Source organism: Schistocerca americana, chromosome 1, assembly GCF_021461395.2.
Source record: "Schistocerca americana isolate TAMUIC-IGC-003095 chromosome 1, iqSchAmer2.1, whole genome shotgun sequence".
Classification (NCBI taxonomy): Eukaryota; Metazoa; Arthropoda; class Insecta; order Orthoptera; family Acrididae; genus Schistocerca; species Schistocerca americana.
In genome coordinates, this window is record NC_060119.1 from 23,232,940 (window position 1) to 23,377,118 (window position 144,179).

Here is a 144,179-nt window from a genome sequence, read left to right on the forward strand (position 1 = left end):
AAACTAGTTATAGATTCCGATGCTTCACTTCAGGTTCACTGTATCCCTCAGACCTTCTTATTGACGATGAAACACAGAAATTGCATCGGAATTAAATACAAAAGGCACAATGCCAACATAAGTACAAGAAGACTGACCCTTCTTACTGACTATGTTATGAACCATTCCTGTGACACTAGTTATAGATTCCGATGCTTCACTTCAGGTTTACTGTATCCCTTGGATCTACTTACTGACGATGAAACACAGATAGTGCATCGGAATTAAATACAAAAGGCACAATGCCGACTTAAGTACAAGAAGACTGACTCTTCCTGCTGTCAGTGTTTTGAACCATTCCTGTGAGACTAGTTATAGATTCCGATGCTTCACTTCAGGTTTACTGTTTCCCTCAGAACTTCTTTTTGACGATGAAACACAGAAATTTCATCGGAATTAAATACAAAAGGCACAATGCCGTCTTAACTACAAGAAGACTGACACTTCTTACTATCTATGCTTTGAACCATTCCTGTGACACTAGTTATAGATTCCGATGCTTCACTTCAGGTTTACTGTATCCCTTGGACCTTCTTATTGACAATGAAACACAGAAATGGCATCGGAATTAAATACAAAATGCGCAATGCTGACTTAAGTACAAGAAGGCTGACTCTTCTTACTGACTGTTTTAAACTAGTCCTCTGACTCTAGTTATAGATTCCGATGCTTCACTTCAGGTTCACTGTATCCCTCTGACCTTCTTATTGACGATGAAACACAGAAATTGCATCGGAATTGAATACAAAAGGCACAATGCCGACTTAAGTACAATAAGACTGACTCTTCTTTTTGTCTATGTTTTGAACCATTCCTGTGACACTAGTTATAGATTCCGATGCTTCACTTCACGTTTACTGTATCCCTTGGACCTTCTTATTGTCGACGAAACACAGAAATTGCATCGGAATTAAATACAAAAGGCACAATGCCGACTTAAGGACAAGAAGACTGACTCTTCCTACTGTCCATGCTTTGAACGATTCCTGTGACATTAGTTATAGATTCCGATGCTTCACTTCAGGTTTACTGTATCCCTTGGACCTTCTTATTGACGACGAAACAGAGAAATTGCATCGGAATTAAAAACAAGAGGCACAATGCCGACATAAGTACAAAAAGACTGACTCTTCTTACTGACTGTTTTGAACCATTCCTGCGACACTAGTTATAGATTCCGATGCTTCACTTCAGGTTAACTGTATCCCTCTGACCTTCTTATTGACGATGAAACTCAGAAATTTCATCGGAAATAAATACAAAAGGCACAATGCCGACTTAAATACAATAAGACTGACTCTTCTTACTGTCTATGTTTGAACAATTCCTGTGACACTAGTTATAGTTTAGGATGCTTCACTCCAGGTTTACTGTATCCCATGGACCTTCTTATTGACGATGAAACAGAGAAATAGCATCGGAATTAAAAAGAAAAGGCACAATGCCGACTTAAGTACAAGAAGACTGACTCTTCTTACTGACTGTTTTGAACCATTCCCGTGACACTAGTTATAGATTCCGATGCTTCACTTCAGGTTTACTGTATCCCTCTGACCTTCTTATTGACGATCAAACACAGAAATTGCATGGGTATTAAATACAAAAGGCACAATGCCGACATAAGAACAAGAAGACTGACCCTCCTTACTGTCTATGTTTTGAACCATTCCTGTGACACTAGTTATAGATTCCGATGCGTCACTTCAGGTTTACTGTATCCCTCTGACCTTCTTATTGACGATGAAACACAGAAATTGCATCGGAATTAAATACAAAAGGCACAATACCGACTTAAGTACAAGAAGACTGACTCTTCTTACTGACTATGTTTTGAACCATTGCTCTGTCGCTAGTTATAGATTCCGATGCGTCACTTCAGGTTTACTGTACCCCTCTGAACTTCTTATTGACGATGAAACGCAGAAATTGCATCGGAACTAAATAGAAACGGCAAAATGCCGACTTAAGTACAAGAAGACTGACTCTTCTTACTGTCTATGTTTTGAACCATTCCTGTGACACTAGTTATAGATTCCGATGCTTCACTCGAGGTTTACGGTATCCCTTGTACCTTCTTATTGACGATGAAACACAGAAATTGCATCGGAATTAAATAGAAAAGGCACAATGCCGACTTAAGTACAAGAAGACTGACTCTTCTTACTGACTATGTTTTGAACCATTGCTCTGTCGCTAGTTATAGATTCCGATGCTTCACTTCAGGTTTACTGTACCCCTCTGACCTTCTTATTGACGATGAAACACAGAAATTGCATCGGAATGAAATAGAAAAGGCACAATGCCGACTTAAGCACAAGAAGACTGACTCTTCCTACTGTCTATGTTTTGAACCATTCCTGTGACACTAGTTATAGATTCCGATGCTTCTCTTCAGGTTTACTGTATCCCTTGGACCTTGTTATTGACGATGAAACACAGAAATTGCATCGGAATTAAATTGAAAATGCACAATGCCGACTGAAGTACAATAAGACTGACTCTTCTTACTGTCTATGTTTGAACAATTCCTGTGACACTAGTTATAGATTCGGATGCTTCACTCCAGGTTTACTGTATCCCTCCGACTATCTTATTGACGATGAAACACAGATATTGCATCGGAATTAAATAGAATAGGCACAATGCCGACTTAAGTACAAGAAGAGTGACCCATCTTACTGACTATGTTTGAACCATTCCTGTGACACTAGTTATAGATTCCGGTGCTTCACTTCAGGTTCACTGTATCCCTCTGACCTTGTTATTAACGATGAAACACAGAAATTGCACCGGAATTAAATAGAAAAGGCACAAAGCCGACTTATGTACAAGAAGACTGACTCTTCCTACTGTCTATGTTTTGAACCATTCCTGTGACACTAGTTATAGATTCCGATGCTTCACTTCAGGTTTACTGTATCCCTCTGACCTTCTTTTTGACGATGAAACAAGGAAATTGCATCGGAATTAAATGCAAAAATCATAATGCCGACTTAAGTACAAGAAGACTGACTCTTCTTACTGTCTATGCTATGAACCATTCCTGTGACACTAGTTATAGATTCCGATGCTTCACTTCAGGTTTACTGTGTCCCTTGGACCTTCTTATTGACAATGAAACACAGAAATGGCATCGGAATTAAATGCAAAATGCACAATGCTGACTTAAGTACAAGAAAGCTGACTCTTCTTACTGACTGTTTTGAACCAGTCCTCTGACACCAGTTATAGATTCCGATGCTTCACTTCAGGTTCACTGTATCCCTCTGACCTTCTTATTCAGGATGAAACACAGAAATTGCATCGGAATTAAATACAAAAGGCACAATGCCAACATAAGTACAAGAAGACTGACTCTTCTTACTGCCTATGTTTTGAACCATTCCTGCGACACTAGTTATAGATTCCGATGCTTCACTTCAGGTTTACTGTATCCCTTGGATCTTCTTACTGACGATGAAACACAGATAGTGCATCGGAGTTAAATACAAAAGGCACAATGCCGACTTAAGTACAAGAAGACTGACTCTTCCTGCTGTCAATGTTTTGAACCATTCCTGTGAGACTAGTTATAGATTCCGATGCTTCATTCAGGTTTACTGTATCCCTCTGACCTTCTTTTTGACGATGAAACACAGAAAGTGCATCGGAATTAAATACAAAAGGCACAATGACGACTTAAGTACAAGAAGACTGACACTTCTTACTATCTATGTTTTGAACCATTCCTGTGACACTAGTTATAGATTCCGATGCTTCACTTCAGGTTTACTGTATCCTTTGGACCTTCTTATTGACAATGAGACACAGAAATGGCATCGGAATTAAATACAAAATGCACAATGCTGACTTAAGTACAAGAAGGCTGACTCTTCTCACTGACTGTTTGGAACCAGTCCTCTGACTCTAGTTATAGATTCCGATGCTTCACTTCAGGTTCACTGTATCCCTCTGACCTTCTTATTGACGATGAAACACAGAAATTACATCGGAATTGAATACAAAAGGCACAATGCCGACTTAAGTACAAGAAGACTGACTCTTCTTTTTGTCTATGTTTTGAACCATTCCTGTGACACTAGTTATAGATTCCGATGCTTCACTTCACGTTTACTGTATCCCTTGGACCTTCTTATTGTCGACGAAACACAGAAATTGCATCGGAATTAAATACAAAAGGCACAATGCCGACTTAAGGACAAGAAGACTGACTCTTCCTACTGTCCATGCTTTGAACGATTCCTGTGACATTAGTTATAGATTCCGATGCTTCACTTCAGGTTTACTGTATCCCTTGGACCTTCTTATTGACGACGAAACAGAGAAATTGCATCGGAATTAAAAACAAGAGGCACAATGCCGACATAAGTACAAAAAGACTGACTCTTCTTACTGACTGTTTTGAACCATTCCTGCGACACTAGTTATAGATTCCGATGCTTCACTTCAGGTTAACTGTATCCCTCTGACCTTCTTATTGACGATGAAACTCAGAAATTTCATCGGAAATAAATACAAAAGGCACAATGCCGACTTAAATACAATAAGACTGACTCTTCTTACTGTCTATGTTTGAACAATTCCTGTGACACTAGTTATAGTTTAGGATGCTTCACTCCAGGTTTACTGTATCCCATGGACCTTCTTATTGACGATGAAACAGAGAAATAGCATCGGAATTAAAAAGAAAAGGCACAATGCCGACTTAAGTACAAGAAGACTGACTCTTCTTACTGACTGTTTTGAACCATTCCCGTGACACTAGTTATAGATTCCGATGCTTCACTTCAGGTTTACTGTATCCCTCTGACCTTCTTATTGACGATCAAACACAGAAATTGCATGGGTATTAAATACAAAAGGCACAATGCCGACATAAGAACAAGAAGACTGACCCTCCTTACTGTCTATGTTTTGAACCATTCCTGTGACACTAGTTATAGATTCCGATGCGTCACTTCAGGTTTACTGTATCCCTCTGACCTTCTTATTGACGATGAAACACAGAAATTGCATCGGAATTAAATACAAAAGGCACAATACCGACTTAAGTACAAGAAGACTGACTCTTCTTACTGACTATGTTTTGAACCATTGCTCTGTCGCTAGTTATAGATTCCGATGCGTCACATCAGGTTTACTGTACCCCTCTGAACTTCTTATTGACGATGAAACGCAGAAATTGCATCGGAACTAAATAGAAACGGCAAAATGCCGACTTAAGTACAAGAAGACTGACTCTTCTTACTGTCTATGTTTTGAACCATTCCTGTGACACTAGTTATAGATTCCGATGCTTCACTCGAGGTTTACGGTATCCCTTGTACCTTCTTATTGACGATGAAACACAGAAATTGCATCGGAATTAAATAGAAAAGGCACAATGCCGACTTAAGTACAAGAAGACTGACTCTTCTTACTGACTATGTTTTGAACCATTGCTCTGTCGCTAGTTATAGATTCCGATGCTTCACTTCAGGTTTACTGTACCCCTCTGACCTTCTTATTGACGATGAAACACAGAAATTGCATCGGAATGAAATAGAAGAGGCACAATGCCGACATAAGCACAAGAAGACTGACTCTTCCTACTGTCTATGTTTTGAACCATTCCTGTGACACTAGTTATAGATTCCGATGCTTCTCTTCAGGTTTACTGTATCCCTTGGACCTTGTTATTGACGATGAAACACAGAAATTGCATCGGAATTAAATTGAAAATGCACAATGCCGACATAAGTACAATAAGACTGACTCTTCTTACTGTCTATGTTTGAACAATTCCTGTGACACTAGTTATAGATTCGGATGCTTCACTCCAGGTTTACTGTATCCCTCCGACTATCTTATTGACGATGAAACACAGATATTGCATCGGAATTAAATAGAATAGGCACAATGCCGACTTAAGTACAAGAAGAGTGACCCATCTTACTGACTATGTTTGAACCATTCCTGTGACACTAGTTATAGATTCCGGTGCTTCACTTCAGGTTCACTGTATCCCTCTGACCTTGTTATTAACGATGAAACACAGAAATTGCACCGGAATTAAATAGAAAAGGCACAAAGCCGACTTATGTACAAGAAGACTGACTCTTCCTACTGTCTATGTTTTGAACCATTCCTGTGACACTAGTTATAGATTCCGATGCTTCACTTCAGGTTTACTGTATCCCTCTGACCTTCTTTTTGTCGATGAAACAAGGAAATTGCATCGGAATTAAATGCAAAAATCATAATGCCGACTTAAGTACAAGAAGACTGACTCTTCTTACTGTCTATGCTATGAACCATTCCTGTGACACTAGTTATAGATTCCGATGCTTCACTTCAGGTTTACTGTGTCCCTTGGACCTTCTTATTGACAATGAAACACAGAAATGGCATCGGAATTAAATGCAAAATGCACAATGCTGACTTAAGTACAAGAAAGCTGACTCTTCTTACTGACTGTTTTGAACCAGTCCTCTGACACCAGTTATAGATTCCGATGCTTCACTTCAGGTTCACTGTATCCCTCTGACCTTCTTATTCAGGATGAAACACAGAAATTGCATCGGAATTAAATACAAAAGGCACAATGCCAACATAAGTACAAGAAGACTGACTCTTCTTACTGCCTATGTTTTGAACCATTCCTGCGACACTAGTTATAGATTCCGATGCTTCACTTCAGGTTTACTGTATCCCTTGGATCTTCTTACTGACGATGAAACACAGATAGTGCATCGGAGTTAAATACAAAAGGCACAATGCCGACTTAAGTACAAGAAGACTGACTCTTCCTGCTGTCAATGTTTTGAACCATTCCTGTGAGACTAGTTATAGATTCCGATGCTTCATTCAGGTTTACTGTATCCCTCTGACCTTCTTTTTGACGATGAAACACAGAAAGTGCATCGGAATTAAATACAAAAGGCACAATGACGACTTAAGTACAAGAAGACTGACACTTCTTACTATCTATGTTTTGAACCATTCCTGTGACACTAGTTATAGATTCCGATGCTTCACTTCAGGTCTACTGTATCCTTTGGACCTTCTTATTGACAATGAGACACAGAAATGGCATCGGAATTAAATACAAAATGCACAATGCTGACTTAAGTACAAGAAGGCTGACTCTTCTCACTGACTGTTTGGAACCAGTCCTCTGACTCTAGTTATAGATTCCGATGCTTCACTTCAGGTTCACTGTATCCCTCTGACCTTCTTATTGACGATGAAACACAGAAATTACATCGGAATTGAATACAAAAGGCACAATGCCGACTTAAGTACAAGAAGACTGACTCTTCTTTTTGTCTATGTTTTGAACCATTCCTGTGACACTAGTTATAGATTCCGATGCTTCACTTCACGTTTACTGTATCCCTTGGACCTTCTTATTGTCGACAAAACACAGAAATTGCATCGGAATTAAATACAAAAGGCACAATGCCGACTTAAGTACAAGAACACTGACTCTTCCTACTGTCCATGCTTTGAACGATTCCTGTGACATTAGTTATAGATTCCGATTCTTCACTTCAGGTTTACTGTATCCCTTGGACCATCTTATTGACGATGAAACACAGAAATTGCATCGGAATTAAATACAAAAGGTACAATGCCGACTTAAGTACAAGATGACTGACTCTTCCTACTGTCAATGTTTTGAACCATTCCTGTGAGACTAGTTATAGATTCCGATATTTCACTTCAGGTTTACTGTATCCCTCTGACCTTCTTTTTGACGATGAAACACAGAAATTGCATCGGAATTAAATACAAAAGGTACAATGCCGACTTAAGTACAAGAAGACTGACTCTTCTTACTATCTATGTTTTGAACCATTCCTGTGACACTAGTTATAGATTCCGATTCTTCACTTCAGGTTTACTGTATCCCTTGGACCTTCTTATTGACAATGAAACACAGAAATGGCATCGGAAATAAATACAAAATGCACAATGCTGACTTAAGTACAAGAAGGCTGACTCTTCTTACTGACTGTTTTGAACCAGTCCTCTGACACTAGTTATAGATTCCGATGTTTCACTCAGCTTCACTGTATCCCTCTGACCTTCGTATTGACGATGAAACGCAGAAATTGCATCGGAATTAAATACAAGAGGCACAATGCCGACTTAAGTACAAGAAGACTGACTCTTCCTACTGTCTATGTTTTGAACCATTCCTGTGAAACTAGTTATAGATTCCGATGCTTCACTTGACGTTTACTGTATCCCTTGGACCTTCTTATTGACAACGAAACACAGAAATTGCATCGGAATTAAATACAAAAGGCACAATGATGACTTAAGTACAAGAAGACTGACTCTTCCTACTGTCTATGTTTTGAACGATTCCTGTGACATTAGTTATAGATTCCGATGCTTCTCTTCAAGTTTACTGTATCCCATGGACCTTCTTATTGACGATGAAACAGAGAAATAGCATCGGAATTAAAAAGAAAAGGCACAATGCCGACTTAAGTACAAGAAGACTGACTCTTCTTACTGACTGTTTTGAACCATTCCTGTGACACTAGTTATAGATTCCGATGCTTCACTTCAGGTTTACTGTATCCCTCTGACCTTCTTATTGACGATCAAACACAGAAATTGCATGGGTATTAAATACAAAAGGCACAATGCCGACTTAAGAACAAGAAGACTGACCCTCCTTACAGTCTATGTTTTGAACCATTCCTGCGACACTAGTTATATATTCCAATGCTTCACTCGAGGTTTACTGTATCCCTCTGACTATCTTATTGACGATGAAACACAGATATTGCATCGGAATTAAATAGAATAGGCACGATGCCGACTTAAGTACATGTAGAATGAATCTTCCTGCTGTCTATGTCTTGAAGCATTCCTGTTACACTTGTTATAAAATCCGATGCTTCATTTCAGGTTTTCTGTATCCCTTGGATCTTCTAATTGACGATAAAACACAGATAGCGCATCGGAGTTAAATACAAAAGGCACAATGCCGACTTACATACAAGAAAACTGACTCTTCCTACTGTCTGTGTTTTGAACCATTCCTTTGAGACTAGTTATAGATTCCGGTGTTTCACTTCAGGTATACTGTATCCCTCTGACCTTCTTTTTGACGATGAAACACAGAAATTGCATCGGAATTAAATAGAAAAGGCACAATGCCGACTTAAGTACAAAAAGACTGACTCTTCTTACCGTCAATGTTTTGAACCATTTCTGTGACACTAGTTATAGATTCCGATGCTTCACTTCGGGTTTACTGTATCCCTCTGACCTTGTTATTGACGATGAAACACAGAAATTGCATCGGAATTTAATTGAAAAGGCACAATGCCGACTTATGTACAAGAAGACTGACTCTTCCTACTGTCTATGTTTTGAACCATTCCTGTGACACTAGTTATAGATTGCGATGCTTCACGTCAGGTTTACTGTATCCCTTGGACCTTCTTATTGACGACGAAACACAGAAATTGCATCGGAATTAAATACAAAAGGTGAAATGCCGACTAAAGTACAAGATGACTGACCCTTCTTACTATCTATGTTTTGAACCATTCCTGTGACACTAGTTATAGATTCCGATTCTTCACTTCATGTTTACTGTATCCCTCTAACCTTCTTATTGACGATGAAACACAGATATTGCATCGGAATTAGATACAAAAGGCATAATGCCGACTTAAGTACAAGAAGACTGACTCTTCGTACTGACTATGTTTTGAACCATTCCTGTGACACTAGTTATAGATTCCGATGCTTCACTTCAGGTTTACTGTATCCCTTGGATCTTCTTACTGACGTTGAAACACAGATAGTGCATCGTAGTTAAATACAAAGGGCACAATGCCGACTTAAGTACAAGAAGACTGACTCTTCTTTTTGTCTATGTTTTGAACCATTCCTGTGACACTAGTTATAGATTCCGATGCTTCACTTCACGTTTACTGTATCCCTTGGACCTTCTTATTGTCGACGAAACACAGAAATTGCATCGGAATTAAATACAAAAGGCACAATGCCGACTTAAGTACAAGAAGACTGACTCTTCCTACTGTCCATGCTTTGAACGATTCCTGTGACATTAGTTATAGATTCCGATGCTTCACTTCAGGTTTACTGTATCCCTTGGACCTTCTTATAGACGACGAAACAGAGAAATTGCATCGAAATTAAAAACAAGAGGCACAATGCCGACTTAAGTACAAGAAGACTGACTCTTCTTACTGACTCTTTTGAACCATTCCTGTGACACTAGTTATAGATTCCGATGCTTCAATTCAGGTTTACTGTATCCCTCTGACCTTCTTATTGACGATGAAACTCAGAAATTTCATCGGAATTAAATACAAAAGGCACAATGCCGACTTAAGTACAAGAAGACTGACTCTTCCTACTGTCTATGTTTTGAACGATTCCTGTGACATTAGTTATAGATTACGATGCTTCACTTCAGGTTTACTGTATCCCTTGGACCATCTTATTGACGATGGATCACAGAAATTGCATCGGAATTAAATACAAAAGGCACAATGCCAACTTAACTACAAGAAGACTGACTCCCCTTTCTGATTATGATTTGAACAATTCCTCTGACACTAGTTATAGATTCCGATGCTTCACTTCAGGTTAACTGTATCCCTCTGACCTTCTTATTGACGATGAAACACAGAAATTGCATCGGAAATAAATACAATAGGCACGATGCCGACTTAAGTACATGTAGAATGAATCTTCCTACTGTCTATGTTTTGAAGCATTCCTGTTACACTTGTTATAGATTCCGATGCTTCATTTCAGGTTTTCTGTATCCCTTGGATGTTCTAATTGACGATGAAACACAGATAGCGCATCGGAGTTAAATACAAAAGGCACAATACCGACTTACATACAAGAAAACTGACTCTTCCTACTGTCTATGTTTTGAACCAATCCTTTGAGACTAGTTACAGATTCCGATGTTTCACTTCAGTTTTACTGTATCCCTCTGACCTTCTTTTTGACGATGAAACACAGAAATTGCATCGGAATTAAATAGAAAAGGCACAATGCCGACTTAAGTACAAAAAGACTGACTCTTCTTACTGTCAATGTTTTGAACCATTTCTGTGACACTAGTTATAGATTCCGGTGCTTCACCTCAGAGTTACTGTATCCCTTGGACCTTCTTATTGACGATGAAACACAGAAATTGCATCGGAATGAAATAGAAAAGGCACAAAGCCGACTTAAGTACAAGAAGACTGACTCTTCCTACTGTCTATGTTTTGAACCATTCCTGTGACACTAGTTATAGATTCCGATGCTTCACTTCAGGTTCACTGTATCCCTCTGACCTTGTTATTAACGATGAAACACAGAAATTTCATCGGAATTAAACAGAAAAGGCACAAAGCCGACTTTTGTACAAGAAGACTGACTTTTCCTACTGTCTATGTTTTGAACCCTTTCTGTGACACTAGTAATAGATTCCGATGCTTCACTTCAGGTTTACTGTATCCCTCTGACCTTCTTTTTTTGAAGATGAAACAAAGAAATTGCATCTGAATTAAATGCAAAAATCACAATGCCGACTTAAGTACAAGAAAGCTGACTCTTCTTACTGTCTATGCTATGAACCATTCCTGTGACACTAGTTATAGATTCCGATGCTTCACTTCAGGTTTACTGTATTCCTTGGACCTTCTTATTGACAATGAAACACAGAAATGGCATCGGAATTAAATGCAAAATGCACAATGCTGACTTAAGTACAAGAAGGCTGACTCTTCTTACTCACTGTTTTGAACCAGTCCTCTGACACTAGTTACAGATTCCGATGCTTCACTTCAGGTTCACTGTATCCCTCTGACCTTCTTAGTGACGATGAAACACAGAAATTGCATCGGAATTAAATACAAAAGGCACAATGCCAACATATGTACAAGAAGACTGACTCTTCTTACTGACTATGTTTTGAACCATCCCTGTGACACTAGTTATAGATTCCGATGCTTCACTTCAGGTTTACTGTATCCTTTGGATCTTCTTACTGACGATGAAACACAGATAGTGCATCGGAGTTAAATACAAAAGGCACAATGCCGACTTAAGTACAAGAAGACTGACTCTTCCTACTGTCAATGTTTTGAACCATTCCTGTGAGACTAGTTATAGATTCCGATGGTTCACTTCAGGTTTACTGTATCCCTCTGACCTCCTTTTTGACGATGAAACACAGAAATTGCATCGGAATTAAATACAAAAGGCACAATGCCGACTTAAGTACAAGAAGACTTACACTTCTTACTATCTATGTTTGAACCATTCCTGTGACACTAGTTATAGATTCCGATGCTTCATTTCAGGTTTACTGTATCCCTTGGACCTTCTTATTGACAATGAAACACAGAAATGGCATCGGAATTAAATACAAAATGCGCAATGCTGACTTAAGTACAAGAAGGCTGACTCTTCTTTCTGACTGTTTTGAACCAGTCCTCTGACTCTAGTTATAGATTCCGATGCTTCACTTCAGGATCACTGTATCCCTCTGACCGTCTTATTGACGATGTAACACAGAAATTGCATCGGACTTGAATACAAAAGGCACAATGCCGACGTAAGTACAAGAAGTCTGACTCTTCTTACTGACCATGTTTTGAACCATTCCTGTGACACTAGTTATAGATTCCGATGCTTCACTTCAGGTTTACTGTATCCCTCTGACCTTCTTATTGTCGATGAAACACAGAAAATGCATCGGAAATAAATACAATAGGCACGATGCCGACTTAAGTACATGTAGAATGAATCTTCCTACTGGCTATGTTTTGAACCATTCCTGTGACACTTGTTATAGATTCCGATGCTTCATTTCAGGTTTACTGTATCCCTTGAAACTTCTTATTGACGATGAAAAACAGATAGTGCATCGGAGTTATATACAAAAAGCCCAATTCCGACTTAAGTACAAGAAGACTGACTCTTCCTACTGTCAATGTTTTGAACCATTCCTGTGAGACTGGTTATAGATTCCGATGCTTCACTTCAGGTTTACTGTATCCCTCTGACCATCCTTTTGACGATGAAACACAGAAATTGCATCGGAATTAAATTGAAAAGGCACAATGCCGACTTAAGTACAACAAGACTGACTCATCGTACTGTCAATGCTTTGAACCATTCCTGTGACACTACTTATAGATTCCGATGCTTCACCTCAGATTTACTGTATCCCTTGGACCTTCTTATTGACGATGAAACACAGAAATTGCATCTGAATTTAATACAAAAGGCACAATGCCAACTTAAGTACAGGGTGACTGACTCTTCTTACTGACTGTTTTGAACCATTGCTGTGACACTAGTTATACATTCCGATGCATCACTTCAGGTTTACTGTATCCCTCTGACCTTCTTATTGACGATGACACTCAGAAATTGCATCGGAATTAAATACAAAAGGCACAATGAAGACTTAAGTATAAGAAGACTGACTCTTCTTTTTGCCTATGTTTTGAACCATTCCTGTGACACTAGTTATAGATTCCGATGCTTCACTTCAGGTTTACTGTATCCCTTGGATCTTCTTACTGACGATGAAACACAGATAGTGCATCAGAGTTAAATACAAAAGGCACAATGCCGACTTAAGTACAAGAAGACTGACTCTTCCTACTGTCAATGTTTTGTACCACTCCTGTGAGACTAGTTATAGATTCCGATGCTTCACTTCAGGTTTACTGTATCCCTCTGACCTTCTTTTTGACGATGAAACACAGAAATTGCATCGGAATTAAATACAAAAGGACAATGCCGACTTAAGTACAAGAAAACTGACTCTTCCTACTGTCTATGTTTTGAACGATTCCTGTGACATTAGTTATAGATTCCGATGCTTCACTTCAGGTTTACTGTATCCCTTGGACCTTCTTATTGACGATGAAACAGAGAAATTGCATCGGAATTACAAACAAGAGGCACAATGCCGACTTAAGTACAAGAAGACTGACTATTCTTACTGACTGTTTTGAACCATTCCTGTGACACTAGTTATAGATTCCGATGCTTCACTTCACGTTTACTGTATCCCTTGGACCTTCTTATTGACGACGAAACACAGAAATTGCATCGGAATTAAATACAAAAGGCACAATGCCGACTTAAGTACAAGAAAACTGACTCTTCCTACTGTCTATGTTTTGAACGATTCCTGTGACAGTAGTTATAGATTCCGATGCTTCACTTCAGGTTTACTGTATCCCTTGGACCTTCTTATTGACGATGAAACAGAGAAATTGCATCGGAATTACAAACAAGAGGCACAATGCCGACTTAAGTACAAGAAGACTGACTCTTCCTACTGTCTATGTTTTGAATGATTCCTGTGACATTAGTTATAGATTCCGATGCTTCACTTCAGGTTTACTGTATCCCTTGGACCATCTTATTGACGATGAAACACAGAAATTGCATCGGAATTAAATACAAAAAGCACAATGCCGCCTTAACTACAAGAAGACTGACTCCTCTTACTGATTATGATTTGAACAATTCCTGTGACACTAGTTATAGATTCCGATGCTTCACTTCAGGTTTACTGTATCCATCTGACCTTCTTATTGACGATGAAGCTCAGAAATTTCATCGGAATTAAATACAAGAGGCACAATGCCGACTTAAGTACAAGAAGACTGACTCTTCCTACTGTCTATGTTTTGAATGATTCCTGTGACATTAGTTATAGATTCCGATGCTTCACTTCAGGTTAACTGTATCCCTCTGACCTTCTTATTGACGATGAAACACAGAAATTGCATCGGAAATAAATACAATAGGCACGATGCCGACTTAAGTACATGTAGAATGAATCTTCCTACTGTCTATGTTTTGAAGCATTCCTGTTACACTTGTTATAGATTCCGATGCTTCATTTCAGGTTTTCTGTATCCCTTGGACCTTCTTATTGACAATGAAACACAGAAATGGCATCGGAATTAAATGCAAAATGCACAATGCTGACTTAAGTACAAGAAGGCTGACTCTTTTTACTGACTGTTTTGAAGCAGTCCTCTGACACTAGTTACAGATTCCGATGCTTCACTTCAGGTTCACTGTACCCCTCTGACCTTCTTATTGACGATGAAACACAGAAATTGCATCGGAATTAAATACAAAAGGCACAATGCCAACATATGTACAAGAAGACTGACTCTTCTTACTGACTATGTTTTGAACCATTCCTGTGACACTAGTTATAGATTCCGATGCTTCACTTCAGGTTTACTGTATCCTTTGGATCTCCTTACTGACGATGAAACACAGAAATTGCATCGGAATTAAATACAAAAGGCACAATGCCGACTTAAGTACAAGAAGACTTACACTTCTTACTGTCTATGTTTGAACCATTCCTGTGACACTAGTTATAGATTCCGATGCTTCATTTCAGGTTTACTGTATCCCTTGGACCTTCTTATTGACAATGAAACACAGAAATGGCATCGGAATTAAATACAAAATGCACAATGCTGACTTAAGTACAAGAAGGCTGACTCTTCTTACTGACTGTTTTGAACCAGTCCTCTGACTCTAGTTATAGATTCCGATGCTTCACTTCAGGATCACTGTATCCCTCTGACCTTCTTATTGACTATGAAACACAGAAATTGCATCGGACTTGAATACAAAAGGCACAATGCCGACGTAAGTACAAGAAGTCTGACTCTTCTTACTGACCATGTTTTGAACCATTCCTGTGACACTAGTTATAGTTTCCGATGCTTCACTTCAGGTTTACTGTATCCCTCTGACCTTCTTATTGTCGATGAAACACAGAAAATGCATCGGAAATAAATACAATAGGCACGATGCCGACTTAAGTACATGTAGAATGAATCTTCCTACTGGCTATGTTTTGAACCATTCCTGTGACACTTGTTATAGATTCCGATGCTTCATTTCAGTTTTTCTGTATCCCTTGGACCTTCTTATTGACAATGAAACACAGAAATGGCATCGGAATTAAATGCAAAATGCACAATGCTGACTTAAGTACAAGAAGGCTGACTCTTTTTACTGACTGTTTTGAACCATTCCTCTGACACTAGTTACAGATTCCGATGCTTCACTTCAGGTTCACTGTACCCCTCTGACCTTCTTATTGACGATGAAACACAGAAATTGCATCGGAATTAAATACAAAAGGCACAATGCCAACATATGTACAAGAAGACTGACTCTTCTTGCTGACTATGTTTTGAACCATTCCTGTGACACTAGTTATAGATTCCGATGCTTCACTTCAGGTTTACTGTATCCTTTGGATCTTCTTACTGACGATGAAACACAGAAATTGCATCGGAATTAAATACAAAAGGCACAATGCCGACTTAAGTACAAGAATACTTACACTTCTTACTATCTATGTTTGAACCATTCCTGTGACACTAGTTATAGATTCCGATGCTTCATTTCAGGTTTACTGTATCCCTTGGACCTTCTTATTGACAATGAAACACAGAAATGGCATCGGAATTAAATACAAAATGCACAATGCTGACTTAAGTACAAGAAGGCTGACTCTTCTTACTGACTGTTTTGAACCAGTCCTCTGACTCTAGTTATAGATTCCGATGCTTCACTTCAGGTTTACTGTATCCCTCTGACCTTCCTTTTGACGATGAAACACAGAAATTGCATCGGAATTAAATTGAAAAGGCACAATGCCGACTTAAGTACAAGAAGACTGACTCATCTTACTGTCAATGCTTTGAACCATTCCTGTGACACTACTTATAGATTCCGATGCTTCACCTCAGATTTACTGTATCCCTTGGACCTTCTTATTGACGATGAAACACAGAAATTGCATCTGAATTTAATACAAAAGGCACAATGCCAACTTAAGTACAGGGTGACTGACTCTTCTTACTGACTGTTTTGAACCATTGCTATGACACTAGTTATAGATTCCGATGCATCACTTCAGGTTTACTGTATCCCTCTGACCTTCTTATTGACGATGAAACTCAGAAATTGCATCGGAATTAAATACAAAAGGCACAATGCCGATTTAAGTATAAGAAGACTGACTCTTCTTTTTGTCTATGTTTTGAACCATTCCTGTGACACTAGTTATAGGTTCCGATGCTTCACTTCAGGTTTACTGTATCCCTTGGATCATCTTACTGACGATGAAACACAGATAGTGCATCGGAGTTAAATACAAAAGGCACAATGCCGACTTAAGTACAAGAAGACTGACTCTTCCTACTGTCAATGTTTTGTACCATTCCTGTGAGACTAGTTATAGATTCCGATGCTTCACTTCAGGTTTACTGTATCCCTCTGACCTTCTTTTTGACGATGAAACACAGAAATTGCATCGGAATTAAATACAAAAGGCACAATGCCGACTTAAGTACAAGAAGACTGACACTTCTTACTATCTATGTTTGAACCATTCCTGTGACACTAGTTATAGATTCCGATGCTTCACTTCACGTTTACTGTATCCCTTGGACCCTCTTATTGACGACGAAACACAGAAATTGCATCGGAATTAAATACAAAAGGCACAATGCCGACTTAAGTACAAGAAAACTGACTCTTCCTACTGTCTATGTTTTGAACGATTCCTGTGACATTAGTTATAGATTCCGATGCTTCACTTCAGGTTTACTGTATCCCTTGGACCTTCTTATTGACGATGAAACAGAGAAATTGCATCGGAATTACAAACAAGAGGCACAATGCCGACTTAAGTACAAGAAGACTGACTCTTCTTACTGACTGTTTTGAACCATTCCTGTGACACTAGTTATAGATTCCGATGCTTCACTTTAGGTTTACTGTATCCCTCTGACCTTCTTATTGACGATGAAACTCAGAAATTTCATCGGAATTAAATACAAAAGGCACAATGCCGACTTAAGTACAAGAAGACTGACTCTTCCTACTGTCTATGTTTTGAACGATTCCTGTGACATTAGTTATAGATTCCGATGCTTCACTTCAGGTTTACTGTATCCCTTGGACCATTTTATTGACGATGAAACACAGAAATTGCATCGGAATTAAATACAAAAGGCACAATGCCGCCTTAACTACAAGAAGACTGACTCCTCTTACTGATTATGATTTGAACAATACCTGTGACACTAGTTATAGATTCCGATGCTTCACTTCAGGTTAACTGTATCCCTCTGACCTTCTTATTGACGATGAAACACAGAAATTGCATCGGAAATAAATACAATAGGCACGATGCCGACTTAAGTACATGTAGAATGAATCTTCCTACTGTCTATGTTTTGAAGCATTCCTGTTACACTTGTTATAGATTCCGATGCTTCATTTCAGGTTTTCTGTATCCCTTGGATCTTCTAATTGACGATGAAACACAGATAGCGCATCGGAGTTAAATACAAAGGGCACAATGCCGACTTACATACAAGAAAACTGACTCTTCCTACTGTCTATGTTTGAACCATTCCTTTCAGACTACTTATAGATTCCGATGTTTCACTTCAGGTTTACTGTATCCCTCTGACCTTCTTTTTGACGATGAAACACAGAAATTGCATCGGAATTAAATAGAAAAGGCACAATGCCAACTTAAGTACAAGATGACTGACTCTTCTTACTGTCAATGTTTTGAACCTTTTCTGTGACACTAGTTATAGATTCCGATGCTTCACCTCAGAGTTACGGTATCCCTTGGACCTTCTTATTGACGATGAAACACAGAAATTGCATCGGAATTAAATACAAAGGGCACAATGCCGATTTAAGTACAAGAAGACTGACTCTTCTTACTGACTGTTTTGACCCATTCCTGTGACACTAGTTATAGATTCCGATGCTTCACTTCAGGTTTACTGTATCCGTCTCACCTTCTTATTGACGATGAAACTCAGAAATTGCATCGGAATTAAATTCCAAAGGCACAATACCGACTAAAGTACAAGAAGACTGACTCTTCTTACTATCTATGTTTTGAACCATTCCTGTGACACTAGTTATAGATTCCGATGCTTCACTTCAGGTTTACTGTATCCGATGGACCTTCGTATTGACGATGAAACACAGATAGTGCATCGGAGTTAAATACAAAAGGCACAATGCCGACTTAAGTACAAGAAGACTGACTCTTCCTACTGTCTATGTTTTGAACGATTCCTGTGACATTAGTTATAGATTCCGATGCTTCACTTCAAGTTTACTGTATCCCGTGGACCTTCTGATTGACGATGAAACAGAGAAATTGCATCGGAATTGAAAAAAAAGGCACAATGCCGACTTAAGTACATGAAGACTGACTCTTCTTACTGACTGTTTTGGACCAATCCTGTGACACTAGTTATAGATTCCGATGCTTCACTTCAGGTTTACTGTATCCCTCTGACCTTCCTATTGACGGTGAAACTCAGAAATTGCATCTGAATTAACTACAAAAGGCACAATGCCGACCTAAGTACAAGAAGACTGACTCTTCTTTTTGTCTATGTTTTGAACCATTCCTGTGATACTAGTTATATATTCAGATGCTTCACTTCAGGTTAACTGTATCCCTTGGACCTTCTTATTGACGACGAAACACAGAAATTGCATCGGAATTAAATACAAAAGGCACAATGCCGACTTAAGTACAAGAAGACTGACTCTTCCTACTGTCTATGTTTTGAACGATTCCTGTGCCATTAGTTATAGATTCCGATGCTTCACTTCAGGTTTACTGTATCCCTTGGGCCTTCTTATTGACGATGAAACACAGAAATTGCATCGGATTTAAATACAAAAGGCACAATGAAGACTTAAGTAGAAGAAGACCTACTCTTATTACTGACTATGATTTGAACAATACCTGTGACACTAGTTATAGATTCCAATGCTTCACTTCAGGTTAACCGTATCCCACTGACCTTCCTTTTGACGATGAAACACAGAAATTGCATTGGAATTAAATAGAAGAGGCACATGCCGACTTAAGTACAAGAAGACTGACTCTTCTTACTGTCAATGCTTTGAACCATTCCTGAGACACTAGTTATAGATTCCGATGCTTCACCTCAGGTTTACTGTATCTCTTGGACCTTCTTATTGACGACGAAACACAGAAATTACATCGGAATTAAATACAAAAAGCACAATGCCGACGTAAGTACAAGAAGACTGACACTTCTTAATGTCTATGTTTTGAACCATTCCTGTGACACTAGTTATAGATTTCGATGCTTCACTTCAGGTTTACTGTATCCCTCTGTCCTTCTTATTGACGATGAAACAAAGTTATTGCATCGGAATTAAATGGAAAAGGCACAATGCCGAATTAAGTACAAGAAAACTGACTCTTCTTACTGACTATGTTTTGAACCATTCCTGTGACACTAGTTATAGATCCCGATGCTTCACTTCTGGTTTACTGTATCCCTCTGACCTTCTTATTGACGATGAAACTCAGAAATTGCATCGGAATTAAATACAAAAGGCACAATGCCGACTTAAGTCAAGAAGACTGACTCTTCTTTTTGTCTATGTTTTGAACCATTCCTGTGACATTAGTTATAGATTCCGATGCTTCACTACAGGTTTACTGTATCGCTTGGATCTTCTTATTGACGATGAAACGCAGATAGTGCATCGGAGTTAAATACAAAATGCACAATGCCGACTTAAGTGCAAGAAGACTCACTCTTCCTACTGTCTATGTTTTGAACCATTCCTGTGACACTAGTTATAGATTTCGATGCTTCACCTCAGATTTACTGTATCCCTTGGACCTTCTAATTGATGATGAAACACAGAAATTGCATCGGAATTAAATACAAGAGGCACAATGCCGACTTAATTACAAGAAGACTGACACTTCCTACTGACTGTTTTGAACCATTCCTGTGACACTAGTTATAGATTCCGATGATTCACTTCAGGTTTACTGTATCCCTCTGACCTTCTTATTGACGACGAAACACAGAAATTGCATCGGAATTAAATACAAAAGGCACAATGCCGACTTAAGTACAAGACGACTGACTCTTCTTACTATGTTTTGAACCATTCCTGTGACACTAGTTATAGATTCCGATGCTTCACTTCAGGTTTACTGTATCCGTTGGACCTTCGTATTGACGATGAAACACAAAAATTGCATCAGAATTAAATACAAAAGGCACAATGCCGACTTAAGTATAAGAAGACTGACTCTTCTTTCTGACTATGTTTTGAACCATTCCTGTGACACTAGTTATAGATTCCGATGCTTTACTTCAGGTTTACTGTATCCCTTGGACCTTCTTATTGACGATGAAACACAGAAATTGCATCGGAATTAAATACAAAAGGCACAATGAAGACTTAAGTAGAAGAAGACCTACTCTTATTACAGACTATGATTTGAAAAATTCCTGTGACACTAGTTATTGATTCCGATGCTTCACTTCAGGTTAACCGTATCCCACTGACCTTCTTTTTGACGATGAAACACAGAAATTGCATCGGAATTAAATAGAAGAGGCACAATGTCGACTTAAGGACAAGAAGACTGACACTTCTTACTGTCAATGTTTTGAACCATTCCTGTGACACTAGTTAAGGATTCCGATGCTTCACCTTAGATTTACTGTATCCCATGGACCTTCTTATTGACGATGAAACACAGAAATTGCATCGGAATTGAATACAAATGGCACAGTGCCGACTTAAGTATAAGAAGACTGACTCTTCTTACTGACCGTTTTGAACCATTCCTGTGACACTAGTTATAGATTCCGATGCTTCACTTCTGGTTTACTGTATCCCTCTGGCCTTCTTATTGACGATGAAACTCAGAAATTGCATCGGAATTAAATACAAAAGGCACAATGCCGACTTAAGTCAAGAAGACTGACTCTTCTTTTTGTCTATGCTTTGAATCATACCTGTGACACTAGTTATAGATTCCGATGCTTCACATCAGGTTTACTGTATCCCTCTGTCCTTCTTATTGACGATGAAACAAAGATATTGCATCGGAATTAAATGGAAGAGGCACAATGCCGACTTAAGTACAAGAAGACTGACTCTTCTTACTGACTATGTTTTGAACCATTCCTGTGACACTAGTTATAGATTCCGATGCTTCACTTCATGTTTAATGTATCCCTCTGACTTTCGTATTGACGATGAGACTCAGAAATTTCATCGGAAATAAATACAAAAGGCACAATGCCGACTTAAGTACAAGAAGACTGACTCTTCTTTTTGTCTATATTTTGAACCATTCCTGTGACATTAGTTATAGATTCCGATGCTTCACTTCAGGTTTACTGTATCCCTTGGATCTTCTTATTGACGATGAAACGCAGATAGTGCATCGGAGTTAAATACAAAAGCCACAATGCCGACTTAAGTACAAGAAGACTGACACTTCTTACTGAATGTTTTGAACCATCCTGTGACACTAGTTATAGATTCCGATGATTCACCTCAGGTTTACTGTATCCCTCTGACCTTCTTATTGACGACGAAACACAGAAATTGCATCGGAATTAAATACAAAAGGCAAGATGCCGACTTAAGTACATGTAGAATGAATCATACTACTGTCTATGTTTGGAACCATTCCTGTGCCACTTGTTACAGATTCCGATGCTTCATTTCAAGTTTACTGTGTCCCTTGGATCTTCTTTTTGACGATGAAACACAGAGATTGCATCGGAATTAAATACAAAAGGCACAAGGTCGACTTAAGTACAAGAAGACTGACTCTTCTTACTGACTATGTTTGGAACCATTCCTGTGACACTAGTTATAGATTTCGATGCTTCACCTCTGATTTACTGTATCCCTTGGGCCTTCTTATTGACGATGAAACACAGAAATTGCATCGGAATTGAATACAAAAGGCACAATGCCGACTTAAGTACAAGAAGACTGACACTTCTTACTGAATGTTTTGAACCATCCCTGTGACACTAGTTATAGATTCCGATGCTTCACTTCAGGTTTACTGTATCCCTCTAACCTTCTTATTGACGACGAAACACAGAAATTGCATCGGAATTAAATACAAAATGCACAATGCCGACTTAAGTACAAGAAGACTGACTCTTCTTACTGACTATGATTTAAACCATTCCTGTGACACTAGTTATAGATTCCGATGCTACACTTCAGGTTTGCTGTATCCCTCTGGCCTTCTTATTGACGATGAAACTCAGAAATTCAATCGGAATTAAATACAAAAGGCACAATGCCGACATAAGTACAAGAAGACTGACTCTTCCTACTGACTATGTTTTGAACCATTCCTGTGACACTAGTTATAGATTCCGATGATTCACTTCAGGTGTGCTGTATCCCTTGGACTTTCTTATTGACGGTGAAACACAGATATTGCATCGGAATTAAATAGAAAAGGCACAAGGCCGACCTAAGTACAAGAAGACTGACTCTTCTTACTGACTATGTTTGGAACCATTCCTGTGACACTAGTTATAGATTCCGATGCTTCACTTCAGGTTTGCTGTATCCCTCTGACCTTCTTATTGACGATGAAACACAGATAGTGCATCGGAGTCAAATACAAACGGCACAATGCCGACTTAAGCACAAGAAGACTGACTCTTCTTTTTGTCTATGTTTTGAACCATTCCTGCGACACTAGTTATAGATTCCGATGCTTCACTTCAGGTTTACTGTATCCCTTGGACCTTCTTACGACGACGAAACACAGAAATTGCATCGGAAATAAATACAAAAGGCACAATGCCGAATTAAGTACAAGAAGACTGACTCTTCCTACTGTCTATGTTTAGAACGATTCCTGTGACATTAGTTATAGATTCCGATGCTTCACTTCAGGTTTACTGTATTCCTTGGGCCTTCTTATTGACGATGAAACACAGATAGTGCATCGGAGTTAAATACAAAAGGCACAATGCCGACTTAAGTACAAGAAGACTGACTCTTCCTACTGTCTGTGTTTTGAACCATTCCTGTGACACTAGTTATAGATTTTGATGATTCACCTCAGATTTAATGTATCCCTTGGACCTTCTTATTGACGATGAAACAAAGAAATTGCATCGCAATTAAATACAAAAGGCACAATGCCGACTTAAGTACAAGAAGACTGACACTTCTTACTGACTGTTTTGAACCATTCCTGTGACTCTAGTTATAGTTTCCGATGCTTCACTTCAGGTTTACTGTATCCCTCTGACCTTCTTATTGACGACGAAACACAGAAATTGCATCGGAATTAAATACAAAAGGCACGGTGCCGACTTAAGTACATGTAGAATGAATCTTCCTACTGTCTATGTTTTGAAGCATTCCTGTGACACTTGTTACAGATTCCGATGCTTCATTTCAGGTTTACTGTATCCCTTGGATCTTCTTATTGACGATGAAACACAGATAGTGCATCGGAGTTAAATACAAAAGGCACAATGCCGACTTAAGTACAAGAAGACTGACTCTTCCTACTGTCTATGTTTTGAACCAATCCTGTGAGACTAGTTATAGATTCCGATGCTTCACTTCAGGTTTACTGTATCCCTCTGTCCTACTTTTTGACAAAGAAACACAGAAATTTGCTTCAGAATTAAATAGAAAATGCAAAATGCCGACTTAAGTACAAGAAGACTGACTCTTCTTACTGTCAATGTTTTGAACCATTCCTGTGACACTAGTTATAGATTTTGATGCTTACCCTCAGATTAACTGTATCCCTTGGACCTTCTTATTGACGATGAAACACAGAAATTGCATCGGAAATAAATACAAAAAGCACAATGCCGACTTAAGTACAAGAAGAGTGACACTTCTAGCTGACTGTTTTGAATCATTCGTGTGACACTAGTTATAGTTTCCGATGCTTCACTTCAGGTTTACTGTATCCCTCTGACCTTCTTATTGACGACGAAACACAGAAATTGCATCGGAATTAAATACAAAAAGCACAATGCCGACTTAAGTACAAGAAGACTGACCCTTGTTACTGTCAATGTTTTGAACTATTCCTGTGACACTAGTTATAGATTCCGATGCTTCACTTCAGGTTTACTGTATCCCTCTGACCTTCTTATTGACGATGAAACACAGATATTGCATCGGAATTAAATAGAAAACGCACAATGCCGACTTAAGTACAAGAAGATTGACTCTTTTACTGACTATGCTTTGAACCATTCCTGTGACACTAGTTATAGATTCCGATGCTTCACTTCAGGTTTACTGTATCCCTTGGACCTTCTTATTGACGATGAAACACTGAAATTGCATCGGAATTAAATAGAAAAGGGACAATGCCGACTTAAGTACAAGAAAACTGACTCTTCTTACTATCTCTGCTTTGAACCATTAATGTGACGCTAGTTACAGATTCCGATGCTTCACTTCAGGTTTACTGTATACCTCTGACCTTCTTATTGACGATGAAACACAGAAATTGCATCGGAATTAAATAGAAAAGGCACAATGCCGATTTAAGTACAAGAAGACTGCCTCTTCATACCATCTATATTTTGAACCATTCCTGTGACACTAGTTATAGATTCCGATGCTTCACTTCAGGTTTACTGTATCCCTTGGACGTTGGTATTGACGATGAAACACAGAAATTGCATCGGAATTAACACCAAAAGGTACAATGCCTACTAAAGTACAAGAAGACTGAGTCTTCTTACTGACTATGATTTGAACCATTCCTGTGGCACTAGATATTGATTCCGATGCTTCACTTCAGGTTTACTGTATCCCTCTGACCTTCTTATTGACGATGAAACACAGATATTGCATCGAAATTAAATAGAAATCGCACAATGCCGACTTAAGTACAAGAAGATTGACTCTTCTGACTGTCTATGTTTTGAACCATTCCTGTGACGCTAGTTACAGATTCCGATGCTTCACCTCAGGTTTACTGTATCCCTCGGACCTTCTTATTGACGATGAAACACAGAAATTGCATCGGAATTAAATACAAAAGGCACAATGCCGACTTAAGTACAAGAAGACTGACTCTTCTTACTGACTATGCTTTGAACCATTCCTGTGACACTAGTTATAGATTCCGATGCTTCACTTGAGGTTTACTGTATCCCTCTGACCATCTTATTGACGATGAAACACAGAAATTGCATCGGAAATAAATACAAAAGGCACAATGCCGACTTAAGTACAAGAAGACTGACTCTTCCTACTGTCTATGTTTTGAACGATTCCTGTGACATTAGTTATGGATTCCGATTCTTCACTTCAGGTTTACTGTATCCCTTGGACCTTCTTATTGACGATGAAACACAGAAATTGCATCGGAATTAAATACAAACGGCACAATGCCGACTTAAGTACAAGAAGACTGACTCTTCCTACTGTCTATGTTTTGAACCATTCCTGTGACACTAGTTATAGATTTTGATGCTTCTCCTCAGATTTACTGTATCCCTTGGACCTTCTTATTGACGATGAAACAAAGAAATTGCATCGCAATTAAATACAAAAGGCACTATGCCGACTTAAGCACAAGAAGACTGACACTTCTTACTGACTGTTCTGAACCATTTCTGTGACACTAGTTATAGTTTCCGATGCTTCACTTCAAGTTTACTGTATCCCTCTGACCTTCTTATTGACGACGAAACACAGAAATTGCATCGGAATTAAATACAAAAGGCACGATGCCGACTTAAGTACATGTAGAATGAATCTTCCTACTGCCTATGTTTTGAACCATTCCCGTGACACTTGTTACAGATTCCGATGCTTCATTTCAGGTTTACTGTATCCCTTGGATCTTCTTATTGACGATGAAACACAGATAGTGCATCGGAGTTAAATACAAAAGGCACAATGCCGACTTAAGTACAAGAAGACTGACTCTTCCTACTGTCTATATTTTGAACCATTCCAGTGAGACTAGTTATAGATTCCGATGCTTCACTTCAGGTTTACTGTATCCCTCTGTCCTTCTTTTTGACGATGAAACACAGAAATTTGCTTCGGAATTAAATAGAAAATGCACAATGCCGACTTAGTTACAAGAAGACTGACTCTTCTTACTGTCAATGTTTTGAACCATTCCTGTGACACTAGTTATAGATTTTGATGCTTCACCTCAGATTTACTGTATCCCTTGGACCTTCTTATTGACGATGAAACACAGAAATTGCATCGGAAATAAATACAAAAGGCACAATGCCGACTTAAGTACAAGAAGAGTGACACTTCTTACTGACTGTTTTGAATCATTCCTGTGACACTAGTATTAGTTTCCGATGCTTCACTTCAGGTTTACTGTATCCCTCCGACCTTCTTATTGACGACGAAACACAGAAATTGCATCGGAATTAAATACAAAAAGCACAATGCCGACTTAAGTACAAGAAGACTGACCCTTCTTACTGTCAATGTTTTGAACTATTCCTGTGACACTAGTTATAGATTTCGATGCTTCACTTCAGGTTTACTGTATCCCTCTGACGTTCTTATTGACGATGAAACACAGAAATTGCATCGGAATTAAATAGTTTAGGCACAATGCTGACTTAAGTACAAGAAGACTGACTCTTCTTACTTACTATGTTTGGAACCATTACTGTGACACTAGTTATAGATTCCGATGCTTCACTTCAGGTTTACTGTATTCCTCTGACTTTCTTATTGACGATGAAGCACAGATATTGCATCGGAATTAAATAGAAAAGGCACAATGCCAACTTAAGTACAAGAAGATGGACTCTTTTACTGACTATGTTTTGAACCATTCCTGTGACACTAGTTATAGATTCCGATGCTTCACTTCCGGTTTACTGTATCCCTTGGACCTTCTTACTGACGATGAAACACTGAAATTGCATCGGAATTAAATAGAAAAGGCACAATGCCGACTTAAGTACAAGAAAACTGACTCTTCTTACTATCTCTGTTTTGAACCATTAATGTGACGCTAGTTACAGATTCCGATGCTTCACTTCAGGTTTACTGTATACCTCTGACCTTCTTATTGACGATGAAACACAGAAATTGCATCGGAATTAAATAGAAAAGGCACAATGCCGACTTAAGTACAAGAAGACTGACTCTTCATACTGTCTATGTTTTGAACCATTCCTGTGACACTAGTTATAGATTCCGATGCTTCACTTCAGGTTTACTGTATCCCTTGGACGTTCGTATTAACGATGAAACACAGAAATTGCATCGGAATTAACACCAAAAGGTACAATGCCTACTAAAGTACAAGAAGACTGAGTCTTCTTACTGACTATAATTTGAACCATTCCTGTGGCACTAGATATTGATTCCGATGCTTCACTTCAGGTTTACTGTATCCCTCTGACCTTCTTATTGACGATGAAACACAGATATTGCATCGGAATTAAATAGAAAACGCACAATGCCGACTTAAGTACAAGAAGACTGACTCTTCTTACTGTCTAAGTTTTGAACCATTCCTGTGACGCTAGTTACAGATTCCGATGCTTCACTTCAGGTTTTTTGTATCCCTTGGACCTTCTTATTGACGATGAAACACAGAAATTGCATGGGAATTAAATACAAAAGGCACAATGCCGACTTAAGTACAAGAAGACTGACTCTTCTTACTGACTATGCTTTGAACCATTCCTGTGTCACTAGTTATAGATTCCGATGCTTCACTTCAGGTTTACTGTATCCCTCTGACCATCTTATTGACGATGAAACACAGAAATTGCATCGGAACTAAATACAAAAGGCACAATGCCGACTTAAGTACAAGAAGACTGACACTTCTTACTGACTGTTTTGAACCATTCCTGTGACACTAGTTATAGATTTTGATGCTTCACCTCAGATTTACTGTATCCCTTTGACCTTCTTATTGACGATGAAACAAAGAAATTGCATCGCAATTAAATACAAAAGGCACAATCCCGACTTAAGTACAAGAAGACTGACACTTCTTACTGACTGTTTTGAACCATTCCTGTGACACTAGTTATAGTTTCCGATGCTTCACTTCAGGTTTACTGTATCCCTCTGACCTTCTTATTGACGACGAAACACAGAAATTGCATCGGAATTAAATACAAAAGGCACGATGCCGACTGAAGTACATGTAGAATGAATCTTCCTACTGTCTATGTTTTGAACCATTCCTGTGACACTTGTTACATATTCCGATGCTTCATTTCAGGTTTACTGTATCCCTTGGACCTTCTTATTGACGATGAAACACAGATAGTGCATCGGAGTTAAATACAAAAGGCACAATGCCGACTTAAGTACAAGAAGACTGACTCTTCCTACTGTCTCTGTTTTCAACCATTCCTGTGACACTAGTTATAGATTCCGATGCTTCACTTCAGGTTTACTGTATCCCTCTGTCCTTCTTTTTGACGATGAAACACAGAAATTTGCTTCAGAATTAAATAGAAAATGCAAAATGCCGACTTAAGTACAAGAAGACTGACTCTTCTTACTGACTATGTTTTGAACCATTCCTGTGACACTAGTTATAGATTCCGATGATTTACTTCAGGTTTACTGTATCCATCTGACCTTCTTATTGACGATGAAAGACCGAAAGTGCATCGGAAATAAAAACAAAAGGCACGATGCCGACTTAAGCACATGTAGAATGAATCTTCCTACTGTCTATGTTTTGAACCATTTCTGTGACACTTGTTACAGATTCCGATGCTTCACTTCAGGTTTACTGTATCCCTCTGACGTTGTTATTGACGATGAAACACAGAAATTGCATCGGAATTAAATAGAATAGGCACAATGCTGACTTAAGTACAAGAAGACTGTATCTTCTTACTGACTATGTTTGGAACCATTCTTGTGACACTAGTTATAGACTCCGATGCTTCACTTCAGGTTTACTGTATTCCTCTGACTTTCTTATTGACGATGAAGCACAGATATTGCATCGGAATTAAATACAAAAGGCACAATGAAGACTTAAGTAGAAGAAGACCTACTCTTATTACTGACTATGATTTGAACAATTCCTGTGACACTAGTTATAGATTCCGATGCTTCACTTCAGGTTAACCGTATCCCACTGACCTTCTTTTTGACGATGAAACACAGAAATTGCATCGGAATTAAATAGAAGAGGCACAATGCCGACTTAAGTACAAGAAGACTGACTCTTCTTACTGTCAATGTTTTGAACCATTCCTGTGACACTAGTTAAGGATTCCGATGCTTCACCTTAGATTTACTGTATCCCATGGACCTTCTTATTGACGATGAAACACAGAAATTGCATCGGAATTGAATACAAATGGCACAGTGCCGACTTAAGTATAAGAAGACTGACTAATCTTACTGACTGTTTTGAACCATTCCTGTGACACTAGTTATAGATTCCGATGCTTCACTTCTGGTTTACTGAATCCCTCTGACCTTCTTATTGACGATGAAACTCAGAAATTGCATCGGAATTAAATACAAAAGGCACAATGCCGACTTAAGTCAAGAAGACTGACTCTTCTTTTTGTCTATGTTTTGAATCATACCTGTGACACTAGTTATAGATTCCGATGCTTCCCATCAGGTTTACTGTATTACTTGGACCTTCTTATTGACGACGAAACACAGAAATTGCATCGGAATTAAATACAAAAAGCACAATGCCGACTTAAGTACAAGAAGACTGACACTTCTTACTGTCTATGTTTTGAACCATTCCTGTGACACTAGTTATAGATTCCGATGCTTCACTTCAGGTTTACTGTATCCCTCTGTCCTTCTTATTGACGATGAAACAAAGATATTGCATCGGAATTAAATGGAAGAGGCACAATGCCGACTTAAGTACAAGAAGACTGACTCTTCTTGCTGACTATGTTTTGAACCATTCCTGTGACACTAGTTATAGATTCCGATGCTTCACTTCATGTTTAATGTATCCCTCTGACTTTCGTATTGACGATGAGACCCAGAAATTTCATCGGAAATAAATACAAAAGGCAGAATGCCGACTTAAGTACAAGAAGACTGACTCTTCTTTTTGTCTATGTTTTGAACCATTCCTGTGACATTAGTTATAGATTCCGATGCTTCACTTCAGGTTTACTGTATCCCTTGGATCTTCTTATTGACGATGAAACGCAGATAGTGCATCGGAGTTAAATACAAAAGCCACAATGCCGACTTAAGTACAAGAAGACTGACTCTTCCTACTGTCTATGTCTTGAACCATTCCTGTGACACTAGTTATAGATTTCGATGCTTCACCTCAGATTTACTGTATCCCTTGGACCTTCTTATTGACGATGAAATACAGAAATTGCATCGGAATTTAATACTAGAGGCACAATGCCGACTTAAGTACAAGAAGACTGACACTTCTTACTGACTGTTTTGAACCATTTTTGTGACACTAGTTATAGATTCCGATGATTCACTTCAGGTTTACTGTATCCCTCTGACCTTCTTATTGACGACGAAACACAGAAATTGCATCGGAATTAAATACAAAAGGCACGATGCCGACTTAAGTACATGTAGAATGAATCTTCCTACTGTCTATGTTTTGAACCATTTGTGTGACACTTGTTACAGATTCCGATGCTTCATTTCAAGTTTACTGTGTCCCTTAGATCTTCTTTTTGACGATGAAACACAGAAATTGCATCGGAATTAAATACAAAAGGCACAAGGTCGACTTAAGTACAAGAAGACTGACTCTTCTTACTGACTATGTTTGGAACCATTCCTGTGACACTAGTTAAAGATTTCGATGCTTCACCTCAGAGTTACTGTATCCCTTGGGCCTTCTTATTGACGATGAAACACAGAAATTGCATCGGAATTAAATACAAAAGGCACAATGCCGACTTAAGTACAAGAAGACTGACACTTCTTACTGAATGTTTTGAACCATCCCTGTGACACTAGTTATAGATTCCGATGCTTCACTTCAGGTTTACTGTATCCCTCTAACCTTCTTATTGACGACGAAACACAGAAATTGCATCGGAATTAGATACAAAATGCACAATGCCGACTTAAGTACAAGAAGACTGACTCTTCTTACTGAGTATGATTTAAACCATTCCTGTGACACTAGTTATAGATTCCGATGCTTCACTTCAGGTTTGCTGTATCCCTCTGACCTTCTTATTGACGATGAAACTCAGAAATTCAATCGGAATTAAATACAAAAGGCACAATGCCGACATAAGTACAAGAAGACTGACTCTTCCTACTGACTATGTTTTGAACCATTCCTGTGACACTAGTTATAGATTCCGATGATTCACTTCAGGTGTGCTGTATCCCTTGGACTTTCTTATTGACGGTGAAACACAGATATTGCATCGGAATTAAATAGAAAAGGCACAAGGCCGACTTAAGTACAAGTAGACTGACTCTTCTTACTGACTATGATTGGAACCATTCCTGTGACACGAGTTATAAATTCCGATGCTTCACTTTAGGTTTTTCTGTATCCCTCTGACCTTCTTATTGACGATGAAACTCAGAAATTGTGTCGGAATTAAATACAAAAGGCACAATGCCGACTTAAGTACAAGAAGACTGACTCTTCGTACTGACTATGTTTTGAACCATTCCTGTGACTCTACTTATAGATTCCGATGATTCACTTCAGGTGAGCTGTATCCCTTGGACTTTATTATTGACGATGAAAGACAGATATTGCATCGGAAATAAATACAAAAAGCACAATGCCGTCTTAAGTACAAGAAGACTGACTCTTCCTACTGTCTATGTTTAGAACGATTCCTGTGACATTATTTATAGATTCCGATGCTTCACTTCAGGTTTACTGTATCCCTCTGTCCTTCTTTTTGACGATGAAACACAGAAATTTGCTTCGGAATTGAATAGAAAATGCACAATGCCGACTTAAGTACAAGAAGACTGACTCTTCTTACTGTCAATGTTTGAACCATTCCTGTGACACTAGTTATAGATTTCGATGCTTCACCTCAGATTTACTGTATCCCCTGGGCCTTCTTATTGACGATGAAACACAGAAATTGCATCGGAATTAAATAGAAAAGGCACAAGGCCGACTTAAGTCCAAGAAGACTGACCCTTCTTACTGACTATGTTTGGAACCATTCCTGTGACACTAGTTATAGATTCCGATGCTTCACTTCAGGTTTACTGTATCCCTATGACCTTCTTATTGACGATGAAACACAGATATTGCATCGGAATTAAATAGAAAAGGCACAATGCCGACTTAAGTACAAGAAGACTGACTCTTCTTACTGACTATGTTTGGAGTCATTCCTGAGACACTAGCTATAGATTCCGATGCTTCATTTCAGGTTTACTGTGTCCCTCTGACATTCTTATTGACGATGAAACACAGAAGTAGCATCAGAATTAAATACAAAAGGCACAATGCCGTCTTAAGTACAAGCAGACTGACTCTCCTCTGTGTCTATGTTTTGAACCATTCCTGTGACGCTAGTTACAGATTCCGATGCTTCACTTCAGGTTTACTGTATCCCTAGGACCTTCTTATTGACGATGAAACACAGAAATTTGCTTCGGAATTGAATAGAAAATGCACAATGCCGACTTAAGTACAAGAAGACTGACTCTTCTTACTGTCAATGTTTGAACCATTCCTGTGACACTAGTTATAGATTTCGATGCTTCACCTCAGATTTACTGTATCCCTTGGGCCTTCTTATTGACGATGAAACACAGAAATTGCATCGGAATTAAATAGAAAAGGCACAAGGCCGACTTAAGTACAAGAAGACTGACCCTTCTTACTGACTATGTTTTGAGCCATCCCTGTGACACTAGTATAGATTCCGCTGCTTCACTTCAGGTTTACTGTATCCCTCTAACTTTCTTATTGACGACGAAACACAGAAATTGCATCGGAATTAGATACAAAAGGCACAATGCTGACTTAAGTACAATAAGACTGACTCTTCGTACTGACTATGTTTTGAACCATTCCTGTGACACTAGTTATAGATTCCGATGATTCACTTCTGGTGTACTGTATCCCTTTGACTTTCTCATTGACGATGAAACACAGAAATTGCATCGGAATTAAATAGAAAAGGCACAAGGCCGACTTAAGTACAAGAAGACTGACTCTTCTTACTGACTATGTTTGGAACCATTCCTGTGACACTAGTTATAGATTCCGATGCTTCACTTCAGGTTTACTGTATCCCTATGACCTTCTTATTGACGATGAAACACAGATATTGCATCGGAATTAAATAGAAAAGGCACAATGCCGACTTAAGTACAAGAAGACTGACTCTTCTTACTGACTATGTTTTGAACCATCCCTGTGACACTAGTATAGATTCCGATGCTTCACTCCAGGTTTACTGTATCCCTCTGACCTTCTTGTTGACGACGTAACACAGAAATTGCATCGGAATTAAATACAAAAGGCACAATGCCGACTTAAGTACAAGAAGACTGACCCTTCTTACTGTCAATGTTTTGAACCATTCCTGTGACACTAGTTATAGATTCCGATGCTTCACTTCAGGTTTACTGTATCCCTTGGACCTTCTTACGGCGACGAAACACAGATATTGCATCGGAAATAAATACAAAAGGCACAATGCCGAATTAAGTACGAGAAGACTGACTCTTCCTACTGACTATGTTTGGAACCATTCCTGTGACACTAGTTATAAATTCCGATGCTTCACTTCAGGTTTTTCTGTATCTCTTGGACCTTCTTATTGACGACGAAACAAAGAAATTGCATCGGAAATAAATACAAAAAGCACAATGCCGTCTTAAGTACAAAGATACTGACTCTTCCTACTGTCTATGTTTAGAACGATTCCTGTGACATTATTTATAGATTCCGATGCTTCACTTCAGGTTTACTGTATCCCTCTAACTTTCTTATTGACGACGAAACACAGAAATTGCATCGGAATTAGATACAAAAGGCACAATGCTGACTTAAGTACAATAAGACTGACTCTTCGTACTGACTATGTTTTGAACCATTCCTGTGACACTAGTTATAGATTCCGATGATTCACTTCTGGTGTACTGTATCCCTTTGACTTTCTCATTGACGATGAAACACAGAAATTGCATCGGAATTAAATAGAAAAGGCACAAGGCCGACTTAAGTACAAGAAGACTGACTCTTCTTACTGACTATGTTTGGAACCATTCCTGTGACACTAGTTATAGATTCCGATGCTTCACTTCAGGTTTACTGTATCCCTATGACCTTCTTATTGACGATGAAACACAGATATTGCTTCGGAATTAAATAGAAAAGGCACAATGCCGACTTAAGTACAAGAAGACTGACTCTTCTTACTGACTATGTTTTGAACCATCCCTGTGACACTAGTATAGATTCCGATGCTTCACTCCAGGTTTACTGTATCCCTCTGACCTTCTTGTTGACGACGTAACACAGAAATTGCATCGGAATTAAATACAAAAGGCACAATGCCGACTTAAGTACAAGAAGACTGACCCTTCTTACTGTCAATGTTTTGAACCATTCCTGTGACACTAGTTATAGATTCCGATGCTTCACTTCAGGTTTACTGTATCCCTTGGACCTTCTTACGACGACGAAACACAGATATTGCATCGGAAATAAATACAAAAGGCACAATGCCGAATTAAGTACGAGAAGACTGACTCTTCCTACTGACTATGTTTGGAACCATTCCTGTGACACTAGTTATAAATTCCGATGCTTCACTTCAGGTTTTTCTGTATCTCTTGGACCTTCTTATTGACGACGAAACAAAGAAATTGCATCGGAAATAAATACAAAAAGCACAATGCCGTCTTAAGTACAAGAATACTGACTCTTCCTACTGTCTATGTTTAGAACGATTCCTGTGACATTATTTATAGATTCCGATGCTTCACTTCAGGTTTACTGTATCCCTCTGTCCTTCTTTTTGACGATGAAACACAGATATTTGCTTCGGAATTAAATAGAAAATGCACAATGCCGACTTAAGTACAAGAAGACTGACTCTTCTTACTGTCAATGTTTGAACCATTCCTGTGACACTAGTTATAGATTTCGATGCTTCACCTCAGATTTACTGTATCCCTTGGGCCTTCTTATTGACGATGAAACACAGAAATTGCATCGGAATTAAATACAAAAGGCACAATGCCGACTTAAGTACAAGAAGACTGACACATCTTACTGAATACTTTGAACCATTCCTGTAGCACTAGTTATAGATTCCGATGCTTCACTTCAGGTTTACTGTATCCCTCTAACTTTCTTATTGACGACGAAACACAGAAATTGCATCGGAATTATATACAAAAGGCACAATGCCGACTTAAGTACAAGAAGCCTGATCCTTCTTACTGTCAATGTTTTGAACCATTCCTGTGACACTAGTTATATATTCCGATGCTTCACTTCAGGTTTACTGTATCCCTCTGACCTTCTTATTGACGATGAAACACAGAAATTGCATCGGAATTAGATACAAAAGGCACAATGCCGACTTAAGTACAATAAGACTGACTCTTCGTACTGACTATGTTTTGAACCATTCCTGTGACACTAGTTATAGATTCCGATGATTCACTTCTGGTGTACTGTATCCCTTTGACTTTCTTATTGACGATGAAACACAGAAATTGCATCGGAATTAAATAGAAAAGGCACAAGGCCGACTTAAGTACAAGAAGACTGACTCTTCTTACTGACTATGTTTGGAACCATTCCTGTGACACTAGTTATAGATTCCGATGCTTCACTTCAGGTTTACTGTATCCTTATGACCTTCTTATTGACGATGAAACACAGATATTGCATCGGAATTAAATAGAAAAGGCACAAAGCCGACTTAAGTACAAGAGGACTGACTCTTCTTACTGACTATGTTTTGAACCATCCCTGTGACACTAGTATAGATTCCGATGCTTCACTTCAGGTTTACTGTATCCCTCTGACCTTCTTGTTGACGACGAAACACAGAAATTGCATCGGAATTAAATACAAAAGGCACAATGCCGACTTAAGTACAAGAAGACTGACCCTTCTTACTGTCAATGTTTTGAACCATTCCTGTGACACTAGTTATAGATTCCGATGCTTCACTTCAGGTTTACTGTATCCCTCTGACCTTCTAATTGACGATGAAACACAGAAATTGCATCGGAATTAAATACAAAAGGCCCAATGCCGACTTAAGTACAAGAAGACTGACTCTTCGTACTGACTATAATTTGAACCAATCCTGTGACACTAGTTATAGATTCCGATGATTCACTTCAGGTGTACTGTATCCCTTGGACTTTCTTATTGACGATGAAACCCAAAAATTGCATCGGAAATAAATAGAAAAGGCACAAGGCCGACTTAAGTACAAGAAGACTGACTCTTCTTACTGACTATGTTTGGAACCATTCCTGTGACACTAGTTATAGATTCCGATGCTTCACTTCAGAATTGCTGTATCCCTCTGACCTTCTTATTGACGATGAAACACAGATAGTGCATCGGAGTCAAATACAAACGGCACAATGCCGACTTAAGCACAAGAAGACTGACTCTTCTTTTTGTCTATGCTTTGAACCATTCCTGTGACACTAGTTATAGATTCCGATGCTTCACTTCAGGTTTACTGTATCCCTTGGACCTTCTTACGACGACGAAACACAGATATTGCATCGGAAATAAATACAAAAGGCACAATGCCGACTTAAGTACAAGAAGACTGACTCCTCCTACTGTCTGTGTTTTGAACCATTCCTGTGACACTAGTTATAGATTTTGATGATTCACCTCAGATTTACTGTATCCCTTGGACCTTCTTATTGACGATGAAACAAAGAAATTGCATCACAATTAAATACAAAAGGCACAATGCCGACTTAAGTACAAGAAGACTGACACTTCTTACTGACTGTTTTGAACCATTCCTGTGACACTAGTTATAGTTTCCGATGCTTCACTTCAGGTTTACTGTATCCCTCTGACCTTCTTATTGACGACGAATTACAGAAATTGCATCGGAATTAAATACAAAAGGCATGATGCCGACTTTAGTACATGTAGAATGAATCTTCCTACTGTCTATGTTTTGAACCATTCCTGTGACACTTGTTACAGATTCCGATGCTTCATTTCAGGTTTACTGTATCCCTTGGATCTTCTTATTGACGATGAAACACAGATAGTGCATCGGAGTTAAATACAAAAGGCACAATGCCGACTTAAGTACAAGAAGACTGACTCTTCCTACTGTCTATGTTTTGAACCATTCCTGTGAGACTAGTTATAGATTCCGATTTTTCTCTTCAGGTTTACTGTATCCCTCTGTCCTACTTTTTGACAATGAAACACAGAAATTTGCTTCAGAATTAAACAGAAAATGCAAAATGCCGACTTAAGTACAAGACAACTGACTCTTCTTACTGACTATGTTTGGAACCATTCCTGTGACACTAGTTATAGATTCCGATGATTTACTTCAGGTTTACTGTATCCCTCTGACCTTCTTATTGACGATGAAACACAGAAATTTGCTTCGGAATTAAATAGAAAATGCACAATGCCGACTTAAGTACAAGAAGACTGACTCTTCTTACTGTCAATGTTTTGAACCATTCCTGTGACACTAGTTATAGATTTTGATGCTTACCCTCAGATTAACTGTATCCCTTGGACCTTCTTATTGACGATGAAACACAGAAATTGCATCGGAAATAAATACAAAAGGCACAATGCCGACTTAAGTACATGTAGAATGAATCTTCCTACTGTCTATGTTTTGAACCATTCCTGTGACACTTGTTACAGATTCCGATGCTTCACTTCAGGTTTACTGTATCCCTCTGACCTTCTTATTGACGACGAAACACAGAAATTGCATCGGAATTAAATACAAAAAGCACAATGCCGACTTAAGTACAAGAAGACTGACCCTTCTTACTGTCAATGTTTTGAACTATTCCTGTGACACTAGTTATAGATTCCGATGCTTCACTTCAGGTTCACTATATCCCTCTGACGTTCGTATTGACGATGAAACACAGAAATTGCATCGGAATTAAATAGAATAGGCACAATGCTGACTTAAGTACAAGAAGACTGACTCTTCTTACTGACTATGTTTGGAACCATTCCTGAGAAACTAGTTATAGATTCCGATGCTTCACTTCAGGTTTACTGTATTTTTCTGACTTTCTTATTGACGATGAAGCACAGATATTGCATCGGAATTAAATAGAAAAGGCACAATGCCGACTTAAGTACAAGAAAACTGACTCTTCTTACTATCTCTGCTTTGAACCATTAATGTGACGCTAGTTACCGATTCCGATGCTTCACTTCAGGTTTACTGTATACCTCTGACCTTCTTATTGACGATGAAACACAGAAATTGCATCGGAATTAAATAGAAAAGGCACAATGCCGACTTAAGTACAAGAAGACTGACTCTTCTTACTGAGTATGATTTAAACCATTCCTGTGACACTAGTTATAGATTCCGATGCTTCACTTCAGGTTTACTGTATCCCTTGGACGTTGGTATTGACGATGAAACACAGAAATTGCATCGGAATTAACACCAAAAGGTACAATGCCTACTAAAGTACAAGAAGACTGAGTCTTCTTACTGACTATGATTTGAACCATTCCTGTGGCACTAGATATTGATTCCGATGCTTCACTTCAGGTTTACTGTATCCCTCTGACCTTCTTATCGACGATGAAACACAGATATTGCATCGGAATTAAATAGAAAACGCACAATGCCGACTTAAGTACAAGAAGACTGACTCCTCTTACTGTCTATGTTTTGAACCATTCCTGTGACGCTAGTTACAGATTCCGATGCTTCGCTTCAGGTTTACTGTATCCCTTGGACCTTGTTATTGACGATGAAACACAGAAATTGCATCGGATTTAAATACAAAAGGCACAATGCCGACTTAAGTACAAGAAGACTGACTCTTCTTACTGACTATGCTTTGAACCATTCCTGTGACACTAGTTATAGATTCCGATGCTTCACTTGAAGTTTACTGTATCCCTCTGACCATCTTATTGACGATGAAACACAGAAATTTCATCGGAAATAAATACAAAAGGCACAATGCCGACTTAAGTACAAGAAGACTGACTCTTCCTACTGTCTATGTTTTGAACGATTCCTGTGACATTAGTTATAGATTCCGATTCTTCACTTCAGGTTTACTGTATCCCTTGGACCTTCTTATTGACGATGAAACACAGAAATTGCATCGGAATTAAATACAAACGGCACAATGCCGACTTAAGTACAAGAAGACTGACTCTTCTTACTGACTATGTTTGGAACCATTCCTGTGACACTAGTTATAGATTCCGATGCTTCACTTCAGGTTTGCTGTATCCCTCTGACCTTCTTATTGACGATGAAACACAGATAGTGCATCGGAGTCAAATACAAACGGCACAATGCCGACTTAAGCACAAGAAGACTGACTCTTCTCTTTGTCTATGTTTTGAACCATTCCTGTGACACTAGTTATAGATTCCGATGCTTCACTTCAGGTTTACTGTATCCCTTGGAACTTCTTACGACGACGAAACACAGATATTGCATCGGAAATAAATACAAAAGGCACAATGCCGACTTAAGTACAAGAAGACTGACTCTTCCTACTGTCTATATTTTGAACCATTCCAGTGAGACTAGTTATAGATTCCGATGCTTCACTTCAGGTTTACTGTATCCCTCCGACCTTCTTATTGACGATGAAAAACAGAAATTGCATGGGAAATAAAAACAAAAGGCACGATGCCGACTTAAGTACATGTAGAATGAATCTTCCTACTCTCTATGTTTTGAACTATTCCTGAGACACTTGTTACAGATTCCGATACTTCATTTCAGGTTTACTGTATCCCTATGACCTTCTTATTGACGATGAAACACAGATATTGCATCGGAATTAAATAGAAAAGGCACAATGCCGATTTAAGTACAAGAGGACTGACTCTTCTTACTGACTATGTATTGAACCATCCCTGTGACACTAGTATAGATTCCGATGCTTCACTTCAGGTTTACTGTATCCCTCTGACCTTCTTGTTGACGACGAAACACAGGAATTGCATCGGAATTAAATACAAAAGGCACAATGCCGACTTAAGTACAAGAAGACTGACCCTTCTTACTGTCAATGTTTTGAACCATTCCTGTGACACTAGTTATAGATTCCGATGCTTCACTTCAGGTTTACTGTATCCCTCTGACCTTCTTATTGACGATGAAACACAGAAATTGCATCGGAATTAAATACAAAAGGCACAATGCCGACTTAAGTACAAGAAGACTGACTCTTCGTACTGACTACGTTTTGAACCTTTCCTGTGACACTAGTTATAGATTCCGATGATTCACTTCAGGTGTACTGTATCCCTTGGACTTTCTTATTGACGATGAAACCCAAAAATTGCATCGGAAATAAATAGAAAAGGCACAAGGCCGACTTAAGTACAAGAAGACTGACTCTTCTTACTGACTATGTTTGGAACCATTCCTGTGACACTAGTTATAGATTCCGATGCTTCACTTCAGGTTTGCTGTATCCCTCTGACCTTCTTATTGACGATGAAACACAGATAGTGCATCGGAGTCAAATACAAACGGCACAATGCCGACTTAAGCACAAGAAGACTGACTCTTCTTTTTGTCTATGTTTTGAACCATTCCTGTGACACTAGTTATAGATTCCGATGCTTCACTTCAGGTTTACTGTATCCCTTGGACCTTCTTACGACGACGAAACACAGATATTGCATCGGAAATAAATACAAAAGGCACAATGCCGACTTAAGTACAAGAAGACTGACTCTTCCTACTGTCTGTGTTTTGAACCATTCCTGTGACACTAGTTATAGATTTTGATGATTCACCTCAGATTTACTGTATCCCTTGGACCTTCTTATTGACGATGAAACAAAGAAATTGCATCACAATTAAATACAAAAGGCACAAAGCCGACTTAAGTACAAGAAGACTGACACTTCTTACTGACTGTTTTGAACCATTCCTGTGACACTAGTTATAGTTTCCGATGCTTCACTTCAGGTTTACTGTAACCCTCTGTCCTTCTTTTTGACGATGAAACACAGAAATTTGCTTCGGAATTAAATAGAAAATGCACAATGCCGACTTAAGTACAAGAAGACTGACTCTTCTTACTGTCAATGTTTTGAACCATTCCTGTGACACTAGTTATTGATTTTGATACTTACCCTCAGATTAACTGTATCCCTTGGACCTTCTTATTGACGATGAAACACAGAAATTGCATCGGAAATAAATACAATAGGCACAATGCCGACTTAAGTACAAGAAGAGTGACACTTCTTACTGACTGTTTTGAATCATTCCTGTGACACTAGTTATAGTTTTCGATGCTTCACTTCAGGTTTACTGTATCCCTCTGACCTTCTTATTGACGACGAAACACAGAAATTGCATCGGAATTAAATACAAAAAGCACAATGCCGACTTAAGTACAAGAAGACTGACCCTTCTTACTGTCAATGTTTTGAACTATTCCTGTGACACTAGTTATAGATTCCGATGCTTCACTTCAGGTTTACTATATCCCTCTGACGTTCTTATTGACGATGAAACACAGAAATTGCATCGGAATTAAATAGAATAGGCACAATGCTGACTTAAGTACAAGAAGACTGACTCTTCTTACTGACTATGTTTGGAACCATTCCTGAGACACTAGTTATAGATTCCGATGCTTCACTTCAGGTTTACTGTATTCCTCTGCCTTTCTTATTGACGATGAAGCACAGATATTGCATCGGAATTAAATAGAAAAGGCACAATGCCGACTTAAGTACAAGAAGATTGATTCTTTTACTGACTATGCTTTGAACCATTCCTGTGACACTAGTTATAGATTCCGATGCTTCACTTCAGGTTTACTGTATCCCTTGGACCTTCTTATTGACGATGAAACACTGAAATTGCATCGGAATTAAATAGAAAAGGCACAATGCCGACTTAAGTACAAGAAAACTGACTCTTCTTACTATCTCTGCTTTGAACCATTAATGTGACGCTAGTTACAGATTCCGATGCTTCACTTCAGGTTTACTGTATCCCACTGACCTTCTTATTGACTATGAAACACAGATATTGCATCGGAATTAAATAGAAAACGCACAATGCCGACTTAAGTACAAGAAGACTGACTCTTCTTACTGTCTATGTTTTGAACCATTCCTGTGACGCTAGTTACAGATTCCGATGCTTCACTTCAGGTTTACTGTATCCCTTGGACCTTGTTATTGACGATGAAACACAGAAATTGCATCGGAATTAAATACAAAAGGCACAATGCCGACTTAAGTACAAGAAGACTGACTCTTCTTACTGACTATGCTTTGAACCATTCCTGTGACACTAGTTATAGATTCCGATGCTTCACTTGAGGTTTACTGTATCCCTCTGACCATCTTATTGACGATGAAACACAGAAATTGCATCGGAAATAAATACAAAAGGCACAATGCCGACTTAAGTACAAGAAGACTGACTCTTCCTACTGTCTATGTTTTGAACGATTTCTGTGACATTAGTTATAGATTCCGATTCTTCACTTCAGGTTTACTGTATCCCTTGGACCTTCGTATTGACGATGAAACACAGAAATTGCATCGGAATTAAATACAAACGGCACAATGCCGACTTAAGTACAAGAAGACTGACTCTTCCTACTGTCTATGTTTTGAAACATTCCTGTGACACTAGTTATAGATTTTGATGCTTCACCTCAGATTTACTGTATCCCTTGGACCTTCTTATTGACGATGAAACAAAGAAATTGCATCGCAATTAAATACAAAAGGCACAATGCCGACTTAAGCACAAGAAGACTGACACTTCTTACTGACTGTTTTGAACCATTTCTGTGACACTAGTTATAGTTTCCGATGCTTCACTTCAGGTTTACTGTATCCCTCTGACCTTCTTATTGACGACGAAACACAGAAATTGCATCGGAATTAAACACAAAAGGCACGATGCCGACTTAAGTACATGTAGAATGAATCTTCCTACTGCCTATGTTTTGAACCATTCCTGTGACACTTGTTACAGATTCCGATGCTTCATTTCAGGTTTACTGTATCCCTTGGATCTTCTTGTTGACGATGAAACACAGATAGTGCATCGGAGTTAAATACAAAAGGCACAATGCCGACTTAAGTACAAGAAGACTGACTCTTCCTACTGTCTATATTTTGAACCATTCCAGTGAGACTAGTTATAGATTCCGATGCTTCACTTCAGGTTTACTGTATCCCTCTGAACTTCTTATTGACGATGAAAGACAGAAATTGCATGGGAAATAAAAACAAAAGGCACGATGCCGACTTAAGTACATGTAGAATGAATCTTCCTACTCTCTATGTTTTGAACCATTCCTGAGACACTTGTTACAGATTCCGATGCTTCATTTCAGGTTTACTGTATCCCTTGGATCTTCTTATTGACGATGAAACACAGATAGTGCATCGGAGTTAAATACAAAAGGCACAATGCCGACTTAAGTACAAGAAGACTGACTCTTCCTACTGTCTATACTTTGAACCATTCCAGTGAGACTAGTTATAGATTCCGATGCTTCACTTCAGGTTTACTGTATCCCTCTGTCCTTCTTTTTGACGATGAAACACAGAAATTTGCTTCGGAATTAAATAGAAAATGCACAATGCCGACTTAGTTACAAGAAGACCGACTCTTCTTACTGTCAATGTTTTGAACCATTCCTGTGACACTAGTTATAGATTTTGATGCTTCACCTCAGATTTACTGTATCCCTTGGACCTTCTTATTGACGATGAAACACAGAAATTGCATCGGAAATAAATACAAAAGGCACAATGCCGACTTAAGTACAAGAAGAGTGACACTTCTTACTGACTGTTTTGAATCATTCCTGTGACACTAGTAATAGTTTCCGATGCTTCACTTCAGGTTTACTGTATCCCTCTGACGTTCTTATTGACGATGAAACACAGAAATTGCATCGGAATTAAATAGTTTAGGCACAATGCTGACTTAAGTACAAGAAGACTGACTCTTCTTACTTACTATGTTTGGAAGCATTACTGTGACACTAGTTATAGATTCCGATGCTTCACTTCAGGTTTACTGTATTCCTCTGACTTTCTTATTGACGATGAAGCACAGATATTGCATCGGAATTAAATAGAAAAGGCACAATGCCGACTTAAGTACAAGAAGGTTGACTCTTTTACTGACTATGTTTTGAACCATTTCTGTGACACTAGTTATAGATTCCGATGCTTCACTTCCGGTTTACTGTATCCCTTGGACCTTCTTATTGACGATGAAACACAGAAATTGCATCGGAATTAAATACAAAAGGCACAATGCCGACTTAAGTACAAGAAAACTGACTCTTCTTACTATCTCTGTTTTGAACCATTAATGTGACGCTAGTTACAGATTCCGATGCTTCACTTCAGGTTTACTGTATACCTCTGACCTTCTTATTGACGATGAAACACAGAAATTGCATCGGAATTAAATAGAAAAGGCACAATGCCGACTTAAGTACAAGAAGACTGACTCTTCATACTGTCTATGTTTTGAACCATTCCTGTGAGACTAGTTATAGATTCCGATGCTTCACTTCAGGTTTACTGTATCCCTTGGACGTTCGTAGTAACGATGAAACACAGAAATTGCATCGGAATTAACACCAAAAGGTACAACGCCTACTTAAGTACAAGAAGACTGAGTCTTCTTACTGACTATGATTTGAACCATTCCTGTGGCACTACATATTGATTCCGATGCTTCACTTCAGGTTTACTGTATCCCTCTGACCTTATTGACGATGAAACACAGATATTGCATCGGTATTAAATAGAAAACGCACAATGCCGACTTAAGTACAAGAAGACTGACTCGTCTTACTGTCTAAGTTTTGAACCATTCCTGTGACGCTAGGTACAGATTCCGATGCTTCACTTCAGGTTTACTGTATCCCTTGGATCTTCTTCTTGACGATGAAACACAGATAGTGCATCGGAGTTAAATACAAAAGGCACAATGCCGACTTAAGTACAAGAAGACTGACTCTTCCTACTGTCTCTGTTTTGAACCATTCCTGTGACACTAGTTATAGATTTTGATGCTTCACCTCAGATTTACAGTATCCCTTGGACCTTCTTGTTGACGATGAAACAAAGAAATTGCATCGCAATTAAATACAAAAGGCACAATGCCGACTTAAGTACAAGAAGACTGACACTTCTTACTGACTGTTTTGAACCATTCCTGTGACACTAGTTATAGTTTCCGATGCTTCACTTCAGGTTTACTGTATCCCTCTGACCTTCTTATTGACGACGAAACACAGAAATTGCATCGGAATTAAATACAAAAGGCACGATGCCGACTGAAGTACATGTAGAATGAATCTTCCTACTGTCTATGTTTTGAACCATTCCTGTGACACTTGTTACATATTCCGATGCTTCATTTCAGGTTTACTGTATCCCTTGGACCTTCTTATTGACGATGAAACACAGATAGTGCGTCGGAGTTAAATACAAAAGGCACAATGCCGACTAAAGTACAAGAAGATTGACTCTTCCTACTGTCTCTGTTTTGAACCATTCCTGTGACACTAGTTATAGATTCCGATGCTTCACTTCAGGTTTACTGTATCCCTCTGTCCTTCTTTTTGACGATGAAACACAGAAATTTGCTTCAGAAGTAAATAGAAAATGCAAAAAGCCGACTTAAGTACAAGAAGACTGACTCTTCTTACTGACTATGTTTTGAACCATTCCTGTGACACTAGTTATAGATTCCGATGATTTACTTCAGGTTTACTGTATCCCTCTGACCTTCTTATTGACGATGAAAGACAGAAAGTGCATCGGAAATAAAAACAAAAGGCACGATGCCGACTTAAGTAAATGTAGAATGAATCTTCCTACTGTCTATGTTTAGAACCATTTCTGTGACACTTGTTACAGATTCCGATGCTTCATTTCAGGTTTACTGTATCCCTTGGATCTTCTTATTGACGATGAAACACAGATAGTGCATCGGGGTTAAATACAAAAGGCACAATGCCGACTTAAGTACAAGAAGACTGACTCTTCCTACTGTCTATATTTTGAAACATTCCAGTGAGACTAGTTATAGATTCCGATGCTTCACTTCAGGTTTACTGTATCCCTCTGACCTTCTTATTGACGACGAAACACAGAAATTGCATCGGAATTAAATACAAAAAACACAATGCCGACTCAAGTACAAGAAGACTGACCCTTCTTACTGTCAATGTTTTGAACTATTCCTGTGACACTAGTTATAGATTCCGATGCTTCACTTCAGGTTTACTGTATCCCTCTGACGTTCTTATTGACGACGAAACACAGAAATTGCATCGGAATTAAATAGAAAAGGCACAATGCCGACATAAGTACAAGAAAACTGACTCTTCTTACTATCTCTGTTTTGAACCATTAATGTGACACTAGTTACAGATTCCGATGCTTCACTTCAGCTTTACTGTATACCTCTGACCTTCTTATTGACGATGAAACACAGAAATTGCATCGGAATTAAATAGAAAAGGCACAATGCCTAATTAAGTACAAGAAGACTGACTCTTCATACTGTCTATGATTTGAACCATTCCTGTGACACTAGTTATAGATTCCGATGTTTCACTTCAGGTTAACTGTATCCCTTGGACGTTCGTATTGACGATGAAACACAGAAATTGCATCGGAATTAACACCAAAAGGTACAATGCCTACTAAAGTACAAGAAGACTGAGTCTTCTTACTGACTATGATTTGAACCATTCCTGTGGCACTAGATATTGATTCCGACGCTTCACTTCAGGTTTACTGTATCTCTCTGACCTTCTTATTGACGATGAAACACAGATATTGCATCGGATTTAAATAGAAAACGCACAATGCCGACTTAAGTACAAGAAGACTGACTCTTCTTACTGTCTAAGATTTGAACCATTCCTGTGACGCTAGTTACAGATTCCGATGCTTCACTTCAGGTTTACTGTATCCCTTGAACCTTCTTATTGACGATGAAATACAGAAATTGCATCGGAATTAAATACAAACGGCACAATGCCGACTTAAGTACAATAAGACTGACTCTTCTTACTGACTACGCTTTGAACCATTCCTGTGACACTACTTATAGATTACGATGCTTCACTTCAGGTTTACTCTATCACTAGGACCTTCTTATTGACGATGAAACACAGAAATTGCATCGGAACTAAATACAAAAGGCACAATGCCGACTTAAGTACAAGAAGACTGACTCTTCCTACTGTCTATGTTTTGAACGCTTCCTGTGGCATTAGTTATAGATTACGATGCTTCACTTCAGGTTTACTGTATCCCTTGGGCCTGGTTATTGACGATGAAACACAGAAATTGCATCGGAATTAAATACAAAAGGCACAATGCCGACTTAAATACAAGAAGACTGACTCTTCTTACTGACTATGTTTTGAACCATTCCTGTGACACTAGTTATAGATTCCGATGCTGCACTTCAGGTTTACTGTATTCCTTGAACGTTATTATTGACGATGAAACACAGAAATTGCATCGGAATTAAATACAAAAGGTACAATGCCTACTTAAGTACAAGAAGACTGAGTCTTCTTACTGACTATGATTTGAACCATTCCTGTGGCACTAGATATTGATTCCGATGCTTCACTTCAGGTTTACTGTATCCCTCTGACCTTCTTATTGACGATGAAACACAGATATTGCATCGGAATTAAATAGAAAACGCACAATGCCGACTTAAGTACAAGAAGACTGACTCTTCTTACTGTCTAACTTTTGAACCATTCCTGTGACGCTAGTTACAGATTCCAATGCTTCACTTCAGGTTTACTGTATCCCTTGGACCTTCTTATTGACGATGAAACACAGAAATTGCATCGGAATTAAATACAAAAGGCACAATGCCGACTTAAGTACAAGAAGACTGACTCTTCTTACTGACTATGCTTTGAACCATTCCTGTGACACTAGTTATAGATTCCGATGCTTCACTTCAGGTTTACTCTAACACTAGGACCTCCTTATTGACGACGAAACACAGAAATTGCATTGGAACTAAATACAAAAGGCACAACGCCGACGTAAGTACAGGAATACTGACTCTTCCTACTGTCTATGTTTTGAACGATTCCTGTGGCATTAGTTATGGATTACGATGCTTCACTTCAGGTTTACTGTATCCCTTGGGCCTCGTTACTGACAATGAAACACAGAAATTGCATCGGAATTAAATACAAAAGGCACAATGCCGACTTAAATACAAGAAGACTGACTCTTCTTACTGACTATGTTTTGAACCATTCCTGTGACACTAGTTATAGATTCCGATGCTTCACTTCAGGTTTACTGTATCCCTTGGACGTTCTTATTGACGATGAAACACAGAAATTGCATCGGAATTAAATACAAAAGGTACAATGCCTACTTAAGTACAAGAAGACTGAGTCTTCTTACTGACTATGATTTGAACCATTCCTGTGGCACTAGATATTGATTCCGACGCTTCACTTCAGGTTTACTGTATCTTTCTGACCTTCTTATTGACGATGAAACACAGATATTGCATCGGATTTAAATAGAAAACGCACAATGCCGACTTAAGTACAAGAAGACTGACTCTTCTTACTGTCTAAGATTTGAACCATTCCTGTGACGCTAGTTACAGATTCCGATGCTTCACTTCAGGTTTACTGTATCCCTTGAACCTTCTTATTGACGATGAAATACAGAAATTGCATCGGAATTAAATACAAACGGCACAATGCCGACTTAAGTACAATAAGACTGACTCTTCTTACTGACTACGCTTTGAACCATTCCTGTGACACTACTTATAGATTACGATGCTTCACTTCAGGTTTACTCTATCACTAGGACCTTCTTATTGACGATGAAACACAGAAATTGCATCGGAACTAAATACAAAAGGCACAATGCCGACTTAAGTACAAGAAGACTGACTCTTCCTACTGTCTATGTTTTGAACGCTTCCTGTGGCATTAGTTATAGATTACGATGCTTCACTTCAGGTTTACTGTATCCCTTGGGCCTGGTTATTGACGATGAAACACAGAAATTGCATCGGAATTAAATACAAAAGGCACAATGCCGACTTAAATACAAGAAGACTGACTCTTCTTACTGGCTATGTTTTGAACCATTCCTGTGACACTAGTTATAGATTCCGATGCTGCACTTCAGGTTTACTGTATTCCTTGAACGTTATTATTGACGATGAAACACAGAAATTGCATCGGAATTAAATACAAAAGGTACAATGCCTACTTAAGTACAAGAAGACTGAGTCTTCTTACTGACTATGATTTGAACCATTCCTGTGGCACTAGATATTGATTCCGATGCTTCACTTCAGGTTTACTGTATCCCTCTGACCTTCTTATTGACGATGAAACACAGATATTGCATCGGAATTAAATAGAAAACGCACAATGCCGACTTAAGTACAAGAAGACTGACTCTTCTTACTGTCTAACTTTTGAACCATTCCTGTGACGCTAGTTACAGATTCCAATGCTTCACTTCAGGTTTACTGTATCCCTTGGACCTTCTTATTGACGATGAAACACAGAAATTGCATCGGAATTAAATACAAAAGGCACAATGCCGACTTAAGTACAAGAAGACTGACTCTTCTTACTGACTATGCTTTGAACCATTCCTGTGACACTAGTTATAGATTCCGATGCTTCACTTCAGGTTTACTCTAACACTAGGACCTCCTTATTGACGACGAAACACAGAAATTGCATTGGAACTAAATACAAAAGGCACAACGCCGACGTAAGTACAGGAATACTGACTCCTCCTACTGTCTATGTTTTGAACGATTCCTGTGGCATTAGTTATGGATTACGATGCTTCACTTCAGGTTTACTGTATCCCTTGGGCCTGGTTACTGACAATGAAACACAGAAATTGCATCGGAATTAAATACAAAAGGCACAATGCCGACTTAAATACAAGAAGACTGACTCTTCTTACTGACTATGTTTTGAACCATTCCTGTGACACTAGTTATAGATTCCGATGCTTCACTTCAGGTTTACTGTATCCCTTGGACGTTCTTATTGACGATGAAACACAGAAATTGCATCGGAATTAAATACAAAAGGTACAATGCCTACTTAAGTACAAGAAGACTGAGTCTTCTTACTGACTATGATTTGAACCATTCCTGTGGCACTAGATATTGATTCCGATGCTTCACTTCAGGTTTACTGTATCCCTCTGACCTTCTTATTGACGATGAAACACAGATAATGCATCGGAATTGAATAGAAAAGGCACAATGCCGACTTAAGTACAAGAAGACTGACTCTTCCTACCGTCTATATTTTGAACCATTCCTGTGAGACTAGTTATAGATTCCGATGCTTCACTTCAGGTTTACCGTATCCCTTGGACCTTCTTATTGAGGATGAAACACAGAAATTGCATCGGAATTAAATACAAAAGGGACAATGCAGACTTAACTACAAGAAGACTGACTCTTGTTACTGACTATGCTTTGAACCATTCCTGTGACACTAGTTATAGATTCCGATGCTTCACTTGAGGTTTACAGTATCCCTCTGACCTTCTTATTGACGATGAAACACAGAAATTGCATCGGAAATAAATACAAAAGGCACTATGATGACTTAAGTATATGTAAAATGAATCTTCCTACTGTCTATGTTTTGAACCATTACTGTGACACTTGTTATAGATTCCGATGCTTCATTTCAGGTTTACTGTATCCCATGGATCTTCTTATTGACGATGAAACACAGATAGTGCATCGGAGTTAAATACAAAAGGCACAATGCCGACTTAAGTACAAGAAGACTGACTCTTCCTACTGTCTACGTTTTGAAACATTCCTGTGAGACTAGTTATAGATTCCGAAGCATCACTTCAGTTTTACTGTATCCCTCTGACCTTCTTTTTGACGATGAAACACAGAAATTGCATCAGAATTAAATAGAAAAGGCACAATGCCGACTTAAGTACATGAAGACTGACTCTTCATACTGTCTATGTTTTGAATCATTCCTGTGACACTAGTTATAGATTCCGATGCTTGACTTCAGGTTTACTGTATCCCTTGGATGTTCTTATTGACGATGAAACACAGAAATTGCATCGGAAATAAATACAAAAGGCACAATGCCGACCTAAGTACAAGAAGACTGACTCTTCCTAATGTCTATGTTTTGAACGATTCCTGTGACATTAGTTATAGATTCCGATGCTTCACTTCAGGTTTACTGTATCCGTTGGACCTTCTTATTGACGATGAAACACAGAAATTGCATCGGAACTAAATACAAAAGGCACAATGCCGACTTAAGTACAAGAAGACTGACTCTTCTTACTATCTCTGATTTGAACCATTAATGTGACGCTAGTTACAGATTCCGGCGCTTCACTTCAGGTTTACTGTATCCCTCTGACCTTCTTATTGACGATGAAACACAGATATTGCATCGAAATCAAATAGAAAACGCAAAATGCCGACTTAAGTAGAAGAAGACTGACTCTTCCTAATGTCTATGTTTTGAACGATTCCTGTGACATTAGTTATAGATTCCGATGCTTCACTTCAGGTTTACTGTATCCCTTGGACCTTCTTACTGACGATGAATCACAGAAATTGCATCGGAATTAAATACAAAAGGCACAATGCCGACTTAAGTACAAGAAGACTGACTCTTCTTACTGACTATGCTTTGAACCATTCCTGTGACACTAGTTATAGATTCCGATGCTTCAGTTCAGGTTTACTGTATCCCTTTGACCTTCTTATTGACGATGAAACACAGAAATTGCATCGGAAATAAATACAAAAGGCACAATGCCGACCTAAGTACAAGAAGACTGACTCTTCCTAATGTCTATGTTTTGAACGATTCCTGTGACATTAGTTATAGATTCCGATGCTTCACTTCAGGTTTACTGTATCCGTTGGACCTTCTTATTGACGATGAAACACAGAAATTGCATCGGAACTAAATACAAAAGGCACAATGCCGACTTAAGTACAAGAAGACTGACTCTCCCAACTGTTTATGTTTTGAACGATTCCTGTGGCATTAGTTATAGATTACGATGCTTCACTTCAGGTTTACTGTATCCCTTGGGCCTTGTTATTGACGATGAAACACAGAAATTGCATCGGAATTAAATACAAAAGGCACAATGCCGACTTAAGTACAAGAAGACTGACTCTTCTTACTGACTATGTTTTGAACCATTCCTGTGACACTAGTTATAGTTTCCCATGCTTCACTTCAGGTTTACTGTATCCCTCTGACCTTCTTATTGACGATGAAACACAGAAATTGCATCGGAAATAAATACAAAATTCACGATGCCGACTTAAGTACATGTAGCATGAATCTTCCCACTGTCTATGTTTTGAATCATTCCTGTGACACTTGTTATAGATTCCGATGCTTCATTTCAGGTTTACTGTATCCCTTGGATCTTCTTATTGACGATGAAACACAGAAAGTGCATCGGAGTGAAATACAAAAGGCACAATGCCGACTTAAGTACAAGACGACTGACTCTTCCTACTGTCTATGTTTTGAACCATTCCTGTGAGACTAGTTATAGACACCGATGCTTCACTTCAGGTTTACTGTATCCCTCTAACCTTCTTTTTGACGATGAAACACAGAAATTGCATCGGAATTAAATAGAAAAGGCACAATGCCGACTTAAGTACAAGAAAACTGACTCTTCTTACTGTCAATGTTTTGAACCATTCCTGTGACACTAGTTATATATTCCGATGCTTCACCTCAGATTTACTGTATCCCTTGGACCTTCTTATTGACGATGAAACACAGAAATTGCATTCGAATTAAATACAAAAGGCACAATGCCGACTTAAGTACAAGAAAACTGACTCTTCTTACTGACTGTTTTGAACCATTCCTGTGAGATTAGTTATAGATTCCGATGCTTTACTTGAGGTTTATTGTATCCCTCTGACCTTCTTATTGACGATGAAACTCAGATATTGCATCGGAATTAAATACAAAAGGCACAATGCCTACTTAAGTACAAGAAGACTGACTCTTCTTTTTGTCTATGTTTTGAACCATTCCTGTGACACTAGTTATAGATTCTGATGCTTCACTTCAGGTTTACTGTATCCCTTGGACCTTCTTATTGACGATGAAACACAGAAATTGCATCGTAATTAAATACAAAAGGCACAATGCCGACTTAGGTACAAGAAGACTGACTCTTCTTACTGACTATGCTTTGAACCATTCCTGTGACACTTGTTATAGATTCCGATGCTTCATTTCAGGTTTACTGTATCCCATGGATCTTCTTATTGACGATGAAACACAGATAGTGCATCGGAGTTAAATACAAGAGGCACAATGCTGACTTAAGTACAAGAATACTGACTCTTCCTACTGTCTATATTTTGAAACATTCCTGTGAGACTAGTTATGGATTCCGATGCATCACTTCAGGTTTACTGTATCCCTCTGACCTCCTTTTTGACGATGAAACACAGAAATTGCATCGGAATTAAATAGAAAAGGCACAATGCCGACTTAAGTACAAGAAGACTGACTCTTCTTACTGTCAATGTTTTGAACCATTCCTGTGACCCACGTTATAGATTCCGATGCTTCACCTCAGATTTACTGTATCCCTTTGACCTTCTTATTGACGATGTAACACAGAAATTGCATCAGAATTAAATACAAAAGGTACAATGCCGACTTAAGTACATGAAGACTGACTTTTCTTACTGACTGTTTTGAACCATTCCTGTGACACTAGTTATACATTCCGATGCTTCACTTCAGGTTTACCGTATCCCTCTGACCTTCTTATTGACGATGAAACTCAGAAATTGCATCGGAATTAAATAGAAAAGGCACAAAGCCGACTTAAGTACAAGAAGACTGATTCTTCTCACTGACTATGTTTTGAACCATTCCTGTGACACTAGATATAGATTCCGATGCTTCACCTCTGGTTCACTGTATAACTCTGACCTTATTGACGATGAAACAAAGAAATCGCATCGGAATTAAATAGAGAAGGCACAATGACGACTTAAGTACAAGAAGACTAACCCTTCTTACTGTCCACGTTTTAACCATTCCTGTGACACTAGTTATAGATTCCGATGCTTCACTTCAGTTTTTCTGTATCCCTTGGACGTTCTTATTGACGACGAAACACAGAAATTGCATCGGAATTAAATATAAATGGCACAATGCCGACTGAAGTACAGGAAGACTCACTCTTCTTACTGTCTAAGTTTTGAACCATTCCTGTGACGCTAGTTATAGATTCCGATGCTTCACTTCAGGGTTACTGTATCCCTTGGAAATTCTTATTGACGATGAAACACAGATATTGCATCGGAAATAAATACAAAAGGCACAATGCCGACTTAAGTACATGTAGAATGAACATTCCCACTGTCTATGTTTTGAACCATTCCTGTGACACTTGTTATAGATTCCCATGCTTCATTTCAGGTTTACTGTATCCCTTGGATCTTCTTATTGACGATGAAACACAGATAGAGCATCGGAGTTAAATACAAAAGGCACGATGCCGACTTAAGTACAAGAAGACTGACTCTTCCTACTGTCTATGTTATGAACCATACCTGTGAGACTAGTTATAGATTCCGATCCTTCACTTCAGGTTTACTGTATCCCTCTGACCTTCTTTTTGATGATGAAACACAGAAATTGCATCGGAATTAAATAGAAAAGGCACAATGCCGACTTAAGTACAAGAAGACTGACTCTTCTTACAGTCAATGTTTTGAACCATTCCTGTGACGCTAGTTATATATTCCGATGCTTCACCTCAGATTTACTGTATCCCTTGGACCTTCTTATTGACGATGAAACACAGAAATTGCATCGGAAATAAATACAAAAGGAACAATGCCGACCTAAGTACAAGAAGACTGACTCTTCCTAATGTCTATGTTTTGAACGATTCCTGTGACATTAGTTATAGATTCCGATGCTTCACTTCAGGTTTACTGTATCCCTTGGAGCTTCTTATTGACGATGAAACACAGAAATTGCATCGGAATTAAATACAAACGGCACAATGCCGACTTAAGTACAAGGAGACTGACTCTTCTTACTGACTATGCTTTGAACCATTCCTGTGACACTAAGTATAGATTCCGATGCTTCACGTGAGGTTTACTCTAACACTAGGACCTTCTTACTGACGATGAAACACAGAAATTGCATCGGAACTAAATGCAAAAGGCACAATGCCGACTTAAGTACAAGAAGACTGACTCTCCCAACTGTTTATGTTTTGAACGATTCCTGTGGCATTAGTTATAGATTACGATGCTTCACTTCAGGTTTACTGTATCCCTTGGGCCTTGTTAGTGACGATGAAACACAGAAATTGCATCGGAATTAAATACAAAAGGCACAATGCCGATTTAAGTACAAGAAGACTGACTCTTCTTACTGACTATGTTTTGAACCATTCCTGTGACACTACTTATAGTTTCCGATGCTTCACTTCAGGTTTACTGTATCCCTCTGACCTTCTTATTGACGATGAAACACAGAAATTGCATCGGAAATAAATACAAAAGGCACGATGCCGACTTCAGTACATGTAGAATGAATCTTCCCACTGTCTATGTTTTGAATCATTCCTGTGACACTTGTTATAGATTCCGATGCTTCATTTCAGGTTTACTGTATCCCTTTGACCTTCTTTTTGACGATGAAACACAGAAAATACATCGGAATTAAATAGAAAAGGCACAATGCCGACTTAAGTACCAGAAGACTGACTCTTCATACTATCTATGTTTTGAACCATTCCTGTGACGTTAGTTACAGATTCCGATGCTTCACGTCAGGTTTACTGTATACCTCTGACCTTCGTATTGACGATGAAACACAGAAATTGCATCGGAATTAAATAGAAATGGCACAATGCCGACTTTAGTACAAGAAGACTGACTCTTCTTACTGACTATGATTTGAACCATTCCTGTGGCACTAGATATTGATTCCGATGCTTCACTTCAGGTTTACTGTATCCATCTGACCTTCTTATTGACGATGAAACACAGAAATTGCATCGGAATTAAATATAAATGGCACAATGCCGACTGAAGTACAGGAAGACTGACTCTTCTTACTGTCAATGTTTTGAACGATTCCTGTGACATTAGTTATAGATTCCGATGCTTCACTTCAGGTTTACTGTATCCCTTGGACCTACTTATTGACGATGAAACACAGAAATTGCATCGGAATTAAATACAAACGGCACAATGCCGACTTAAGTACAAGAAGACTGACTCTTCTTACTGACTATGCTTTGAACCATTCCTGTGACACTAGTTATAGATTCCGATGCTTCACGTGAGGTTTACTCTAACACTAGGACCTTCTTATTGACGATGAAACACAGAAATTGCATCGGAACTAAATACAAAAGGCACAATGCCGACTTAAGTACAAGAAGACTGACTCTCCCAACTGTTTATGTTTTGAACGATTCCTGTGGCATTAGTTATAGATTACGATGCTTCACTTCAGGTTTACTGTATCCCTTGGGCCTTGTTATTGAGGATGAAACACAGAAATTGCATCGGAATTACATACAAAAGGCACAATGCCGACTTAAGTACAAGAAGACTGACTCTTCTTACTGTCAATGTTTTGAACCATTCCTGTGACACTAGTTATATATTCCGATGCTTCACCTCAGATTTACTGTATCCCTTGGACCTTCTTATTGACGATGAAACACAGAAATTGCATCGGAATTAAATACAAAAGGCACAATGCCCTCTTAAGTACAAGAAAACTGACTCTTCTTACTGACTGCTTTGAACCATTCCTGTGACACTAGTTATAGTTTCCGATGCTTTACTTCAGGTTTATTGTATCCCTCTGACCTTCTTATTGACGATGAAACTCAGGTATTGCATCGGAATTAAATACAAAAGGCACAATGCCTACTTAAGTACAAGAAGACTGACTCTTCTTTTTGTCGATGTTTTGAAATATTCCTGTGACACTAGTTATAGATTCCGATGCTTCACTTCAGGTTTACTGTATCCCTTGGACCTTCTTATTGACGATGAAACACAGAAATTGCATCGTAATTAAATACAAAAGGCACAATGCCGACTTAGGTACAAGAAGACTGACTCTTCTTACTGACTATGCTTTGAACCATTCCTGTCACACTAGTTATAGATTCCGATGCTTCACTTCAGGTTTACTGTATCCCTCTGACCTTCTTATTGACGATGAAACACAGAAATTGCATCGGAAATAAATACAAAAGGCACGATGATGACTTAAGTATATGTAGAATGAATCTTCCCACTGTCTATGTTTTGAACCATTCCTGTGACACTTGTTATAGATTCCGATGCTTCATTTCAGGTTTACTGTATCCCATGGATCTTCTTATTGACGATGAAACACAGATAGTGCATCGGAGTTAAATACAAGAGGCACAATGCCGACTTAAGTACAAGAACACTGACTCTTCCTACTGTCTATGTTTTGAAACATTCCTGTGAGACTAGTTATGGATTCCGATGCATCACTTCAGGTTTACTGTATCCCTCTGACCTCCTTTTTGACGATGAAACACAGAAATTGCATCGGAATTAAATAGAAAAGGCACAATGCCGACTTAAGTACAAGAAGACTGACTCTTCTTACTGTCAATGTTTTGAACCATTCCTGTGACCCACGTTATAGATTCCGATGCTTCACCTCAGATTTACTGTATCCCTTGGACCTTCTTATTGACGATGTAACACAGAAATTGCATCGGAATTAAATACAAAAGGTACAATGCCGACTTAAGTACATGAAGACTGACTTTTCGTACTGACTGTTTTGAACCATTCCTGGGACACTAGTTATACATTCCGATGCTTCACTTCAGGTTTACTGTATCCCTCTGACCTTCTTATTGACGATGAAACTCAGAAATTGCATCGGAATTAAATAGAAATAGGCACAATGCCGACTTAAGTACAAGAAGACTGACTCTTCTTACTGTCTACGTTTTAACTATTCCTGTGACACTGGTTATAGATTCCGATGCTTCACTACAGGTTTACTGTATCCCTTTGACCTTATTTTTGACGATGAAACACAGAAAATACGTCGGAATTAAATAGAAAAGGCACAATGCCGACTTAAGTACCAGAAGACTGACTCTTCTTACTATCTATGTTTTGAACCATTCCTGTGACGTTAGTTACAGATTCCGATGCTTCACGTCAGGTTTACTGTATACCTCTGACCTTCGTATTGACGATGAAACACAGAAATTGCATCGGAATTAAATAGAAAAGGCACAATGCCGACTTTAGTACAAGAAGACTGACTCTTCTTACTGACTATGATTTGAACCATTCCTGTGGCACTAGATATTGATTCCGATGCTTCACTTCAGGTTTACTGTATCCATCTGACCTTCTTATTGACGATGAAACACAGAAATTGCATCGGAATTAAATATAAATGGCACAATGCCGACTTAAGTACATGTAGAATGAATCTTCCCACTGTCTATATTTTGAACCATTCCTGTGCCACTTGTTATAGATTCCGATGCTTCTTTTCAGGTTTACTGTATCCCATGGATCTTCGTATTGACGATGAAACACAGATAGTGCATCGGAGTTAAATACAAAAGGCACAATGCCGACTTAAGTACAAGAAGACTGACTCTTCCTACTGTCTATGTTTTTAACCATTCCTGTGAGACTAGTTATAGATTCCGATGCATCACTTCAGGTTTACTGTATCCCTCTGCCCTTCTTTTTGACGATGAAACACAGAAATTGCATCGGAATTAAATAGAAAAGGCACAATGCCGACTTAAGTACAAGAAGACTGACTCTTCTTACTGTTAATGTTTTGAACCACTCCTGTGACACACGTTATAGATTCCGATGCTTCACCTCAGATTTTTTGTATCCCTTGTCCTTCTTATTGACGATGTAAGACAGAAATTGCATCGAAGTTAAATACAAAGGGCACAATGCCGACTTAAGTACAAGAAGACTGACTCTTCTTACTGACTGTTTTGAACCATTCCTGTGACACTAGTTATACATTCCGATGCTTCACTTCAGGTTTACTGTATCCCTCTGACCTTCTTATTGACGATGAAACTCAGAAATTGCATCGGAATTAAATACAAAAGGCACAATGCCGACTTAAGTACAAGAAGACTGACTCTTCGTACTGACTATGTTTTGAACCATTCCTGTGACACTAGTTATGGATTCCGATGATTCACTTCAGGTTTACTGTATCCATCTGACCTTCTTATTGACGATGAAACACAGAAATTGCATCGGAATTAAATAGTAATGGCACAATGCCGACTGAAGTACAGGAAGAATCACTCTTCTTACTGTCTAAGTTTTGAACCATTCCTGTGACGCTAGTTATAGATTCCGATGCTTCACTTCAGGGTAACTGTATCCCTTGGACCTTCTTATTGACGATGAAACACAGATATTGCATCGGAATTAAATACAAAAGGCACAATGCCGACTTAAAATCAAGAAGACTGACTCTTCTTACTGACTATGTTTTGAACCACTCCTGTGACACTAGTTAGAGATTCCGATGCTTCACTTCAGGTTTACTGTATCCCTCTGACCTTCTTATTGACGATGAAACACAGTAATTGCATCGGAAATAAATTGAAAAGGGTATAATGCCGACTTAAGTACAAGAAGACTGACTCCTCTTACTGTCTATGTTTTGAACCATTCTTGTGACACTAGTTATAGATTCCGATGCTTCACTTCAGGTTTACTGTATCCCTTGGACCTTCTTATTGAAGATGAAACACAGAAATTGCATCGGAATTAAATACAAAAGGCACAATACCGACTTAAGTACAAGAAGACTGACTCTTCATATTGACAAAGTTTTGAACCATTCCTGTGACATGAGTTATAGATTCCGATGCTTCACTTCAGCTTTACTGTATCCCTCTGACCTTCTTATTGACGATGAAACACAGAAATTGCATCGGAATTGAATACAAAAGGCACAATGCAGACTTAAGTACAAGTAGACTTACTCTTCCTACTGTCTATGTTCTGAAACATTCCTGTGACACTAGTTATAGATTCCGATTCTTCATTTCAGGTTTACTGTATCCCTTGATCCTTCTTATTGACGATGAAACACAGGAAGTGCATCGGAATTAAATAGAAAAGGCTCAATGCTGACTTAAGTACAAGAAGACTGACTCTTCCTACTTTCTATGTTTTGAACCATTCTTGTGACCCTAGTTATAGAATCCGACGCTTCACTTCTGGTTTACTGTATCCCTCTGACCTTCTTATTGACGATGAAACACAGAAATTGCATCGGAATTAAATACAAAAGGCACAATGCCGACTTAAGTACAAGAAGACTGACCTTTCTTACTGTCTATGCCTTGAACCATTCCTGTGACACTAGTTATGGATTCCGATGCTTCACTTCAGGTTTACTGTATCCCTTGGACCTTCTTATTGACGATGAAACACAGAAATTGCATCGGAAGTAAATAGAAAATGCACGATGCCGGCTTAAGTTCAAGAAGACTGACTCTTCTTACTATCTATGTTTTGAACCATTCCTGTGGCGCTATATACAGATTTCGATGCTTCACTACAGGTTTACTGTATACCTCTGACCTTGTTATTGACTATGAAACACAGAAATTGCATCGGAATTAAATAGAAAAGGCACAATGCCGACTTAAGTACAAGAAGACCATCTCTTCTTACTGACTATGATTTGAATCATTCCTGTGACACTAGTTATAGATTGCGATGTTTCATTTCATGTTTACTGTATCCCTCTGACCTTCTTATTGACGATGAAAAACAGAAATTGCATCGGAAGTAAATAGAAAATGCACGATGCCGACTTAAGTACAAGAAGACTGACTCTTCTTACTATCTATGTTTTGAACCAATCCTGTGACGCTAGTTACAGATTCCGATGCTTCACTACAGGTTTACTGTATACCTCAGACCTTGTTATTGACGATGAAACACAGAAATTGCTTCGGAAATAAATACATAAGGCACAATGCAGATTTAAGTACAAGAAGACTGACCTTTCTTACTGTCTATGCTTTGAACGATTCCTGTGACACTAGTTATAGATTCCAATGCTTCGCTTCAGGTTTACTGTATCCCTTGGACCTTTTTATTGACGATGAAACACAGAAATTGCATCGGAAGTAAATAGAAAATGCACGATGCCGACTTAAGTTCAAGAAGACTGACTCTTCTTACTATCTATGATTTGAACCAATCCTGTGACGCTAGTTACAGATTCCGATGCTTCACTACAGGTTTCCTGTATACCTCTGACCTTGTTATTGACGATGAAACACAGAAATTGCATCGGAATTAAATACAAAAGGCACAATGCCGACTTGAATACAAGATGACTGACTCTTCCTACTGTCTATGTTTTGAACCATTAATGTGAAACTAGATATAGATTGAGATGCTACACTTCAGTTTTACTGTATCCCTCTGACCTTCTTATTGACGATGAAACACAGAAATTGCATCGGAATTAAATACAAAAGGCACAATGCCGACTTAAGTACAAGAAGACTGACTCTTCTTACTGACTATGCTTTGAACCATTCCTGTGACACTAGTTATAGATTCCGATGCGTCACTTCATGTTTACTGTATCCCTTGGACGTTCTTATTGACGACGAAACACAGAAATCGCATCGGAATTAAATAGAAAAGGCACAATGCCGACCTAAGGTCTTGAAGACTGACTCTTCTTACTGACTATGATTTGAACCATTCCTGTGGCACTAGATATTGGTTCCGATGCTTCACTTCTGGTTTACTGTATCCATCTGACCTTCTTATTGACGATGAAACACAGAAATTGCATCGGAATTAAATAGAAAAAGCACAATGCCGACTGAAGTACAAGAAGACTGTCTCTTCTTACTGTCTAAGTTTTGAACCATTCCTGTGACGCTAGTTATAGATTCCGATGCTTCACTTCAGGGTTACTGTATCCCTTGGACCTACTTATTGACGATGAAACACAGATATTGCATCGGAAATAAATACAAAAGGCACAATGCCGACTTAAATACAGGAAGACTGACTCTTCTTACTGACTATGTTTTGAACCATTCCTGTGACACTAGTTAGAGATTCCGATGCTTCACTTCAGGTTTACTGTATCCCTCAGACCTTCTTATTGACGATGAAACACAGTAAAATCATAAGAAATAAATTGAAAAGGGCATAATGCCGACTTAAGTACAAGAAGTCTGACTCTTCTTACTGTCTATGTTTTGAACCATTCCTGTGACACTAGTTATAGATTCGGATGGTTCACTTCAGGTTTACTGTATCCCTTGGACCTTCTTATTGACGATGAAGCACAGAAATTGCATCGGAATTAAACACAAAAGGCACAATGCCGACTTAAGTACAATAACACTGACTCTTCTTATTGACAATGTTTTGAACCATTCGTGTGACACTAGTTATGGATTCCGATGCTTCACTTCAGGTTTACTGTATCCCTTGGACCTTCTTATTGACGATGAAACACAGAATTTGCATCGGAATTAAATACAGAAGGCACAATGCCGACTTAAGTACAAGAAGACTGACCTTTCTTACTGTCTATGCTTTGAACCATTTCTGTGACACTAGTTATAGATTCCGATGCTTCACATCAGGTTTACTGTATCCCTCCGACGTCTTATAGACGATGAAACACAGAAATTGCATCGGAATTAAATAGAAAAGTCACAATGCCGACTTAAGTACAAGAAGACTGACTCCTCTTACTGTCTATGTTTTGAACCGTTCCTGTGACACTAGTTATAGATTCCGATGCTTCACTTCAGGTTTACTGTATCCCTTGGACCTTCTTATTGAAGATGAAACACAGAAATTGCATCGGAATTAAATACAAAAGGCACAATGCCGACTTAAGTACAAGAAGACTGACTCTTCATATTGACAAAGCTTTGAACCATTCCTGTGACATGAGTTATAGATTCCGATGCTTCACTTCAGCTTTACTGTATCCCTCTGACCTTCTTATTGACGATGAAACACAGAATTTGCATCGGAATTAAATACAGAAGGCACAATGCCGACTTAAGTACAAGAAGACTGACCTTTCTTACTGTCTATGCTTTGAACCATTCCTGTGACACTAGTTATAGATTCCGATGCTTCACATCAGGTTTACTGTATCCCTCTGACGTCTTATAGACGATGAAACACAGAAATTGCATCGGAATTAAATAGAAAAGCCACAGTGCCGACTTAAGTACAAGAAGACTGACTCTTCTTACTGTCTATGTTTTGAACCATTCCTGTGACGCTAGTTACAGATTCCGATGCTTCACTTCAGATTTACTGTATCCCTTGGACCTTCTTATTGACGAGGAAACACAGAAATTGCATCGGAAATAGATACAGAAGGAACGATGCCGACTTAAGTACATGTAGAATGAATCTTCCTACTGTCTATGTTTTGAACCATTCCTGTGACACTTGGTATAGTTTCCGATGCTGCACTTCAGGTTTACTGTATCCCTCTGACCTTCTTATTGACGATGAAACTCAGATATTGCATCGGAATTAAATACAAAAGGCACAATGCCGACTTAAGTACAAGAAGACTGACTCTTCTTACTATCTATGTTTTGAACCATTCCTATGACACTTGTTGTAGTTTCCGATTCTTCATTTCAGGTTTACTGTATCCCTTGGTTCTTCTTATTGCCGATGAAACACAGATAGTGCATCGGAGTTAAATACAAAAGGCACAAAGCCGACTTAAGTACAAGAAGACTGACTCCTCCTACTGTCTATGTTTGGAACCATTCCCATGAGACTAGTTATAGATTCCGATGCCTCACTTTAGGTTTACTGAATCCATCTGACCTTCTTTTTGACGATGAAACACAGAAATTGCATCGGAATTAAATACAAGAGGCACAATGCCCACTTAAGTACAAGAAGACTGACTCTTCTTACTGTCAATGTTTTGAACCATTCCTGTGAAAATATATTTATAGATTCCGATGCTTCACCTCAGATTTACTGTATCCCTTGGACCTTCTTATTGACGATGAAGCACATAAATTGCATCGGAATTAAATAGAAAAGGCACAATGCCAATTAAGTACAACAAGTCAGACTCTTCTTACTGACTGTTATGAACCATTCCTGTGACACTAGTTATGGATTCCGATGCTTCACTTCAGGTTTACTGTATCCCTCTGACCTTCTCATTGACGATGAAACACAGAAATTGCATCCGAATTTAAAACAAAAGGCACAATGCCGGCTAAAGTACAAGGAATCTGACTCTTCTTTTTGTCTATGATTTGAACCATTCCTGTGACACTAGTTATAGATTCCGATGCTTCACTTCTGGTTTACTGTATCCCTTGGACCTTCTTATTGACGACGAAACACAGAAATTGCATCGGAATTAAATACAAAAGGCACAATGCCGACTTAAGTACAAGAAGACTGACCCTTTTTAACTGTCTATGTTTTGAACCATTCCTGTGACACTAGTTATAGATTCCGATGCTTCACTCCAGGTTTACTGTATCCCTTTGACCTTCTTATTGACGATGAAACGCAGAAATTGCATCGGAATTAAATGGAAAAGGCACAATGCCGACTTAAGTACAAGAAGACTGACCCTTCTTACTGTCTATGTTTTGAACCATTCCTGTGACACTAGTTATAGATTCCGATGCTTCACTTCAGGTTTACTGTATCCCTCTGACCTTCTTATTGGCGATGAAACACAGATATTGCATCGGAATTAGATACAAAAGGCACAATGCCGACTTAAGTACAAGAAGACTAGCTCTTCTTACTGTCTATGTTTTGAACCATTCCTGTGCCACTAGTTATAGATACCGATGCCTCACTCCAGGTTTACTGTATCCCTTTGACCTTCTTATTGACGATGAAACACAGAAATTGAATCGGAATTAAATAGAAAAGGCACAATGCCGACTTAAGTACAAGAAGACTGACTCTTCTTACTATCTATGTTTTGAACCATTCCTGTGGCGCTATATACAGATTTCGATGCTTCACTACAGGTTTACTGTATACCTCTGACCTTGTTATTGACTATGAAACACAGAAATTGCATCGGAATTAAATAGAAAAGGCACAATGCCGACTTAAGTACAAGAAGACCATCTCTTCTTACTGACTATGATTTGAATCATTCCTGTGACACTAGTTATAGATTGCGATGTTTCATTTCATGTTTACTGTATCCCTCTGACCTTCTTATTGACGATGAAAAACAGAAATTGCATCGGAAGTAAATAGAAAATGCACGATGCCGACTTAAGTACAAGAAGACTGACTCTTCTTACTATCTATGTTTTGAACCAATCCTGTGACGCTAGTTACAGATTCCGATGCTTCACTACAGGTTTACTGTATACCTCAGACCTTGTTATTGACGATGAAACACAGAAATTGCTTCGGAAATAAATACATAAGGCACAATGCAGATTTAAGTACAAGAAGACTGACCTTTCTTACTGTCTATGCTTTGAACGATTCCTGTGACACTAGTTATAGATTCCAATGCTTCGCTTCAGGTTTACTGTATCCCTTGGACCTTTTTATTGACGATGAAACACAGAAATTGCATCGGAAGTAAATAGAAAATGCACGATGCCGACTTAAGTTCAAGAAGACTGACTCTTCTTACTATCTATGATTTGAACCAATCCTGTGACGCTAGTTACAGATTCCGATGCTTCACTACAGGTTTCCTGTATACCTCTGACCTTGTTATTGACGATGAAACACAGAAATTGCATCGGAATTAAATACAAAAGGCACAATGCCGACTTGAATACAAGATGACTGACTCTTCCTACTGTCTATGTTTTGAACCATTAATGTGAAACTAGATATAGATTGAGATGCTACACTTCAGTTTTACTGTATCCCTCTGACCTTCTTATTGACGATGAAACACAGAAATTGCATCGGAATTAAATACAAAAGGCACAATGCCGACTTAAGTACAAGAAGACTGACTCTTCTTACTGACTATGCTTTGAACCATTCCTGTGACACTAGTTATAGATTCCGATGCGTCACTTCATGTTTACTGTATCCCTTGGACGTTCTTATTGACGACGAAACACAGAAATCGCATCGGAATTAAATAGAAAAGGCACAATGCCGACCTAAGGTCTTGAAGACTGACTCTTCTTACTGACTATGATTTGAACCATTCCTGTGGCACTAGATATTGGTTCCGATGCTTCACTTCTGGTTTACTGTATCCATCTGACCTTCTTATTGACGATGAAACACAGAAATTGCATCGGAATTAAATAGAAAAAGCACAATGCCGACTGAAGTACAAGAAGACTGTCTCTTCTTACTGTCTAAGTTTTGAACCATTCCTGTGACGCTAGTTATAGATTCCGATGCTTCACTTCAGGGTTACTGTATCCCTTGGACCTACTTATTGACGATGAAACACAGATATTGCATCGGAAATAAATACAAAAGGCACAATGCCGACTTAAATACAGGAAGACTGACTCTTCTTACTGACTATGTTTTGAACCATTCCTGTGACACTAGTTAGAGATTCCGATGCTTCACTTCAGGTTTACTGTATCCCTCAGACCTTCTTATTGACGATGAAACACAGTAAAATCATCAGAAATAAATTGAAAAGGGCATAATGCCGACTTAAGTACAAGAAGTCTGACTCTTCTTACTGTCTATGTTTTGAACCATTCCTGTGACACTAGTTATAGATTCGGATGGTTCACTTCAGGTTTACTGTATCCCTTGGACCTTCTTATTGACGATGAAGCACAGAAATTGCATCGGAATTAAACACAAAAGGCACAATGCCGACTTAAGTACAATAACACTGACTCTTCTTATTGACAATGTTTTGAACCATTCCTGTGACACGAGTTATAGATTCCGATGCTTCACTTCAGCATTACTGTATCCCTCTGACCTCCTTATTGGCGATGAAACACAGAAATTGCATCGGAATTGAATACAAAAGGCACAATACCGACTTAAGTACATGTAGACTGACTCTTCCTACTGTCTATGTTTTGAAACATTCCTGTGACACTAGTTATAGATTCCGACGCTTCATTTCAGGTTTACTGTATCCCTTGGACCTTCTTATTGACGATGAAACACAGAAAGTGCAACGGAATTAAATAGAAAAGGCACAATGCTGACTTAAGTACAAGAAGACTGACTCTTCTTACTGTCTAAGTTTGGAACCATTCCTGTGAAACTAGTTATAGATTCCGATGCTTCACTTCAGGTTTACTGTATCCCTCTGACCTTCTTATTGACGATGAAACTCAGAAATTGCATCGGAATTAAATACAAAAGGCACAATGCCGACTTAAGTACAAGAAGACTGACTCTTCGTACTATCTATGTTTTGAACCATTCCTGTGGCGCTATATACAGATTTCGATGCTTCACTACAGGTTTACTGTATACCTCTGACCTTGTTATTGACTATGAAACACAGAAATTGCATCGGAATTAAATAGAAAAGGCACAATGCCGACTTAAGTACAAGAAGACCATCTCTTCTTACTGACTATGATTTGAATCATTCCTGTGACACTAGTTATTGATTCCGATGTTTCATTTCATGTTTACTGTATCCCTCTGACCTTCTTATTGACGATGAAAAACAAAAATTGCATCGGAAGTAAATAGAAAATGCACGATGCCGACTTAAGTACAAGAAGACTGACTCTTCTTACTATCTATGTTTTGAACCAATCCTGTGACGCTAGTTACAGATTCCGATGCTTCACTACAGGTTTACTGTATACCTCAGACCTTGTTATTGACGATGAAACACAGAAATTGCATCGGAAATAAATACATAAGGCACAATGCAGACTTAAGTACAAGAAGACTAACCTTTCTTACTGTCTATGCTTTGAACGATTCCTGTGACACTAGTTATAGATTCCAATGCTTCGCTTCAGGTTTACTGTATCCCTTGGACCTTCTTATTGACGATGAAACACAGAAATTGCATCGGAAGTAAATAGAAAATGCACGATGCCGACTTAAGTACAAGAAGACTGACTCTTCTTACTATCTATGATTTGAACCAATCCTGTGACGCTAGTTACAGATTCCGATGCTTCACTACAGGTTTACTGTATACTTCTGACCTTGTTATTGACGATGAAACACAGAAATTGCATCGGAATTAAATACAAAAGGCACAATGCCGACTTAAATACAAGATGACTGACTCTTCCTACTGTCTATGTTTTGAACCATTAATGTGAAACTAGATATAGATTGAGATGCTACACTTCAGTTTTACTGTATCCCTCTGACCTTCTTATTGACGATGAAACACAGAAATTGCATCGGAATTAAATACAAAAGGCACAATGCCGACTTAAGTACAAGAAGACTGACTCTTCTTACTGACTATGCTTTGAACCATTCCTGTGACACTAGTTATAGATTCCGATGCGTCACTTCATGTTTACTGTATCCCTTGGACGTTCTTATTGACGACGAAACACAGAAATCGCATCGGAATTAAATAGAAAAGGCACAATGCCGACCTAAGGTCTTGAAGACTGACTCTTCTTACTGACTATGATTTGAACCATTCCTGTGGCACTAGATATTGGTTCCGATGCTTCACTTCAGGTTTACTGTATCCATCTGACCTTCTTATTGACGATGAAACACAGAAATTGCATCGGAATTAAATAGAAAAAGCACAATGCCGACTGAAGTACAAGAAGACTGTCTCTTCTTACTGTCTAAGTTTTGAACCATTCCTGTGACGCTAGTTATAGATTCCGATGCTTCACTTCAGGGTTACTGTATCCCTTGGACCTACTTATTGACGATGAAACACAGATATTGCATCGGAAATAAATACAAAAGGCACAATGCCGACTTAAATACAGGAAGACTGACTCTTCTTACTGACTATGTTTTGAACCATTCCTGTGACACTAGTTAGAGATTCCGATGCTTCACTTCAGGTTTACTGTATCCCTCAGACCTTCTTATTGACGATGAAACACAGTAAAATCATCAGAAATAAATTGAAAAGGGCATAATGCCGACTTAAGTACAAGAAGACTGACTCTTCTTACTGTCTATGTTTTGAACCATTCCTGTGACACTAGTTATAGATTCGGATGGTTCACTTCAGGTTTACTGTATCCCTTGGACCTTCTTATTGACGATGAAGCACAGAAATTGCATCGGAATTAAACACAAAAGGCACAATGCCGACTTAAGTACAATAACACTGACTCTTCTTATTGACAATGTTTTGAACCATTCCTGTGACACGAGTTATAGATTCCGATGCTTCACTTCAGCATTACTGTATCCCTCTGACCTCCTTATTGACGATGAAACACAGAAATTGCATCGGAATTGAATACAAAAGGCACAATACCGACTTAAGTACATGTAGACTGACTCTTCCTACTGTCTATGTTTTGAAACATTCCTGTGACACTAGTTATAGATTCCGACGCTTCATTTCAGGTTTACTGTATCCCTTGGACCTTCTTATTGACGATGAAACACAGAAAGTGCAACGGAATTAAATAGAAAAGGCACAATGCTGACTTAAGTACAAGAAGACTGACTCTTCTTACTGTCTAAGTTTGGAACCATTCCTGTGAAACTAGTTATAGATTCCGATGCTTCACTTCAGGTTTACTGTATCCCTCTGACCTTCTTATTGACGATGAAACTAAGAAATTGCATCGGAATTAAATACAAAAGGCACAATGCCGACTTAAGTATAAGAAGACTGACTCTTCTTTTTGTCTGTGTTTTGAACCAATCCTGTGACACTAGTTATAGATTGCGATGCTTCACGTCAGGTTTACTGTATCCCTTGGACCTTCTTATTGACGAGGAAACACAGAAATTGCATCGGAATTAAATACAAAAGGCACAATGCCGACTAAAGTACAAGATGACTGACCCTTCTTACTATCTATGTTTTGAACAATTCCTGTGACACTAGTTATAGATTCCGATTCTTCACTTCATGTTTACTGTATCCCTCTAACCTTCTTATTGACGATGAAACACAGATATTGCATCGGAATTAGATACAAGAGGCATAATGCCGACTTAAGTACAAGAAGACTGACTCTTCGTACTGACTATGTTTTGAACCATTCCTGTGACACTAGTTATGGATTCCGATGAATCACTTCAGGTGTACTGTATCCCTTGGACTTTCTTATTGACGATGAAACACAGAAATTGCATCGGAATTAAATAGAAAAGGCACAATGCCGACTTGAGTACAAGAAGACTGACTCTTCTTACTGTCTAAGTTTGGAACCATTCCTGTGAAACTAGTTATAGTTTCCGATGCTTCACATCAGCTTTACTGTATCCCTCCGACCTTCTTATTGACGATGAAACACAGAAATTGCATTGGAATTAAATACAAAAGGCACAATGCCGACTTAAGTACATGTAGACTGATTCTTCCTACTGTCTATGTTTTGAAACATTCCTGTGACACTAGTTATAGATTCCGACGCTTCATTTCAGGTTTACTGTATCCCTCTGACCTTCTTATTGACGATGAAACACAGAAATTGCATCGGAAATAGATACAAAAGGCACAATGCCGACTAAAGTACAAGATGACTGACCCTTCTTACTATCTATGTTTTGAACCATTCCTGTGACACTAGTTATAGATTCCGATTTTTCACTTCATGTTTACTGTATCCCTGTAACCTTCTTATTGACGATGAAACACAGATATTGCATCGGAATTAGATACAAAAGGCATAATGCCGACTTAAGTACAAGAAGACTGACTCTTCTTTTTGTCTATGTTTTGAACCATTCCTGTGACACTAGTTATGGATTCCGATGAATCGCTTCAGGTGTACTGTATCACCTGGACTTTCTTATTGACGATGAAACACAGAAATTGCATCGGAATTAAATAGAGAAGGCACAATGCCGACTTAAGTACAAGAAGACTGACTCTTCTTACTGTCTAAGTTTGGAACCATTCCTGTGAAACTAGTTATAGTTTCCGATGCTTCACATCAGCTTTACTGTATCCCTCCGACCTTCTTATTGACGATGAAACACAGAAATTGCATTGGAATTAAATACAAAATTCACAATGCCGACTTAAGTACATGTAGACTGACTCTTCCTACTGTCTATGTTTTGAAACATTCCTGTGACACTAGTTATAGATTCCGACGCTTCATTTCAGGTTTACTGTATCCCTCTGACCTTCTTATTGACGATGAAACACAGAAATTGCATCGGAAATAGATACAAAAGGCACGATGCCGACTTAAGTACATATAGAATGAATCTTCCTACTGTCTATGTTTTGAACCACTCCTGTGTCACTTCTTATAGATTCCGATGCTTCATTTCAGGTTTACTGTATCCCTTGGTTTTCTTATTGCCGATGAATCACAGATAGTGCATCGGAGTTAAATACAAAAGGCACAAAGCCGACTTAAGTACAAGAAGACTGACTCTTCCTACTGTCTATGTTTTGAACCATTCCTGTGAGACTAGTTATAGATTCCGATGCCTCACTTCAGGCTTACTGAATCCATCTGACCTTCGTTTTGACGATGAAACACAGAAATTGCATCGGAATTAAATACAAAAGGCACAATGCCAACTTAAGTAGAAGAAGACTGACTCTTCTTACTGACTGTTTTGAACCATTCCTGTGACACTTCTTATAGATTCCGATGCTTCATTTCAGGTTTACAGTATCCCTTGGTTTCCTTATTGCCGATGAATCACAGATAGTGCATCGGAGTTAAATACAAAAGGCACAATGCCGACTTAAGTACAAGAAGACTGACTCTTCCCTCTGTCAATGTTTTGAACCATTCCTGTGACAATAGTTATAGATTCCGATGCTTCACCTCAGATTTACTGTTTCCCTTGGACCTTCTTATTGACGATGAAACACAGAAATTGCATCGGAATTAAATACAAAAGTCACAATGCCAACTTAAGTACAAGAAGACTGACTCTTCTTGCTGACTGTTTTGAACCATTCCTGTGACACTAGTTATGGGTTCCGATGTTTCACTTCACGTTTACTGTATCCCTCTGACCTTCTTATTGACGATGAAACACAGAAATTGCATCCGAATTAAATACAAAAGGCACAATGCCGACTTAAGTACAAGAAGACTGACTCTTCTTTTTTTCTGCGCTTTTAACCATTCCTGTGACACTAGTTATAGATTCCAATGCTTCACTTCAGGTTAACCGTATCCCTCTGACCTTCTTACTGACGATGAAACACAGAAATTGCATCGGAATTAGATACAAAAGGCACAATGACGACATAAGTACGAGAAGACTGACTCTTCGTACTGACTATGTTTTGAACCATTCCTGTGACACTAGTTATAGATTCCGATGATTCACTTCATGTGTACTGTATCCCTTGGACTTTCTTATTGACGATGAAACACAGAAAATGCATCGGAATTAAATAGAAAAGGCACAATGCCGACTTAAGTACAAGAAGTTTGACTCTTCTTACTGACTATGTTTGGACCCATTCCTGTGACACTAGTTATAGAGTCCGATGCTTCACTTCAGGTTTACTGAATCCCTCTGACCTTCTTATTCACGATGAAACACAGATATTGCATCGGAATAAAATAGAAAAGGCACTATGCCGACTTAAGTACAAGAAGACTCACTCTCCTTACTGACTATGATTTGAACCATTCCTGTGACACTAGTTATAGATTCCGATGCTTCACTTCAGGTATACTGTATCCCTCTGACCTTCTTATTGACGATGAAACTCAGAAATTGCATCGGAAGTAAATACAAAAGGCACAATGCCGACTTAAGTACAAGAAGACTGACTCTTCTTACTGTCTATGTTTTGAACCATTCCTCTGACGCTAGTTATTGATTCCGATGCATCACTCCAGGTTTACTGTATCCCTTTGAGCTTCTTATTGTCGATGAAACACAGAAATTGCATCGGAACTAAATAGAAAAGGCACAATTCCGACTTAAGTACAAGAAGAATGACTCTTCTTACTATCTATGATTCGAACCATTCCTGTGACGCTAGTTACAGATTCCGATGCTTCACTACAGGTTTACTGTATACCTCTGACCTTGTTATTGACGATGAAACACAGAAATTGCATCGGAATTATATAGAAAAGGCACAATGCCGACTTAAGTACAGGAAGACTGACTCCTCTTACTGACTATGTTTTGAACCATTCCTGTGACACTAGTTATAGATTCCGATGCTTCACTTCAGTTTTACAGTATCCCTCTGACTTTCTCATTGACGATGAAACACAGAAATCGCATCGGAATTAAATACAAAAGGCACAATGCCGACTTACGTACATGTAGACTGACTCTTCCTACTGTCTATGATTTGAAACATTCCTGTGACACTAGTTATAGATTCCGATGCTCCATTTCAGGTTTACTGTATCCCTTAAAACCTTCTTATTGACGATTAAACAAAGAAAGTGCATCGGAATTAAATAGAAAAGCACAATGCTGACTTAAGTACAAGAAGACTGACTCTTCTACTTTCTATGTTTTGAACCATTCCTGTGACACTAGTTATAGATTCCGATGCTTCACTTTAGTATTACTGTATCCTTTGGACCTTCTTATTGACGACGAAACACAGAAATTGCATCGGAATTAAATAGAAAAGGCACAATGCCGACTTAAGTTTAAGAAGACTGACTCTTCTTACTGACTATGTTTTAAATCATTCCTGTGACACTACTTAGAGATTCCGATGCTTCACTTCAGGTTTACTGTATCTCTCTGACCTTCTTATTTACGATGAAACACAGTAATTGCATCGGAATTAAATTGAAATGTGCACAATGCCGACGTAAGTACAAGAAGACTGACTCTTCTTACTGACTATGTTTTAAACCATTCCTGTGACGCTAGTTACAAATTCCGATGCTTCACTACAGGTTTACTGTATACCTCTGACCTTGTTATTGACGATGAAACAAAGAAATTGCATCGGAATTAAATACAAAAGGCACAATGCCGACTTAAGTACAAGAAGACTGACTCTTCCTCCTGTCTATGTTTTTAACCATTCCTGTGACACTAGTTATAGATTCCAATGCTACACTTCAGTTTTACTGTATCCCTCTGACCTTCTTATTGACGATGAAACACAGAAATTGCATGGGAATTAAATACAAAAGGCACATTGCCGACTTGAGTACAAGAGGACTGATTCTTCTTACTGACTGTTTCGAACCATTCCTGTGACACTAGTTATATTTTCCGATGCTTCACTTCAGGTTTACTGTAACCCTCTGACCTTCTTATTGACGATGATACACAGAAATTGCATCGGAATTAAATACAAGTGGCACAATGCCGACTTAAGTACAAGATGACTGACTCTCCTTACTGTCTATGTTTGAACCATTCCTGTGAAACTAGATATAGTTTCCGATGCTTTACTTCAGGTTTACTGTATCCCTTCGACCTTCTTATTGACGATGAAACACAGAAGTTGCATCGGAATTAAATACAGAAGGCACAATGCCGACATAAGTACAAGAAGACTGACCTCCCTTACTGTCTATGCTTTGAACCATTCCTGTGACGCTAGTTACAGATTCCGACGCTTCACTTTAGGTTTACTGTATCCCTTGGACCTTCTTATTGACGATGAAACACAGATATTGCTTCGGAATTAAATACGAAAGGCACAATGCCGACGTAATCACAAGTAGACTGACTCTTCTTACTGACTATGTTTTAAACCTTTCCTGTGACACTAGTTAGAGATTTGATGCTTCACTTCAGGTTTACTGTCTCCCTCTGACCTTCTTATTGCCGATGAAACACAGTAATTGCATCGGAATTAAATTGAAAAGGGCACAATGCCAACTTAAGTACAAGAGGACTGACTCTTCTTATTGTCTGTGATTTGAACCATTCCTGTGACACTAGGTATAGATTCCGATGCTTTACTCTAGGTTTACTGTATCCCTTGGACCTTCTTATTGACTATGAAACACAGAAATTGTATCGGAATCAAATACAAAAGGCACAATGTCGACTTAAGTACATGTAGACTAACTCTACTTACTGTCTATGTTTTGAAACATTCCTGTGACCTTAGTTATAGATTCTGATGCTATATTTCAGGTTTACTGTATCCCTTGGACCTTCCTATTGACGATGAAACACAGAAACTGCATCGGAATGAAATGGAAAAGGCACAATGCCGACTTAAGTACAAGAAGACTGACTCCTCCTACTGTCTATGTTTTGAACCATTCCTGTGACACTAGTTATAGATTCCGATGCTTCACTTCAGGATTACTGTATCCCTCTGACCTTCTTATATACGATGAATCACAGAAATTGCATCGGAATTAAATACAAGTGGCACAATGCCGACTTAAGTACAAGAAGACTGACCTTTCTTACTGTCTATGCTTTCAACCATTCCTGTGACACTAGTTATAGATTCCGATGCTTCACTTCAGGTTTACTGTATACCTCGGACTTTCTTATTGACGATGAAACACAGAAATTGCGTCGGAAGTAAATAGAAAAGGCACAATCCCGACATAAGTACAAGAATATTGACTCTTCTTACTGTTTATGTCCTGAACCATTCCTGTGACGCTAGTTAGAGATTCCGATGCTTCACTTCAGGTTTACTGTATCCCTTGGACCTTCTTATTGACGATGAAACACAGATATTGCTTCGGAATTAAATACAAAACGCACAATGCCGACGTAATTACAAGAAGACTGACTCTTCTTACTGAATATGTTTTAAACCATTCCTGTGACACTGATTAGAGATTCCGATGCTTCACTCAGGTTTACTGTATCCCTCTGACCTTCTTACTGACGATGAACCACAGTAATTGCATCGGAAATAAATTGAAAAGGGTACAATGCCGACTTAAGTACAAGAAGACTGACTCTTCTTACTCTCTATGATTTGTACAATTCCTGTGACACTAGTTATAGATTCCGATGCTTCACATCAGGTTTACTGTATCCCTCGGACCTTCTTATTGACGATGAAACACAGAAATTGCTTCGGAATTAAATAGAAAAGGCACAATACCGACATAAGTACAAGAAGATTGACTGTTCTTACTGTCTATGTTTTGAACCATTCCTGTGACACTAGTTAGAGATTCCGATGCTTCACTTCAGGTTTACTGTATCCCTCTGACATTATTGACGATGAAACCCAGTATTTGCATCGGAATTAAATTGAAAAGGGCACAATGCCGACATAAGTACAAGAAGACTGACTTATCTTACTGTCTATGATTTGAACCATTCCTGTGACACTAGTTATAGATTCCGATGCTTCACTTCAGGTTAACTGTATCCCTCTGACCTTCTTATATACGATGAATCACAGAAATTACATCGGAATTAAATAGAAAAGGCACAATGGCGACTTAAGTAAAAGACGACTGACTCTTCTTACTGACTGTTTTGAAACACTCCTGTGACACTAGTTATAGATTCCGATGCTTCACTTCAGGTTTACTGTATCCCTTGGACCTCCTTAATGACGATGAAACACAGAAATTGCATCAGTATTAAATACAAAAGGCACAATGCCGACTTAATTAAAGAAGACTGACCCGTCTTACTGTTTGTGTTTTGAACCATTCCTGTGACACTAGTTATAGATTCCGAAGCTTCACTTCAGGTTAACTGTATCCCTCTGACCTTCTTATTGACTACTAAACACAGATATTGCATCGGAATTAAATAGAAAAGGCACGATGCAGACATAAGTACAAGAAAACTGACTCTTCTTACTGAATATGCTTTGAACCATTCCTGTGACACTAGTTATAGATTCCGATGCTTCACTTCAGGTTTACTGTCTACCTCTGACCTTCTTACTGACGATGAAACACAGAAATTGCATCGGAATTAAATAGAAATGGCACAATGCCGACTTAAGTACAAGAATACTGACTCTACTTACTGCCTATGGTTTGAACCGTTCGTGTGACACTAGTTATAGATTCCGATGCTTCACTTCCGGTTTACTGTATCCCTTGGACCTTCTGATTGACGATGAAACACAGAAATTGCATCGAAATGAAATAGAAAAGGCACAATGCTGACCTAAGTACAAGAAGACTGACTCTTCTTACTGTCTATGATTTGAATCATTCCTGTGACGCTAGTTACAGATTCCAATGCTTCACTTCAGGTTTACTGTATCCCTCTGACCATCTTAATGACGATGAAACACAGAAATTGCATCGGAATTAATAGCAAAGGCACAATGCCGACTTAAGTACAAGAAGACTGACTCTTCTTACTGTCTATGCTTTGAACCATTCCTGTGACGCTAGTTATAGATTCCGATGCTTCACTTATGGTTTACTGTATCCCTCTGATCTTCTTATTGACGATGAAACACAGAAATTGCTTCGAAATTAAATAGAAAATGCACGACGCCGACTTAAGTGCAAGAAGACTGACTCTTCCTACTGTCTATGTTTTGAACCATTCCTGTGACACTAGTTATAGATTCCGAAGCTTCACTTCAGGTTTACTGTATCGCTCTGCCCATCTTATTGACGATGAAACACAGAAATTGCATCGGAATGAAATAGAAAAGGCACAATGCCGACATAAGTACAAGAAGATTGACTCTTCTTACTAACTATGTTTTGAACCATTCCTGTGACGCTAGTTACAGATTCCGATGCTTCACTTCAGGTTTACTGTATCCCTTGGACCTTCTTAGTGACGATAAAACACAGATATTGCTTCGGAATTAAATACAAAAGGCACAATGCCAACGTAATTACAAGAAGACTGACTCTTCTTACTGACTATGTTTTAAACCATTCCTGTGACACTAGTTAGAGATTCCGATGCTTCACTTCAGGTTACCTGTATCCCTCTGACCTTCTTATTGACGATGAAACACAGTAATTGCATCGGAATTAAATTGAAAAGGGCACAATGCCGACATAAGTACAAGAAGACTGACTCTTCTTACTGTCTATGATTTGAACCATTCCTGTGACACTAGGTATAGATTCCAATGCTTTACTCTAGGTTTACTGTATCCCTTGGACCTTCTTATTGACTATGAAACACAGAAATTGTATCGGAATTAAATACAAAAGGCACAATGCCGACTTAAGTACAAGAAGACTGACTCTTCTTACTGACTATGTTTGAACCATTATTGTGACACTAGTTAGAGATTCCGATGCTTCACTTCAGGTTTACTGTATCCCTCTGACCTTCTTATTGACGATGAAACACAGTAATTGCATCGGAATTAAATTGAAAAGGCACAATGCCGACTTAAGTACTTGTAGACTAACTCCTCCTACTGTCTATGTTTTGAAACATTCCTGTGACCTTAGTTATAGATTCCGATGCTTCATTTCAGGTTTACTGTATCCCTTGGACCTTCTTATTGACGATGAAACACAGAAACTGCATCGGAATTAAATAGAAAAGGCACAATGCCGACTTAAGTATAAGAAGACTGACTCTTCCTACTGTCTATGTTTGAACCACTCCTGTGACACTAGTTATAGATTACGATGCTTCACTTCAGGATTGCTGTTCCCTCTGACCTTCTTATAAACGATGAATCACAGAAATTGCATCGGAATTAAACAGCAAAGGCACAATGCCGACTTAAATACAAGAAGACTGACTCTTCTTACTGACTGTTCTGATCCATTCCTGTGACACTAGTTATAGATTCCGATGCTTTACTTCAGGTTTACTGTATCACTCTGACCTTCTTATTGACGATGAAACACAGAAATTGCATCGGAATTAAATACAAATGGCACAACGCCGACTTAAGTACAAGAAGACTGACCCGTCTTACTGTCTATGTTTTGAACCATTCCTGTGACACTAGTTAGAGATTCCGATTCTTCACTTCAGGTTTACTGTATCCTTCTGACCTTCTTATTGACGATAAAACACAGAAATTGCATCGGAATTAAATACAAAAGGCACAATGCCGACATCAGTACAAGAAGATTGACTCTCCTTACTGTCTATGTTTTGAACCATTCCTGTGACGCTAGTTACAGATTGCGATGCTTCACTTCAGGTTTACTGTATCCCTTGGACCTTCTTATTGACGATGAAACACAGATATTGCTTCGGAATTAAATACAAAAGGCACAATGCCGACGTAATTACAAGAAGACTGACTCTTCTTACTGACTATGTTTTAAACCATTCTTGTGACACTAGTTAGAGATTCCGATGCTTCACTTCAGGTTTACTGTATCCCTCTGACCTTCTTATTGACGATGAAACACAGAAATTGCATCGGAATTAAATTGAAAAGGGCACAATGCCGACTTGAGTACAAGAAGACTGACTCTTCTTACTGTCTATAATTTGAACCATTCCTGCGACACTAGTTATAGATTTCGATGCTTCACTTCTGGTTTACTGTATCCCTTGGACCTTCCCATTGACGATGAAACACAGAAATTGCATCGGTATTAAATACAAAAGGCACAATGCCGACTTAAGTACAAGAAGACTGACCCGTCTTACTGTCTATGTTTTGAACCATTCCTGTGACACTAGTTATGGATTCCGATGCTTCACTTCAGGTTTACTGTATCCCTCTGACCTTTTTATTGACGATAAAACACAGAAATTGCATCGGAATTTAATACAAAAGGCACAATGCCGACTTAAGTACAAGAAGACTGACTCTTCTTACTGTCTATGATTTGAACCATTCCTGCGACACTACTTATAGATTTCGATGATTCACTTCAGGTTTAATGTATTCCTTCGACCTTCGTATTGACGATGAAACTCAGAAATTGCATCGGAATTAAATAGAAAAGGCACAATGCCGATTTAAGTACAAGAAGACTGACTCCACTTACTGACATTGTTAGGAACCATTCCTGTGACACTAGTTAAAGATTCCCATGCTTCACTTCAGGTTTATTGTATCACTCTGTCCTTCTTATTGACGATTAAACACAGATATTGCATCGGAATTAAATAGAAAAGGCACAATGCCGACTTAAGTACAAGAATACTGACTCTTCTTACTGTCTATGGTTTGAACCATTCCTGTGACACTAGTTATAGATTCCGATGCTTCACTTCAGGTTTACTGTATCCCTCGGACCTTCTTATTGACGATGAAACACAGAAATTGCATCGGAATTAAATAGAAAAGGCACAATACCGACATAAGTACAAGAAGATTGACTGTTCTTACTGTCTACGTTTTGAACCATTCCTGTGACACTAGTTAGAGATTCCGATGCTTCACTTCAGGTTTACTGTATCCCTCTGACCTTCTTATTGACGATGAAACACAGTAATTGCATCGGAATTAAATTGAAATGGGCACAATGCCGACTTAAGTACAAGAAGACTGCCTTATCTTACTGTCTATGATTTGAACCATTCCTGTGACACTAGTTATGGATTCCGATGCTTCACTTCAGGATTACTGTATCCCTTTGACCTTCTTATATACGATGAATCACAGAAATTACATCGGAATTAAATAGAAAAGGCACAATGGCGACTTAAGTACAAGAAGACTGACTCTTCTTACTGACTGTTTTGAACCACTCCTGTGACACTAGTTATAGATTCCGATGTTTCACTTCAGGTTTACTGTATCACTTGGACCTCCTTATTGACGATGAAACACAGAAATTGCATCGGTATTAAATACAAAAGGCACAATGCCGACTTAATTACAAGAAGAATGACCCGTCTTACTGTTTGTGTTTTGAACCATTCCTGTGACACTAGTTATAGATTCCGAATCTTCACTTCAGGTTAACTGTATCCCTCTACCCCCTTATTATTGACGACTAAACACAGATATTGCATCGGAATTAAATAGAAAAGGCACGATGCAGACTTAAGTACAAGAAAACTGTCTCTTCTTACTGAATATGTTTTGAACCATTCCTGTGACACTAGTTATAGATTCCGATGCTTCACTTCAGGTTTACTGTCTACCTCTGACCTTCTTACTGACGATGAAACACAGAAATTGCATCGGAATTAAATAGAAATGGCACAATGCCGACTTAAGTACAAGAATACTGACTCTACTTACTGCCTATGGTTTGAACCGTTCGTGTTACACTAGTTATAGATTCCGATGCTTCACTTCAGGTTTACTGTATCCCTTGGACCTTCTTATTGACAATGAAACACAGAAATTGCATCGGAATTAAATAGAAAAGGCACAATGCTGACCTAAGTACAAGAAGACTGACTCTTCTTACTGTCTATGTTTTGAATCATTCCTGTGACGCTAGTTACAGATTCCAATGCTTCACTTCAGGTTTACTGTATCCCTTGGACCTTCCCATTGACGATGAAACACAGAAATTGCATCGGTATTAAATACAAAAGGCACAATGCCGACTTAAGTACAAGAAGACTGACCCGTCTTACTGTCTATGTTTTGAACCATTCCTGTGACACTAGTTATGGATTCCGATGCTTCACTTCAGGTTTACTGTATCCCTCTGACCTTTTTATTGACGATAAAACACAGAAATTGCATCGGAATTTAATACAAAAGGCACAATGCCGACTTAAGTACAAGAAGACTGACTCTTCTTACTGTCTATGATTTGAACCATTCCTGCGACACTACTTATAGATTTCGATGATTCACTTCAGGTTTAATGTATTCCTTCGACCTTCGTATTGACGATGAAACTCAGAAATTGCATCGGAATTAAATAGAAAAGGCACAATGCCGATTTAAGTACAAGAAGACTGACTCCACTTACTGACATTGTTAGGAACCATTCCTGTGACACTAGTTAAAGATTCCCATGCTTCACTTCAGGTTTATTGTATCACTCTGACCTTCTTATTGAAGATTAAACACAGATATTGCATCGGAATTAAATAGAAATGGCACAATGCCGACTTAAGTACAAGAATACTGACTCTTCTTACTGTCTATGGTTTGAACCATTCCTGTGACACTAGTTATAGATTCCGATGCTTCACTTCAAGTTTACTGTATCCCTCGGACCTTCTTATTGACGATGAAACACAGAAATTGCATCGGAATTAAATAGAAAAGGCACAATACCGACATAAGTACAAGAAGATTGACTGTTCTTACTGTCTACGTTTTGAACCATTCCTGTGACACTAGTTAGAGATTCCGATGCTTCACTTCAGGTTTACTGTATCCCTCTGACCTTCTTATTGACGATGAAACACAGTAATTGCATCGGAATTAAATTGAAATGGGCACAATGCCGACTTAAGTACAAGAAGACTGCCTTATCTTACTGTCTATGATTTGAACCATTCCTGTGACACTAGTTATGGATTCCGATGCTTCACTTCAGGATTACTGTATCCCTTTGACCTTCTTATATACGATGAATCACAGAAATTACATCGGAATTAAATAGAAAAGGCACAATGGCGACTTAAGTACAAGAAGACTGACTCTTCTTACTGACTGTTTTGAACCACTCCTGTGACACTAGTTATAGATTCCGATGTTTCACTTCAGGTTTACTGTATCACTTGGACCTCCTTATTGACGATGAAACACAGAAATTGCATCGGTATTAAATACAAAAGGCACAATGCCGACTTAATTACAAGAAGAATGACCCGTCTTACTGTTTGTGTTTTGAACCATTCCTGTGACACTAGTTATAGATTCCGAATCTTCACTTCAGGTTAACTGTATCCCTCTACCCAATTATTATTGACGACTAAACACAGATATTGCATCGGAATTAAATAGAAAAGGCACGATGCAGACTTAAGTACAGGAAAACTGTCTCTTCTTACTGAATATGTTTTGAACCATTCCTGTGACACTAGTTATAGATTCCGATGCTTCACTTCAGGTTTACTGTCTATCTCTGACCTTCTTACTGACGATGAAACACAGAAATTGCATCGGAATTAAATAGAAATGGCACAATGCCGACTTAAATACAAGAATACTGACTCTACTTACTGCCTATGGTTTGAACCGTTCGTGTTACACTAGTTATAGATTCCGATGCTTCACTTCAGGTTTACTGTATCCCTTGGACCTTCTTATTGACAATGAAACACAGAAATTGCATCGGAATTAAATAGAAAAGGCACAATGCTGACCTAAGTACAAGAAGACTGACTCTTCTTACTGCCTATGTTTTGAATCATTCCTGTGACGCTAGTTACAGATTCCAATGCTTCACTTCAGGTTTACTGTATCCCTTGGACCTTCCCATTGACGATGAAACACAGAAATTGCATCGGTATTAAATACAAAAGGCACAATGCCGACTTAAGTACAAGAAGACTGACCCGTCTTACTGTCTATGTTTTGAACCATTCCTGTGACACTAGGTGTAGATTCCGATGGTTTACTCTAGGTTTACTGTATACCTTGGACCTTCCTATTGACTAAGAAACACAGAAATTGTATCGGAATTAAATACAAAAGGCACAATGCCGACTTAAGTACAAGAAGACTGACTCTTCTTACTGTCTATGATTTGAACCATTCCTGCGACACTAGTTATAGATTTCGATGCTTCACTTCAGGTTTACTGTATCCCTTGGACCTTCCCATTGACGATGAAACACAGAAATTGCATAGGTATTAAATACAAAAGGCACAATGCCGACTTAAGTACAAGAAGACTGACCCGTCTTACTGTCTATGTTTTGAACCATTCCTGTGACACTAGTTATGGATTCCGATGCTTCACTTCAGGTTTACTGTATCCCTCTGACCTTTTTATTGACGATAAAACACAGAAATTGCATCGGAATTTAATACAAAAGGCACAATGCCGACTTAAGTACAAGAAGACTGACTCTTCTTACTGTCTATGATTTGAACCATTCCTGCGACACTACTTATAGATTTCGATGATTCACTTCAGGTTTAATGTTTTCCTTCGACCTTCGTATTGACGATGAAACTCAGAAATTGCATCGGAATTAAATAGAAAAGGCACAATGCCGATTTAAGTACAAGAAGACTGACTCTACTTACTGACATTGTTAGGAATCATTCCTGTGACACTAGTTAAAGATTCCGATGCTTCACTTCAGGTTTATTGTATCCCTCGGACCTTCTTATTGACGATGAAACACAGAAATTGCATCGGAATTAAATAGAAAAGGCACAATACCGACATAAGTACAAGAAGATTGACTGTTCTTACTGTCTACGTTTTGAACCATTCCTGTGACACTAGTTAGAGATTCCGATGCTTCACTTCAGGTTCACTGTATCCCTCTGACCTTCTTATTGACGATGAAACACAGTAATTGCATCGGAATTAAATTGAAAAGGGCACAATGCCGACTTAAGTACAAGAAGACTGACTTATCTTACTGTCTATGATTTGAACCATTCCTGTGACACTAGTTACAGATTCCGATGCTTCACTTCATGATTACTGTATCCCTCTGACCTTCTTATATACGATGAATCACAGAAATTACATCGGAATTAAATAGAAAAGGCACAATGGCAACTTAAGTACAAGAAGACTGACTCTTCTTACTCACTGTTATGAACCACTCCTGTGACACTAGTTATAGATTCCGATGTTTCACTTCAGGTTTACTGTATCCCTTGGACCTCCTTATTGACGATGAAACACAGAAATTGCATCGGTATTAAATACAAAAGGCACAATGCCGTCTTAATTACAAGAAGACTGACCCGTCTTACTGTTTGTGTTTTGAACCATTCCTGTGACACTAGTTATAGATTCCGAATCTTCACTTCAGGTTAACTGTATCCCTCTGACCTTCTTATTGACGACTAAACACAGATATTGCATCGGAATTAAATAGAAAAGGCACGATGCAGACTTAAGTACAAGAAAACTTACTCTTCTTACTGAATATGTTTTGAACCATTCCTGTGACACTAGTTATAGATTCCGATGCTTCACTTCAGGTTTACTGTCTACCTCTGACCTTCTTACTGACGATGAAACACAGAAATTGCATCGGAATTAAATAGAAAAGGCACAATGCCGACAGCAGTACAAGACGATTGACTCTTCTTACTGTCTATGTTTTGAACCATTCCTGTGACGCTAGTTACAGATTGCGATGCTTCACTTCAGGTTTACTGTATCCCTTGGACCTTCTTATTGACAATGAAACACAGAAATTGCATCGGAATTAAATAGAAAAGGCTCAATGCTGACCTAAGTACAAGAAGACTGACTCTTCTTACTGTCTATGCTTTGAACCATTCCTGTGACGCCAGTTACAGATTCCGATGCTTCACTTATGGTTTACTGTATCCCCCTGATCTTTTTATTGACGATAAAACACAGAAATTGCTTCGGAATTAAATAGAAAATGCACGATGCCGACTTAAGTGCAAGAAGACTGACTCTTCCTACTGTCTATGTTTTGAACCATTCCTGTGACACTAGTTATAGATTCCGAAGCTTCACTTCAGGTTTACTGTATCCCTCTGCCCATCTTATTGACGATGAAACACAGAAATTGCATCGGAATTAAATAGAAAAGGCACAATGCCGACATAAGTACAAGAAGATTGACTCTTCTTACTAACTATGTTTTGAACCATTCCTGTGACGCTAGTTACAGATTCCGATGCTTCACTTCAGGTTTACTGTATCCCTTGGACCTTCTTAGTGACGATAAAACACAGATATTGCTTCGGAATTAAATACAAAAGGCACAATACCAACGTAATTACAAGAAGACTGACTCTTCTTACTGACTATGTTTTAAACCATTCCTGTGACACTAGTTAGAGATTCCGATGCTTCACTTCAGGTTAACTGTATCCCTCTGACCTTCTTATTGACGATGAAACTCAGTAATTGCATCGCAATTAAATTGAAAAGGGCACAATGCCGACATAAGTACAAGAGGATTGACTCTTCTTACTGTCTATGATTTGAACCATTCCTGTGACACTAGGTATAGATTCCGATGCTTCACTTCAGGTTTACTGTATCCCTCTGACCTTCTTACTGACGATGAAACCCAGAAATTGCATCGGAATTAAATAGAAAAGGCACAATGCCGACTTAAGTACAAGAATACTGACTCTTCTTACTGTCTATGGTTTGAACCATTCCTGTGACACTAGTTGTAGATTCCGATGCTTCACTTCATGTTTACTGTATCCCTTGGACCTTCTTATTGACGATGAAACACAGAAAATGCATCGGAATTAAATAGAAAAGGCACAATGCCGACTTAAGTACAAGAATACTGACTCTTCTTACTGTCTATGGTTTGAACCATTCCTGTGACACTAGCTGTAGATTCCGATGCTTCACTTCAGGTTTACTGTATCCCTTGGACCTTCTTATTGACGATGAAACACAGAAATTGCATCGGAATTAAATAGATAAGGCACAATGCCGACTTAAGTACAAGAAGACTGACTTATCTTACTGTCTATGATTTGAACCATTCCTGTGACACTAGTTATAGATTCCGATGCTTCACTTCAAGATTACTGTATCCCTCTGACCTTCTTATATACGATGAATCACAGAAATTACATCGGAATTAAATAGAAAAGGCACAATGACGACTTAAGTACAAGAAGACTGACTCTTCTTACTGACTGTTATGAACCACTCCTGTGACACTAGTTATAGATTCCGATGTTTCACTTCAGGTTTACTGTATCCCTTGGACCTCCTTATTGACGATGAAACACAGAAATTGCATCGGTATTAAATACAAAGGCACAATGCCGACTTAATTACAAGAAGACTGACCCGTCTTACTGTTTGTGTTTTGAACCATTCCTGTGACACTAGTTATAGATTCCGAATCTTCACTTCAGGTTAACTGTATCCCTCTGACCTTCTTATTGACGACTAAACACAGATATTGCATCGGAATTAAATAGAAAAGGCACGATGCAGACTTAAGTACAAGAAAACTTACTCTTCTTACTGAATATGTTTTGAACCATTCCTGTGACACTAGTTATAGATTCCGATGCTTCACTTCAGGTTTACTGTCTACCTCTGACCTTCTTACTGACGATGAAACACAGAAATTGCATCGGAATTAAATAGAAAAGGCACAATGCCGACAGCAGTACAAGACGATTGACTCTTCTTACTGTCTATGTTTTGAACCATTCCTGTGACGCTAGTTACAGGTTGCGATGCTTCACTTCAGGTTTACTGTATCCCTTGGACCTTCTTATTGACGATGAAACACAGATCTTGCTTCGGAATTAAATACAAAAGGCACAATGCCGACGTACTTACAAGAAGACTGACTCTTCTTACTGACTATGTTTTAAACCATTCTTGTGACACTAGTTAGAGATTCCGATGCTTCACTTCAGGTTTACTGTATCCCTCTGACCTTCTTATTGACGATGAAACACAGAAATTGCATCGGAATTAAATTGAAAAGGGCACAATGCCGACTTAAGTACAAGAAGACTGACTCTTCTTACTGTCTATAATTTGAACACTTCCTGTGACACTAGGTATAGATTCCGATGGTTTACTCTAGGTTTACTGAATACCTTGGACCTTCCTATTGACTAAGAAACACAGAAATTGTATCGGAATTAAATACAAAAGGCACAATGCCGACTTAAGTACAAGAAGACTGACACTTCTTACTGTCTATGATTTGAACCATTCCTGCGACACTAGTTATAGATTTCGATGCTTCACTTCAGGTTTACTGTATCCCTTGGACCTTCCTATTGACGATGAAACACAGTAATTGCATCGGTATTAAATACAAAAGGCACAATGCCGACTTAAGTACAAGAAGACTGACCCGTCTTACTGTCTATGTTTTGAACCATTCCTGTGACACTAGTTATGGATTCCGATGCTTCACTTCAGGTTTACTGTATCCCTCTGACCTTTTTATTGACGATAAAACACAGAAATTGCATCGGAATTTAATACAAAAGGCACAATGCCGAATTAAGTACAAGAAGACTGACTCTTCTTACTGTCTATGATTTGAACCATTCCTGCGACACTACTTATAGATTTCGATGATTCACTTCAGGTTTAATGTATTCCTTCGACCTTCGTATTGACGATGAAACTCAGAAATTGCATCGGAATTAAATAGAAAAGGCACAATGCCGACTTAAGTACAAGAAGACTGACTCTACTTACTGACGTTGTTAGGAACCATTCCTGTGACACTAGTTATAGATTACGATGCTTCACTTCAGGTTTATTGTATCACTCTGACCTTCTTATTGACGATTAAACACAGATATTGCATCGGATTTAAATAGAAAAGGCACAATGCTGACTTAAGTACAAGAATACTGACTCTTCTTACTGTCTATGGTTTGAACCACTCCTGTGACACTAGTTATAGGTTCCGATGCTTCACTTCAGGTTTACTGTATCCCTTGGACCTCCTTATTGACGATGAAGCACAGAAATTGCATCGGAATTGAATAGAAAAGTCACAATGCCGACTTAAGTACAAGAAGACTGACTCTTCTTACTGTCTATGTTTTGAAATATTCCTGTGACGCTAGTTACAGATTCCGATGCTTCACTTCAGGTTTACTGTATCCCTCTGACCATCTTAATGACGATGAAACACAGAAATTGCATCGGAATGAAATAGAAAAGGCACAATGCCGACTTAAGTACAAGAAGACTGACTCATCCTACTGTCTATGCTTTGAACCAATCCTGTGACACTAGTTGTAGATTCCGATGCTTCACTTCAGGATTACTGTATCCCTCTGACCTTCTTATTGACGATGAATCACAGAAATTGCATCGGAATTAATTACAAAATTCACTATGTCGACTTAAGTACAAGAAGACTGACTCTTCTTACTGACTATGTTTTGAACCATTGCTGTGACACTAGTTATAGATTCCGATGATTCACTTCAGGTTTACTGTTACCCTTGGACCATCTTACTGACGATGAAACACATAAAATGCATCGGAATGAAATAGAAAAGGCACAATGCCTACTTAAGTACAAGAATACTGACTCTTCTTACTGTCTATGGTTTGAACCATTCCTGTGACACTAGTTATAGATTCCGATGCTTCACTTCAGGTTTACTGTATCCCTTGGACCTTCTTATGGACGATGAAACACAGAAATTGCACCGGAATTAAATAGAAAAGGCACTATGCCGACTTAAGTACAAGAAGACTGACACTTCTTACGGTCTATGATTTGAACCATTCCTGTGACGCTAGTTACAGATTCCTATGCTTCACTTCAGGTTTACTGTATCCCTCTGATCTTCGTATTGACGATGAAACACAGTAATTGCATTGGAATTAAATTGAAAAGGGCACAATGCCGACTTAAATACAAGAAGACTTCCTCTTCTTACTGTCTATGTTTTGAACCATTCCTGTGACGCTAGTTACAGATTCCTATGCTTCACTTCAGGTTTACTGTATCCCTTGGACCCTCCTAGTGACTATGAAACACAGAAATTGTTTCGGATTTAAATACAAAAGGCACAATGTCGACTTAAGTACATGTAGACTAACTCTTCCCACTGTCTATGTTTTGAAACATTCCTGCGACCTTAGTTATAGAATCCGATGCTTCATTTTAGGTTTACTGTATCCCTTGGACCTTCTTATTGACGACGAAACACAGAAACTGCATCGGAATTAAATAGAAAAGGCACAATGCCGACTTAAGTACAAGGAGACTGACTCTTCTTACAGACTTTTTTGAGCCATTCCTGTGACACTAGTTATAGATTCCGATGCTTCACTTCAGGTTTACTGTATCCCTCTGACCTTCTTATTGACGATGAAACACCGAAAGTGCAACGGAATTATATACAAATGGCACAATGCCGACTTAAGTACAAGAAGACTGACTCTTCTTACTGTCTATGATTTGAACCGTTCCTGCGACACTAGTTATAGATTTCTATGATTCACTTCAGGTTTACTGTATTCCTTGGACCTTCGTATTGACGATGAAACACAGAAATTGCATCGCAATTAAATAGAAAATGCACAATGCCGATTTAAGTACAAGAAGACTGACTCTTAATACTGACTATGTTTGGAACCATTCCTGTGACACTAGTTATAGATTCCGATGCTTCACTTCAGGTTTATTGTATCACTCTGACCTTCTTATTGATGATTAAACACAGATATAGCATCTGAATTAAATAGAAAAGGCACAATGCCGACTTAAGTACAGAAGACTGACTCTTCTTACTGTCTATGTTTTGGACCATTCCTGTGACGCTAGATACAGAGTCCGATGCATCACTTCGGGTTTACTGAATCCCTCTGTCCTTCTTATTGACGATGAAACACAGAAATTACATCGGAATTAAATACAAAATTCACAATGCCGACTTAAGTACAAGACGACTGACTCTTCTTACTGACTATGTTTTGAACCATTCCTGTGACACTAGTTACAGATTCCGATGATTCACTTCAGGCTTACTGTAACCCTTGGACCATCTTATTGAAGATGAAACACAGAAAATGCATCGAAATTAAATAGAAAAGGCACAATGCCGACATAAGTACAAGAAGACTGACTCTTCTTACTGACTATGTTTGGAACCATTCCTGTGACACTAGTAATAGATTCCGATGCTTCATTTCATGTTTACTGTATCCATTGGACCTTCTTATTGACGATGAAACACCGAAAGTGCAACGGAATTAAATAGAAAAGGCACAATGCCGAATTAAGTACAAGAAGACTGACTATTCCTACTGTCTAAGTTTTGAACCATTCCTGTGACACTAGTTACAGATTCAGATGCTTCACTTCAGGTTTACTGTATCCCTCTGACCTTTTTATTGATGATGAAACACCGAAATTGCTTCGGAATTAAATACAAAAGGCACAATGCCGACTTAAGTACAAGAAGACTGACCCTTGTTACTGTCAATGCTTTGAACCATTCCTGTGACACTAGTTATAGATTCCGATGGTTCACTTCAGATTTACAGTATCCCTTGTCCCTTCTTATTGACGATGAAACACAGAAATGGCATCGGAATTAAATAGAAAAGGCACAATGCCGATTTAAATACAAGAAGACTGACTCTTCTTACTCTCTATGATTTGAACCCTTCCTGTGACACTAGTTATAGATTTCGATGCTTCATTTCAGGTTTAGTGTATCTCTCCGATCTTCTTATTGTCGATTAAACACAGTAATTGCATCGTATATAAATTGAAAAGGGCACAATGCCGACTTAAGTACAAGAAGACTGACTCTTCTTACTGTCTATGTTTTGAACCATTCCTGTGACACTAGTTATAGATTCCGATGCTTCACTTTAGGTTTACTGTATCCCTCTGACCTTCTTATTGACTATGAAACACAGAAATTGAATCGGAATGAAATAGAAAAGGCACAATGCCTACTTAAGTACAAGAATACTGACTCTTCTTACTGTCTATGGTTTGAACCAGTCCTGTGACACTAGTTATAGATTCCGATGCTTCACTTCAGGTTTACTGTGTACCTTGGACCTTCTTATTGACGATGAAACACAGAAATTGCGTCGGAATTAAATACAAAATTCACAATGTCGACTTAAGTACAAGAAGACGGACTCTTCTTACTGTTAATGATTTGAACCATTCCTGTGACGCTAGTTACAGATTCCGATGCTTCACTTCCGGTTTACTGTATCCCTCTGACCATCTTAATGACGATGAAACACAGAACTTGCATCGGAATGAAATAGAAAAGCACAATGCCGACTTAAGTACAAGAAGACTGACTCTTCCTACTGTCTATGCTTTGAACCATTCCTGTGACACTAGCTGTAGATTCCGATGCTTCCCTTCAGGATTACTGTATCCCTCTAACCTTCTTATTGACGATGAAATACAGAAATTGCATTGGAATTAAATACAAATGGCACAATGCCGACTTAAGTACAAGAAGACTGACTCTTCTTACTGTCTATGATTTTAACCATTCCTGTGGCGCTAGATACAGATTCCGATGCTTCACTTCAGGTTTACTGCATCCCTCTGACCTTCTTATTCACGATGAAACACAGAAATTGCATCGGAATTAAATACAAAATTCACAATGTCGACTTAAGTACAAGAAGACTGACTCTTCCTACTGTCTATGTTTTGAACCATTCCTGTGGCACTAGTTACAGATTCCGATGCTTCACTTCAGGTTTACTGTATCCCTCTGACCTTTATATTGACGATGAAACACCGAAATTGCATCGGAATTAAATACAAAATGCACAATGCCGACTTAAGTACAAAAAGACTGACCCATGTTAATGTCCATGTTTTGAACCATTCCTGTGACACTAGTTATAGATTCCGATGCTTCACTTCAGGTTTACTGTATCCCTCCGACCTTCTTATTGACGATGAAACACAGATATTGCATTGGAATTAAATAGAAAAGGCACAATGCCGACTTAAGTACAAAAAGACTGACTCTTCATACTGTCTATGTTTTGAAGCGATCCTGTGACACTAGCTATAGCTACCGATGCTTCACTTCAGGTTTACTGTCTCCCTTGGACCTTCGTATTGACAATGAAACACCGATATTTCATCGGACTTAATTACGAAAGGCACAATGCCGACTTAAGTACAAGGAGACTGACTCTTCTTACTGTCTCTGATTTGAACAATTCCTGTGACACTAGTTATAGATTCCGATGCTTCACTTCAGGTTAACTGTATCCCTTGGACCTTCATATTGACGATGAACCACAGAAATTACATCGGAATTAAATAGAAAAGGCACAATGCCGACTTATGTACAAGAAGACTGACTCATCTTAATGTCTATGTTTGAACTATTCCTGTGACTCTAGTTATAGATTCCGATGCTTCACTTTAGGTTTACCGTATCCCTTGGACCTTCGTATTGACGACGAAACACAGAAATTGCATCGGAATTAAATACAAAAGGCACAATGCCGACTTAAGTACAAGAAGACTGAGTCTTCCTATTGTCTATGTTTTAAACCATTCCTGTGACACTAGTTATAGACTCCGTTGCTTCACTTCAGGTTTACTGTATCCCTCTGACCTTCTTATTGACGATGAAACACAATAACTGCGTCGGAATTAAATACAAAAGGCACAATGCCGACTTAAGTACAAGAAGACTGATTCTTCTTACAGTCTATGTTTTGAACCATTCCTGTGACACTAGTTATAGATTCCGACGCTGCATTTCAGGTTTACTGTATCCCTTGGACCTACTTATTGACTATGAAACACAGAAATGGCATCGGAATTACATACAAGAGGCACAATGCCGACTTAAGTACAAGAAGATTGACTCATCTTACTGTCTATGTTTATAACAATTCCTGTGACTCTAGTTATAGATTCCGAAGCTTCACTTCAGATTCACTGTATCCCTCTGACCTTCTTATTGACGACGAAACACAGAAATTGCATCGGAATTAAATAGAAAAGGCACAAGGCCGACTTAAGTACAAGAAGACTGACTCTTTGTACTGTCTATGTTGTGAACCATTCCTGTTACACTAGTTATAGATTACGATGCTTCACGTCAGGTTTACTGTATACGTCTGACTTTCTCATTGAAGATGAAACACAGAAATTGCATCGGAATTAAATAGAAAAGGCACAATGCCGACTTAAGTACAAGAAGACTGAGTCTTCTTACTGACTATGTTTTGAACCATATCTGTGACACTAGTTATAGATTGCGATGCTTCACTTCAGGTATACTGTATGCCTCTGACCTTCTTATTGACGATGGAACACGGATATTGCATCGGAATTAAATGGAAAGGCACAATGCCTACTTAAGTACAAGAACACTGACTCTTCGTACTGACTATGTTTGAACCATTCCTGTGACACTAGTTATAGACCCCGATGCTTCACTTCAGGTTTACTGTGTCCCTCTGACTTTCTTATTGATGATGAAACACAGAAATTGCATCGCAATGAATTAGAAAAGGCACAATGCCGACTTAAGTACAAGAACACTGACTCTACATATTGTCTACGTTTTGAACCGATTTTGTGACACTAGTTATAGATTCCGATGCTTCACTTCAGGATTACTGTATCCCTTGGACGTCCTTATTGATGATGAAACACAGATATTGCATCGGAATTAAATGCAAAAGGCACAATGCCAACTTAAGTACAAGAAGACTGACTCTTCTTACTGTTTATGATTTGAACCATACCTGTGACACTAGTTATAGATTCCGATGCTTCACTTCAGGTGTACTGTATCCCTTGGACCTTCTTATTGACGATGAAACACAGAAATTACATCGGAATTAAATACAAAAGGCACAATGCCGACTAAACTACAAGTAGACTGACCCTTCTTACTGTCTATGTTGTGAACCAATCCTGTGACGCTAGTTATGGATTCTGACGCTTCACTTCAGTTTTACTGTATCCCTCTGACCTTCTTATTGACGATGAATCACAGAAATTGCATCAGAATTAAATACAAAACGCACAATGCCGACTTAAGTACAAGAAGACTGACTCTTTTTTTTGACTATGCTTTGAACCATTCCTGTGACACTAGTTATAGTTTGCGATGCCTCATTTCAGGTTTACTGTATCCCTTGGCCCTTCTTATTGACGATGAAAAACAGAAATTGCATCGGAATTAAATACAAAAGGCACAATGCCGACTTAAGTACAAGTAGTCTGACTCTTCCTACTGTCTATGTTTGAAAACATTCCTGTGACACTAGCTATAGATTCCGATGCTTCACTTCAGGTTTACTGTATCCCTCTGACCTTCTTAGTGACGATGAAAAACAGAAATTGCATCGGAATTAAACAGAAAAGGCACAATGCCGACTCATGTACAAGAAGACAGATTCTTGTTACTGTCTATGATTTGAACCATTCCTGTGACGCTAGTTACAGATTCCGAAGCTTCACTTCCGGATTACTGTATCCCTTGGACCTTCTCATTGTCGATGAAACACAGATATTGCATCGGAATTAAATGCAAAAGGCATAATGCCGTTTTAAGTACAAGAAGACTTACTCTTCCTACTGACTATGTTTTGAACCATTCCTGTGACACTAGTTATAGATTCCGATGCTTCACTTCAGGTGTACTGCATCCCTTCGACTTTCTTATTGACGATGAAACACAGAAATTGCATCGGAATTAAATAGTAAACGCACAATGCCGGCTTAAGTACAAGAAGAATGACTCTTCTTACTGACTATGTTTTGAACCATTCCTGTGACACTGGTTATAGATTCCGATGCCTCACTTCAGGTTTACTGTATCCCTTGGACCTTCTTATAGACGATGAAACACAGAAATTGCATCGGAATTAGATACAAAAGGCACAATGCCGACTTAAGTACAAGTCGTCTGACTCTTCCTACTGTCTATGCTTTGAACCATTCCTGTGACGCTAGTTATAGATTCCGATGCTTCACTTCAGGTTTACTGTATCCATCTGACCTTCTTATTGACGATGAATCACAGATATTGCATCGGAATTAAATACAAAAGGCACAATGCCGACTTAAGTACAAGAACACTGACTCTTCCTACTGCCTATGTTTTGAACCATTCCTGTGACACTAGTTATACATTCCGATGCTTCACTTCAGGTTTACTGTATCCCTCTGACCTTCTTATTTACGATGAATCACAGAAATTGCTTCGGAATTAAATACCAAAAGCATAACGAGCATTTAAGTACATGTAGGCTGACTCTTCCTACTGTCTATGTTTTGTACAATTCCTGTGACATTAGTTATCGAATCCGATGCTTCATTTCAGGTTTACTGTATCCCTTGGACATTCTTATTGACGATGAAACACAGAAACTGCAACGGAATTAAATAGAAAAAGGCACAATGCAGAATTAAGCACAAGAAGACTGACTCTTCCTACTGTCTATGTTTTGAACCATTCCTGTGACACTAGTTACAGATTCCGATGCTTCACTTCAGGTTTACTGTATCCCTCTGACATTCGTATTGACGATAAAACACAGAAATTGCATCGGAATTAAATATAAAAGGCACAATGCCGACTTAAGTGCAAGAAGACTGACTCTTCTTACTGTCTAAGTTTTGAACCATTCCTCTGAACCTAGTAATAGATTCCGATGCTTCACGTCAGGTTTACTGTATCCCTTGGACCTTGTTATTGACGATGAAACACGGAAATTGCATCGGAATTGACTAGAAAAGGCACAATGCCGACTTAAGTACAAGAAGACTGACTCTTTATACTGTCTATGTTGTGAACCATTCCTGTTACACTAGTTATAGATTCCGATGCTTCACTTCAGGTTTACTGTATACGTCTGACCTTCGTATTGACGATGAAACACAGAAATTGCTTCGGAATTAAATAGAAAAGGCACAATGCCGACTTAAGTACAAGAAGACTGACTCTCCTTACTGACTATGATTTGAACCATTCCTGCGACTCTAGTTATAGATTGCGATGCTTCTCTTCAGGTATACTGTATCCCTCTGACCTTCTTATTGACGATGGAACACAGATATTGCATCGGAATTAAATACAAAAGGCACAATGCCGACTTAAGTACAAGATGACTGCCTCTTCTTTCTGACTATGTTTTGAACCATTCCGGTGACACTAGTTATAGATTCCGAAGCTTGACTTCAGGTTTACTGTATCCCTCTGACCTTCTTATTGACGATGAAACACAGAAATTGCATCGGAATTAAATAGAAAAGGCACGATGCCAACTTAAGTACGAGAATACTGACTCTTCTTACTGACTATGCTTTAAACCATTCCTGTGACACTAGTTAGAGCTTCCGATGCTTCACTTTAAGTTTACTGTATCCCTCTGAACTTCTTATTGACGATGAAACACAGAAATTGCATCGGAATTAAATACAAAAGGCACAATGGCGACTTAAGTACATGTAGACTGACTCTTCATACTGTCTATGTTTTGAACCGATCCTGTGACACTAGTTATAGCTTCCGATGCTTCACCTCAGGTTTACTGTATCCCATGGACCTTCTTATTGACGATGAAACACCGAAATTGCATCGGAATTAAATACGAAAGGCACAATGCCGACTTAAGTACAAGATGACTGACTCTTGTTACTGTCTATGATTTGAACCATTCCTGTGACACTAGTTATAGATTCCGATGCTTCACTTCAGGTTTACTGTATCTCTTGGACCTTCTTATTGCCGATGAAACACAGAAATTGCGTCGGAAACAAATACAAAATGCACAAATCCGACTTAAGTACAAGAAGACTGACTCTTCTTACTGATTATGTTTGAACCATTCCTGTGACACTAGTTATACATTCCGATGCTTCACTTCAGGTTTACTGTATCCCTCTGACCTTCTTACTGACGATGAATCACAGAAATTGCATCGGAATTAAATACAAAAGGCACAATGCCGACTTAAGAACAAGAAGACTGCCTCTTCTTTCTGACTTTGTTTTGAACCATTCCTGTGACACTAGTTATAGATTCCGAAGCTTGACTTCAGGTTTACTGTATCCCACTGACCTTCTGATTGACGATGAAACACAGAAATTGCATCGGAATTAAATAGAAAAGGCACAATGCCGACTTAAGTACAAGAATACTGACTCTTCTTACTGACTATGTTTTGAACCATTCCTGTGACACTAGTTGTAGATTCCGATGCTTCACTTCAGGTTTACTGTATCCCTTCGACCTTCTTATTGACGATGAACCACAGAAATTACATCGGAATTAAATAGAAAAGGCACAATGCCGACTTATGTACAAGAAGACTGACTCATCTTAATGTCTATGTTTGAACTGCTTTTGTGACACTAGTTATAGATTCCGATGCTTCACTTTAGGTTTACTGTATCCCTTGGGCCTTCTTATTGACGACGAAACACTGAAATGGCATCGGAATTAAATAAAAAAGGCACAATGCCGACTTAAGTACAAGAAGACTGACTCATCCTATTGTCCATGTTCTGAACCATTCCTGTGACACTAGTTGTAGATTCCGGTGCTTCACTTCAGGTTTACTGTATCCCTTCGACCTTCTTATTGACGATGAAACACAACAATTGCTTCGGAATTAAATACAAAAGGAACAATGCCGGCTTAAGTACAAGAAGACTGATTCTTCTTACAGTCTATGTTTTGAACCATTCCTGTGACACTAGTTATAGATTCCGACGCTTCATTTCAGGTTTACTGTATCCCTTGGACCTTCTTATTGACGATGAAACACAGAAATGGCATCGGAATGAAATACAGAAGGCACAATGCCGACTTAAGTACAAGAAGACTGACTCTTCTTACTGTCTATGATTTGAACAATTCCTGTGGCACTAGTTATGGATTCCGATGCTTCGCTTCAGATTCACTGTATCCCTTGGACCTTCTTATTGACGACGAAACTCAGAAATTGCATCGGAATTAAATAGAAGAGGCACAATGCCGACTCAAGTACGAGAAGACTGACTCTTTATACCTTCTATGATGTGAACCATTCCTGTTACACTACTTATAGATTCCGATTCTTCACTTCAGGTTTACTGTATACGTCTGACCTTCTTATTGACGATTAAACACAGAAATTGCATTGGAAATAAATAGAAAAGGCACAATGCCGACTTAAGTACAAGAAGACTGATTCTCCTTACTGACTATGTTTGAACCATTCCTGTGACACTAGTTTTAGATTGCGATGCTTCACTTCAGGTATACTGTATACCTCTGACCTTCTTATTGACGATGGAGCACATATATTGCATCGGAATTAAATAGAAAAAGCACAATGCCGACTTAAGTACAAGAGGACTGACTCTTCTTACTGACTATGTCTTGAAAAATTCCTGTGTCACTAGTTATAGACTCCGATGCTTCACTTCAGGTTTACTGTGTCCCTCTGACATTCTTATTGATGATGAAACACAGAAATTGCATCGCAATGAAATAGAAAAGGCACATTGCCGACTTAAGTACAAGAAGACTGACTCTTCAAACTGTCTATGTTTTGAACCGATCCTGTGACACTAGTTATAGCTTCCGATGCTTCACTTCAGGTTTAGTGTATCCCTTGGACCTTGTTATTGACGATGAAACACCGAAATTGCATCGGAATTAAATACGAAAGGCACAATGCCTACTTAAGTACAAGAAGACTTACTCCTCTTACTGTCTATGTTTGAACCATTCCTGTGACACTAGTTATAGATTCCGATGCTTCACTTCAGGTTTACTGTATCCTTCTGAGCTTCTTATTGACGTTGAAACACAGATATTGCATCGGAATGAAATACAAAAGGCAAAATGCCGACTTATGTACAAGAAGACTGACTCTTCCTACTGTCTACGTTTTGAACCATTCCTTAGACACTAGTTATAGATTCCGATGCTTCACTTCAGGTTTACTGTATCCCTCCGACCTTCTTATGGACGAATGAACACAGAAATTGCCTCGGAATTAAATAGAAAGGGCACAATCCTGTCTTAAGTACAAGAAGACTGACTCTTCTTACTGTTTATGATTTGAACCATACCTGTGACACTAGTTATAGATTCCGATGCTTCACTTCAGGTGTACTGTATCCCTTGGACCTTCTTATTGACGATGAAACACAGAAAGTGCAACGGAATTAAAGAGAAAAGGCACAATGCCGAATTAAGTACAAGAAGACTGACTCTTCCTACCGTCTACGTTTTGAACCATTCCTGTGGCACTAGTTACGGATTCCGATGCTTCACTTCAGGTTTACTGTATCCCTCTGACCTTCGAATTGACGATAAAATATAGAAATTGCATCGGAATTAAATACAAAAGGCACAATGCCAACTTAAGTACAAGTAGTCTGACTCTTCCTACTGTCTATGTTTTAAACCATTCCTGTGACACTAGTTATAGATTCCGATGCTTCACTTCAGGTTTACTGTATCCCTCTGACCTTCTTAGTGACGATGAAAAACAGAGATTGCATCGGAATTAAATAGAAAAGGCACAATGCTGACTTAAGAACAAGAAGGCCGATTCTTCTTACTGTCTATGATTTGAACTATTTCTGTGACGCTAGTTACAGATTCCGAAGCTTCACTTCAGGATTACTGTATCCCTTGGATCTTCTTATTGACGATGAAATACAGATATTGCATCGGAATGAAATACAAAAGGCACAATGTCGACTTAAGTACAAGAAGATTCACTCTTCTTACTGACTATGTTTTGAACCATTCCTGTGACACTAGTTAGTGATTCTGATGCCTCACTTCAGGTTTACTGTATACCTCTGAAATTCGTATTTACGATGAAACACAGATATTGCATCGGATTTTAATTGAAAAGGCACAATGCCGACTTAAGTACAAGAAGACTGACTCTTCTTACTGACTATGATTTGAACCATTCCTGTGACACTAGTTATAGATTGCGATGCTTCACTTCAGGTATACTGTATCCATCTGACCTTCTTATTGACGATGAAACACAAATACTGCATCGGAATCAAATACAAAAGGCACAATGCCGACTTAAGTACAAGAAGACTGACTCTTCCTACTGTCTATGTTTTGAACCATTCCTGTGACACTAGTTATAGATTTCGATGCTTCACTTCAGGTTTACTGTATCCCTCTGACCTTCTTATTGACGATGAAACACAGAAATTGCATCGGAATTAAATGCAAAAGGCACAATGCCGACTCAAGTCCAAGAAGACTGACTCCTCCTACTGTCTATGATTTGAACCATTCCTGTGACACTAGTTATAAATTCCGATGCTTCACTTCAGGTTTACTGTATCCCTTGGACCTTCTTATTGACGATGAAACACAGAAATTGCATCGGAATTAAATACAAAAGGCACAATGCCGCCTAAAGGACAAGTAGTCTGACTCTTCCTACAGTCTATGATTTAATCCATTCCTGTGACACTAGTTATAGATTCCGATACATCACTTCAGATTTACTGTATCCCACTGACCTTCTTATTGACGATGAAAAACAGAAATTGCATCGGAATTAAATAGAAAAGGCACAATGCCGACTTAAGTACAAGAAGACTCACTCTTCTTACTGACTATGTTTTGAACCATTCCTGTGACACTAGTTAGAGATTCCGATGCTTCACTTCATGTTTACTGTATTCCACTGACCTTCATACTGACGATGTAACACAGTAATTGCATCGGAATTAAATTGAAAATGCGACAATGCCGACTTAAGTGCAAGAAGACAGACTCTTCTTACTGTCTATGTTTTGAACCATTCCTGTGACACTAGTTATATATTCCGATGCTTCACTTCAGGGTTACTGTATCTCTTGGACCTTCTTATTGACGATGAAACACAGAAATTGCATCGGAATAAAAATACAAAATGCACAAATACCGACTTAGGTACAAGAAGACTGACTCTTCTTACTGTCTATGCTTTGAACAATTCCTGTGACACTAGTTATAGATTCCGATGATTCACTTCAGGTTTACTGTATCCCTCAGACCTTCTTATTGACGATGAATCACAGAAATTGCATCGGAATTAAATACAGAAGGCACAAAGGCGACTTATGTACAAGAGGACTGCCTCTTCAATCTGACTATGATTTGAACCATACCTGTGACACTAGTTATAGATTCCGAAGCTTGACTTCAGGTTTACTGTATCCCTCTGACCTTCTTATTGACGATGAAACACAGAAATTGCTTCGGAATAAAATAGAAAATTCACAATGCCGACTTAAGTGCAAGAAGACTGACTCTTCTTACTAAATATGTTTAAAACCAATCCTGTGACGCTAGTTATAAATTCCGATGCTTCACTTCAGGTTTACTGTATCCCTCTGACCTTCTTATTGATGATGAAACACAGAAATTGCATCAGAATTAAATAGTAAAGGCACAATGCCGACTTAAGTACAGGAAGCCAGACTTTTCTTACTGTCTACGATTTGAACCATTCCTGTGACGCTAGTTACAGATTCCGATGCTTCACTACAGGTTTACTGTATCCCTCTGACCTTCTTATTGACGATGAAACACAGAAATTGCATCGGAATTAAATACAAAAAGCACAATGCCGACTTAAGTACATGTAGACTGACTCTTCCAACTGTCTATGTTTTGAACCATTCCTGTGACACTAGTTACCGAATCCGATGATTCATTTCAGGTTTACTGTATCCCTTGGACCTTCTTATTGACGATGAAACTCAGAAAGTGCAACGGAATTAAATAGAAAAGGCACAATGCCGAATTAAGTACAAGAAGACTGACTCTTCCTACTGTCTATGTTTTGAAACATTCCTGTGACACTAGTTAGTGATTCCGATGCTTCACTTCAGGTTTACTGTATCCCTCTGACCTCCGTATTGACGATAAAACACAGATATTGCATCGGAATTAAATCCAAAATGCACAATGCCGACTTGAGTACAAGATGACTGACTCTTCTTACTGTCTCAGTTTTGAACCATTCATGTGAACCTAGTTATAGATTCCGATGCTTCACTTTAGGTTTACTGTATCCCTCTGACCTTCGTATTGACGATGAAACCCAGAAATTGCATCGGAATTAAATACAAAAGGCACAATGCCGACTTACGTACAAGAAGACTCACCGTTCTTACTGACTATGTTTGGAACCATTCCTGTGACACTAGTTAGAGATTCAGATGCTTCACTTCAGGTTTACTGTATCCCTTGGACCTTCGTGTTGACGATGAAAAACAGAAATTGCATCGGAATTAAATAGAAAAGGCACAATGCCGACTTAAGTACAAGAAGACAGACTCTTCTTACTGTCTATGATTTGAACCATTCCTGTGACGCTAGTTACAGATTCAGATGCTTCACTTCAGGTTTACTGTATCCCTCGGACCTTCTTATTGACGATGAAACACAGATCTTGCATCGGAATTAAATACAAAAGGCACAATGCCGACTTACGTACAAGAAGACTCACTGTTCTTACTGACTATGTTTGGAACCATTCCTGTGACACTAGTTAGAGATTCAGATGCTTCACTTCAGGTTTACTGTATCCCCTGGACCTTCTTATTGACGATGAAACACAGATATTGCATCGGAATTAAATACAAAAGGCACAATGCCGACTTAAGTAGAAGAAGACTCACTGTTCTAACTGACTATGTTTGGAACCATTCCTGTGACCCTAGTTAGAGATTCCGATGCTTCACTTCAGGTTTACTGTATCCCACTGACCTTCATATTGACGATGAAACACAATAATTGCATCGGAATTAAATTGAAAAGGCCACAATGCCGACTTTAGTACAAGTAGTCTGACTCTTCCTACTGTCTATGTTTTAAACCATTCCTGTGACACTAGTTATAGATTCCGATGCTTCACTTCAGGTTTACTGTATCCCTCTGACCTTCTTAGTGACGATGAAAAACGGAAATTGCATCGGAATTAAATAGAAAAGGCACAATGCTGACTTAAGAACAAGAAGACAGATTCTTCTTACTGACTATGATTTGAACCATTTCTGTGACGCTAGTTACAGATTCCGAAGCTTCACTTCAGGATTACTGTATCCCTTGGATCTTCTTATTGACGATGAAATACAGATATTGCATCGGAATTAAATACAAAAGGCACAATGCCGACTTAAGTACAAGAAGACTCACTCTTCTTACTGACTATGTTTTGAACCATTCCTGTGACACTAGTTAGAGATTCCGATGCTTCACTTCAGGTATACTGTATCCATCTGACCTTCTTATTGACGATGAAACACAGATACTGCTTCGGAATCAAATACAAAAGGCACAATGCCGACTTAAGTAAAAGAAGACTGACTCTTCCTACTGTCTATGATTTGAACCATTCCTGTGACACTAGTTACAGATTCCGATGCTTCGCTTCAGGTTTACTGTATCCCTTGGACATTCTTATTGACGATGAAACACAGAAATTGCATCGGAATTAAATACAAAAGGCACAATGCCGCCTAAAGGACAAGTAGTCTGACTCTTCCTACAGTCTATGATTTAATCCATTCCTGTGACACTAGTTATAGATTCCGATACATCACTTCAGATTTACTGTATCCCACTGACCTTCTTATTGACGATGAAATACAGAAATTGCATCGGAATTAAATAGAAAATGCACAATGCCGACTTAAGTACAAGAAGACTCACTCTTCTTACTGACTATGTTTTGAACCATTCCTGTGACACTATTTAGAGATTCCGATGCTTCACTTCAGGTTTACTGTATCCCACTGACCTTCATACTGACGATGAAACACAGTAATTGTATCGGAATTAAATACAAAAGGCACAATGCCGACTTAAGTACATGTAGACTGACTCTTCCTACTGTCTATGTTTTGAACCATTCCTGTGACACTAGTTATCGAATCCGATGATTCATTTCAGGTTTATTGTATCCCTTGGACCTTCTTATTGACGATGAAACACAGAAAGTGCAACGGAATTAAATAGAAAAGGCACAATGCGGAATTAAGTACAAGAAGACTGACTCTTCCTACTGTCTATGTTTTGACACATTCCTGTGACACTAGTTAGTGATTCCGATGCTTCACTTCAGGTTTACTGTATCCCTCTGACCTTCGTATTGACGATAAAACACAGAAATTGCATCGGAATTAAATCCAAAATGCACAATGCAGACTTGAGTACAAGAAGACTGACTCTTCTTACTGTCTAAGTTTTGAACCATTCATGTGAACCTAGTTATAGATTCCGGTGCTTCACTTCAGGTTTACTGTATCCCTCTGACCTTCGTATTGACGATGAAACCCAGAAATTGCATCGGAATTAAATACAAAAAGCACAATGCCGACTTAAGTACAAGAAGACTGCCTCCTCTTTCTAACTATCTTTTGAACCATTCCTGTGACACTAGTTATAGATTACGATGCTTCGCTTCAGGTTTACCGTATCCCTCTGACCTTCTTGTTGACGATAAAAAACAGAAATTGCATCGGAATTAAATAGAAAAGGCACAATGCCGAATTAAGTACAAGAAGACAGACTCTTCTTACTGTCTATGATTTGAACTTTTCCTGTGACGCTAGTTACAGATTCAGATGCTTCACTTCAGGTTTACTGTATCCCTTGAACCGTCTTATTGACGATGAAACACAGATATTGCATCGGAATTAAATACAAAAGGCACAATGCCGACTTAAGTACAAGAAGACTCACTCTTCTGACTGACTATGTTTGGAACCATTCCTGTGACACTAGTTAGAGATTCCGATGCTTCACTTCAGGTTTACTGTATCCCACTGCCCTTCATATTGACGATGAAGCACAGAAATTGCATCGGAATTAAATACAAAAGGCACAATGCCGACTTAAGTACATGTAGACTGACTCTTCCTACTGTCTATGTTTTGAACCATTCCTGTGACACTAGTTATCGAATCCGATGATTCATTTCAGGTTTACTGTATCCCTTGGACCTTCTTATTGACGATGAAACACAGAAAGTGCAACGGAATTAAATAGAAAAGGCACAATGCCGAATTAAGTACAAGAAGACTGACTCTTCCTACTGTCTATGTTTTGAAACAATCCTGTGACACTAGTTAGTGATTCCGATGCTTCACTTCAGGTTTACTGTATCCCTCTGACCTTCGTATAGACGATAAAGCACAGAAATTGCATCGGAATTAAATCCAAAATGCACAATGCCGACTTGAGTACAAGAAGACTGACTCTTCTTACTGTCTAAGTTTTGAACCATTCATGTGAACCTAGTTATAGATTCCGATGCTTCACTTCAAGTTTACTGTATCCCTCTGACCTTCGTATTGACGATGAAACCCAGAAATTGCATCGGAATTAAATACAAAAGGCACAATGCCGACTTAAGTACAGGAAGACTGCCTCCTCTTTCTAAGTATCTTTAGAACCATTCCTGTGACACTACTTATAGATTCCGATGCTTCGCTTCAGGTTAACCGTATCCCTCTGACCTTCTTGTTGACGATGAAGAACAGAAATTGCATCGGAATTAAATAGAAAAGGCACAATGCCGACTTAAGTACAAGAAGACAGACCCTTCTTACTGTCTATGTTTTGAACCATTCCTGTGACGCTAGTTACAGATTCAGATGCTTCACTTCAGGTTTACTGTATCCCTTGGACCTTCTTATTGACGATGAAACGCAGATATTGCATCGGAATTAAATACAAAAGGCACAATGCCGACTTAAGTACAAGAAGACTCACTCTTCTTACTGACTATGTTTGGAACCATTCCTGTGACACTAGTTAGAGATTACGATGCTTCACTTCAGGTTTACTGTATCCCACTGACCTTCATATTGACGATGAAACACAGTAATTGCATCGTAATTAAATTGTAAAGGCCACAATGCCGACTTTAGTTCAAGAAGACTGACACTTCTTACTGTCTATGTATTGAACCATTCCTGTGACACTAGTTATAGATTCCGATGCTTCACTTCAGGTTTACTGTATCCCTCTGACCTTCTTATTGACGATGAATCACAGAAATTGCATCGGAATTAAATAAAAAGGCACAATGCCGACTTAAGTACAAGAAGACTGCCTCTTCTTTCTGACTATGTTTTGAACCATACCTGTGACACTAGTTATAGATTCCGAAGCTTGACATCAGGTTTACTGTATCCCTGTGACCTTCTTATTGACGATGAAACACAGAAATTACATCGCAATTAAATAGAAAAGGCGCAATGCCGACTTAAGTACAAGAAGACTGACACTTCTTACTAAATATGTTTTAAACCAATCCTGTGGCGCTAGTTATAAATTCCGATGCTTCACTTCAGGTTAACTGTATCCCTCTGACCATCTTATTGATGATGAAACACAGAAATTGCATCGGAATTAAATACAAAAGGCACAATGCCGACTCAAGTACAAGAAGACTTACACTTCTTACTGTCTATGTTTTGAACCATTCCTGTAACACTAGTTATGGATTCCGATGCCTCACTTCAGGTTTACTGTATCCCTCTGACTTCTTATTGACGATGAAACAGTGAAATTCCATCGGAATTAAATAGAAAAGGCACAATCCCGACATAAGTACGAGAAGACATACTCTTAATGTTCTCTATGATTTGAACCATTCCTGTGACTCTAGTTATATATTCCGATGCTTCACTTCAGGTGTACTGTATCCCTCTGACCTTCATATTGACGATGAAACACAGAAATTGCATCGGAATTAAATACAAAAGGCACAATGCCGACTTAAGTACAAGAAGACTGACTCTTATTACTGTCTATATTTTGAACCATTCCTGTGACACTAGTTATAGATTCCGCTGCTTCACTTCAGGTTTACTGTATCCCTTGGACCTTCTTATTGACGATGAAACACGAAAATTGCATCGTAATTAAATACAAAAGGCACAATGCCGACTTATGTACAAAAGGCTGACTCATCTTGCTGTCTATGTTTTGAACCAATCCTGTGACACTAGTTATAGATTCCGATGCTTCACTTCCTGTTTACTGTATCCCTCTGACGTTCTTACTGATGGCGAAACACAGAAATTGCATCGGAATTAAATAGAAGAGGCACAATGCCAACTTAAGTACAAGAAGACTTACTCTTCCTACTGTCTATGTTTGATCCATTCCTGTGACACTAGTTATAGGGTCCGATGCTTCACCACAGGTTAACTGTATCTCTCTGACCTTCTTATTGACGATGAAACACAGAAATTGCATCTGAATTAGATACAAAATGCATAATGCCGACTTCGGTACAAGAGGACCGACTATACTTACCGTCTATACTTTGAACCATTCCTGTGACACTAGTTATAGATTCCGACGCTTCACTTCAGGTTTACTGTATCCCTTGGAACTTCTTATTGATGACGAAACACAGAAAATGCATCGTAATTAAATAGAGAAGGCACAATGCCGACCTGAGTACAAGAAGACTGACCCTTCCTATTGTCTATGTTTTGATCCATTCCTGTGACACTAGTTATAGATTCCGATGCTTCACTTCAGGTTTACTGTATCCCTCTGACCTTCCCTTTCACGATGATACACAGAAATTGCATCGGAATTGAGTAGAGGAGGCACAATGCCGACTTAAGTACAAGAAGACAGACTCTTCCTACTGTCTATGTTTTGAACCATTCCTGTGACACTAGTTATGGATTCCGATGATTCACTTCAGGTTTACTGTATCCCTCTGACCTTCTTATTGACGATGAAACACAGAAATTGCATCGGAATTAAATCCAAAAGTCACAATGCCGAACTAAGTACAAGAAGACTGACTCTTCCTACTGTCTATGTTTTGAAACATTCCTGTGACACTAGTTAGTGGTTCCGATGCTTCACTTCAGGTTTACTGTATCCCTCTGACCTTCGTAATGACGATAAAACACAGACATCGCATCGGAATTAAATACAAAATGCACAATGCCGGCTTGAGTACAAGAAGACTGACTCTTCCCACTGTCTAAGTTTTGAACCATTCATGTGAACCTAGTTATAGATTCCGATGCTTCACTTCAGGTTTACTGTATCCCTCTGACCTTCGTATTGACGATGAAACCCAGAAATTGCATCGGAATTAAATACAAAAGGCACAATGCCGACTTAAGTACAAGAAGACTGCCTCCTCTTTCTGACTATCTTTTGAACCATTCCTGTGACACTAGTTATAGATTCCGATGCTTCGCTTCAGGTTTACTGTATCCCTCTGACCTTCTTGTTGACGATGAAAAACAGAAATTGCATCGGTATTAAATAGAAAAGGCACAATGCCGACTTAAGTACAAGAAGACAGATTCTTCTTACTGTCTATGATTTGAACCATTCCTGTGACGCTAGTTACAGATTCAGATGCTACACTTCAGGTTTACTGTATCCCTCTGACCTTCTTATTGACGATGAATCACAGAAATTGCATCGGAATTAAATACAAAAGGCACAATGCCGACTTAAGTACAAGAAGACTGCCTCTTCTTTCTGACTATGTTTTGAACCATACCTGTGACACTAGTTATAGATTCCGAAGCTTGACATCAGGTTTACTGTATCCCTGTGACCTTCTTATTGACGATGAAACACAGAAATTACATCGGAATTAAATAGAAAAGGCGCAATGCCGACTTAAGTACAAGAAGACTGACACTTCTTACTAAATATGTTTTAAACCAATCCTGTGACGCTAGTTATAAATTCCGATGCTTCACTTCAGGTTAACTGTATCCCTCTGACCATCTTATTGATGATGAAACACAGAAATTGCATCGGAATTAAATACAAAAGGCACAATGCCGACTCAAGTACAAGAAGACTTACACTTCTTACTGTCTATGTTTTGAACCATTCCTGTAACACTAGTTATGGATTCCGATGCCTCACTTCAGGTTTACTGTATCCCTCTGACTTCTTATTGACGATGAAACAGTGAAACTGCATCGGAATTAAATAGAAAAGGCACAATCCCGACATAAGTACGAGAAGACATACTCTTAATGTTCTCTATGATTTGAACCATTCCTGTGACACTAGTTATATATTCCGATGCTTCACTTCAGGTGTACTGTATCCCTCTGACCTTCTTATTGACGATGAAACACAGAAATTGCATCGGAATTAAATACAAAAGGCACAATGCCGACTAAAGTACAAGAAGACTGACTCTTATTACTGTCTATATTTTGAACCATTCCTGTGACACTAGTTATAGATTCCGCTGCTTCACTTCAGGTTTACTGTATCCCTTGGACCTTCTTATTGACGATGAAACACGAAAATTGCATCGTAATTAAATACAAAAGGCACAATGCCGACTTATGTACAAAAGGCTGACTCATCTTGCTGTCTATGTTTTGAACCAATCCTGTGACACTAGTTATAGATTCCGATGCTTCACTTCCTGTTTACTGTATCCCTCTGACGTTCTTACTGATGACGAAACACAGAAATTGCATCGGAATTAAATAGAAGAGGCACAATGCCAACTTAAGTACAAGAAGACTTACTCTTCCTACTGTCTATGTTTGATCCATTCCTGTGACACTAGTTATAGGGTCCGATGCTTCACCACAGGTTAACTGTATCTCTCTGACCTTCTTATTGACGATGAAACACAGAAATTGCATCTGAATTAGATACAAAATGCATAATGCCGACTTCAGTACAAGAGGACCGACTATACTTACCGTCTATACTTTAAACCATTCCTGTGACACTAGTTATAGATTCCGACGCTTCACTTCAGGTTTACTGTATCCCTTGGAACTTCTTATTGATGACGAAACACAGAAAATGCATCGTAATTAAATAGAGAAGGCACAATGCCGACCTGAGTACAAGAAGACTGACCCTTCCTATTGTCTATGTTTTGATCCATTCCTGTGACACTAGTTATAGATTCCGATGCTTCACTTCAGGTTTACTGTATCCCTCTGACCTTCCCTTTCACGATGAAACACAGAAATTGCATCGGAATTGAGTAGAGGAGGCACAATGCCGACTTAAGTACAAGAAGACAGACTCTTCCTACTGTCTATGTTTTGAACCATTCCTGTGACACTAGTTATGGATTCCGATGATTCACTTCAGGTTTACTGTATCCCTCTGACCTTCTTATTGACGATGAAACACAGAAATTGCATCGGAATTAAATACAAAAGGCACAATGCCGAACTAAGTACAAGAAGACTGACTCTTCCTACTGTCTATGTTTTGAAACATTCCTGTGACACTAGTTAGTGATTCCGATGCTTCACTTCAGGTTTACTGTATCCCTCTGACCTTCGTAATGACGATAAAACACAGACATTGCATCGGAATATAATACAAAATGCACAATGCCGGCTTGAGTACAAGAAGACTGACTCTTCCCACTGTCTAAGTTTTGAACCATTCATGTGAACCTAGTTATAGATTCCGATGCTTCACTTCAGGTTTACTGTATCCCTCTGACCTTCGTATTGACGATGAAACCCAGAAATTGCATCGGAATTAAATACAAAAGGCACAAAGCCGACTTAAGTACAAGAAGACTCACTCTTCTTACTGACTATGTTTGGAACCATTCCTGTGACACTAGTTAGAGATTCCGATGCTTCACTTCAGGTTTACTGTATCCCACTGACCTTCATATTGACGATGAAACACAGTAATTGCATCGGAATTAAATTGAAAAGGCCACAATGCCGACTTTAGTACAAGAAGACTGACACTTCTTACTGTCTATGTATTGAACCATTCCTGTGACACTAGTTATCGATTCCGATGCTTCAGTTCAGGTTTACAGTATCCCTCTGACCTTCTTATTGACGATGAATCACAGAAATTGCATCGGAATTAAATACAAAAGGCACAATGCCGACTTAAGTACAAGAAGACTGACTCTTCTTACTAATTATGTTTTAAACCATTCCTGTGACGCTAGTTATAAATTCCAATGCTTCACTTCAGGTTTACTGTATCCCTCTGACCATCTTATTGATGATGAAACACAGAAATTATATCGGAATTAAATACAAAAGGCACAATGCGGACTCAAGTACAAGAAGACTGACACTTCTCACTGTCTATGTTTTGAACCATTCCTGTGACACCAGTTATGGATTCCGATGCCTCACTTCAGGTTTACTGTATCCCTCTGACCTTCTTATTCACGATTAAACACAGAAATTGCATCGGAATTCAATAAAAAGGCACAATGCCGACTTAAGGAAAAGAAGACTCTCTTCTAACTGACTACGTTTTGAACCATTCCTGTGACACTAGTTATAGATTCCGATGCTTCACTTCAGGTTTACTGTATCCCTCTGACCTTCTTATTAACGATGAAACACAGAAATTGCATCGGAATTAAATACAAAAGGCACAATGCCGACTCAAGTACAAGAAGACTGACGCTTCCTACTGTCTATGTGTTGAACCATTCCTGTGATACTAGTTATAGATTCCGATGCTTAACTTCTGGTTTACTGTATCCCTCTGACTTTCTTATTTACGATGAAACACAGAAATTGCATCGGAATTAAATACAAAAGGCACAATGCCGACTAATGTACAAAAGGCTGACTCAACTTGCTGTCTATGTTTTGAACCGTTCCTGTGACACTAGTTATAGCTTCCGATGCTTCACTTCAGGTTTACTATATCCCTCTGACCTTCTTATTGACGATGAAACACAGAAATTGCATCGGAATTAAATAGAAAAGGCACACTGCATACTTAATTACAACAAGACTGACTCTTCTTACTCTCTATATTTTGAACCATTCTGTGACACTAGTTATAGATTCCTATGCTTCACTTCAGGTTTACTGTATCCCTCTGACCTTCTTATTGACGATGAAGCACAGAAATTGCATCGCAATTAAGTACAAAAGGCACAATGCCCACTTAAGTACAAGAAGACTTACTCTTTATACTGTCTATGTTTTGAAGCGATCCTGTGACACTAGATATAGTATCCGATACTTCACTTCAGGTTTACTGTATCCCTTGGACCTTCGTATCGACGATGAAACTCAGAAATTGCATCGGAAATAAATAGAAAAGGCACAATTCCGATTTATGTACAAGAAGACTGACTCATATTAATGTCTATGTTTGAACTATTTCTGTGACACTAGTTATAGATTCCGATGCTTCACATCAGGTTTACTGTATCCCTCTGACCCTCTTATTGACGATGAAACACAGAAATTGCATCGGAATTAAATACAAAAGGCACAATGCCGACTTAAGTACAAGAAGACTGACTCTTCCTACTCTCTATATTTTGAACCATTCTGTGACACTAGTTATAGATTCCTATGCTTCACTTCAGGTTTACTGTATCCCTCTGACCTTCTTATTGCCGATGAAACACAGAAATTGCATCGGAATTAAATACAGAAGGCACAATGCCGACTTAAGTACAACAAGACTGACTTTTCCTACTGTCTATGTTTTGAACCTTTCCTGTGACACTAGTTATAGATTCCGATGCTTCACTTCAGGTTTACTGTATCCCTTGGACCATCTTATCGACGATGAAGCACAGAAATTGCATCGGAATTATATAGAAAAGGCACAATGCCGACTTATGTACAAGAAAACTGACTCCTCATACTGTTTATGTTTTGAATCGATCCTGTGACACTAGTTATAGCTTCCGATGCTTCACTTCAGGTTTGCTGTATCCCTCTGACCATCTTATTGACGATGAAACACAGAAATTGCATCGGAATTAAATGGAAAAGGCACAAAGCTGACTTATGTACAAGAAGACTGACCCATATTACTGTCTATGATTTGAAGCATTCCTGTGACACTAGTTATAGATTCCGATGCTTCACCTCAGGTTTACTGTATCCCTCTGACCTTCTTATTGACGATGAAGCACAGAAATTGCATCGCAATTAAGTACAAAAGGCACAATGCCCACTTAAGTACAAGAAGACTTACTCTTTATACTGTCTATGTTTTGAAGCGATCCTGTGACACTAGATATAGTATCCGATACTTCACTTCAGGTTTACTGTATCCCTTGGACCTTCGTATCGACGATGAAACTCAGAAATTGCATCGGAAATAAATAGAAAAGGCACAATGCCGATTTATGTACAAGAAGACTGACTCATATTAATGTCTATGTTTGAACTATTTCTGTGACACTAGTTATAGATTCCGATGCTTCACATCAGGTTTACTGTATCCCTCTGACCCTCTTATTGACGATGAAACACAGAAATTGCATCGGAATTAAATACAAAAGGCACAATGCCGACTTAAGTACAAGAAGACTGACTCTTCCTACTCTCTATATTTTGAACCATTCTGTGACACTAGTTATAGATTCCTATGCTTCACTTCAGGTTTACTGTATCCCTCTGACCTTCTTATTGCCGATGAAACACAGAAATTGCATCGGAATTAAATACAGAAGGCACAATGCCGACTTAAGTACAACAAGACTGACTTTTCCTACTGTCTATGTTTTGAACCTTTCCTGTGACACTAGTTATAGATTCCGATGCTTCACTTCAGGTTTACTGTATCCCTTGGACCATCTTATCGACGATGAAGCACAGAAATTGCATCGGAATTATATAGAAAAGGCACAATGCCGACTTATGTACAAGAAAACTGACTCCTCATACTGTTTATGTTTTGAACCGATCCTGTGACACTAGTTATAGCTTCCGATGCTTCACTTCAGGTTTGCTGTATCCCTCTGACCATCTTATTGACGATGAAACACAGAAATTGCATCGGAATTAAATGGAAAAGGCACAAAGCTGACTTAAGTACAAGAAGACTGACCCATATTACTGTCTATGATTTGAAGCATTCCTGTGACACTAGTTATAGATTCCGATGCTTCACCTCAGGTTTACTGTATCCCTCTGACTCTCTTATTGCCGATGAATTACAGAAATTGCATCGGAATTAAATACAAAAGGCTCAATGCAGACTTATGTACAAGAAGACTGACTCTTCCTACTCTCTATGCTTGGAACCATTCCTGTGACACTGGTTATAGATTCCGATGCTTCTCTTCAGATTTACTGTATCCCTCTGACTTTCTTATTGACGATGAAACACAGAAATAGCATCGGAATTAAATACAAATGCACAATGGCGACTTAAGTACAAGAAGACTGACTCTTATTACTGTCTATGTTTTGAACCATTCCTGTGACACTAGTTATAGATTCCGATGCTCCACTTCAGGTTTAATGTATCCCTTGGACCTTCTTATTGAGGTTGAAACACAGAAATTGCATCGAAATTAAATACAAAAGGCGTAATGCCGACTTATGTACAAAACACTGACTCATCTTACTATCTATCTTTTGAAACATTCCTGTGACACTAGTTATAGATTCCGATGCTTCACTTCAGATTTACTGTATCCCTCTGACCTTCTTATTGACGAAGAAACAGAGAAATTGCATCGGAATTAAATAGAAAAGACACACTGGAGACTTAAGTACAAGAAGACTGACTCTCCCTACTGTCTATGTTTTGAACCATTCCTGTGACACTAGTGATACATTGCGACGCTTCACCTCGGGTTTACTGTATCTCTCTGACCTTCTTATTGACGGTGAAACACAGAAATTGCATCTGAATTAGATACAAAAACCACAATGCCGATTTCAGTACAAGAGGACCGACTTTTCTTACTGTCTATGTTATGAACCATTCCTGTGACACTAGTTATAGATTCCGATGCTTCACTTCAGGTTTACTGTATCCCTTGTACCTTCTTATGGTCGACGAAACACAGAAATGGCATCGGAATTAAATAGAAAAGGCACAATGCCGACTTGAGTACAAGAAGACTGACCCTTCCTATTGTCTATGTTTTGAACCATTCCTGTGACACTAGTTATTGAATCCGATGCTTAACGTCAGGTTTACTGTATCCCTCTGACCTTCTTATTGACGATGATACAGAGAAATTGCATCGGAATGAAATAGAAAAGGCACAATGATGACTTAAGTACAAGAGAGACGACTTATCTTACTGTCTATGATTTGAAGGATTCCTGTGGCACTAGTTATTGATTCCTATGCTTCACTTCAGGTGTATTGTATCCCTTGGACTTTCTTATTGACGATGAAACACAGAAATTGCATCGGAATTAAATACAAAAGACACAATGCCGACTTAAGTACAAGTAGACTGACTCTTCTCACTGTCTATGTTTTGAACCATTCCTGTGACACTAGTTATAGATTCTGATGCTTCACTTCAGGTTTACTGTGTCCCTCTGACGTTCTTATTGACGGCGAAACACAGAAATTGCATCGGAATTAAATACAAAATGCACAATGCCGACTTAAGTACAAGAAAACTGACTCTACCTACTTTCTTTGTTTTGTACCTTTCCTGTGATCCTAGTTCGAGATTCCGATTCTTCACTTCAGGTTTACGGTATCCCTCTGACCTTCTTATTGACGATGAAACACAGAAATTGCATCGGAATTCAATTAAAAGGCACAATGCCGACGTAAGTACAAGAGGACTGACTCTTATTACAGACTATGTTATGAACCATTCCTGTGACACTAGTTATAGATTCCGATGCTTCACTTCAGGTTTACTGTATCCCTCTGACCCTCTTATTGACGATGAAACACAGAAATTGCATCGGAATTAAATACAAAAGGCACAATGCCGACTTAAGTACAAGAAGACTGACTCTTCCTACTCTCTATATTTATAACCATTCTGTGACACTAGTTATAGATTCCTATACTTCACTTCAGGTTTACTGTATCCCTCTGACCTTCTTATTGACGATGAAACACTGAAATTGCATCGGAATTAAATACAAAAGGCACAATGCCGACTTAAGTACAAGAAGACTGACTCTTCCTACTGTCTATGTTTTGAACCATTCCTGTGACACTCGTTATAGATTCCGATGCTTCACCTCGGGTTTACTGTATCTCTCTGACCTTCTTCTTGACGATGAAACACAGAAATTGCATCTGAATTAGATACAAAAAGCACAATGTCGACTTTAGTACAAGAGGACCGACTTTTCTTACTGTCTATGTTTTGAACCATTCCCGTGACACTAGTTATAGATTATAATGCCTCACTTCAGGTTTACTGTATCCCTTGGACCTTCTTATTGACGATGAAACACACAAATTGCATCGGAATTAAATACAAAAGGCACAATGCCGACTTAAGTACAAGTAGTCTGACTCTTCCTACTGTCTATGGTTTGAACCATTCCTGTGACACTAGTTATAGATTCCGATGCATCACTTCAGGTTTACTGTATCACTCTAACATTCTTATTGACGATGGAACACAGAAATTGCATCGGAATTAAATACAAAAGGCACAATGCCGACTCAAGTACAAGAAGACTGACTCTTCCTACTGTCTATGTTTTAAAAGATTCCTGTGACACTAGTTATAGATCCCGATGCTTCACTTCAGGTTTACTGTATTCCTGTGACCTTCTTATTGACGATGAAACAGAGAAATTGCATCGGAATTAAATAGAAAAGGCACAATGCTGACTTAAGTACAAGAAGACTGACTCATCTTACTGTCTATGATTTGAACCATTCCTGTGACACTAGTTACAGATTCCGATGCTTCACTTTAGGTGTACTGTATCCCTTGGACTTTCTTATTGACGATGAAACACAGAAATTGCATCGGAATTAAATACAAAAGCACAATGCCGACTTAAAAACAAGTAGACTGACTCTTCTTACTGTCTATGCTTTGAACCATTCCTGTGACACAAGTTATAGATTTTGATTCTTCACTTCAGGTTTACTGTGCCCCGTGTCCTTCTTATTGACGACGAAACACAGAAAATGCATCGGAATTAAACACAAAAGGCACAATGCCGACTTAAGTACAAGAAGACTGACTCTTCTTACTGACTATGTTCTGAACTATTCCTGTGACACTAGTTATAGATTCCGATGTTTCACTTCAGGTTTACTGTATCCCTCTGACGTTCTTATTGCCGATGAATTACAGGTATTGCATCGGGATTAAATACAAAAGGCACAATGCCGACTTATATACAAGATGACTGACTCTTCCTACTCTCTATGTTTGAACCATTCCTGTGACACTGGTTATAGATTCCGATGCTTCACTTCGGGTTTACTGTATCCCTCTGACCTTCTTATTGGCGATGAAACACAGACATTGCATCGGAATTAAATACAAAAGGCACAATGCCGACTTAAGTACAAGAAGACTGACTGTTATTACTGTCTATGTTTAGAACCATTCCTGTGACACTAGTTATAGATTCCGATGCTACACTTCAGGTTTACTGTATCCCTTGGACCTTCTTATTGACGATGAAACACAGAAATTGCATCGGAATTAAATACAAAAGGCACAATGCCGACTTATGTACAAAAGACTGACTCATATTACTATCTATGTTTTGAACCATTCCTGTGACACTAGCTATAGATTCCGTTGCTTCACTTCAGGTTTACTGTATCCCTCTGACCTTCTTATTGACGATGACACACAGAAATTGCATCGGAATGAAATAGAAGAGGCACAATGCCGACTTAAGTAGAAGAAGACTGACTCTTCCTACGTTCTAAGTTTTGAACCATTCCTGTGACACTAGTTATAGATTCCGATGCTTCACCTCAGGTTTACTGTATCTCTCTGACCTTCGTATTGACGATGAAACACAGAAATTGCATCTGAATTAGATACAAAAAGCACAATGCCGACTTCAGTACAAGAGGACCGACTCTTCTTATTGTCAATGTATTGAACCATTCCTGTGACACTAGTTATAGATTCCGATGATTCACTTAAGGTTTACTGTATCCCTTGGACCTTCTTATTGACGATGAAACACAGAAATTGCATCGGAATTGAATACAAAAGGCACAATGCCGACTTAAGTACAAGAAGACTGACTCTTATTACTGTCTATGATTTGAACCATTCCTGTGATCTAGTTATAGATTCCGATGCTTCACTTGAGGTTTACTGTATCCCTTGGACCTTCTTATTGACGATGAAACACAGAAATTGCATCGTAATTAAATACCAAAGGCACAATGCCGACTTATGTTCAAAAGACTGACTCATCTTACTGTCTAGGTTTTGAGCCATTCCTGTGACACTAGTTATAGAGTCCGATGCTTCACTTCAGGTTTCCTGTATCCCTCTGACTTTCTTATTGACGACGAAACACAGAAATTGCATCGGAATAAAATAGAAGAGGAACAATGCCGACTTAAGTACAAGAAGACTGACTCTTCCTAATGTCTATGTTTTGAACCATTCTGTGGCACTAGTTATTGATTCCGATGTTTCACCTCAGGTTTACTGTATCTCTCTGACCTTCTTATTGACGATGAAACACAGAAATTGCATCGGAATTAAATAGAAAAGGCACAATGCCGACTTAAGTACAAGAATACTGACTCTTCTTACTGACTATGTTTTGAACCATTCCAGTGACACTAGGTATAGATTCCGATGCTTCACTTTAGGTTTACTGTATCCCTCTGACCATCTTATTGACGATGAAGCACAGAAATTGCATCGCAATTAAATACAAAAGGCACAATGCCCACTTAAGTACAAGAACAATTACTCTTTATACTGTCTATGTTTTGAAGTGATCCTGTGACACTAGATATAGTATCCGATGCTTCACTTCAGGTTTACTGTATCCCTTGGACCTACTTATCGACGATGAAACTCAGAAATTTCATCGGAAATAAATAGAAAAGGCACAATGCCGAATTATGTACAAGAAGACTGACTCATATTAATGTCTATGTTTGAACTATTTCTGTGACACTAGTTATAGATTCCGATGCTTCACATCAGGTTTACTGTATCCCTCTGACCTTCTTATTTACGATGAAACACCGAAATGGCATCGGAATTAAATACAAAAAGCACAATGCCGACTTAAGTACAAGTAGACTGGCTCTTCTTACTGTCTATGTTTTGTACCTTTCCTGTGACCCTAGTTCGAGATTCCGATTCTTCACTTCAGGTTTACGGTATCCCTCTGACCTTCTTATTGACGATGAAACACAGAAATTGCATCGGAATTCAATTAAAAGGCACAATGCCGACTTAAGTACAAGAGGACTGACTCTTCTTACAGACTATGTTATGAACCATTCCTGTGACACTAGTTATAGATTCCGATGCATCACTTCAGGTTTACTGTATCCCTCTGACCCTCTTGTTGACGATGAAACACAGAAATTGCATCGTAATTAAATACAAAAGGCACAATGCCGACTTAAGTACAAGAAAACTGACTCTTCCTACTCTCTATATTTATAACCATTCTGTGACACTAGTTATATATTCCTATACTTATCTTCAGGTTTACTGTATCCCTCTGACCTTCCAATTGACGATGAAACACAGAAATTGCATCGGAATTAAATACAAAAGGCACAATGCCGACTTAAGTACAAGAAGACTGACTCTTCCTACTGTCTATGTTTTGAACCATTCCTGTGACACTAGTTATACATTCGGATGCTTCACCTCGGGTTTACTGTATCCCTCTGACCTTCTTATTGACGATGAAACAGAGAAATTGCATCGGAACTAAATAGAAAAGGCACAATGCTGACTTAAGTACAAGAAAACTGATTCATCTTACTGTCTGTGATGTGAACCATTCCTGTGACACTAGTTACAGATTCCGATGCTTCACTTTAGGTGTACTGTATCCCTTGGACTTTCTTATTGACGATGAAACACAGAAATTGCATCGGAATTAAATACAAAAGGCACAATGCCGACTTAAAAACAAGTAGACTGACTCTTCTTACTGTCAATGCTTTGAACCATTCCTGTGACACTAGTTATAGATTTTGATGCTTCACTTCAGGTTTACTGTGTCCCTTCGACCTTCTTATTGACGACGAAACACAGAAATTGCATCGGAATTAAATTCAAAAGGCACAATGCCGACTTAAGTACAAGAAGACTGACTCTTCTTACTGACTATGTTTTGAACTATTCCTGTGACACTAGTTATAGATTCCTTTGTTTCACTTCAGGTTTACTGTATCCCTCTGACGTTCTTATTGCCGATGAAACACAGATATTGCATCGGGATTAAATACAAAAGGCACAATGCCGACTTAAGTACAAGATGACTGACTCTTCCTACTCTCTATGTTTGAACCATTCCTGTGACACTGGTTATAGATTCCGATGCTTCACTTCAGGTTTACTGTATCCCTCTGACCTTCTTTTTGGCGATGAAACACAAAAATTGCATCGGAATTAAATACAAAAGGCACAATGCCGACTTAAGTACAAGAAGACTGACTCTTATTACTGTCTATGTTTAGAACCATTCCTGTTACACTAGTTATAGATTCCGATGCTACACTTCAGGTTTACTGTATCCCTTGGACCTTCTTATTGACGATGAAACACAGAAATTGCATCGGAATTAAATAGAAAAGGCACAATGCCGACTTATGTACAAAAGACTGACTCATATTACTATCTATGTTTTGAACCATTCCTGTGACACTAGCTATAGATTCCGATGCTTCACTTCAGGTTTACTGTATCCCTCTGACCTTCTTGCTGACGATGAAACACAGAAATTGCATCGGAATGAAATAGAAGAGGCACAATGCCGACTTAAGTAGAAGAAGACTGACTCTTCCTACGTTCCATGTTTTGAACCATTCCTGTGACACTAGTTATAGATTCCGATGCTTCACCTCAGGTTTACTGTATCTCTCTGACCTTCGTATTGACGATGAAACACAGAAATTGCATCTGAATTAGATACAAAAAGCACAATGCCGACTTCAGTACAAGAGGACCGACTCTTCTTATTGACTATGTTTTGAACCATTCCTGTGACACTAGTTATAGATTCCGATGATTCACTTCAGGTTTGCTGTATCCCTTGGACCTTCTTATTGACCATGAAACACAGAAATTGCATCGGAATTAAATACAAAAGGCACAATGCCGACTTAAGTACAAGAAGACTGACTCTTATTACTGTCTATGATTTGAACCATTCCTGTGACTCTAGTTATAGATTCCGATGCTTCACTTGAGGTTTACTGTATCCCTTGGACCTTCTTATTGACGATGAAACACAGAAATTGCATCGGAACTAAATACCAAAGGCACAATGCCGACTTATGTTCAAAAGACTGACTCATATTACTGTCTAGGTTTTGAACCATTCCTGTGACACTAGTTATAGAGTCCGATGCTTCACTTCAGGTTTCCTGTATCCCTCTGACTTTCTTATTGACGACGAAACACAGAAATTGCATCGGAATTAAATAGAAGAGGCACAAAGCCGACTTAAGTACAAGAAGACTGACTCTTCCTACTGTCTATGTTTTGAACCATTCTGTGGCACTAGTTATTGATTCCGATGTTTCACCTCAGGTTTACTGTATCTCTCTGACCTTCTTATGGACGATGAAACACAGAAATTGCATCGGAATTAAATAGAAAAGGCACAATGCCGACTTAAGTACAAGAAGACTGACTCTTCCTAAGTTCTATGTTTTGAACCATTCCTGTGACACTAGTTATAGATTCCGATGCTTCACCTCAGGTTTACTGTATCTCTCTGACCTTCGTATTGACGATGAAACACAGAAATTGCATCTGAATTAGATACAAAAAGCACAATGCCGACTTCAGTACAAGAGGACCGACTCTTCTTATTGTCTATGTTTTGAACCATTCCTGTGACACTAGTTATAGATTCCGATGATTCACTTCAGGTTTACTGTATCCCTTGGACCTTCTTATTGACGATGAAACACAGAAATTGCATCGGAATTAAATACAAAAGGCACAATGCCGACTTAAGTACAAGAAGACTGACTCTTATTACTGTCTATGATTTGAACCATTCCTGTGACTCTAGTTATAGATTCCGATGCTTCACTTGAGGTTTACTGTATCCCATGGACCTTCTTATTGACGATGAAACACAGAAATTACATCGGAATTAAATACCAAAGGCACAATGCCGACTTATGTTCAAAAGACTGACACATCTTACTGTCTAGGTTTTGAACCATTCCTGTGACACTAGTTATAGAGTCCGATGCTTCAATTCAGGTTTCCTGTATCCCTCTGACTTTCTTATTGACGACGAAACACAGAAATTGCATCGGAATTAAATAGAAGAGGCACAATGCCGACTTAAGTACAAGAAGACTGACTCTTCCTACTGTCTAAGTTTTGAACCATTCTGTGGCACTAGTTATTGATTCCGATGCTTCACCTCAGGTTTACTGTATCTCTCTGACCTTCTTATTGACGATGAAACACAGAAATTGCATCGGAATTAAATAGAAAAGGCACAATGCCGACTTAAGTACAAGAAGACTGACTCTTCTTACTGACTGTGTTTTGAACCATTCCAGTGACACTAGTTATAGATTCCGATGCTTCACTTCACTTTTACTGTATCCCTCTGACCTTCTTATTGACGATGAAGCACAGAAATTGCATCGCAATTAAATACAAATGGCACAATGCCCACTTAAGTACAAGAAGACTTACTCTTTATACTGTCTATGTTTTGAAGCGATCCTGTGACACTAGATATAGTATCCGATGCTTCACTTCAGGTTTACTGTATCCCTTGGACCTTCTTATCGACGATGAAACTCAGAAATTGCATCGGAAATAAATAGAAAAGGCACAATGCCGAATTATGTACAAGAAGACTGACTCATATTAATGTCTATGTTTGAACTATTTCTGTGACACTAGTTATAGATTCCGATGCTTCACATCAGGTTTACTGTATCCCTCTGACCTTCTTATTTACGATGAAACACCGAAATGGCATCGAAATTAGTTACAAAAGGCACAATGCCGACTTAAGTACAAGTAGACTGACTCTTCTTACTGTCTATGTTTTGTACCTTTCCTGTGACCCTAGTTCGAGATTCCGATTCTTCACTTCAGGTTTACGGTATCCCTCTGACCTTCTTATTGACGATGAAACAAAGAAATTGCATCGGAATTCAATTAAAAGGCACAATGCCGCCTTAAGTACAAGAGGACTGACTCTTCTTACAGACTATGTTATGAACAATTCCTGTGACACTAGTTATAGATTCCGATGCTTCACTTCAGGTTTACTGTATCCCTCTGACCCTCTTATTGACGATGAAACACAGAAATTGCATCGGAATTAAATACAAAAGGCACAATGCCGACTTAAGTATAAGAAGACTGACTCTTCCTACTGTCTATGTTTTGAACCATTCCTGTGACACTAGTTATAGATTCCGTTGCTTCACCTCGGGTTTACTGTATCTCTCTGACCTTCTTATTGACGATGAAACACAGAAATATAATCTGAATTAGATACAAAAAGCACAATGTCGACTTTAGTACAAGAGGACCGACTTTTCTTACTGTCTATGTTTTGAACCATTCCCGTGACACTAGTTATAGATTATAATGCCTCACTTCAAATTTACTGTATCCCTTGGACCTTCTTATTGACGATGAAACACACAAATTGCATCGGCATTAAATACAAAAGGCACAATGCCGACTTAAGTACAAGTAGTCTGACTCTTCCTACTGTCTATGGTTTGAACCATTCCTGTGACACTAGTTATAGATTCCGATACATCACTTCAGGTTTACTGTATCCCTCTAACATTCTTAATGACGATGAAACACAGAAATTGCATCGGAATTAAATACAAAAGGCACAATGACGACTCAAGTACAAGAAGACTGACTCTTCCTACTGTCTATGTTTTGAAAGATTCCTGTGACACTAGTTATAGATCCCGATGCTTCACTTCAGGTTTACTGTATCCCTCTGACCTTCTTATTGACGATGAAACAGAGAAATTGCATCGGAATTAAATAGAAAAGGCACAATGCTGACTTAAGTACAAGAAGACTGACTCATCTTACTGTCTATGATTTGGACCATTCCTGTGACACTAGTTACAGATTCCGATGCTTCACTTTAGGTGTACTGTATCTCTTGGACTTTCTTATTGACGATGAAACACAGAAATTGCATCGGAATTAAATACAAAAGGCACAATGCCGACTTAAAAACAAGTAGACTGACTCTTCTTATTGTCTATGCCTTGAACCATTCCTGTGTCACTAGTTATAGATTTTGATACTTCACTTCAGGTTTACTGTGTCCCTTTGACCTTCCTATTGACGACGAAACACAGAAATTGCATCGGAATTAAATACAAAAGGCACAATGCCGACTTAAGTACAAGAAGACTGACTGTTCTTACTGACTATGATTTGGACTATTCCTGTGACACTAGTTATACATTCCCATGCTTCACTTCAGGTTTACTGTATCCCTCTGACGTTCTTATTGCCGATGAAACTCAGATATTGCATCGGGAATAAATACAAAAGGCATAATGACGACTTAAGTACAAGATGACTGACTCTTCCTACTCTCTATATTTGAACCATTCCTGTGACACTGGTTATAGATTCCGATGCTTCACCTTAGGTTTACTGTATCCCTCTGACCTTCTTATTGGCGATCAAACACAGAAATTGCATCGGAATTAAATACAAAAGGCACAATGCCGACTTAAGTACAAGAAGACTGACTCTTATTACTGTCTATGTTTAGAACCATTCCTGTGACACTAGTTATAGATTCCGATGCTACACTTCAGGTTTACTGTATCCCTTGGACCTTCTTATTGACGATGAAACACAGACATTGCATCGGAATTAAATACAAAAGGCACAATGCCGATTTATGTACAAAAGACTGACTCATATTACTATCTATGTTTTGAACCATTCCTGTGAAACTAGCTATAGATTCCGATGCTTCACTTCAGGTTTACTGTATCCCTCTGACCTTCTTATTGACGATGAAACACAGAAATTGCATCGGAATTAAATAGAAGAGGCACAATGCCGACTTAAGTACAAGAAGACTGACTCTTCTTACTGACTGTGTTTTGAACCATTCCAGTGACACTAGTTATAGATTCCGATGCTTCACTTCACTTTTACTGTATCCCTCTGACCTTCTTATTGACGATGAAGCACAGAAATTGCATCGCAATTAAATACAAAAGGCACAATGCCCACTTAAGTACAAGAAGACTTACTCTTTATACTGTCTATGTTTTGAAGCGATCCTGTGACACTAGATATAGTATCCGATGCTTTACTTCAGGTTTACTGTATCCCTTGGACCTTCTTATCGACGATGAAACTCAGAAATTGCATCGGAAATAAATAGAAAAGGCACAATGCCGAATTATGTACAAGAAGACTGACTCATATTAATGTCTATGATTGAACTATTTCTGTGACACTAGTTATAGATTCCGATGCTTCACATCAGGTTTACTGTATCCCTCTGACCTTCTTATTTACGATGAAACACCGAAATGGCATCGAAATTAGTTACAAAAGGCACAAAGCCGACTTAAGTACAAGTAGACTGACTCTTCTTACTGTCTATGTTTTGTACCTTTCCTGTGACCCTAGTTCGAGATTCCGATTCTTCACTTCAGGTTTACGGTATCCCTCTGACCTTCTTATTGACGATGAAACAAAGAAATTGCATCGGAATTCAATTAAAAGGCACAATGCCGCCTTTAGTACAAGAGGACTGACTCTTCTTACAGATTATGTTATGAACAATTCCTGTGACACTAGTTATAGATTCCGATGCTTCACTTCAGGTTTACTGTATCCCTCTGACCCTCTTATTGACGATGAAACACAGAAATTGCATCGGAATTAAATACAAAAGGCACAATGCCGACATAAGTATAAGAAGACTGACTCTTCCTACTGTCTATGTTTTGAACCATTCCTGTGACACTAGTTATAGATTCCGTTGCTTCACCTCGGGTTTACTGTATCTCTCTGACCTTCTTATTGACGATGAAACACAGAAATTGAATCTGAATTAGATACAAAAAGCACAATGTCGACTTTAGTACAAGAGGACCGACTTTTCTTACTGTCTATGTTTTGAACCATTCCCGTGACACTAGTTATAGATTATAATGCCTCACTTCAAATTTACTGTATCCCTTGGACCTTCTTATTGACGATGAAACACACAAATTGCATCGGCATTAAATACAAAAGGCACAATGCCGACTTAAGTACAAGTAGTCTGACTCTTCCTACTGTCTATGGTTTGAACCATTCCTGTGACACTAGTTATAGATTCCGATACATCACTTCAGGTTTACTGTATCCCTGTAACATTCTTAATGACGATGAAACACAGAAATTGCATCGGAATTAAATACAAAAGGCACAATGCCGACTCAAGTACAAGAAGACTGACTCTTCCTACTGTCTATGTTTTGAAAGATTCCTGTGACACTAGTTATAGATCCCGATGCTTCACTTCAGGTTTACTGTATCCCTCTGACCTTCTTATTGACGATGAAACAGAGAAATTGCATCGGAATTAAATAGAAAAGGCACAATGCTGACTTAAGTACAAGAAGCCTGACTCATCTTACTGTCTATGATTTGAACCATTCCTGTGACACTAGTTACAGATTCCGATGCTTCACTTTAGGTGTACTGTATCTCTTGGACTTTCTTATTGACGATGAAACACAGAAATTGGATCGGAATTAAATACAAAAGGCACAATGCCGACTTAAAAACAAGTAGACTGACTCTTCTTATTGTCTATGCCTTGAACCATTCCTGTGTCACTAGTTATAGATTTTGATACTTCACTTCAGGTTTACTGTGTCCCTTTGACCTTCCTATTGACGACGAAACACAGAAATTGCATCGGAATTAAATACAAAAGGCACAATGCCGACTTAAGTACAAGAAGACTGACTGTTCTTACTGACTATGATTTGGACTATTCCTGTGACACTAGTTATACATTCCCATGCTTCACTTCAGGTTTACTGTATCCCTCTGACGTTCTTATTGCCGATGAAACTCAGATATTGCATCGGGAATAAATACAAAAGGCATAATGACGACTTAAGTACAAGATGACTGACTCTTCCTACTCTCTATATTTGAACCATTCCTGTGACACTGGTTATAGATTCCGATGCTTCACCTTAGGTTTACTGTATCCCTCTGACCTTCTTACTGACGATGAAACACAGTAATTGCATCGGAATTAAATAGAAGAGGCACAATGCCGACTTAAGTAGAAGAAGACTGACTCTTCCTACGTTCTATGTTTTGAACCATTCCTGTGACACTAGTTATAGATTCCGATGCTTCACCTCAGGTTTACTGTATCTCTCTGACCTTCGTATTGACGATGAAACACAGAAATTGCATCTGAATTAGATACAAAAAGCACAATGCCGACTTCAGTACAAGAGGACCGACTCTTCTTATTGTCTATGTTTTGAACCATTCCTGTGACACTAGTTTTAGATTCCGATGATTCACTTCAGGTTTACTGTATCCCTCTGACCTTCTTATTGACGATGAAGCACAGAAATTGCATCGCAATTAAATACAAAAGGCACAATGCCCACTTAAGTACAAGAAGACTTACTCTTTATACTGTCTATGTTTTGAAGCGATCCTGTGACACTAGATATAGTATCCGATGCTTCACTTCAGGTTTACTGTATCCCTTGGACCTTCTTATCGACGATGAAAGTCAGAAATTGCATCGGAAATAAATAGAAAAGGCACAATGCCGAATTATGTACAAGAAGACTGACTCATATTAATGTCTATGTTTGAACTATTTCTGTGACACTAGTTATAGATTCCGATGCTTCACATCAGGTTCACTGTATCCCTCTGACCTTCTTATTTACGATGAAACACCGAAATGGCATCGAAATTAAATACAAAAGGCACAATGCCGACTTAAGTACAAGTAGACTGACTCTTCTTACTGTCTATGTTTTGTACCTTTCCTGTGACCCTAGTTCGAGATTCCGATTCTTCACTTCAGGTTTACGGTATCCCTCTGACCTTCTTATTGACGATGAAACAAAGAAATTGCATCGGAATTCAATTAAAAGGCACAATGCCACTTAAGTACAAGAGGACTGACTCTTCTTACAGACTATGTTATGGACCATTCCTGTGACACTAGTTATAGATTCCGATGCTTCACTTCAGGTTTACTGTATCCCTCTGACCCTCTTATTGACGATGAAACACAGAAATTGCATCGGAATTAAATACAAAAGGCACAATGCCGACTTAAGTATAAGAAGACTGACTCTTCCTACTGTCTATGTTTTGAACCATTCCTGTGACACTGGTTATAGATTCCGATTTTTCACTTCAGGTTTACTGTATCCCTCTGACCTTCTTATTGGCGATGAAACACAGTAATTGCATCGGAATTAAATACAAAAGGCACAATGCCGACTTAAGTACAAGAAGACTGACTCTTATTACTGTCTATGTTCAGAACCATTCCTGTGACACTAGTTATAGATTCCGATGCTACACTTCAGGTTTACTGTATCCCTTGGACCTTCTTATTGACGATGAAACACAGACATTGCATCGGAATTAAATACAAAAGGCACAATGCCGATTTATGTACAAAAGACTGACTCATATTACTATCTTTGTTTTGAACCATTCCTGTGAAACTAGCTATAGATTCCGATGGTTCACTTCAGGTTTACTGTATCCCTCTGACCTTCTTATTGACGATGAAACACAGAAATTGCATCGGAATTAAATAGAAGAGGCACAATGCCGACTTAAGTAGAAGAAGACTGACTCTTCCTACGTTCTATGTTTTGAACAATTCCTGTGACACTAGTTATAGATTCCGATGCTTCACCTCAGGTTTACTGTATCTCTCTGACCTTCGTATTGACGATGAAACACAGAAATTGCATCTGAATTAGATACAAAAAGCACAATACCGACTTCAGTACAAGAGGACCGACTCTTCTTATTGTCTATGTTTTGAACCATTCCTGTGACACTAGTTATAGATTCCGATGATTCACTTCAGGTTTACTGTATCCCTTGGACCTTCTTATTGACGATGAAACACAGAAATTGCATCGGAAATAAATACAAAAGGCACAATGCCGACTTAAGTACAAGAAGACTGACTCTTATTACTGTCTATGATTTGAACCATTCCTGTGACTCTAGTTATAGATTCCGATGCTTCACTTGAGGTTTACTGTATCCCTTGGACCTTCTTATTGACGGTGAAACACAGAAATTGCATCGGAATTAAATACCAAAGGCACAATGCCGACTTATGTTCAAAAGACTGACTCATCTTACTGTCTAGGTTCTGAACCATTCCTGTGACACTAGTTATAGTGTCCGATGCATCACTTCAGGTTTCCTGTATCCCTCTGACTTTCTTATTGACGACGAAACACAGAAATTGCATCGGAATTAAATAGAAGAAGCAGAATGCCGACTTAAGTACAAGAAGACTGACTCTTCCTACTGTCTATGTTTTGAACCATTCTGTGGCACTAGTTATTGATTCCGATGCTTCACCTCAGGTTTACTGTATCTCTCTGACCTTCTTATTGACGATGAAACACAGAAATTGCACCGGAATTAAATAGAAAAGGCACAATGCCGACTTAAGTACTACAAGACTGACTCTTCTTACTCTCTATGTTTTCAACCATTCCTGTGACACTAGTTATAGATTCTGATGTTTGACTTCAGGTTTTCTGTACCCCTCCGACCTTCTGACTGAAGATGAAACACAGAAATTGCATCGGAATTAAATAGAAATGTCACAATGCCGACTTAAGTACGAGAAGACTGACTCTTCATACTGTCTATGTTTTGAACCGATCCTGTGACACTAGTTATAGCTTCCGATGTTTCACTTCAGGTTTACTGTATCCTTTCGACCTTCTTATCGACGATGAAACACAGAAATTGCATCGGAATTAAATAGAGAAGGCACAATGCCGACTTATGTACAAAAAGCCTGACTCATCTTAATGTCTATGTTTGAACTATTCCTGTGACACTAGTTACAGATTACGATGCTTCACTTCAGGTGTACTGCATCCCTTGAACCTTCTTATTGACGATGAAACACAGAAATTGCATCGCAATTAAATACAAAAGGCACAATGCCGACTTAAGTACAAGTAGACTGACTTTTCTTACTGTCTAAGTTTTGAACCATTTCTGTGACACTAGTTATAGATTCTGATGCTTCACTTCAGGTTTACTGTGTCCCTCTGACCTTCTTATTGACGGCGAAACACAGAAATTGCATCGGAATTGAATACAAAAGGCACAATGCCGACTTAAGTACAAGAAGACTGACTCTACTTACTTTCTATGCCTTGTACCATTCCTGTGACCCTAGTTCGAGATTCCTATTCCTCACTTCAGGTTTACGGTATCCCTCTGACCTTCGTATTGACGACGAAACACAGAAATTGCATCGGAATTCAATTAAAAGGCACAATGCCGTTTTAAGTACAAGAGGACTGACTCATCTTACTGACTATGTTATGAACCATTCCTGTGACACTACTTATAGATTCCGATGCTTCACTTCAGGTTTACTGTATCCCTCTGACCCTCTTATTGACGATGAAACACAGAAATTGCATCGGAATTAAATACAAAAGGCACAATGCCGACTTAAGTACAAGAAGACTGACTCTTCCTACTCTCTATATTTTGAACCATTCTGTGCCACAAGTTATAGATTCCTATGCTTCACTTCAGGTTTACTGTATCCCTCTGACCTCATTATTGCCGATGAAACACAGAAATTTCATCGGAATTAAACACAAAAGGCACAATGCCGACTTAAGTACAAGAAACTGACTTTTCCTACTGTCTATATTTGAACCTTTCCTGTGACACTAGTTATAGATTCCGATGCTTCACCTCGGGTTTACTGTATCTCTCTGACCTTCTTATTGACGATGAAACACAGAAATTGCATCTGAATTAAATACGAAAGGCACAATGCCGACTTAAGTACAAGAAGACTGACTCTTCATACTGTCTATCTTTTGAAGCGATCCTGTGACACTAGATATAGCTTCCGATGCTTCACTTCAGGTTTACTGTATCCCTTGGACCTTCTTATCGACGATGAAACACAGAAATTGCATCGGAAATAAATAGAAAAGGCACAATGCCGAATTATGTACAAGAAGACTGACTCATATTAATGTCTACGTTTGAACTATTCCTGTGACACTAGATATAGATTCCGGTGCTTCACTTCAGGTGTACTGTATCCCTTGGACTTTGTTATTGACGATGAAACACAGAAATTGCATCGGAATTAAATACAAAAGGCACAAAGCCGACTTAAGTACAAGAAGACAGACTCTTCCTACTCTCTATATTTGGAACCATTCTGTGACACTAGTTATAGATTCCTATGCTTCACTTCAGGTTTACGGTATCCCTCTGACCTTCATATTGACGATGAAACACAGAAATTGCATCGGAATTCAATTAAAAGGCGCAATGCCGACTTAAGTACAAGAGGACTGACTCTTCTTACAGACTATGCTATGAACCATTCCTGTGACACTAGTTATAGATTCCGATGCTTCACTTCAGGTTTACTGTATCCCTATGACCCTCTTATTGACGATGAAACACAGAAATTGCATCGGAATTAAATACAAAAGGCACAAAGCCGACTTAAGTACAAGAAGACTGACTCTTCCTACTCTCTATATTTGGAACCATTCTGTGACACTAGTTATAGATTCCTATGCTTCACTTCAGGTTTACTGTATCCCTCTGACCTTCTTATTGACGATGAAACACAGAAATTGCATCGGAATTAAATACAAAAGGCACAATGCCGACTTAAGTACAAGAAGACTGACTCTTCCTACTGTCTATGTTTTGAACCATTCCTGTGACACTAGTTATAGATTCCGATGCTTCACCTCGGTTTTACTGTATCTCTCTGACCTTCTTATTGACGATGAAACACACAAATTGCATCGGAATTAAATGCAAAAGGCACAATGCCGACTTAAGTACAAGTAGTCTGACTCTTCCTACTGTCTATGGTTTGAAAGATTCCTGTGACACTAGTTATAGATCCCGATGCTTCACTTCAGGTTTACTGCATCCCTCTGACTTTCTTATTGACGATGAAACAGAGAAATTGCATCGGAATTAAATAGAAAAGGCACAATGCTGACTTAAGTACAAGAAGACTGACTCATCTTACTGTCTATGATTTGAACCACTCCTGTGACACTAGTTACAGATTCCGATGCTTCACTTTAGGTGTACTGTATCATTTGGACTTTCTTATTGACGATGAAACACAGAAATTGCATCGGAATTAAATACAAAAGGCACAATGCCGGCTTAAAAACAAGTAGACTCTCTCTTCTTACTGTCTATGCTTTGAACCATTCCTGTGACACTAGTTATAGATGGTGATGCTTCACTTCAGGTTACTGTATCTCTCTGACCCTCTTATTGACGATGAAACACAGAAATTGCATCTGAATTAGATACAAAAAGCACATTGCCGATTTCAGTACAAGAGGACCGACTATTCTTAGTGTCTATGTTATGAACCATTCCTGTGACACTAGTTATAGATTCCGATGCTTCACTTCAGGTTTACTGTATCGCTTGTACCTTCTTATGGACGACGAAACACAGACATGGCATCGGAATTAAATAGAAAAGGCACAATGCCGACTTGAGTACAAGAAGACTAACCCTTCCTATTGTCTATGTTTTGAACCATTCCTGTGACACTAGTTATAGATTCCGATGCTTCACTTCAGGTTTACTGTATCCCTCTGCCCTTCTTATTGACGATGAAACACAGAAATTGCATCGGGATTAATTAGAAAAGGCACAATGCCGACTTAAGTACAGGAAGACTGACTCTTCCTACTGTCTATGTTTTGAACCATATCTGTGACACTAGTTATTGAATCCGATGCTTAACTTCAGGTTTACTGTATCCCTCTGACCTTCTTAGTGACGATGAAACAGAGAAATTGCATCGGAATGAAATAGAAAAGGCACAATGCTGACTTAAGTACAAGAGAGCTGACTTATCTTACTGTCTATGAATTGAGCCATTCCTGTGACACTAGTTATTGATTCCGATGCTTCACTTCAGGTGTACTGTATCCCTTGGACTTTCTTATTGACGATGAAACGCAGAAATTGCATCGGAATTAAATACAAAAGGCACAAAGCCGACTTAAGTACAAGAAGACAGACTCTTCCTACTCTCTATATTTGGAACCATTCTGTGACACTAGTTATAGATTCCTATGCTTCACTTCAGGTTTACTGTGTCCCTCTGACGTTCTTATTGACGGCGAAACACAGAAATTGCATCGGAATTAAATACAAAAGGCACAATGCCGACTTAAGTACAAGAAAACTGACTCTACCTACTTTCTATGTTTTGTACCTTTCCTGGGACCCTAGTTCGAGATTTCGATTCTTCACTTAAGGTATACGGAATCCCTCTGACCTTCTTATTGACGATGAAACACAGAAATTGCATCGGAATTCAATTAAAAGGCACAATGCCGACTTAAGTACAAGAGGACTGACACTTCTTACAGACTATGTTATGAACCATTCCTGTGACACTTGTTATAGATTCCGATGCTTCACTTCAAGTTTACTGTATCCCTCTGACCCTCTTATTGACGATGAAACACAGAAATTGCATCGGAATTAAATACAAAAGGCACAAAGCCGACTTAAGTACAAGAAGACAGACTCTTCCTACTCTCTACATTTGGAACCATTCTGTGACACTAGTTATTGATTCCTATGCTTCACTTCAGGTTTACTGTATCCCTCTGACCTTCTTATTGGCGATGAAACACAGAAATTGCATCGGAATTAAATACAAAAGGCACAATGCCGACTTAAGTACAAGAATACTGACTCTTCCTACTGTCTATGTTTTGAACCATTCCTGTGACACTAGTTATAGATTCCGATGCTTCACCTCGGTTTTACTGTATCTCTCTGACCTTCTTATTGACGATGAAACACAGAAATTGCATCTGAATTAGATACAAAAAGCACAATGTCGACTTTTGTACAAGAGGACCGACGTTTCTTACTGTCTATGTTTTGAACCTTCCCGTGACACTAGTCATAGATTATAATGCCTCACTTCAGGGTTACTGTATCCCTTGGACCTTCTTATTGACGATGAAACACACAAATTGCGTCGGAATTAAATACAAAAGGCACAATGCCGACTTAAGTACAAGTAGTCTGACTCTTCCTACTGTCTATGGTTTGAAAGATTCCTGTGACACTAGTTATAGATCCCGATGCTTCACTTCAGGTTTACTGTATCCCTCTGACTTTCTTATTGACGATGAAACAGAGAAATTGCATCGGAATTAAATAGAAAAGGCACAATGCTGACTTAAGTACAAGAAGACTGACTCATCTTACTGTCTATGATTTGAACCATTCCTGTGACACTAGTTACAGATTCCGATGCTTCACTTTAGGTGTACTGTATCCCTTGGACTTTCTTATTGACGAAGAAACACAGAAATTGCATCGGAATTAAATACAAAAGGAACAATGCCGGCTTAAAAACAAGTAGACTGACTCTTCTTACTGTCTATGCTTTGAACCATTCCTGTGACACTAGTTATAGATTTTGATGCTTCACTTCAGGTTACTGTGTCCCTTTGACCTTCTTATTGACGACGAAACACAGAAATTGCATCGGAATTAAATACAAAAGGCACAATGCAGACTTAAGTACAAGAAGACTGACTCTTCTTACTGACTATGTTTTGAGCTATTCCTGTGACACTAGTTATAGATTCCGATGTTTCACTTCAGGTTTACTGTATCCCTCTGACGTTCTTGTTGCCGATGAAACACAGGTATTGCATCGGGATTAAATACAAAATACACAATGCAGACTTAAGTACAAGAAGACTGACTCCTCCGACTCTCTAGATTTGGAACCATTCTGTGACACTAGTTATAGATTCCTATGCTTCACTTCAGGTGTACTGCATCCCTTGGACCTTCTTATTGACGATGAATCACAGAAATTGCATCGGAATGAAATAGAAAAGGCACAATGCCGACTTAAGTACAAGAAGACTGACTCTTCATACTGTCTATCATTTGAAGCGATCCTGTGACACTAGATATAGCTTCCGATGCTTCACTTCAGGGTTTACTGTATCCCTTGGACCTTCTTATCGACGATGAAACACAGAAATTGCATCGGAAATAAATAGAAAAGGCACAATGCCGAATTATGTACAAGAAGACTGACTCATATTAATGTCTATGTTTGAACTATTACTGTGACACTAGTTATAGATTCCGATGCTTCACTTCAGGTTTACTGTATCACTCTGACCTTCTTATTTACGATGAAACAGAGAAATTGCATCGGAATTAAATAGAAAAGGCACAATGCCGACTTAAGTACAAGAAGACTGACTCATCTTACTGTCTATGATTTGAACCATTCCTCTGACACTAGTTACAGATTCCGATGCTTCACTTTAGGTGTACTGTATCCCTTGGACTTTCTTATTGACGATGAAACACCGAAATGGCATCGGAATTAAATACAAAAGGCACAATGCCGACTTAAGTTCATGAAGACTGACTCTTCTTACTGTCTATGTTTTGAACAATTCCTGTGACACTAGTTATAGATTCCGATGCTTCACTTCAGGTTTACTGTATCCTTTGGACCATCTTATCGACGATGAAGCACAGAAATTGCATCGGAATTAAATAGAAAAGGCACAATGCCGACTTATGTACAAGAAAACTGACTCCTCATACTGTTTATGCTTTGAACCGATCCTGTGGCACTAGTTATAGCTTCCGATGCTTCACTTCAGGTTTACTGTATCCCTCTGACTATCTTATTGACGATGAAACACAGAAAATGCATCGGAATTAAATAGAAAAGGCACAAAGCTGACTTAAGTACAAGAAGACTGACCCATATTACTGTCTATGATTTGAAGCATTCCTGTGACACTAGTTATAGATTCCGATGCTTCACTTTATGTGTACTGTATCCCTTGGACTTTCCTATTGAGGATGAAAGACAGAAATTGCATCGGAATTCAATAAAAAGGCACAATGCCAACTTAATTACAAGAAGACTGATTCTTCTTACTGACTATGTTGGAACCATTCCTGTGACACTAGTTATAGATTCCGAAGCTTCACTTTAGGTTTACTGTATCCCTCTGACTCTCTTATTGCCGATGAATTACAGAAATTGCATCGGAATTAAATACAAAAGGCACAAAGCAGACTTAAGTACAAGAAGACTGACTCTTATTACTGTCTATGTTTTGAACCATTCCAGTGACACTAGTTATAGATTCCGATGCTCCACTTCAGGTTTACTGTATCCCTTGGACCTTCTTATTGACGATGAAACACAGAAATTGCATCGAAATGAAATACAAAAGGCACAATGCCGACTTATGTACAAAACACTGACTCATCTTACTATCTATCTTTTGAAACATTCCTGTGTCACTAGTTATAGATTCCGATGCTTCACTTTAGGTGTACTGTATCCCTTGGACTTTCTTATTGACGATGAAACACCGAAATGGCATCGGAATTAAATACAAAAGGCACAATGCCGACTTAAGTTCATGAAGACTGACTCTTCTTACTGTCTATGTTTTGAACAATTCCTGTGACACTAGTTATAGATTCCGATGCTCCACTTCAGGTTTACTGTATCCCTTGGACCTTCTTATTGACGATGAAACACAGAAATTGCATCGGAATTAAATACAAAAGGCACAAAGCCGACTTAAGTACAAGAAGACAGACTCTTCCTACTCTCTATATTTGGAACCATTCTGTGACACTAGTTATAGATTCCTATGCTTCACTTCAGGTTTACGGTATCCCTCTGACCTTCGTATTGACGATGAAACACAGAAATTGCATCGGAATTCAATTAAAAGGCGCAATGCCGACTTAAGTACAAGAGGACTGACTCTTCTTACAGACTATGCTATGAACCATTCCTGTGACACTAGTTATAGATTCCGATGCTTCACTTCAGGTTTACTGTATCCCTCTGACCCTCTTATTGACGATGAAACACAGAAATTGCATCGGAATTAAATACAAAAGGCACAAAGCCGACTTAAGTACAAGAAGACTGACTCTTCCTACTCTCTATATTTGGAACCATTCTGTGACACTAGTTATAGATTCCTATGCTTCACTTCAGGTTTACTGTATCCCTCTGACCTTCTTATTGACGATGAAACACAGAAATTGCATCGGAATTAAATACAAAAGGCACAATGCCGACTTAAGTACAAGAAGACTGACTCTTCCTACTGTCTATGTTTTGAACCATTCCTGTGACACTAGTTATAGATTCCGATGCTTCACCTCGGTTTTACTGTATCTCTCTGACCTTCTTATTGACGATGAAACACAGAAATTGCATTTGAATTAGATACAAAAAGCACAATGTCGACTTTAGTACAAGAGGGCCGACGTTTCTTACTGTCAATGTTTTGAACCTTCCCGTGACACTAGTTATAGATTATAATGCCTCACTTCAGGTTTACTGTATCCCTTGGACCTTCTTATTGACGATGAAACACACAAATTGCATCGGAATTAAATGCAAAAGGCACAATGCCGACTTAAGTACAAGTAGTCTGACTCTTCCTACTGTCTATGGTTTGAAAGATTCCTGTGACACTAGTTATAGATCCCGATGCTTCACTTCAGGTTTACTGTATCCCTCTGACTTTCTTATTGACGATGAAACAGAGAAATTGCATCGGAATTAAATAGAAAAGGCACAATGCTGACTTAAGTACAAGAAGACTGACTCATCTTACTGTCTATGATTTGAACCACTCCTGTGACACTAGTTACAGATTCCGATGCTTCACTTTAGGTGTACTGTATCATTTGGACTTTCTTATTGACGATGAAACACAGAAATTGCATCGGAATTAAATACAAAAGGCACAATGCCGGTTTAAAAACAAGTAGAGTCACTCTTCTTACTGTCTATGCTTTGAACCATTCCTGTGACACTAGTTATAGATTGTGATGCTTTACTTCAGGTTACTGTATCTCTCTGACCTTCTTATTGACGATGAAACACAGAAATTGCATCTGAATTAGATACAAAAAGCACATTGCCGATTTCAGTACAAGAGGACCGACTATTCTTAGTGTCTATGTTATGAACCATTCCTGTGACACTAGTTATAGATTCCGATGTTTCACTTCAGGTTTACTGTATCGCTTGTACCTTCTTATGGACGACGAAACACAGACATGGCATCGGAATTAAATAGAAAAGGCACAATGCCGACTTGAGTACAAGAAGACTGACCCTTCCTATTGTCTATGTTTTGAACCATTCCTGTGACACTAGTTATAGATTCCGATGCTTCACTTCAGGTTTACTGTATCCGTCTGCCCTTCTTATTGACGATGAAACACAGAAATTGCATCGGGATTAATTAGAAAAGGCACAATGCCGACTTAAGTACAGGAAGACTGACTCTTCCTACTGTCTATGTTTTGAACCATATCTGTGACACTAGTTATTGAATCCGATGCTTAACTTCAGGTTTACTGTATCCCTCTGACCTTCTTAGTGACGATGAAACAGAGAAATTGCATCGGAATGAAATAGAAAAGGCACAATGCTGACTTAAGTACAAGAGAGCTGACTTATCTTACTGTCTATGAATTGAGCCATTCCTGTGACACTAGTTATTGATTCCGATGCTTCACTTCAGGTGTACTGTATCCCTTGGACTTTCTTATTGACGATGAAACGCAGAAATTGCATCGGAATTAAATACAAAAGGCACAAAGCCGACTTAAGTACAAGAAGACAGACTCTTCCTACTCTCTATATTTGGAACCATTCTGTGACACTAGTTATAGATTCCTATGCTTCACTTCAGGTTTACTGTGTCCCTCTGACGTTCTTATTGACGGCGAAACACAGAAATTGCATCGGAATTAAATACAAAAGGCACAATGCCGACTTAAGTACAAGAAAACTGACTCTACCTACTTTCTATGTTTTGTACCTTTCCTGTGACCCTAGTTCGAGATTTCGATTCTTCACTTCAGGTTTACGGAATCCCTCTGACCTTCTTATTGACGATGAAACACAGAAATTGCATCGGAATTCAATTAAAAGGCACAATGCCGACTTAAGTACAAGAGGACTGACTCTTCTTACAGACTATGTTATGAACCATTCCTGTGACACTTGTTATAGATTCCGATGCTTCACTTCAAGTTTACTGTATCCCTCTGACCCTCTTATTGACGATGAAACACAGAAATTGCATCGGAATTAAATACAAAAGGCACAAAGCCGACTTAAGTACAAGAAGACAGACTCTTCCTACTCTCTATATTTGGAACCATTCTGTGACACTAGTTATAGATTCCTATGCTTCACTTCAGGTTTACTGTATCCCTCTGACCTTCTTATTGGCGATGAAACACAGAAATTGCATCGGAATTAAATACAAAAAGCACAATGCCGACTTAAGTACAAGAATACTGACTCTTCCTACTGTCTATGTTTTGAACCATTCCTGTGACACTAGTTATAGATTCCGATGCTTCACCTCGGTTTTACTGTATCTCTCTGACCTTCTTATTGACGATGAAACACAGAAATTGCATCTGAATTAGATACAAAAAGCACAATGTCGACTTTTGTACAAGAGGACCGACGTTTCTTACTGTCTATGTTTTGAACCTTCCCGTGACACTAATCATAGATTATAATGCCTCACTTCAGGGTTACTGTATCCCTTGGACCTTCTTATTGACGATGAAACACACAAATTGCGTCGGAATTAAATACAAAAGGCACAATGCCGACTTAAGTACAAGTAGTCTGACTCTTCCTACTGTCTATGGTTTGAAAGATTCCTGTGACACTAGTTATAGATCCCGATGCTTCACTTCAGGTTTGCTGTATCCCTCTGACTTTCTTATTGACGATGAAACAGAGAAATTGCATCGGAATTAAATAGAAAAGGCACAATGCTGACTTAAGTACAAGAAGACTGACTCATCTTACTGTCTATGATTTGAACCATTCCTGTGACACTAGTTACAGATTCCGATGCTTCACTTTAGGTGTACTGTATCCCTTGGACTTTCTTATTGACGATGAAACACAGAAATTGCATCGGAATTAAATACAAAAGGCACAATGCCGGCTTAAAAACAAGTAGACTGACTCTTCTTACTGTCTATGCTTTGAACCATTCCTGTGACACTAGTTATAGATTTTGATGCTTCACTTCAGGTTACTGTGTCCCTTTGACCTTCTTATTGACGACGAAACACAGAAATTGCATCGGAATTAAATACAAAAGGCACAATGCAGACTTAAGTACAAGAAGACTGACTCTTCTTACTGACTATGTTTTGAGCTATTCCTGTGACACTAGTTATAGATTCCGATGTTTCACTTCAGGTTTACTGTATCCCTCTGACGTTCTTGTTGCCGATGAAACACAGGTATTGCATCGGGATTAAATACAAAAGGCACAATGCAGACTTAAGTACAAGAAGACTGACTCCTCCGACTCTCTAGATTTGGAACCATTCTGTGACACTAGTTATAGATACCTATGCTTCACTTCAGGTGTACTGCATCCCTTGGACCTTCTTATTGACGATGAATCACAGAAATTGCATCGGAATGAAATAGAAAAGGCACAATGCCGACTTAAGTACAAGAAGACTGACTCTTCATACTGTCTATCATTTGAAGCGATCCTGTGACACTAGATATAGCTTCCGATGCTTCACTTCAGGCTTTACTGTATCCCTTGGACCTTCTTATCGACGATGAAACACAGAAATTGCATCGGAAATAAATAGAAAAGGCACAATGCCGAATTATGTACAAGAAGACTGACTCATATTAATGTCTATGTTTGAACTATTACTGTGACACTAGTTATAGATTCCGATGTTTCACTTCAGGTTTACTGTATCCCTTGCACCTTCTTATTGACAATTAACCACAGAAATTACATCGGAATTAAATAGAAAAGGCACAATGCCAAATAATGTACAAGAAGACTGACTCATCTTAATGTCTATGTTTGAACTATTTCTGTGACACTAGTTATAGATTCCGATGCTTCACTTCAGGTTTACTGTATCACTCTGACCTTCTTATTTACGATGAAACAGAGAAATTGCATCGGAATTAAATACAAAAGGCACAATGCCGACTTAAGTTCATGAAGACTGACTCTTCTTACTGTCTATGTTTTGAACAATTCCTGTGACACTAGTTATAGATTCCGATGCTTCACTTCAGGTTTACTGTATCCTTTGGACCATCTTATCGACGATGAAGCACAGAAACTGCATCGGAATTAAATAGAAAAGGCACAATGCCGACTTATGTACAAGAAAACTGACGCCTCATACTGTTTATGCTTTGAACCGATCCTGTGGCACTAGTTATAGCTTCCGATGCTTCACTTCAGGTTTACTGTATCCCTCTGACTATCTTATTGACGATGAAACACAGAAATTGCATCGGAATTAAATAGAAAAGGCACAAAGCTGACTTAAGTACAAGAAGACTGACCCATATTACTGTCTATGATTTGAAGCATTCCTGTGACACTAGTTATAGATTCCGACGCTTCACTTTATGTGTACTGTATCCCTTGGACTTTCCTATTGAGGATGAAAGACAGATATTGCATCGGAATTCAATAAAAAGGCACAATGCCAACTTAATTACAAGAAGACTGATTCTTCTTACTGACTATGTTGGAACCATTCCTGTGACACTAGTTATAGATTCCGAAGCTTCACTTTAGGTTTACTGTATCCCTCTGACTCTCTTATTGCCGATGAATTACAGAAATTGCATCGGAATTAAATACAAAAGGCACAAAGCAGACTTAAGTACAATAAGACTGACTCATCCTACTCTCTATGTTTTGAACCATTCCTGTGACACTGGTTATAGATTCCGATGCTTCTCTTCAGATTTACTGTATCCCTCTGACCTTCTTATTGACGATGAAACACAGAAATAGCATCGGAATTAAATACAAAAGGCACAATGGCGACTTAAGTACAAGAAGACTGACTCTTATTACTGTCTATGTTTTGAACCATTCCAGTGACACTAGTTATAGATTCCGATGCTCCACTTCAGGTTAACTGTATCCCTTGGACCTTCTTATTGACGATGAAACACAGAAATTGCATCGAAATGAAATACAAAAGGCACAATGCCGACTTATGTACAAAACACTGACTCATCTTACTATCTATCTTTTGAAACATTCCTGTGTCACTAGTTATAGATTCCGATGCTTCACTTCAGATTTACTGTATCCCTCTGACCTTCTTATTGACGAAGAAACACAGAAATTGCATCGGAATTAAATAGAAAAGA